Source organism: Notolepis coatsorum, assembly GCF_963971535.1.
Source record: "Notolepis coatsorum genome assembly, chromosome: 16".
Classification (NCBI taxonomy): domain Eukaryota; kingdom Metazoa; phylum Chordata; class Actinopteri; order Aulopiformes; family Paralepididae; genus Notolepis; species Notolepis coatsorum.
The window spans coordinates 46049905-46194083 of NC_140180.1; the positions used below are offsets into that span (position 1 = coordinate 46049905).

Genomic DNA, 144179 nt, shown 5'->3' on the forward strand with positions numbered 1-144179 from the left:
TAACATCAGTCCTTTGTTTTTGATATATTGAAACAATGCCCCGCCCGGCCGACACCATGGGTGGGTCGGCCTGGCGAGTGGCTGGTGGGCTGTTAAGGCTTGTACCGCCACGGTATGGAATTGGCAACGATTAGAACTGTGTTCGAATTGCTGTTTTTTTCTATTAGAAAAATGGTGTCTGGTGGAGGGGCCTTGAGGGCCAGCCGACGTCGACACATCGCGCAAGGTTGTTGACGTTATTAGCTTTGACCCAGCCGCAAGCTATAACCGCTCAGGGTTCCCCTCTCCGCAGGGGATTTTGGTCTTCTGCTGGAGCGTGGGCGGTATTGTCCTAGGCCCTACACCGCCTCACACCGCGCAGCCAGAAGAAGAGAGAGCACGGCCTCGTCAGCGGCGATGACGGGGCCCTCGACAGGCGGCCATGTTTTTCCCCCGCCAGAGGTATCCTGGGCGTCGATTCGACAGGTGTCCACAAGGCCGACAGCCTTGGCGGCCGAGGGATCGGCCATGTAGGATGGGTTCGGCTTGAACAAACAAGCCGTCACCGTCCTGCCGCGAGCAGCCCGCTCTCCGATCGCTCCCTTCCCCAACACCAGCGGAAGAAGTGGGCTCTGATTGTTTCCTTTGGCTGCGGGCCGCGTGCCTTCGTTGATGCGCGGGCGGCCCCCCTTTTCGCTTCTCATGGGGACAGGGGCTGACACCCAGTTTATGGCTGAGCCTGGGTCTGTCCGTGAGAATGTTGTGCTGTCAAGCGGCTCCCACACCTTGATCTGTGTTGGTTGAGCCTGGTGTTACGTCTGTCAACTTAAGTGTTGTCAGCAGGGGGGCTCGAAACCTTTTGAGGCACACAGTGCGGGCTTCCCCGGCCTCGCCTTCGCCAGGCCTGGTATCATGTTGGTGCCTCCCACTCCTGGAATATTGGCAAGTGGTCGCAGCTCACATGATTTGGGGTGGTAGTAATATCACTGCAGGGCTACGGTGTGTAGGAACCCATGGGGGCCTTACACCTTGCATGTCCGGCTGCAGAACAACTCCTTCAGCATGTTCTGGAGGGGTGTTCAGTGGGGGGGCTTTTTTCATCGGAAGCCCCCCGTATCAGACCGGCCCTTTCTGTCGGGGTTCCCCCTTGGGTGCGATTGCCTCGTGGGTGGTGTCAGGGTCAGGTGTTCCGACACGGAACGCGTTCCTCACACGGTTCCAGGTTTGGCTACGCACAGCGGGGGGACCGGGCCAACTATCTACGGTTCCTAGCGGACCTGCGCCACGTGACGGCGGGTGCGTTGGGAGTGTCGTCACATATGACTACGGCAGTATCATATGTCGAGGTGGATGGAGAGAATGCTGAGGCGGGGACTTGTGTTTACACAACCCCACCCGTTTTCAGGTTTGGTACAGACCCTATTGTCGGGGTCTCCAGCTGTGACAGCTCTGGTCAACGAGATCCAATCTCTGTGGACGAAGCAAGCCATCGTCGTGGCGTTCTCCTCCCGGTGTTCTCTGCCCGAGAAGTCAGGAGGGAGGGGTGTAAGACCCAGGCTGGACCTGTCCCATGGGAAGGTTCAGCATTTTTTGGATCGTCTCCTACCTGTTGAACACTGTCAGGTGGGGGTCTGGTTCTCCTCCATAGACCTGTAGGATGCGTATGCGCATCCCCGATCTTCCATCCTAGGGCTTACCTACGCTTCCTTTGCAGGGTTAGCGTATGAGTACCAGAGGCTGCCGTTCGGTTTTCTCTGGCTCCCCGCATCTTCACCAAGTGCGTGGAGGCCGCACTGGGGCCTCTGCGTCGTCCGGGGTTACGGAGTGTTCTGCCCTGATGACGTTCTGGTCCTTCGCGGTCAAGGTGGATCGTCAGGTCTCGTACCAGGCAGGTCTCTACCAGCCTGGGGTTGCTGTAGACTGGATGTAGAGTATTCCTCTTCCCAGTCAACGGTTGGAGGGCTATGGGCATCCATCTCAGAGCGTGTTGTCAACACGCTCGGGAGGTTCCGTCCTAGGACGGTTACGGCGCTGTCTCACGTCGCGTTTTCATTGACGCCTCCCTCGCTGGTGATGCGTCGGGCCAACGCAGTAGGGGGCAGCTGGCAAACCATGCTGCCCGGTCTGCGCTACGTTCAATGTGTTGGTGTTGAAAGCGGTCCTTCTGGTCCACAAATGGTGTTGATCAGGACGGACGATACAACGTCAGTGTCGTGTATCGACAGACAGGGAGGAGTACGCTCCCCCTGTCTGCACCAGGCGGCGGGCGGCTGGCTATGGGCGTCCTCCATCTGCGCGGCCTGAGGGCTCCCCACATCCCCGGCAGGGAGAATGTGGGTGCAGGTGTACTGTCGCGGGGCGGCCCTCATCCTGACGGGTGAGGATTGCGTCTGGACATGGCCAGGCGGGTCTTGGACCGATGCCGTGCCGCCAGGGATTCTTCCCCATACATCTGTTAGGTCAGTTGTTGGGACGGGTACGTTGAGGGGCGCAGGTTCTTGATCCTGATGGTGTTACCATCTGGAATGCGCATGCTCCCTCCACTGTCGCGCTTACGCGGGCAGATGACGTATGTTCCAAGTGTGGTGTAAGGCGGGGGGCCGGGACTCAGTCTCCTGCCCCCTGGATGCTGTCCTTAGTTACCTCCAGTCTCTCCTTGATAGACTGTCGGCTTCGACGGTGAGGGTATATGCAGCAGCTATATCCTCCTATCATGAGGGGTTTGAGGGGATGTCTTGTTCAGCCACCCTCTTGTGAAGCGTTTCCTGCTTGGAGCTTCGCTTACGCGGGCAGATGACGTATGTTCCAAGTGTGGTGTAAGGCGGGGGGCCGGGACTCAGTCTCCTGCCCCCTGGATGCTGTCCTTAGTTACCTCCGGTCTCTCCTTGATAGACTGTCGGCTTCGACGGTGGGGGTATATGCAGCAGCTATATCCTCCTATCATGAGGGGTTTGAGGGGATGTCTTGTTCAGCCACCCTCTTGTGAAGCGTTTCCTGCTTGGCGCTCGACGCGTTAAGCCGGTGCAACGCTCCTTGGCTCCGACTTGGGATCTTCAATTGGTCCTCGGTCGGTTGTCCTTGGCCCCGTTTGAGCCGCTCGAGCAGGCGCCGTTGGGACAGCTGTCCTTCAGGACCGCGTTCCTTCTGGCTGTCACTTCCGCTAAACGCGTAGGTGAGCTCTGTGCTCTCTCGGTACGTCCAGAGTGCCTGTCTTTTCGGACCGATTGCGGTGTCACTCTGCGACCTGATCCTGCTTTCGTGCCTAAGAATATCCGGAGTTCCTTCCGCTCCCGGGATATTGTGGTTCAGGCGTTTCGTCCTCCTCCTCACACTAGTGAGTTAGATGCGGGCCTTCACCTGTCATGTCCAGTCCGTGCTTGGGGATTTACCTCAGCCGTACTCAGGATTTCAGGGTTACCAACCAGCTTTTTGTCTGTTATGGTGGGGCTTGTGCTGGTAAGGCACTGTCGGAGCAGCGCCTGTCCCATTGGTTGTGCGAGGGTTTTACCCTCTGCTACACGTTGGCTGGGAAGGATCCCCCTGGGGGCGTCAGGGCGCACTCCACTCGTGGGGTGGCTGCCTCTGCCGCTCTCCTGGGTGGGGCCTCGGTGGAGGCCATCTGTGCTGCAGCTTCATGGTCCTCCCCGGGCTCCTTTGTAAGGTTTTCCTCATGGACATGACCGGGGGTTCTGTCTCCCAGGCGGTTCTGGGGTCTGTGGCCTTTCCTGCTTCCCGTCCTTTGGTCGGGTAGCAGGAGTGTATGGGTATGGGCCACAGTGTGTTGAGTCACACGTGGTTCCGCCTGTACGGTGTGTTCAAGGGGTTCTAGTTTCCCTCTTGTTCGCATTCAGGTGGAGTTGACTGCGCCCCCCCTTCATTAGGGAGGATGGGGTGACAGGGCTCCCCGCACCCCTTGATGTGGGCTTACGGGTCCTCAGGGGGTACATTTGTCGGGCTTCGCGTCCGCTCTTCCCCATATCTCATACGGCTCAGAGCGGAACGCGATAGCAAATACGGCATATAACGGTAGGTTATGTAGATAACCTAGTTATATTAGTATTGGCTGAGCGTTCCGCTCTGCGCGGCCCTGAGTTCCCTCTTGAGGAATCTTTTCCTGGGACGGGTTTTTGGCGAGGAAGGGTGTGTGGTGACTACCGTCACTGCTATATGGGCGGTGCCACCATGGGGGCGGAGCCCCATACAGGTGTGGTGCATGTATTTTTTTGTTCGTAGGGAGATACATTAGGTATCATAGGAGATAGAATATCTCATACGGCTCAGAGCGGAACGCTCAGCCAATACTAATATAACTAGGTTATCTACATAACCTACCGTTAGTTAGTTAGTTAGTTAATTATATTGATTTGTTATATTGTTTACACTGCTTGTTTTTACTACCTGTACCTCCCCTCCCCCTCCCCCATGCTGCTATGATGCCTGAATTTCCCCAAGGGGATCAATAAAGGAATATCTTATCTTAAAACAAAAGCCTGTTTGGAATAAATGGGGTTACACCGTACTGCTACTACAGCCTCCACCCTACGGACCAACGTGGATGCCGCGAGCATACACAAGGCCAAGGGGACCTAAAAATATTACCTGTCTACAAATACACTTACCTATATTAAAAGACAACGAAACAGGGAAAGGGGCGTTGGAAGAGTGGACACGGGGAGACAGCTCAACATGACTCCTGGAAGGGATTTCAAAGTAAATGCCGCGGCCCTGGGCGGAATAGCTCAGCCTCCACTGCACAACGTGACAGCTAGCTCCCACAGGGCAGAACATCAAAATGACACTGTATGCCGATGTACAATCTCTGTGTGATACCGGTCGAATCCTCCATTGGTTCCGGCCATGTCTGGTCGATCCAACAGAGACAATCCAACTGGGGAGGAGAAACTTCAATCAATGGCTTGCTGTTCACAGTTCAATATCCAACCATATACGTGCAAGTTTACAAGACGGCACTTAACCCTTTAATCGCTGTTGACGCTTTTCAGCGTCATTCCCTGCCATGCTTATTCTGCCGATGACGCTGCATTGATATCAATATTTCAAAAATCTGTGATCGAAATCATATTTCTCCCCTGGAGACATTATATGTACTGGTGAGCCCCTGTCAACTCTCTAACGGCTCAAGAGCGCCATCTGGTGGCCGATCGGCAGATCGCCCAGGGCATAAACAGGGAAGTGGACGCTGGTGCTCATTTCAATTTGGTCCGATCACTCGCTATAGGTCCCGGGACTCGAGCTCGACACAATGGATATCGATCCGTTGCCAATAACTCGATAAACAACATGATTTGGACGTATATACTATTATACAACCTGGAAATGGATCGGGTATTTCTATATCCCATAATAGAAAAAATTCTGTTCCACGCTCATCTCCCAACGGCGCGAGGAAGCTACGGTGAGTTTCAGCGTTATTTTGTAATGTCTTCTATACTAACTGCTCCAATGATCATATCACCCACACTAGATGAATGATATAACGTTGCCCACTGAATTATAAACGACCCCCCGCCCATCCGGTCATCATCAGATCATACGTAGTAACTTCTAGAAGTACGTCCATTTGAAATTTTTTATCTCGCGCCGATTGCTATCAAACTGCATACAATCATCAATATAATGCATTTGGGGCTATAAATCACGTTCTGGAGAAAGCTGCAGAAAACGATAAAAACATACTTATACTTTAGACCGTATTTTAGTATGAATATGTTAATGAAAAAGTATAACGTTGCTACACCCTGAACAATAGATATAGGACTTTGAATGGGCCATGGTAATGGCAATTTAGCAATACAATTTAAAAAGTTATAGCCCTGCAAAGAAGGGGAACTTCTCCATGTTAAATACGGCTGGCGAGGGATGGTAAATTATGAATTTAACCCCGGCGATCAAAGTGTTAACTGGGGGGTGATGATGCGTTGTCGGCCCCGGTTAGTGGATCTCTGAACTCACAGCGGTGTATATGGTTTGAAGATGGAAGATGGAGGTAGATGGTAGATGGAGGATACTGGATCCAACGTTATAAATGTAGAACGAGATGTATACTGTCGTGAGACCTCAGTCTCTATTAGTCATGGGCTTCCACCCTGGAGTCATCTGCCATTTTAACACTGGGCTGCCATTATAAAGCTCAGGTCTTTCTCCATTTCCTCATCTATGAGAGAACGGCATAGTTTTTTCAGAATCAATCCAAACTCCCCACAACTGTGCCCACTCATCCACCAATCAGTCTTGGGGAGAAAAACACAGGGTCATTCCATCATACAAACATGGTGCATCTATAGAAAGAAAACAGCATTCACAGTCTTTTACCACACTCTGGGAAAAATTACACCAAAGTTCCTGTGACACTAGCATCTATTTTCATCACAAAATAATAAAGCAATATAGTCCCTGTGTGATAACATAGAACGTGGATAAGATATAGAACTGTGCAGGTATAACATTATTTCTTCCCCTCTCAGACCAAAGAGAATAAGTAATGTCCCATGCTGCAGCCCGAGATACATTTTAGGTGGATAGTAACCTGAAATACAGTGCACTGCTAGAAAAAATTATCTCTATAGATAAAACAGTGATGTCTCAAAGAAAGCGCAGGAAAAATGTTCTCACCTTCAGACAAATATTGAAGGTTTCTTTTTCAGTGAAAATAACTGCTACAAAAATAACAGATCCATTAAAGAAATATCAAGTGTAATCAAGTGAAGGATTGGGAGGGTCACTTTTAAAGTGTCATTAGTTACGGATTACAAGGAAAAATGGCAATGAGTTATGTAATCCATTCAATTCACCAACTCAGTAATCTGCTCAGTAATTATCTGAATTTAGTTCCATGGCTCTTACTTGATGGTACTACTTAACCACATCTATAGCGCCTTTCATTGTCTGTCATTTTAATATTACACCATGACTAACCTTTTTTTCACATTCTGAAATGTGAAAATTCATTTACATTTAATGATCCTAACTTAATTAAAAAAAAAATTAAGTAATCTAAGTCAAAGTCACTAACAAGTGTTACAGACCCGGTTTAGGATTTGCAACAAATGAGAGTCCACACACAATGAAAAGTGAAAAAAGTATTTATTCGAGTTAAAGGTGCTATAGATCAAATGTTTATGCAGAGTAAAAGAAAAATCTCTTTAGGGTAAGGGGTGTACCTGTAGGGGTAGGGAATAGGATACAACCCCGGTTTAGGGTAAGGGGTGTAGGGGTAGGGAATAGGATACAAATCCAGTTTAGGGTAAGGGGTGTACCTGTAGGGGTATGGATAGGATACAAACCCGGTTTACGGTAAGGGGTGTAGGTGCAAGGGGAAATTGTTAAAATGTGAGTTCACCTAAGCAAATGTCACCTACTCAGCATTACTGGGTGTAAAGAACAGATAATGGCATGGTTTAAGTCAGCTATCAGCTCAATTGAACAATAATCAAACATAGTCTGCAATTAACACTGCTTGGGTGTGGCAGGATAGCCTAGAGGCAAAGAGGCCGTCCAGTAACCAAAATGTTGCTGGTTCAATCCCTAGCACCAGCAGGAGAGTGTATTCCAGCTGTGAGCTGGTTCCCTTGAGCAAGGCATTGAACCTCCAAACTGCTCCAGGGGTGCTGCACTGCAGGCGACCTTGTGCTCTGACCTCTCTGATGAAATGTGGGGGACTGTCTGTATGTGTAAGTAGGAGGGATATGAGGACTGTGTGTATGTGTAAGTAGGAGGGATATGAGGACTGTGTGTGTAAGTGGGAGGGATATGAGGACTGTGTGTGTAAGTAGGAGAGATATGAGGACTGTGTGTATGTGTAAGTAGGAGGGATATGAGGACTGTGTAGTAGGAGGGATATGAGGACTGTGTGTATGTGTAAGTAGGAGAGATATGAGGACTGTGTGTGTAAGTAGGAGGGATATGAGGACTGTGTGTAAGTAGGAGGGATATGAGGACTGTGTGTATGTGTAAGTAGGAGGGATATGAGGACTGTGTGTATGTGTAAGTAGGAGAGATATGAGGACTGTATGTGTAAGTAGGAGAGATATGAGGACTATGTGTATGTGTAAGTAGGAGGGATATGAGGACTGTGTGTAAGTAGGAGGGATATGAGGACTGTGTGTAAGTAGGAGGGATATGAGGACTGTGTGTATGTGTAAGTAGGAGGGATATGAGGACTGTGTGTGTAAGTGGGAGGGATATGAGGACTGTGTGTATGTGTAAGTAGGAGGGATATGAGGACTGTGTGTAAGTAGGAGGGATATGAGGACTGTGTGTATGTGTAAGTAGGAGGGATATGAGGACTGTGTGTATGTGTAAGTAGGAGGGATATGAGGACTGTGTGTGTAAGTGGGAGGGATATGAGGACTGTGTGTATGTGTAAGTAGGAGGGATATGTGAAAAGACACATTTCAATTACCTTGTGTACATTGACAATAAAGTAATCTTCATCTTCATGACTGACATATTGTCAATCAACTATTTTTAAATTACATTTGCAATTCCTCAACAATATCCATAAAATACATTCTAGTAATGAGCTGAACAGTCAAGTAGTAACTTCCACTAGTTGGGGATTGCAAAATGTGACAGTAAAATATTGAATATGAATTCCAGTGGCTAGTCGTGCCCCTTGATACAAGCATTGCAAATGTGTGGGAGAGAAGACTTTGAAAATTGTCCAAAAAAAGTTTTGTTTTTTTTATCCACTTTTTTCTCCCCATTTTTCTATTTTTCTCCCATCCCAATTTCGTATTTTTCCAATTCTTCCCTCCCCTGTCTTGAACGTTGCTAGACTATGGCTCCCACTGGTCGTCTGTAGTGAGGATAGAAGCCTTGCATCACGTGTCCCCTCCGGTACATGATGAGGCAGCCTGTCGCATCTTTTCACCGCAGCAGCTCGAACTCTGTGGCGAGGAGTAGCGCGTGGGAGGCTCACGCTGCCCCCGACACTTCCTGCTTCCGCCGCACCGGCATCACCCAACCGACCTGTAGGAGTCGCTGTCCACAACGTCCAATCCCCACCCACCGGCTTTCCCACCCTTGCCAATTGTGTTAGTATGAACGACCGGCCAGCCGGTAGCAACACCGAGAGCTGGGCTCGATACCAGCATCCCCTGCGTTAGTGGTGAGCGCCTTGCCCACTGCGCCACTCAGCCGCCCAAAAAATAAAAAATAAACAAAATGTTATTTGTAAAAGCTGTGATTCTACTAGTGATTTAAATTGTTCAGTGTAGACAGATGTGACAGTGCAGCAGACCAACACTGAAATGGATGTGACCGAGACAGATGCAAAGCATTCTCAAGTCTGTCAATCTCCTGCATACTGAGCTGGAGAGACGTGGATCCTCTTTTCTGCCTGTCATTGATTTTGCAATACACTTTGTTTACCGTCTATACGCGGCACACCGATAAGCAATATACAGTTCTATCTAATTATTACAGGGGGCATAGGATTGTCAAGGCTCCTTAAAGGCAGGATCACTCACGGCAGGCGTTCAGTCCTACAAGCTGAATCATGTATCGGTTACACTATCAAAATAGATTTTCTCAATATATACTGTCTGGAGCAGAGGACTCCTATGCCCTGTTGTAACTCTCTCCAGGAGTAGTCGGCCCCGAGATCATTGCTAATAATATTTTAGATGTAATCACCGGGAAACCATTATTGCATTCTCACACTGGCGGCAGAGTGAAATTATAATTAGGGACATAGTTTTTGGGGCAGAAATATGACAATGTTTAATTCAGTGTCTGAGCGGGAGTTCAGCGTGGGGAGAGAGAACAGGAAGGTCCAGTATGGAGGAGATTGACTGACAGACTTTGCCTGCGTACGTTATTATCACGCCGGTTGAAATAGAGAACAGGTTTGAAAAGAGCGAACGGGAGAGGGGGGGTTTCTTGTGTCCATATTTTATCTCTTGGCTGAAGGAGCTGTCAGTGCATGCAGCTATGTGCTGTATTTGCTGAATAATTTACAAGGGTTTATTGATACAAATGACTTGCCTCCAAAACAGTGTAAACGTGTCCAGGGTAGCTACAGAGACATAGAGAGTGAAGGGAGGTCTATTAGAGACCAAACAGAGGATATTCCTAATGTATCCCTTGTGTCCTGTGTGTGTGTGATGTCCGTCAAACAGAACGTCGTCATGGAGAGAGAATATTCACATCTCGTAAAGAAGAGCTGAGGAGACGTGATGTAAAGACGGCTCACCTTCCCTCACCGCGCGTGGACGGATCTCCTCATCCATCAAGAGGTGGAAACGATTGAAGATGCTATAAATCACAGTCGTCGTCCCCCAGGTGTGAGATGTAGTCTATCTTCGAGGCAAAACAGGTCTAAGCAAATTATTGGGGAGATTGTGTGCTCTATTGTACAGGATCATGTATTAAAAGAGGCATGTACGTGTGATAAGGCCACCTCACCCTGTAGCAGTGTAGATCAATTCCATAATGTAGCCCCCTGGCAAGGAGGCGCACCATAACACAGCTTCCTGTTGGCCCCATCCAGTTCATAACACAGCTTCCTGTTGGCCCCATCCAGTTCATAACACAGCTTCCTATTGGCCCCATCCAGTTCATAACACAGCTTCCTGTTGGCCCCATCCAGTTCATAACACGGCTTCCTATTGGCCCCATCCAGTTCATAACACAGCTTCCTGTTGGCCCCATCCAGTTCATAACACAGCTTCCTATTGGCCCCATCCAGTTCATAACACAGCTTCCTATTGGCCCCATCCAGTTAATAAAACAGCTTCCTGTTGGCCCCATCCAGTTCATAATACAGCTTCCTGTTGGCCCCATCCAGTTCATAACACAGCTTCCTGTTGGCCCTATCCAGTTCATAACACAGCTTCCTGTTGGCCCTATCCAGTTCATAACACAGCTTCCTGTTGGCCCTATCCAGTTCATAACACAGCTTCCTGTTGGCCCCATCCAGTTCATAACACAGTTGCCAACATAAGTCAGCCTTGACAGTCTCTTCAACAATGTGACAGTGTCGAAGAAGGGAACGTGATGGATTGCTATGGAAGCTCTGGGGAGGGCAACACCCAGGCAACCACCTGTGGACGCCCATCTGTCAACTATCCCAATGAACCTACTGTCTACATAGAGACCTCCACTTTGAAGTAATCCCACGAAACAAAAGAGGAGAATCTATCATGACAGCGAGCGAGAACGTCGTTTTACAGTGTGGAGAGTGCATTTGTAGCCAAGTGAGTGGATTGGTCCATCCATCAGGAAGGGAGGGTGGATGGGCGGCTAAGTGGCGCAGTGGGCAAGGCGCTCGCCACTAATGCAGGAGATGCTGGGTTCGATCCCAGCTCTCGGCATTGCTACCAGCTTGGCTGGTCGTTCATACTAACGCAATTGGCAGTGTTAGGGGTGGGAAGCTGGAGGGTGGGGATCGGACGTTGTGGACAGCGACTCCTACAGGTCGGTTGGTGCGCCTGCGCAGCAGAATCAGGAAGCGACGGGGGCGTCCCACGCATTGCAGCCGGCTTGTGGGAGGCATGGCCTAACAGCGTTCGAGACAGGGGAGGGTAGAATTGAACAATACGAAATTGGGATGGGAGAAAAATAGAAAATGGGAGAAAAAGTAGATCCAAAAAAAAAGGAAGGGAGGGTGGTTGGGTCCAATTGAAATCTGACATTTAGAGCCTGCATGCCTTTTGCTCGCTGGCACTGATACCAACTACAGCAAGTGACAGCAGGGTCCCTCCCTGGGTGAAGCCCCTGATGGTGAAAGGTCAAGTTTTGTGTTCATGCCTCCTTTTTTTTACAGGCAGACAGTTGAGGGGATTGGGATTATTGTCAAAATCTGAGGTTATGCCACCTTGGGAATTGAACCTCATTTGTTTAGGACACAGACTCATAGCGAAGGACATCAGTGCTATTTTGTCATGAGCAAATAAAATGGACGTTTTGGAGGAGTCTGTTGGTTAACACATTAACTGCCACGCTTATATCCATCGGTTTAATCTCTGCCAGCACAGTAAATCTATGGAGATGTTCACCTTCTTTGCAGGGCTATAACTTTTTAAATTGTATTGCTAAATTGACATTACTATGGCCCATTCAACATCGATTATCTATCGTTCAGGATGTAGGAACGTTTTACTTTTTCATTCACACATTCATAGGAAAATACCGTCTAGAGTATAAATATGTTTTTATCGTTTTCTGCAGTATTTCCTAGAACGTGAGATATAGACATAAATGTATATATTAGATTATCAAATGCCGTTTGATACCGATGCACGCTATATTAAAAATGTCAACTGTACATGGTCCTAAACGTTATGACTGATCATGCGCGGGTGAACGGAGGGGGGGGGGTCGTTTATAATTCCGTGATCGACGTTAAACCACGTTAAACCACGTTAAACCACCTCCAATGTAGATTACCCAGTATGGTTGTCAATATCCCAGTGTACCCAACCCCCCCCCACCCAACCTCCTCCAATGTACAGTTTCTACGTCAAATGTATATACTCCCTTTTCCTGACTCCTTCTGTATCACAAACAGTATTGTATTTGCAAATCTGGTATGTCATAAATGTATAGATGTAGCAGTACTGACTATCTGTATGTCATGTATGTCATATATGTCCTGATGAATTGAAAATGGGGGACCCTGATGTAAACAAGACGAAAGTCTTTCTCTGGTCTGCATCCCCTTAACAATTGTGTGTATTGAGCTGTACTGTATTGTACCCATTCTGCAATCTGTTAATAAAGTTTTCAATCAATCAATCAATCATGTAGTATGGGTGATATATTGATCAGAGCAGTTTGTATCGATAATGATAAACACTCACGCTGAAACTCACGGCATCCTCCACTTAGCGTTGGGCGATGATACTGGAGCAAACAGATCCCAGTTATGTGATGGGGATCGAGGCGATCTATTTCCGGTTTGTATAATACGAATACACGCCCAAATCATGTTGTTTATTGAGTTATGGCAACGATCCATATCCACGGTGTGTGTATTAAGTCCCGCGACGATATACGAGTGGCCGGACGGAATAGGGAGACGCACCGGGATCACAAGAGATCCACTTCCGGTTGCAACTCGCCGATCAGCCACCAGGTGGCAGTATTGAAGCGTTGCAGAGTTGTGCTGGCTCAGACAGCATCAGACCAGCCTCCGTGATGGAAATATGAAATATGATCAGAATAACGTCGTACGCCGTGATCTGGCAAAATTTGCATGAACTTGAAACACGCCGTAAGCCATTTCCGGCGGAGAAAGGGTTAAAGGCACAACCCAATACTTAAAGGAAAACTCCAACATTTTGGGAAATTAGCTTATTTAACATCTTCCCTGGAGTTAGACAAGAAGATACATACCTTTTTTGTCTCTGTGCATGCATTAGGCTTAGGGAACAGCCGCTCCGTTAGCGTAGCTTAGCTTCATCACTGGAAGTGGGGCAGAGTTGTAGCCTCAAGTTCCCTACAGTTCCCTAGTCACGAAATACACTCCAAATACAACTCCAAAACGTTCCTGTAAACATGTTGTGACCTGTGTATTTACCACGTGGAGAAATAAAAAATTTAGATTTTTTTTTAGATTTAGAATTTAGAAAACTTTATTCCAATGGCTGGTCTTGATAAGCTGCTAGCTAACAGGACACTAACAGGACACTAAAACAAATAACGAGAGCAATGACTTCCTATCTGGGGGGTTTCAAAATAAAAGAGCGACGTCTATAGCAGCGGAATACGTTTATTTTGTACATTATCTAACGTTAACACGAACCTAAACTAACGTTACAACTAACCTAAAGTTAGTTTAGGTTCGTGTTAACGTTAGATAATGTACAAAATAAACGTTGCATACATACTTTTTTTAATAGAAAATAAGCCTTTTTCAATTGTTTGAATTGTCTCTCAAATGATAAAAAAAATAAACGAAAAAGGCACTTTTAATGAACACAATAAAACAATTTCAATAGCCTAATTGTTCTAATGTAATGAGCTCTGACAATCTCAGAAGGGGAGTCTAATCATTTTAGTTGTGTTGGTTCCCATTATGGTTGGTTCAAGAGCATGAACTTTTTTGTATTTTATTTTTTTATTATTTTTTAAACAAACATATAAACAAACATGACAACACACGATAAGATATACAAGCATTAATTGTCAGGGCACATCCAATGAGATCACCTTTTAGTTAGTTGTCTTATATAAGATATACCCATAATACCTGTTATCTAAAAAGAAAACCCTACACACATATGCTCAGCTCGAACCCCCCCCTCCCGGACCCCACCTTGAGAAGTACCTCCACTATCCCTCGCACCTAACCAGACACTACCATTATAAGCTAGCTTTTATTCTCTCCACCACTTCTAACCACATTGACATTTTGGATTCATTGAGACCCAGAATTCTTGCTGTAGATATTTCATGGTAAATTACATCGAGATATGTAAGAAACCAAACTTTACGGCACATTTTTTCCGGTTGAAACCAGCGTGATGCGATCAGCTTTTTGGCTACTGTGATACCCGATAAAACCAATCTCTTTAGCTGTGGATTCACTGCAAACTCAAAAACATCATTCAACAGCAATACCGAGGGGTGTACAGGTATATTCCAAGATACGAGTTTTGATATTTGTTGGGTCACATCTTTCCAGAATGCCTTAACTGGTGAGCAGTCCCAATACATGTGCATAAATGTCCCTTCGTCCCCATTTGTACATTGGGTGCATTTGGAATCTTGTTTGAGCCCCATTCGGCACAGTCTTATAGGAGTCAAGTATGTCCTGTGAATATAGTTAAGATTGATTTGTTGATGATCCGGGTTCCTTGATGTAAGTCGGACATTTGCCCAGGCTCCTTGCCAATCAAAGTCATTTTCCAGGTCTGGTATATCCCTCCTCCAGACAGAGTCAAGTTGGAGGGTTTCATACGAGGACGTTAGTAATTGATGATAAAATTCTGAAACAAAACCTCTCGATGTCTCTCTTGAGTAGAAGAATTTGTGGTATCTGTGGTGTTCAATTGGTCTGTCTAATGGAACACCGTGAGACTTCAAACATAGCTCTAACTGTTTGTGAAAAAGCCATGTGGACTTGGTGAGATTAAATTTTTTGCGTATTTCTTTATCACTACAAAAACCCTGTTTGTTAAAAACATCCCCTAATGAGTGTATGCCTTGCTCTTCCCATAATAGGGAATCTTATAGGTCGTTTTCCAATTAAGATAGCATTGTTATTGAATAAGGGAGTATGATTGTGCCATTCTTGTGGGTTAGGATTTTTTTTTTGTGATTCACGCCATATCCGGATCGCATGAGTAATTATGGGGCCAAATTTTCGTTCACAGTGCTTGATTGGTAGTTTAGTGTATGCTATGTCCTTCAGTCTATGTGGGGCTACTATGTTTTCTTCTATTTTTCTCCAAGATGCTAATGCTTGGGAGTCAAACCATGTTGTCAATGGACTTAATGAGTACGCCTTAAAATATAGGAAAAAATCTGGAAATGCCATGCCACCATCTGCTTTATTTCTCTGTGCGGTGGATCTTTTTATACGTGGTGGTTTGTTATTCCAAATAAATTTGTATGTGGAGGAGTGTAATCTTTTCCAGTAACCCTCTGGAGGGGGTAACGGTAGCATTGAACAGAAGAAGTTGATTTTAGGTAGTACATCCATCTTAACTATTGATATCCGTGCTTGTACTGTGTTTTTAAGTTTTGCCCATCTATCAAGGTCGTCTTTGATTTTGTTTTGGATTTTTGTGTAGTTGTGCTTCACCGTTTGTCTTATGGTAGGGAATATTTCCACTCCCAAGCATCTGAAATGTTTTACCATCGGTATCTGTCCTGGGAGGGTTGTATCTTTTTTTGCAGGGGTGTTAAGTGGAAGGAAAGCCGACTTCGGCCAATTTATCTTAAATCCCGATAAATCACCAAAGTCCTCCATCTGCTCCAACTTGAGCAGATGAGGCAATGTGGTGTTGGGGTTTTTCATGAACAATATTACATCGTCCGCATATAAACAAATTTTTTGTTGTGTGCCCTTGATTACGATAGGTACTGTACTATGGATTGGGATTGTCTTATATATTGTGCTAAAGGCTCTAATGATAGATTGAACAGTCCGGGACTAAGAGGACAACCCTGTCTGGCAGAGCGTGATACCGGAAATATTTCAGAGATGATTGTGCCTGTTGTAATCATGGCCGATGGGTCTTTGTATAATACTTTAATCATATCGATGAATCCTTTTCCTAACCCCATCCTTTCTAGCACTGCCCACAGATACGACCATTCCAGCCTGTCAAAGGCCTTCATAGCATCCAGGGACAGCATCGCCTTAGGTATGGTGTCCTCCTTGTCGGCATCAAGTACGTGCAGTATACGTCTTATGTTCTCAGTGATCAGGCGGCCTCCTATGAAGCCAGTTTGGTCCGGGTGAACTAAAGACGTCATATGCTTTTGTAATCTGATGGCTAATACCTTAGAGTACAGTTTGATATCTGTTCCGAGGAGGCTTAAAGGTCTATAACTACCGCACTCATTGGGGTCTTTGTCTTTTTTAAGGAGGACTGTTATGAGTGCAATATTGTCATTTTTATGGAAGTTCCCCTCCTTGACTGAGTATAAGATCATATTTAGTAATAAGGGGCCAATTATGTCCCAACAAGAAAGGTACATTTCTGATGGGAAACCGTCTCTTCCTGGAGCCTTACCACTTTTCATTGCGGTTATGGCCTTCTTGAGTTCCTCTAGTGTGATCGGTATTTCTAACTGTTTAGCGTCATCCTCTGAAAGTTTAGGGAGAATAATTTGATTAAGAAATGTGTCCATTTTGTTTTGATCGAAGGTCATTTCTGATTTATATAAGTCGGAGTAGAATACTTTGAATGTATCGTTTATTTTTACAGGATCTGTTACAAGTACTTGTTGTGCTCTAATGGTAGTTATATCTGCAAATGTTGCATTAATTCTTAATCGCATGGCTAATAGGTGGCTGGGTTTGGAACCATGGGAGTACTGCTGTTGTCTTGTGCTGCGTATTTGTATTTCCGATTGTTGTCTGTATATGGCATTGATCTCTATTTTTAGTACGTTAACTTGATTTTCTAGTCGAGTTGAGTTGTTGTATTTCAGAGAATTAAATAACGTTGAGTAAAGCGTTTCCAGCTCATCCAGTTTTGTGCTTTGATTCTTGCGCATTTTGGAGGAAAAGCTATCCGTGAAGTCTTTGATCATTCCCTTTACCGACATCCATATTATTCTGGGGTCTTGCACCGAGTTTGCATTCTCCCGTTGGAATACTATAAGAGCTTCTTTGAGTTGTGTAATGAATTCCTTGTTGTTAAGCAGCAACGAGTTAAATCGCCATCTTGGGGCTCGGGAGGATAGTATACCAAATGTACCTTTAAGGAGTAAATAACAGTGATCTGATAGTGCGTTGGGTATCATTTCCACTTCATAATTATCAAATAGTCTCTGTGATGCAAAGACATAATCTATTCTGGATAGTGTATTATGTCTCGCAGATCGACAAGAGTACTTTCGGGTCGTGGGATTAAGTAACCGCCATAAGTCATTTACACCTGTAATCTTTGACCAATCCTTTAATGCCTTCGATGAATTCTTTTGTTCGCTGGAAAAGGCGAGGTAAGATTTGTCCATCCTTGGGTTCCAGATGGCATTAAAATCCGCTCCTATTATAAATGAGTAATCGGGAATGTCTAACATTGCATTGGTTAGTGTAGTGAAGAAATCTTCTTCGTACAAATTTGGGGCGTATACCGCTATCAACGCTATTTTCCTGTTCTTATGTTCAATCTTAGCTATAGTTATCCGACCTTCTACATCAGACCATACTCCCTTTAGTACAATATTCAACTTACGTTTAACGACTATTGCTACACCCCGAGTTCTCGTACCAATAGAGGAGTGACTGATATTATGGTATATGTTGTCCGCTAATTTATCTATGTCTTTCCCTAGAATGTGTGTTTCGCTTAGCAGAGCAATGTCCACATGTTCTTTTTTCATCAGTGTGAGCACGCTTTTGCGTTTGAGTTGGTTATTTATTCCCCCGGTGTTCCATATCATTATATTCAAACTAGCCATAGTCTATACATGTTGCATTGTAATTTTTGGTAATGCTTCTAGAGTGCGAGGCAATAATAGATATACATCCCACTAGTGAGGCCCCGTTGAGAGCCGAGCTTAAAAACATACATATATACAAATAAAAATCCCTTACCCTTCCCTCCCACCGAGAGTCGTACAGGATTGTGTTCCATGAACACAACCTTTGCGTATGACTCCCTCCCTTGCACCACCGGATATCCCAGAATGATCCAATTATCCTTAACATTCCTATGTATACCATAGGATCTAACACTCTAAATTCTACCATAAGTAGAATGTCGACTGTGGCTTGGCCACTTACCCGTAAAAAATGAATAAATAAAAATTTAAATGAGATAAACTAAAAATAAAGACCAAAAATAAGCTTCAATTGTCATGCCCTAATCACTTACATTTTATATGAACTTGTGTAATTTATAGTAACCCATGAATAATATGAAGGTATTGAACTGAAGAGAGAGCCTCAATAAATCAGAGAGAGCGGATGAAAAAGAAAAAAAAACAAGTAAAAGGAAGAGAACATTAACTTAGATCTTAAAAGAGCATTGCTATGCTTAAACATCTAAAGTATAAATTGGAGAAGTAGTGAAATTATTTCCCATTAATAAAAAACAGTTTTTAAATACGTATATGCAGCATTTCCCCTGACCAGGGTGGGCGATGATCGTTGTGTAGAGTGATCTTTCAGCCGGCCGGCTATGATGGCTCTGTGGTTCTGCATCTAGATAGCTGTTGATTATTCCCCCGAGGGGCTTCTGGTAGAGTGAATGACCACGTATTGCTGATATTCCAGAATGCTCCATATATCAAAGAATGCTTCGATGTTCTAGATTATTCCAATATGTCATTTTTACATTGTCTGAATGTTCCAGTATGTTCTGGAGTGTTCCAATCTTGAATCCAATATGTCCGCAATAATATAAACACGTCGGGGAAAGCATTCAAAAACTCTGAGCACGTAGGTCTCTCTGTCCCAAATCCTCGGTTATTAAAGAATATACTATATGGTGACCTTGCATAACTGAGATTTAAAAGGCCATTTATACACTATTCTGCGTGTTGTTCAGACAGGAATTTGGCTGCATCTTCAGGCGAGTTGAGGAGAACCCTTGCTCCTTGTTTGTCGACAATGCGAAGTATTGCAGGGTATATTAGTAGGGGTCTGTATTTCCCCAGGTATAGTTGAGACATCACCGTCTTGAACTTGGCACGCAGTTCCACTACATCATGACAATAATCTTCAAAGCAGTGTATTGGTACCTCCATGTATTTCAGATTGCCTTTCATCCTGCGAGTTTCACGAATAATCATTTCTTTTATTCTGACTTGGCGCAGGATAACCAATGTCACTCTGGGCTTAGCGTTATTGTCACTGGAGCGGGGTCCCAATCTGAAGCACTGATCCACCTCCGGTATTTTAGGAAGGATCCCTGTTCCCAAGATTTTCTGTAATTCTGTGGCAAACTCTTCAGGGTTTGCACATCTCACTGATTCGTCCAGACCGACAATACGAATATTCAGCTTGCGTTTTTGATATTCCATCTCGAATATTTTGGCTTTCTGTTCTTTATTGATTCGCGTAAGCTCCAACGTTATTTCGCTGAGCTCCGTCTTGATTTCATTGTAGTTCCCCTTCATCTCAGCAGTTAGGTTAACTTTGTTAGCCTCTACTTCATTGTAGATGCGAGTGAAATTGATTTTGTGGGCTTCCACTACTTTCTCCAGAGCCTCGGTGCGTTTATTCTGTGCGTCGGCGTCCGCTCTCAGCGCATCAATTTTGCCTTCAATAGATTCTTTAATAGCATCTACTTTTTGAGTTATTATCTTCTCCGACAGTTGTGATTGGAGGATAATTTCCTTCATTATTGTCTTCCCCATTTCCTCCATTTTCCGGATGATATGTTCGGTATCTGCGGAGGTATTTGATGGGGTTGAACTTGAAGCGGCCTCTGTCAAGTCTATATTTCCTGCTGTCCGCTGTACGAATCCTGGGTCCCGCGGCAGGGCCTCTTCGACTGGTTTTGGTTTCGCTGTGTCTTTCCTTGTGTTTGGCATCTCGATTATTTTGGTCAATATAGTTAGTTGATAGTCTCAGTTGATATATGCGTCAAGTTTTAAACGCATTAATGGTTTAAAAATATGTTTTTAAAACGAAACGAAAAAAATAACGGGTGAGCAGCTGTGTCACATGCGACCTACTCCATTCTAATGCTAAACCGGAAGCATGAACTTTAAAGGCCCAATCAGTGATACAAATATAAATAAATAGTTAAAAGAAATTTAAAAAATTGCAACGATCAAACTTTTCGTTTATTCGAGAATGTAACTATGTGAATAGTCTATCCCCCCATGTATTATACATGATGTATATGGTGATTAATTAATAAATACATAATAATAGGCTACGGCTAACATTTAAATTACATGCAGTTGTGTCTTTTCCGATTAACCATTCTCATGGTGGTGAAGGAGGCAATGATGAATTGAAAATGGGGGACCCTGATGTAAACAAGACGAAAGTCTTTCTCTGGTCTGCATCCCCTTAACAATTGTATGTATTGAGCTGTACTGTACTGTACCCATTCTGCAATCTGTTAATAAAGTTTTCAATCAATCAATCAATACATTGTGGGGAGCGCTTTGAGTGTCTAGAAAAGTTCTATATAATGTAATGATCATTCATTCATACCCGATAAATGCTACTCTAGTATCAAAGAAAGAAGGTCGCATAAAGATATGTTATATCATGACTCGGTGAATAAACCTTCGCGATGCGGGCGTCGTGTCATTGGATAGTTCTAGGAGCGTCTTGATCTCAGTGGTCCAAATTCAAGTCAATCATCTGGAGGGTTGATCGCATGTTGGATCAGGAAATAGACTTCATGTAGTCTAAACAGGCTTGTTTCAGCAACACATGTTGTGAAAGCTGTTGATTTAAAACGGAGCCGTCAAATTGTGCCTGTTAAGATGAGCATAGTTGTATTTACGTTCGTCTTCATCTCTATTGTTCAAGCCTTGGACAATGGGCTGGCACTCAAACCCACGATGGGCTGGTTGCACTGGGAGAGGTTTATGTGCAATATCGACTGTGACACTGATCCCAATAATTGCATCAGGTAAGATTTCAGTTGCTTTCCCACATGATTCATAGAAGCTCCATACACCTCCTACCTGATTGACTAGAATACAATGAAAACAGTGCCTGGTCGTTTCCAGTTTCGGCTGCTCCACACACATAAAAATAGCGGCACAGTAATTGTATTTGATCACCTAACACGAATGGAGTGTACTAGTCACTGCAAACCAAGCTGGCATATATATATATATATACGGGTAATATACCTCACTCACTAGTCACTCCCCATCTATTGGGCGCTGTGTGCCTCCCTCCAGTGAGCGTCTGTACATGCAGATGGCAGATGCGATGGTGAAGGAGGGCTGGAAGGAGGCTGGGTACGAGTACGTGTGCGTGGATGACTGCTGGCTCTCCCCGCAGCGCGACGCCCAGGGACGCCTGCAGCCAGACCCCAAGAGGTTCCCAGGGGGCATCAAGAAACTGGCAGACTATGTGAGTGTGTATGAGAGGCAAGTGGACATATCTATTATCCCTGTACAGTAAGGTAACATTACTGCCAGCATCATGGACATCAACAAAACATTAATAATATCTAGGGTATTAACCCCCTAAATGGGAATCTACAATCTAGAAAACCTATACGAATTAAAACATATATTATTGTTGATATGTGGCCTATAGCCTACATAATATATAAATGCAAAGGCTACATTTATTTTTGCTTAAACACCACCCCTTCAGCTAAGGAAGGTACTGTTGGCTCACCATGTCTTAGGCAGGGCTACAAACTGGCTTCCAACCAACAAATATCCCACACGGAGACCAAACATTAACCAGCAGGCCAAGAGAATCTGCTTCCTACCCATGCGAGGAAGCCTTTAGCTTGTAAAGGCAGGAACATGCCCTGCTACAGAAGCACCCATCAAGGTTTCAGTTGTGTAACGTCTCCATCTACTGGTGCTGGTCTGTTACTGCAACTACAACCTGCTGTTGGAGTCAGCAATCAGCATGATGAATAGAAGACAATTGATTGATTGATTGATTGATTGATTGATTGATTGATCGATTGATTGATTGATTGAAAACTTTATTAACAGATTGCAGAATGGGTACAATACAGTACAGCTCAATACACACAATTGTTAAGGGGATGCAGACCAGAGAAAGACTTTCGTCTTGTTTACATCAGGGTCCCCCATTTTCAATTCATCAGGACATGCCCACATCACTTGCTTTGTCTCATGTGGTATTGATAAGTTAACGTAAAACGTAGATCAACTATAGACAATCTATTTTGGACTGAATGTAAAAATTATCTTTTGAATGTTTGATTTTGAGATTGTATGTGAAAGGATTCAATTAATGAACAAATTATTTATTGATTGATCGGTTGATTGATTGAATACATTCATGAATGTTGTATTTAGGTCCATGCTAAGGGATTGAAGCTGGGTATCTATGGAGATGTTGGGACCAATACTTGTGCTGGCTACCCTGGCAGTCTGGGCTACTATGAGCTGGATGCTCAGACCTTTGCCAACTGGGGTGTGGATCTCCTTAAATTTGATGGCTGCTACATGAACTGGACATTACTGGGAGAAGGTGAGGTTTGGTGATTGAGCAACTGACCCTTTGATTGCAGCATAGCCAGCACAGACTACATGCATCACATTCAACCTATTACTTCTGTCCTTAGGTTACATTAAAAAAAATCTTTATAAATGTATGTAGGCCTACATATCACTATTGTATATTTAAAATGTATCCTCCTACATTCTGATTCTTATATCCCGAGTTCATTATATTGCTTACACTATTTATTTATTTTCTCATATTTAAAAAAAAATATTCAGATAAAAATGTATTGCCTATATTTATGTCTTCCTACTATTACGGTGCCCATACCTGTACCTCCCATCTCCCATGCTGCTATGACGCCCAAATTTCCCCAAGGGGATCAATGAAGGAATATCTTATCTGTCATTGTTGTTAAAAAAAAACATTAGTAGACAACATGGTCTTATTTGGGCCTTAGTTTAAGGGTTAAGTGTGTGTGTGTGTGTGTGTGTGTGTGTGTGTGTGTGTGTGTGTGTGTGTGTGTGTGTGTGTGTGTGTGTGTGTGTGTGTGTGTGTGTGTGTGTGTGTGTGTGTGTGTGTGTGTGTGTGTGTGTGTGTGTGTGTGTGTGTGTGTGTGTGTGTGTGTGTGTGTGTGTGTGTGTGTGTGTGTGTGTGTGTGTGTGTGTGTGTGTGATTTATTCTGGTCAAGGCTATATGAACATGTCAAGAGCACTGAACAAAACGGGCAGAAGTATCCTCTACTCCTGTGAGTGGCCACTATATGAGTGGCCCTTTCATCAGGTAAGTGAGGGAGAAACAGTGTTGTGATTTTTATTGACTGTTTACAAATAATTTATAATCATGAATAAAGAAGTATCAATATATGATTTGTAATGAAAGATGGATATCTACAATAAATAAATAAATAAATAAATAAATAAAAAGCAAGGTATAAAACCACTGGCATAACTTAATCATCGTTTGAATAATTAGGCCATTTATGATCCTATCTTTCAGCCGAACTACACAGCCATCCGTGAGACGTGCAACCACTGGCGTAACTCTGCCGACGTGTACGACAGCTGGATCAGTGTCAAGTCCATCTCGGACTGGGCCGCCTCTCACCAGGACATCATCGTCCCCTCAGCCGGGCCTGGAGGCTGGAATGACCCCGATATGGTATTTCACTCTGTATTCCTCCCTCTTCACTGAACCAGGTATTTCACTCTGTATTCCTCCCTCTTCACTGAACCAGGTATTTCACTCTGTATTCCTCCCTCTTCACTGAACCAGGTCCAGGTATTTCACTCTGTATTCCTCCCTCTTCACTGAACCAGGTCCAGGTATTTCACTCTGTATTCCTCCCTCTTCACTGAACCAGGTCCAGCTATTTCACTCTGTATTCCTCCCTCTTCACTGAACCAGGTCCAGGTATTTCACTTGAAGACGACTTGAGAGCACAGTGTTTTCACATGAATTGGGGGTATAGTTGAATTTTCAGAACCTCAGTTCTGGGTCTTTTGATGACACTGTCCTCTCTTCTATCCTTCTAGTTCAGAACATCGCAGTTCTGAGTTGTCTCGAATGGACCAATAGGTGAAGAGCATTCAGTCACAACAAGCAAGATGTTCTTCCTAATAATAAGCAAATAGTCCAAGACTCTGTGGGTGAAATAGACGTCACATTTTGATGTACAATTCATGAGCCAACTGTGTACAACATGGTTGCAATTGTAGTGAGTGTCCACTGTATTGCTGTAGTAGTCCAGTGTACCAGATGTAGCAATCTCAAAACAGGATGGGATGCATGATATTATGAGCATAATAGAACAGACATAATTCCTGATCGTGAAATGTTGTGTGTGCAACATATAAAGTTACTGTACACAGATGTTGCTAAATGCACCAGCTGTTCATCTACACTGTCTATGACATTGGCTTAAAGGGACATGCCAACATTATGGGAAATGCACTTACCGTCTTCTCCAGTCAAACAAGAATATTAGATACCAATTTCCTCTCTGTGCGTTCAGTAGGAATCTGGCTGCAAGATAGCCTAGCTTAGCACAAATGAATGGAAGCGGCTAGGGCTAGCTGCCTGGTCCATATCCACTGTCTGACTCTGGAGAAGCCGGTAAGCGCATTTCCCATAACGTTGACGTGTTCCTTTTGAAAATTCTCACTTCCAGCTGGTGATCGGAAACTTTGGCCTGAGTCACGACCAGCAGGAGTCTCAGATGGCCTTATGGGCCATCATGGCTGCCCCACTGCTCATGTCCAATGACCTAAGGGACATATGCCCCCGCTCCAAGCAGCTGCTGCAGAACAGACACATCATAGCCATCAGCCAGGACCCGCTGGGCAAGCAGGGATACCGTTCTGCTAAGGTAGGCTTGACAAGCCAGTGGATTATGTACATAACTCATAGCAGCCTGCTGGAATCAATCCCACGATGTACCTAACACACACACACAGCAGTTCTGCTTCAGTCTTCTCCATCATGCTGGATGTGTATCAGTGCAGGTTTAGATCTACTCAGTGGTGACTTTATTAGGTAAATAGGTACACCTACCTGTACAACTAGTGGCAATTGATTGTACACACTCCATGCACATGGTGCCTTGTAGTGCAGTGTAACAATGAAGCACAATCTAAGCATCTTATTGGTCCAAATTCACTTAATGATAAGTGACTCAACAGATAAGCAAGCAAAACACATGTTAAATCAACAAAGAATGGCTCTAGTGTACAATGCAAATTGTGACAGATTATTCCACCGTTTAATCCACAGGGGAAGAGTTTTGAAGTATGGGAGAGGCCTTTGTCCAACGGCAGGCTGGCTCTAGCGGTGTTGAACAAGCAGGAGGTGGTCCACGAGGCTTGTATGTTGACCTGTTACCCAGCTGGAACATCTGTAACCCTCAGTGTAACGTCACCCAGATCCTGCCTGTCTACAAGGAGCTGGGGATCCAGACTGCCCATAGCAACCTGCTAGTGGTTGTCAACCCCTCAGGCACGGCTCTGTTGTCCATCACTCCCATTGGCCGTGATTTCAAGACCCGTCACAAGCACTGGCAGCAAATTACCATCAGGGACAACAACACCATTGTGTAGTTTCAGTTGACTGGTCACACATGTTGCAGTTATGCACTTTATATTTGCAATTTCATTTGGGTCCTGCCGTCTTTTCTGAAAGGGAAGTGAATGCATTTGGCAGCTTGTTAATTTTATTGTTTTTCTTCACAGGGACATCAGGTTTTAGAGACAAAGATGCTTGAATTTTTTTATGTGAATTGGGATTTGAATCACTAGATTAATTTCTGAAATGTTAAAGCTCCCAGGTGGCTAATAGTTTATGAGGTCAGAAGTACTTTTTCATTAGATTCTCAAATCAAATGCTTTATACAAATACTTAGGAGTGACAAACACAAGAAATCAAAATAAATAAATGTTCTATCAAGGCCAAAGGAGAGGTAGAGCAGACCTTAAGTAAGGAGCTTCATAGTGTGGGAACATGGCTGACCAACAATACTTTGGATCCAAAGCAAGGCTGCGAAAGTCCCCAGGGTTGAAGATCCAGGTCCAAGGATTTGGTAGTTTATTTAGGATGTACCTTAGACAAACATCTCACATGGGAGGCTAAGGCCTTGAATGCCCTTGCTAAAATAAGCCAAAAGACCAAATTCTTGGCACATAAGTCTGAGATGTTGGATAGTAAAACACTAAGGATGTTATCGGGTGCCCTGATCCAGTCATTTTGACTATGCTGCCCCCTTCTGGTACAGACTGTAGTGCACCCCAGGGAATAAAAGAAAAAATAGTCAAGACTGCCCAAAATAAAAGAGTAGTGATGAAGCTTCCAGTTCCTACCCCAACTCACCTCGATGTAGCTATACTTAATTTTATGTGCTTTAGGGACACCCACACATGCAACCAGGGGCAGTTTAACTGACATTAAACTGCAAATTCAAGCGATCAATGGGGGGGTACCTTTCGGTACTCAGCCTGTGAGTGGAATAAACTGCCATTGTCTATAAAAAGTATCGACAGAAATAAATTTTAAACAAGCTATGAAGAAATGGCTTAGTCACTCAGGATAATGATATATGCAGGTGTGCTGTAGACTGTTATTGCATTTTCTTATTCATATTTATAATGCTTGAACATTCTATTTCCGTCTCATTTGTGCATACTAGTCATCTTGTCCCCTCATTTCCATAAGGTTTTAAATTATATGTGATGGCTGTACATGTTGTGCAACAGTTTTGTATGAGATTTTAGATTGAATTTATTGGACAATCAAAGATGCTCATGGAAAAGAGTTGCTCAGGACTGGAATAATCATATTTTTAGTAATTCAGGAATCTATAGTATTCAATCACATCAGACATCTTGGTGGGCAAATGACATGTGATAAACACGTAACAGGTCATCTTTAAATAACCATGGTCAATGAGCTGCATTAAGTCATATTGGCAGGCATGAAATGCATCACAGGAGAAAATAAACCAATGATAAACTTCAGATGACTATGACAAATCAAGTAAAGAATGTGATACAGGGAGATCGCCGCTATAGCGATAGTTATATAAATCAATGATTCAACCTTTTTAATTCAGGACCCTGAAAGACTGGTACACCATGGTAAAATATGGACAGAATTACACTCCTATGCCGACCTCACTACGCCTGTATGTCACCACCTGAAGGTGTTGACAGTGAGATGTCACCCAACTTTTCAGGCCATTTACCTTGAAAAACTAGAGGGCTGTAAAATCTATATCACGGATACAAAATAGTTTGTATAATTCACAAGACTTTTCCCCAAATAATTAATGAACACATTAGGTCGAGAACCACTGCTGTATACTTACCAAATAAAATCAGTTTAATCTAGCCATTTCAATATTAGACCAGTTACCATGATGGAAAGAATCTTTATGGCTTCACACTACAAACTACTCAATCAATGTAATAGTATTAGTCTCTGAACAGCTTCCAACCAGTTTTATTTTAGTTTTGAGATTTCTCCAGATGCTGGTCTAAAAATGATATACATCCATAAACTATATCTGATGTAATTCCACATTTAATAAGGGGTTTATATTTTTACCAACACTCAACTTTCAATAATCAATGTTTATCTTTGCACAATTGACCCATTCCAAGCCGTCCTCTTAGCTTGACCATTGAAAGCAACATTTCTGATGGGGCCAAAAACTGAAATCTTTTAATAGCAGTTATGGAGGGTCAAGAAATGACAGACCTTGGGATAAATACAGTCCCACCGTTTCAATAGGCAGATTATAGAGTCCAAATTACAAAGTCTCATCTCAAAACGAGGGAAACTTGCAAACAAGCCTCAAGCCCTTGTATAAATATCCAACCATGTACTGCAAAAATTACTAAGACAGGGACCAGATTCAAATATGATGGATTTATTGAAAAACAGTGACGCATCCAGAAGATTGATCCACAGCTTAGAACTGGATGACCTGGCCCTGGAAGAGAACAAAGGAAAAGGAGTGTTAGACTAAAGGCCAATAGGCAGCAGAGCATGGGGCCAAAGGTCAATATGACAAAAAGGTTTAAGAATAGCACTGCATCAGGTTATGGCAGCTAAAAACTAATAATCATACTATTGCCCATGAATTTACACCAGAATACAATCCGATGATTGAACATTTCAAAACAATCTGAATATTTTAAATATACGCTTCAGAGTCTATGACATGTTAAAGTATCTACATATTATATATTGCCAAATGAACTACTAAACGAAGCCTTTTGTATACACTTTTGAAATCTAATGAACATTGTTTTCCAATTGACTGTTGTGATTAATTATGTGCTACAGTCTCTAGACGACCATCCCCTTAATTATGAATGCATGGAATGTCTTTAGCATCACATATGGCCATTTTGAAAAGGAGCTAAAATGATCTTGTGATGGTGAAAACACATTTGGAAATAACATTGCAATGCCCAATAAGCTTCATTAAATGCGATTTCTCATAAATGTACTTGCTTTTGGTGTAATTGCTTTCTCACCTCAAACAAAATACACCAGGGTTCACTAGGAAGCGGTCTGAGACCACCTCAAGAGTGGAACAGGGTGCCATGTTTGATTCAAGTTACACATGTCCCTAACAGAACTGTAGCAGGAGGGGAAACGTTCCTGGGGTCAATTCAACTGGACAACACGGGTGTAAAAAGCCCAAGCCTGTGCTCAGGCAAGTCTGCAATTTTTACTGGGTTTAAGGATAGGAAACTTCAGCTCCATCCAAAAATAAAAGCATGGCACCAGAGTACCATGTGTGTGACAATCCATTACAAAACTGTTGTCCGATGCTAGAAATCAAGTTACAAAGCTTAAAGGAAAACCACCATAAAACATAATGTACGTCAATGTGTATCTTTGCTCTTGGACATTCAGTCAACATCTTACATGGAACTCAAAACTTGTGGATTATACAATCCCATCAATATACAGTCCCGTCAATAAATCTATTCTGCATATAACGCCTCCACGGCATCCAATTAACATCTCTAGCCACCATACATTACCCGAGAATGAATAGGTGGCTGTTCAAAATTCCTTGGCATTACTTAGTCATCTACCGTTTGTGGGGCATCCAGGACAGCTTTTGCCAGAAGTAACACCATGAACTTCAGTTGCATCGACCTCAACCCTAGTTTCCTACCAGAGCAGCAAGACGACCTGAAACAAAGCTTGCTTACCTTTCTCTTCTTGTCACCACCCAACTCAAAGTGCTTGCATCTTTTGATGGGCATCATTTTCTTGGATCTGCAGTTGGGCTCTATGCACTCTAGCCTCAGCACAATCTTCTTTGTGGTCTTAGCCTGGAATGTGGAAACAGTTTATCGATTAGTGCACAATTCTGACAACAGGTTAACCTTAAGCCCTAGCCATATTTTGTCGTTTTGACAGGGTTAGGGTCTTTAATCTTGGTTACATTTGAACAAGAAACGCAACATTAATTAACACGTTCTGTACAGTATTCATCCATTTATGGCGCGATATCAATCTCGTACCGGTCCGCTCTGGCTTAAGGGGTTAACAGTGTGGCAACTATTTGATTAAGGCCTTGTCCAGACGAAAACGATATTTTTCGTTTTCATTTAGTTTATTTAAAAAAAAAAAGTTTCCGTAAAAACGAAATCGTCAAGAAATAAGTGCGTGCCACAAATTTACAAAATAAGTCTTTCCTGTTTTAGACGTCGCTTTTATTTTGACAGCCCCCGACCGGAAGTGTTATCGTTGTCAGTTATCGTCCGGTTCTGTGATTTTGAGCTAACGTAACGTTAGTTTCCAAAGGAGTGGAGAGCGAGAGACCGCGGCTCAAACTACCTGTGTTGTATTAAAGTAATTGATGTTTAACTTGTCCCCGTGTCTAGTCATTTTAACTAGCAAACGTTGGCTGTATTTAACGTTACCTCAGGATACCACTGTATTGTATTTAGTTGGTTAGCTAATGTTGATAGCATTTTGAAGAATCAATGCTAGCTGGCTGGCTACAGCTCAACACCAGCCATGGGAATACCATTTACTGAATTATGGAGGCTTTTTAATCGTCAAGGTAAGAGGATTTGTCATGATCAACTGAAGGCGTATGCTATGGAACAATATGATTTGCTTGGCTACTACTTGGGTTTTCAGAAAAAGGCCAGCTATGTGACGCTAATCTCTAGCTAGTATCGTGTATTGCATCACAGTAGCCTCCCGGTGTTTAATTAATAAACACTTCTAGCCAGGACATACAAGAGTCATGTTTATTTTTTGTTGGCTGGGCTTGCGCATGCGGATTAAGGGAGATGTCAATCTGTTGTAGTACAGGCGCAGTACATTTACTTTAGCTGTAAAAGCCCGATCAAGCTCAATAGCTTCTGTAACACGAACGCAACTACTCTGATGCCATTGTTGTTGTGATGTAGGAGTTTGCACACGCGGGGTAAGGGAGAGGTGGGCTATCGCGTCAACTGTTCAGGAAAAGACTTTCATCTGTTGTAAAGATGGCAACGCAAGGAGAGAGTATTCTGAATTGCGCACTCTGGGAGGCGGTTTAAGAAAATAGCGTCTTCAGGCTGCCAGAACGCAGTTCCGTGTGGATGAAAGGTGCATACGACCGAAATCAGTTTAGTCTGGACATGGCCTCAGACTTATTTCCAGTTAGGTTACAAACTCACGAGATTTAATGTAAACAGAAATGAGAATCATCAAGTTCCTGCCACACTTGTACGGGGAATAGGACAACCAATGTATAGAAAGCATCATGTTTCGGCATGTAGCCATCAGGGTCATACAAGGAAATACGATGAAGGCTATGTGGCTAAACGCACCATGATGAGGGCCATGTGGCTAAACGCACCATGATGAAGGCCATCTGGCTAAATGCACCATGATGAAGGCCATGTGGCTAAACGCACCATGATGAAGGCCATGTGGCGAAACGCACCATGATGAAGGCTATGTGGCTAAAGACCATGATGAAGGCTATGTGGCTAAAGAGCCCATGGTAAATGTGACAAATCCAAGATAATACACCATGATGTGCCTAGTCTTGTGGCTTCCACAAATGGAACTCTTCCTAATCATTCCATGAACATTAGTTCAAGTTTCAAGTTTCTTTAATAGTTGTCATACAGAAGTACAGAATACTTTTATACAAAATGCTTCTTACTGTTACGCTCCAGAGACTGTGCAAGACAAGATAAGTATGAAATAAAATAACATATAGCATGTAAATTAGAAGTAAAAAAAAAAAAAAAAAAATTGTCACAGTGTTCAGTATAGACATATGTACAATGTTCGATGCAGAATAGACGTAACTTAGTTACCATATAATATACAATACTATGCAGTGTACTAATATACAATACTATATAGTGCAAGGCAGAAATGGGATGGGGTGCAATTTAGGTACAATTTACAGTAGGTGTACGAGTTGTAGTGCAAATCCTTTATCAATAAATATAAAGTGTGTTTGTGTGATCTAAAGTGTGGAGAGTGGGTGCTGCAGTGTGTTGTTTGTTTAAGTGAGTGTGGGTGTGTGTGCTGTGTGCATTTGATGGTTGTTGCATAGTGTTTATTGTTCGTTTAGCAGCCTGATGGCCTGGGGATAGAAGCTTCTTCTGAGTCTTTCTGTGCTCGCCTTAAGGCTCCGGTATCGCTTGCCTGACCGCAGCAGTTCAAAGAGGCAGTTGTTCGGGTGGCTCGAGTCCTTAATAATTCTCTTAGCCTTCCCCCTGCACCGCTTGTTGTAAATGTTCTGGAGGGTGGGAAGTTGAAGGTGAAGTTGTCCCAGTCATTCATTTTCAGTAGAAATGCTCACCTTTTTTCTGAAGATGGGCTTGGTCTGACCACCGTAACCGGACTGCTTTCTGTCGTATCTCCGCTTACCTGCAATTAACAAGCAGTTTAGCGTCAATTCATGGTGAAATGACCAGCCAGCAACGTAGCGAAGGCTGTAATATACCAGGACAGGGAAATACAATCAACTTGTGGTTTAACAAAAAATTCCCATGTGAAAGTGTTGACATCTGCTTGGGTAATGTTGCACTAAGAAACGATTCCCTGTGTATTACCCTAGGCCTAAAAGAAAAATTCGTTCTTTGGTTCCTGTTGGTTGTCAGTTAAGGCCAGTGGTGGTCCCACGCGGTACCACAGTCCCAGCACAGCAGTTTTCTGAGCAGAAGTATGCGCACACAAAAATGCGTTCTCGACTCGTCGCGCGCCAAGTACCGACACTTATCACCTAGACTTTGCATAATAATAGGATACCAATAACATAACAAAGAACGAGAAGTGCAAAACCAAAATACAAGCCCTGTGGGCGTTTGCTTGATCTGTGGAGCTCTCACTGAGTATGTGACAAATGGTCCCGACTGGAAGGATGAGGCATTAAGTCGTGCTTCAGAAGGAAACTGTCCTTCTGTAAACTAAGTTACATTGTTAATTTAGATTATATTTACTTTTCTAGTTTAAGTTAATTCAATTAAAGAAATTGTAACTACAATTACATTTAAAACATAGTTTGTTTTTCAACCATACGTTTACAATATAATTTTATATATTGAAGGCTACATCCTGCTAACTTTTTCAGCTTCTCTATTTATTTACAAAAACTTCCTATACAAACATGTTTCCTACTATTTATGCATAATCATCATCTGTTCTGTGCGCACGCGAGGGAACATGTATGCGCGTGCACAATGCACATGGCGTCCAGGCAGTTCTGATATTACGACTGCACCCCTGGTTATTTTTTTACTCAAAATAAATCGACAGCGTGTATATTTTCCCTAACGCACTTTCACTATCTGATTGGCCACTGACGTTTCTCTCAGCGCCAATCGCGCGATAGAACTAGGCTTTAGCTAGCAGGCTGTTAAGAGGCAGAACTAGGCGTAACGCGATTGGCGCCGAGAGAAACGTCAGTGGCCAATCAGATCGCGGAACGCGGAAGTGAAAGTGCGTTAGGGAAAATATACACGCAAATCGGCAGGGTCGGCAACCGGAACCAAAAATTTTTTTAGGCCACATGTTTTACTCACCCTGTGCATAGAGGGAATCCTTTCCCTTCTTGTACTGTGTCACTTTGTGAGGCTGGTGCTTCTTGCACTTCTTGCAGTACGTCCTGCGGGTCTTTGGGACGTTCACCTTTAGGAGAAATGAAGGATAGTTTAGGCAGATAGAAAAACACGAGCAAACACGTGGTAGTATTAGGCCAATAGTTGACGCTAAAGTAAAATAAGCAAAGTACTATTTTCATTGTACGGCGTTTAACTATACATTTTGAATGTTACCTTTGGGAATATAACGTTAGCTTAGGGCGAGGTGAATGAAAACGTCACGCTAGGAAGCATTACTTCAGCTAATGCCTAGGCAGCAGTTTAACAAAATGTAGCCCAATGTCAAATGCACGTCTCGTTGTGGGGATGGAGAAGAGTGGCCTTGCAACACGCTAGCATTAGCACTGGTACAACAATTACAAACTGATGAGGAGATTTGATAAAAATTGTTTCAGTCAGTCAATCAGTTTATCGCCGATATGTTATAATGCACTGCTTCCATCGACTGGTGGTATGATAACGTAGCATTAATCGTAGTCAGACCTGGGACAGAGGGGTTAGGGATGACAATGCTAGAGACGTTCGCCGTTAGTGGACTGGACCAACACTTGTTTATAGTCTATTAGATAGATAATCGAATCTCATGACAACTAATACTTCACTGTTAGTGTGCATCGAAAGCATGTTTAGACATATAGCACAACTAAACGCAACACTGCTTGTTAATTTTATAAGATTGCAGTTGATTGTTCAAATTGTATTCGTAGGTGTATTCCATACCATGGTGGTGACGACCCGATCCAGCGGAAAAGAGAGAGCGGCAAGGCGGAAAGAGTTTTTATTGAAAACCTGCTACGTGATGAGGTGCAGGATTTCTAAAGTCTGCCACCTACTGGCCCGTCATGTGAGGAAGACACGAAGTTAAGGGAAATAATATGGATATATTAAGCGTTTATTATTCATTATGAAACGTACAAAATAAAAAAATATATATAATAATAAGCATAGTCCACCACCAAAAATGAGAAAATGAATGCATGGAGACATGTTTTTCAGTCTCAAGTTGACTTGCTGATTCAGAAATGCGGCTAGGTTTGGTAATCACGCGGCAGGAACGCGTCTCTACATTTCGTAGCTCCATTTCTGCAGAGTGCAGACCCCTCTCTGATTGGTTGAGCTCCATTTCTGCAGACCCCGCTCTGATTGGTTGAGCGCGCGCATGCGCATGAGCCGCCACAAGCTCCTCCAGGAATCGAAACTCCGTTAAGCTCCAGAGAGAGAGGCTGAAAACCCACAGTTCTTGCCCGACGGATGGGAACCGAATCCCGGATCCGAGGTTTCTGATGACTACCCCCAAAACATGGAGGTATTGATTACGCCATAACGAATCATTAAAAAAATACTATTGACAGGACCTAAATAACTTATGTACATATACCGATATGCCCTACTCTGTTTACTTGTTTTATTGCACAATGTCGTTCTATTGGATTCTATTATATGTTATTACTATTGTATTATGCACATCCTTGCGGGCAAGACCACTCACATTTCATTGTAAACTTGTATGCAAATAAACAACTTGTGACAAATAAAACTCTTGACTTGACTTGACCACCAGCCTCTCTCTGGGTTAATTAATCTAAATGTTATATTGTAACTGTCTAGTTAGGCATTAACTGTGTTAATCTAAATGTTATATTGTAACTGTCTAGTTATTGATTGATTGATTGAATTGATTGAAAACTTTATTAACAGATTGCAGAATGGGTATAGTACAGTACAGCTCAATACATACAATTGTTAAGGGGATGTAGACCCCAGAGAAAGACTTTCGTCTTGTTTACATCAGGGTCCCCCATTTTCAATTCATCGTAACATATATGACATACAGATAGACAGTACAGTTAGGCATTAACTGTGTTAATCTAAATGTTACATTGTAACTGTCTAAAGCATTAACTGGGTTAATCTAAATGTTACATGTATTGTAACTGTCTAGTTAAGGCATTAACTGGGTTAAGTGGGGAGTGCGTCATGGTACAGTTACAGTAAGTGGGGAGTGTAAACAAGTTGAACGCGTCACGTGAAATAACGTGATTGATTGATTGATTGATTGAAAACTTTATTAACAGATTGCAGAATGGGTACAGTACAGTACAGCTCAATACATACAATTGTTAAGGGGATGCAGACCAGAGAAAAACTTTCGTCTTGTTTACATCAGGGTCCCCCATTTTCAATTCATCGTAACATATAATATGACATACATGACATACAGATAGACAGTACTGCTACATCTATACATTTATGACATACCAGATTTGCAAATACAGTACTGTTTGTGATACCAAAAGAGTCCAGAAAAAAAAAGTATATACATTTGACGTAGAAACTGTACATTGGATTGGGTAGGTGGGGGGGGGACTGTACATTGGAGGTGGTTGGATGGGTGGGGGGGGGGTTGGGTAGGAGTGGGGGGGGGAGGTTGGGTATGAGGGGTGGGTGGGGGACACTGTACAACGTACATAACTACGTACATAACTGTACGTTATGTGAATAAACCTATAACATTACAATGTACAGTACAGCTGGCTGTGTTGTGAATAACGTTATGTGAATAAACCTATAACGTTACAATGTACAGTACAGCTGGCTGTGTTGTGAATAACGTTATGTGAATAAACCTATAAACCAAACATACAAACCACCATTGACCTCATTTTGACCTCTGACAAGTCAATGATCTCCAATAAAGGGGTGATAGCATGTGGGTTAAGTGATCATTATATGATTTTTTGTACCCGCAAAAAGCTAAAACAGAAGGCCGGCTGTCACAAAACAGTCACATCTAGAGACCTCAAAACTTACTCTAGAGAGGCCTTTAACCTAGAACTGGGGAGCTTGGACTGGTCAGATGAACTCAGTGGTACACAGGTTGAAGAAACATGGCTTGGATTCAAAACCAAATTCACAGCAATACTCAACAACATGGCACCCATAAGAACCACCAGGGTTAAAAATTGCGCTGAGCCATGGATGCACACTGAAATACTGGCCACTATGAAAACCAGAGACAAAAAATGCTCTGAACTTCATAAAAGTCAGACAAAGCTTTCCAAAAGCTCAAACAGTGAACTCCAAGCCCACGTGGTTGAACTAAAAATTAAAAGAAACAGACTAAGAAATGACATAAACACCATGATCAGAACCGCAAAAAGAAATTTCATCAACGACAAAACGGAGGAAAACAAAAACAAACCCTGCGAACTTTGGAAATTACTCAATAATCAACTAGGCTGCAGTAAAAACTTAAAACCAGATTCTCAAACATAAACATAAAGACGGACAACACGCTCATCACAGACAAGCTGGTTGTAGCCAATTACTTAAACATCTTCTTCACAAACATAGCCACAACACTGGTAAACAAACTACCCTCCCACTCAGGGCATTATGGGGTAGAACACATAGTAGCATACTACAAAAACCTAGGGGTCCACAAAGACGACTTCAAACTTGAAATGGTAACAACCGATGAGGTACTCAAAAAATTGAGCGCCCTCCAACCTAAAAAGGCCACTGGCCATGACAACATCCCCTCCAAATTCCTCAGAGACGCAGCAGCCGCCATCACCCCAGTCATCACACACATAATAAACCTCTCTATAAAACAGGGGCACGTCCCCAAGGACTTCAAAATTGCGAGAGTGACCCCTCTGCACAAAAAGGGCAGCAAATTAGACCCAGGCAACTACCGCCCTGTTTCTATTCTTACCTCCATCTCGAAAGTCATGGAGAAAATAGTCTACGAACAGGTCGAAAAGTACCTGGCGGAAAAAAATCTAATCTACGAATTCCAATCTGACTTCAGAACGTCCCACTCCACTGACACATGCCTCCTCTATTTGAACGACCACATCAAACAAGAGGTGGACGCGGGCAAATACTGCGGCATGGTCATGCTGGACCTACAAAAGGCCTTCGACACTGTCAATCACTCCATTCTAATGGACAAGCTAAAAGCAATTGGTTTTGATAGCTTATCAGTGAGCTGGATGCAATGCTACCTGGAGGGGAGAGAACAGATGGTAGAGGTAAACGGTACTCTATCCCCCCCCCCTCACAGTGAGCTGTGGTGTTCCACAAGGAAGCATACTAGGACCGCTACTCTTCCTAATTTATGCAAATTACATGTCGTCAGCCTGTGACTGCAACTTGTTCCTGTTTGCGGACGACTCAGCCCTGCTGGTCTCTGACAAGAACAAGTTGCAGGTTGAAAAAACCCTCAGCTCGGAACTAGGCAAAATCTGCATATGGCTCGCTGATAACAAACTATCATTACACATGGGCAAAACAGAGTCCATTCTCTTCGGTTCAAATAACAAACTCAGCAAGACCGACGGCTTCGCAGTTACAGTGGGTGACAATATTGTCACAAGGAAAGACAAAATTACCTACCTGGGTTCCATCCTAGAGGCAAATCTTTCCTGTGACAAAATGGCATCCAATGTAATAAAAAAAGTCAACCAACGAACTAGATTCTTGTACCGGATCTCCTCTCTGGTAAACAAGAATACCCTGAAGACTCTGGCAGGAGCACTCATTCAAGGGTACTATGACTATGCGTGCACCTCAAAGGCGCTTAAAACAAAATTACAAACATCACAAAACGAACTGGTCAGACTACTGCTTGACCTTACTACTAGAACCCACCTCACCCCTGCCCACTTAGACACCACTAAGGTACCCATGTACATGTCAAAATACTTCCCAAAGGTCAGTGAATACCACAACCACAACACCAGAGGGAGCTCCACAAATAATGTTAAACCCAGATTCGGCTCAAACAATGGAATAAACACGTTTCGCAATTATGCAACAACAATATGGAACACCCTACCCACAGCTGTAAAGGAATGTGAATCGCTACCCACCTTCAAAACCTCTCTAAAAGAGCACCTACGGGAGACTGCAATCCGAAACTGGCCCCTGTAAATGTCCAAACCCAACCCCCTCCAATGTACAGTCCCCCCCCCCGACCCACCCAACCCCCCCCCCCCCCCCCCCCCCACCTCCAATGTACAGTTTCCCAACATACCCAACCCCCCCCTACCCAACCTCCTCCAATGTACAGTTTCTTCCCCCTCAAATGTATATACTCTTTTTTAGAAAATTGTTTGTATCACAAACAGTACTGTATTTGTAGATCTGGTATGTCATAAATGTCTAGATGTAGCAGTACTGTCTATCTGTATGTCATATGTTATGATGAATTGAAAATGGGGGACCCTGATGTAAACAAGACAAAAGTCTTTGTCTGGTCTGCATCCCCTTAACAATTGTGTGTATTGAGCTGTACTGTATTGTACCCATTCTGCAATCTGTTAATAACATTTTCAATCAATCAATCAGTGTAACAATGAAGGACAATCTAAGCATCTTATTGGTCCAAATTCACTTAATGATAAGTGACTCAACAGATAAGCAAGCAAAACACATGTTAAATCAACAAAGAATGGCTCTAGTGTACAATGCAAATTGTGACAGATTATTCCACCGTTTAATCCACAGGGGAAGAGTTTTGAAGTATGGGAGAGGCCTTTGTCCAACGGCAGGCTGGCTCTAGCGGTGTTGAACAAGCAGGAGATCGGTGGTCCACGAGGCTTGTATGTTGACCTGTTACCGAGCTGGAACATCTGTAACCCTCAGTGTAACGTCACCCAGATCCTGCCTGTCTACAAGGAGCTGGGGAACCAGACTGCCCATAGCAACCTGCTAGTGGTCGTCAACCGCTCAGGCACGGCTCTGTTGTCCATCACTCCCATTGGCCGTGATTTCAAGACCTGTCACAAGCACTGGCAGCAAATTACCATCAGGGACAACAACACCATTGTGTAGTTTCAGTTGACTGGTCACACATGTTGCAGTTATGCACTTTATATTTGCAATTTCGTTTGGGTCCTGCCGTCTTGTCTGAAAGGGAAGCGAATGCATTTGGCAGCTTGTTAATTTTATTGTTTTTCTTCACAGGGACATCAGGTTTTAGAGACAAAGATGCTTGCATTTTACAGCCAATGTGAATTGGGATTTGAATCACTGGATTAATTTCTGAAATGTTAAAGCTCCCGGGTAGCTAATAGTTTCTGAGGAAGGAAGTACTTTTTTGTATTAGATTCTCAGATCAAATACTTAGGAGTGAGGCAGCCATGACATAAACACAAGAAATAAAACTAAATAAATGTTCCATCAAGGCCAAAGGAGAGGTAGAGAAGACCTTAAGTAAGGAGCTTCAGAGTGTGGGAACATGGCTGACCAACAAAACTTTGGATCCAAAGCACAGCTGTGAAAGTCCCCAGGGTTGAAGATCCAGGTAGGAGAGTCAGTCATTGCTGGTGAGGATTCAGTAGTTTATTTAGGATGTACCGTAGACAAACATCTCACAGGGGAGGCTAAGGCCTTGAATGCCCTTGCTAAAATAAGCCAAAAGACCAAATTCCTGGCACAAGTCTGAGATGTTGGATAGTAAAACATAGGGGGCGACAGTGGCTCGGGAGGTAGAGCAGTCGTCTGGCAATCCGGAGGTTCCCGGTTCGATTCCCGCTCCTCCCGGGCAGCGTGTCGATGTGTCCTTGAGCAAGACACTTAACCCCTAATTGCTCCCGATGAGCAGGTTGGCACCTTGCATGGTTGCCTCCGCCGTCGGTGTGTGAATGTGTTAGTTAATGTGTGCATGGGTAAAAATGTGTAACAAATTGTAAAGCGCTTTGGATAAAAGCGCTATATAAAAAAGCAGCCATTTACCATTTAAAACACTAAGGATGTTATCAGGTGCCCTGATCCAGTCATTTTGACTATGCTGCCCCCTTCTGGTACAGACTGTAGTGCACCCAAGGGAATAAAAAAAAAAGTCAGACTGCCCAAAATAAAATGATTAGAGTAGTGATGAAGCTTCCTACCCCCACTCACCTGGATGTAGCTATACTTTATCAACTAAATTGTATGTGCTTTAGGGACACCCACACATATGCACCCAGGGGCAGTTTAACATTAAACTGCAAAATACCTTTCGGTACTCAGCAGCCTGTGAGTGGAATAAACTGCCAGTCTATATAAAGTATCGACTTTAAACAAGCTATGAAGAAATGGCTTAGACACTCAGGATAATGATATATGCAGGTGTGCTGTAGACTGTTATTGCATTTTCTTAATCAATGCTTGAACATTCTATTTCTATGTCTCATTTGTGCATACTAGTCATCTTGTCCAACATCTTGGTGGGCAAATGACATGTGATAAACACATGTTATCTTTAAATAACTATGGCAATTGAGCTGCATTAAGTCACATTGGCAGGCACGAAATGCATCACAAGAGAAAATAAACCAATGATAACTTCAGATGACTATGAAAAATCAAGTAAAGAATGTGATACAGGGAGATCACTATAAATCAATGATTCAACCTTTTTAATTCAGGGCCCTGAAAGACTGGTACACCATGGTAAAATATGGACAGAATTACACTGCTATGCAGACCTCACTACGCCTGTATGTCACCACCTGAAGGTGTTGACAGTGAAATGTCACAACTTTTCAGGCTATTTACCTTGAAAAACTAGAGGGCTGTAAAATCTATATCACTTCCCCCAAATTAATTAACCAGTGCTGTATACTTACCAAATAAAATCAGTTTAATGTAGCCATTTCAATATTAGACCAGTTACCATGATGGAAAGAAAAATACATCTTTATGGCTTCACTACAAACTACCCTATCAATGTACCAGTATTTGTCTCTAAACAGCTTCCAACCAGTTTTATTTTAGTTTTGAGATTTCTCCAGATGCTAGTCTAAAAATGTGAAATGATATACATCCATAAACTATATCTGATGTAATTCCACATTTAATAACATCACTGTTCAATTGTAACTAGTCTATATTCATTCCTTACGAGTTTATATTTTTACCAACACTACCTTTCAATAATCAATGTGTATCTTTGCACAATTGACCTATTCCAAGCAGTCCTTAGCTTGACCATTGAACGAAACATTTGTGATGGGCCAAAAACTGAAATCTTTTAATAGAAGTTATAGAGTCAAGAAATGAACAGACCTTGGGATAAATAACAGTCCCACCTTTTCAATAGGCAGATTATAGAGTCCAAATTACAAAGTCCCATCTCAATACGAGGGAAACTTGCAAACAAGCCTCAAGCCCTGGTATAAATATCCAACCAAGTACTGCAAAAATTACTAAGACAGGGACCAGATTCAAATATGATGGATTTATTGAAAAACAGTGACACATCCAGAAGATTGATCCACAGCTTAGAACTGGATGACCTGGCCCTGGAAGAGAACAAAGGAAAAGCAGTTAGACTAAAGGCCAATAGGCAGCAGAGCATGGGGCCAAAGGTCAATAGGACCTGTCTCAAAACCCTCCCCTCTTTTCTTGATCCTCCAATCACAGCTGTCGCTTACCTCTGACGAGGAAGTCCGAGGTAAGCGACAGCTGTGATTGGAGGATCAAGAAAAGGGGCAGGGTTTGAGACAGGTCTATTAAGAATAGCACTGCCTCAGGTTATGGCAGCTAAAAACTAATAAGCATATTATTACCCATGAATTTACACCACAAAATACAATCCGATGATCGAACATTTCAAAACAATCTGAACATTTTAAATAACTGTTTGTGATTAATTATGTGCTAGTCTAGAGACGACCATCCCGTGAATCATGAACGCATGGAATTCAAAAGGAGCTAAAATGATCTTGTGGTGGTGAAAAAGCATTTGGAAATAACATTGAAATGCCCAATAAGGTTAATTAAAATGTGATTTTTCATAAATGTACTTGCATTTGGTCCAATTGCTTTCTCACCTCAAACAAAATACACCAGGGTTCACTAGGAAGCGGTCTCAGACCACCTCAAGAGTGGACCAGGGTGCCATGTTTGATTCAAGTTACACATGTCCCTAACAGAACTGTAGCAGGAGAGGAAACGTTCCTGGGGTCAATTCAACTGGACAACACAGGTGTAAAAGGACCCAAGCCTGTGCTCAGGCAAGTCTGCTATTTTTACTGAGTTTCAGGATAGGAAACTTCAGCTCCATCCAAAAATAAAAGCATGGCACCAGAGACCATGCGTGTGACAATCCATTACAAAACTTGTCCGATGCTATAAATCAAGTTACCAAGCTTAAAAAGGGAAAATCCTCCATAAAACATACGCTACACACCTCCACGGCATCCAATTAACATCTCTAGCCTAGCCACCATACATTACCTGAGAAGAGGGCTGCAACTAACGATTATTTTGGTAGTCGACTTGATTATTTTTTCGATTAGTCGACTAATCTAACGATTATTTCTGTCACACCCTCCATCTCTGCTTCCTGTGGGCGCGGCTCCTTTTCCGGGCTCTTAGCAGACTTCTTAGCTCAACATAACAGACCGACAGTAAGTTTGGGGGAACTAATGGGATAAATGGGGATGTTGTTTGCTCCTGACAACAGTCTCAAAGTCTGGGGTGATGGTAGACAAAGCCGGTCATGCTCAATGTTCAATCTGTTAATCTGCTTTGTCTTCAGCTGGACCAGAGCTGAGAAGCCACGTCAGAAAAAAGTATATATAAAAAAAATTATGACGCATCGACGCAAAAATTCTGCGTCGACGAGTTTTTATGATAGACGTCGTCGATTATGTCGACACCTGAGAACGAATAGGTGGCTGTTCAAAATTCCTTGGCATTACTTAGTTATCTACAGTTTGTGGGGCATCCAGGACAGCTTTTGCCAGAAGTAACACCATGAACTTCCGTTGCATCGACCTCAACCCTAGTTTCCTACCAGAGCAGCAAGACAACCCGAAACAAAGCTTGCTTACCTTTCTCTTCTTGTCACCACCCAACTCAAAGTGCTTGCATCTTTTGATGGGCATCATTTTCTTGGATCTGCAGTTGGGCTCTATGCACTCTAGCCTCAGCACAATCTTCTTTGTAGTCTTAGCCTGGAAACATTGTTTATCGATTAGTGCATAATTCTGACAACAGGTTAACATTAAGCCCTAGCCATATTTTGCCACTTACAGGGCTAGGGTATGGCGTGATATCAATCTCGTACCAGTGCGCTCTGGCTTACGGGGTTAACTACGGGTTAGGCTACGTGGCTAAATGCACCATGATGAAGGCTACGTGGCTAAATGCACCACGATGAAGGCCAGATGGCTAAACGACCATGAAGGCTATGTGGCTAAACGCACCATGATGAAGGCCATGTGGCTAAACGCACCATGATGAAGGCCATGTGGCTAAACACACCACGATGAAGGCTATGTGGCTAAACGCACCACGATGAAGGCCACGTGGCTAAACTCACCATGATGAAGGCCATGTGGCTAAACTCACCATGATGAAGGCCATGTGGCTAAACGAACCATAAAGGCTATGTGGCTAAAGAGCCCATGATAAATGTGACATCCAAGATAACGCACCATGATGTGCCAAACAGTGGCTTCCACAAATGAAACTTTCTAATCATTCCATGAACATTGTTAACAGGTGAAGTTGTCCCAGTCATTCATTTTCAGTAGAAATGCTCACCTTTTTTCTGAAGATGGGCTTTGTCTGACCACCGTAACCGGACTGCTTTCTGTCGTATCTCCTCTTACCTGCAATTAACAAGCAGTTTAGCGTCAATTCATGGAGAAATGCCCAGCCAGCAACGTAGGCTGCAATATTCTAGGACATGGACAGGAAAATACACTTAATACAATCAACTTGTGGTTTAACAAAAAGTTCCCATGTGAAAGTGTTAAAGGAAAACTCCCAACATTTTGGGAAATTAGCTTATTTGCCATCTACCCTGGAGTTAGACAAGATGCATACCTTTTTCTTCTCCGTGCATGAATTAGGAGTAGGAAGACTTTTGGAACTAGGCTAATGGAGGAACCTACTTCCAGTGACTGACGCTAAGCTAGGCTAACTGTGTGCGTCTTCCTACTCCTACTGCATGCCAGGGTTTCCGTTAGAAAAAATTGTTGCCGGTCTCCGTGACCTGCAAGATTTCAATCTACCGGACAAATGAGATTAATTCCGGTCATAGTTTATTGAGCTTTAAAACAATTGATAGGCAGGCTATATAAAGAATGTCATCCTCAAGGCATGTAGATTTATAATATTATTACTTAAAACTAGGCTACTTTTGCGTATACAGTCATTAATATATTCCAAATAAAATAAGTCCCTCGATACTCCGTGCTGCTGCTGACTTGAAATAAAATAGACCGCGTATGTGGGCAGTCGGTCCGACACTAAACAGCAGTCTGTTATAATCACATTTTTATGAGCTAACGAATTCCGTTATATTGGACATTTGTATTAATTATATCAAGCGAAGAACTGAGAAAGCAGAGAAACAGCAACATTATCGTGGTTTGCGTGACGACTCTTTCCACCTCGCAACGACTTATTTGCAAAGAGTATGGCGCTGCAGAGCAGCTGATTCAGCCGTTATTGGCTCTTTTCTGGGAACCGCACAGCAGCGCCCCCCACCTAACATTGGCTGAAAATGGCTGAATTGGAGTACTGCTGGAATACTGCATTGTGCTGCTGCTGCTCCGGCTCTGCAGCTTCACAAAAGTTCGCACACCCAGCACTAAGTTCTCGCTGACAACGTCGTTGTCATTATTAGAAGCAACGAGGAAACAAATGTAATGATCGTTTCGTTCATCGCATAGGCTATTTAATTTGAGCCTATTTTAATACAATTCAAATAATCAAATTGTGCTTAGACTCAGGGAATAATTTTCACCGGACATTAAGACCGGAGAGATTAAATATGTCGGACTTCAACAGATTTTGCCGGTCAAATACCGGTAATTACCGGCTAACGGAAACGCTGCTGCATGCACAGAGAAGAAGGGTATGTACCTTCTTGTCTAACTCCAGGGTAGATGCCAAATAAGCTAATTTCCCAAAATTTTGGAGTTTCTTTAAATGTAACTAATAATATGACTGAATATAACTGCACTTTAACACTTTAGTTGCCAAAGGATGAGTTTAGGCGTCCTTCCCCGCCATGCTCAAGTTGCCGAAGACGCCGTAACTAGTCTTTGATATCAATATTTCAAAAATCTGTGATCGGAATCATATTTCCTTTCCGGGGCCCTGAGACACAAGTGTGATCTCCTCTCAATCCTCTAGCAGTTCAAGACCGCCATCTGGTGGCCGATCGGCAGATCGAAAAAACGGATGTTACCTTTAACCCGGCAGGACTCACTCCATATGTGGTCCGGGCACTCGCTAATGTTAGAGAGACTCAGTCTTCACACAGTGAACATCGATCGCTGCAAATAACTCGAAAAAACATGATTTGGACGTATATATTATTATACAACCTGGAAATGGACCGGGTATTTCAACATCTCATAATGGAAAACTGTCTACCCCACGCTGATCGCCCAACGGCCCGCGGAGACTGGGGTGAGTTTTAGCGTGTAATATTTACCGTGTTCGACACTAACTGCTATGAACATTTGACCCACATTAGATGAATGGTAAAACGTTGCCCACGGAATTATAAACGATCCCCCGCCCATCCGGTCAATATCAGATGATACGTAGAAACTTCTAAAAGTACGTCCAATTGAAATTTTTGATCTCGCACAGATTACTACCTAACTGTATTTCATCATCAATATAATGTATTTGGGGCTATAAATCACGTTCTGGAGAAAGCTGCAGAAAGAGATGAAAACATACTATACTTTAGATCATATTTTAGTATGAATATGTGAATGAAAAAGTTTAACGTTGCTACACCATGAACAATACATATAGGACCTTGAATGGGCCCTAATAATGGCAATCTAGCAATAGAATTTAAAAAGTTATAGCCCTGCAAAGAAGGGGAACTTCTCCATGTTAAATAGAGCTGGCAACAGATGGTATATCATGAATTTAACCTTAGGCAATCAAAGTGTTAACTGTTCCACAAGAGGGCACTATAGACTTACGCCTATAGCAGCTGACGTCAGGTAGCAGGTATGAGTCTATATTAAAGGCAGCCCAAGAGTCCTTCCGCATTGGCGTTTTGCGCTGATTGGCCGAGCGCGCGCATGCGCTGCGACGCGCTCCTTAGCCAGGAATCTAAACTCAGTTTAAGCTCCAGAGAGCGAGGCTGAAAATCCACAGTTCTTGCCCCACTGATGGAGCCGAATCCCGGATCCGAGTTTTCTGATGAATACCCCCAAAATATGGAGGACCCGAATGCAATTAAGTATTGATGATTACGCCGTAACAAATCATTAAAAAAATACCGTTAAGTGGAGTATGTTGTTTCTTTACATATATGTTGGATTAGAGAATTCGCACACAGTAACTACATGCATCATTGTTTACAGTGAACGATGGGGCTGGGCCGCGCGGTGCTCCGGTGGCCGGTGAGCGAGCGCGGCGCTTAGTTTAACGCGTCCGTGTGGATTAGCCCCACCATTCATTGTAAACAATGATGTCTGTTGTTGTAGCCACCGGGTAAATTGCGATTTTTTATTAGATTGTCATGACAAACCAATTCTCTAATCCAACATATATGTAAAGAAACATACTCCAGTTAACTGTATATTTTTTTAATGATTTGTGACGGCGTAATCAATACTTAATTGCGTTCGGGACCTCCATATTTTGGGGGTATTCATCAGAAAACTCTGATCCGGGATTCGGCTCCATCAGTGGGGCAAGAACTGTGGATTTTCAGCCTCGCTCTCTGGAGCTTAAACAGAGTTTAGATTCCTGGCTAACGGCACGGGCTCACTGCTGACGAATGAACACGGACGGACGGGCGGCTGACTCTTCACCTCCGCTCCCATGTTAACGGACGATAGTAGGCACACTGGCCGCGAGCGCGCCTCGCGAGCGGCAAGCTATCTTTTCGCTTCAATCCTATTTGAGGCGGCGCGGGAGGCGTGCGCCACGCGCATTGTCACAGAAATACAATTGATAATCTGCATTCTTACCACAGATATAGATGTTGTTCAACCAGCTGTGTCTGTATCTGCAAATGAACGCCTCGAATGTTTGTTTATACCTATAACTATTACAATGTTGCATAATAATAATCTCTTGCTGCTGCTGGGGCTACACGCTGCTCTTTCAGGAGTACAGTCACACTTATCATCATTCTAAAATGACTGACTTTGCATATAGACTAGGCATTTACAGCTGTCCCAATGTAAATGTGCCTTCCTCGGTGCGCTTCCGCACGCTCAAGTCGTAGGTCCAGTGTGCCTGACCAGGGGGGCGATCTCACGAGGGAGCCGTGCGTGAAATTCATTAGTTAGCAGTGTGCCCGTGCCGTAAGGAGCGCGTCGCAGCTCATGCGCGCGCTCGGCCAATCGGAGCGCAAAACGCCAATGCGGAAGGACTCTTGGGCTGCCTTTAATATAGACGCAGCAGGTATAAGAGATTGTTCCCTCCCCCTCAGTCTCTCTAGCTCTCACGGAGAGCAGGTGTCGTGGTGGAAATTACATTATGTGAAATAAACCTAAAGAGGACCTCGTTGTCATGACCAGTTATTTTCCTCCCCAGGTGACTCAGTCGACAGAAAGTGTTGACATCCGCTTGTTGCACTACAATAATCCATTCCCTGTGTATTACCCCATGTTTACTCACCCTGTGCATAGAGGGAATCCTTTCCCTTCTTGTACTGGGTCACTTTGTGAGGCTGGTGCTTCTTGCACTTCTTGCAGTACGTCCTGCGGGTCTTTGGGACGTTCACCTTTAGGAGAAATGAAGGATAGTTTAGGCAGAGAAAAAAACATGAGCGAACACGTGGTTGTATTAGTAAAGTACAATTTTAATTGTATGGTGTTAGTTGTCCGTTTAACTGCATTATGACAAATACAAATTTAGAATGTTAACATATTGGGAATATAACGTTAGCTTGGGGCGCGGTGAATGAACATGATCTATATGAATTGAAAATGGGGGACCCTGATGGAAACAAGACAAACGTCTTTCTCAGGTCTGCATCCCCTTAACAATTGTATGTATTGAGCCGTACTGTATTGTACCCATTCTGCAATCTGTTAAATAAAGTTCTCATTCAACGTCACGCTAGGAACTAGGAAGCATTACTTCAGCTAAGGCCTAGGCAGCAGTTTAACATATTACATGGCGTTCTCACATTCGCCGAAACGCTTGCTTGTGATTGGTCAATAGCCCCCGACAGCGGTGAATTATTTTTCGATAACCACCGGTGATTATTGTTTTTCGCAGCTGGAGTAATCAAGCCCCTCAGTGCAGCCAATCACACACCTGCCGGTGTTCTGCCGAATTCTACAACCTCCTCGAAAACTGCTGCCGTAGCGCGAATCGCCTATATCTTTTGACAGCTGGGTGACGTCACCCTATAGTTCACTCCGAACTCCAACAGGTGTACCGACATGTTATCATCTACAAATACATTCAGCTGCAAAGCCAATTACATGCAAAGCCAATTACATGCTTACATGCTTATACAGTTCAAAAGGTGCAATGAAAAACATATGTTTAAGATATTGTTTAAGATATATCAACAAGACTCAACATGACGTTCGTCAGCAAGGTGGCAGAATATTGTAGAGTGAACGATTGTGGGTCATGCGCATGCGTGCGCAAGCGCAGGAGCGCTGGCAGCAGAATTCGAGGAAGAGTAGAATTTTGCAGAACACCGGGCTGCCCGCGATAATAATAATGACTTAATTTGGGCTGACAGAGCACACGGAACTGCGATTTGTCAAATGAATTAGGTATATTGTTAGTAAGTGAAGTATCATTCTTGCTTCATTTATCTCTATCTAAGTTCATTGATCGTATAGTTTTCTATTACCCTTTTCCTCTGCATTGGTTAGGTATTTTTCTCAGATGTTCGGTTCAAGTGAGGGGAGACGGACAACGTGGTCAAGATCAACGGGCGGCGGTTGTTTATTAATACCATAGCTTAGGAATCAACAAGTACATCGTCTCTTTGGTTCAAATCTAATTGTCTCTTTCATGTGGCTGTTGTCGTCTCAGGTTGTCCATGGCAACAACGAGTCCTCTCTTAGTGGTTTGCGGGTCTGGTTGTTAAGGCAACCTGGCCTCCGGGTCCTCTGCGGTTTGGGAGCGCTTGTTTCGTCTACCCTCGGTGGAGTCTGGCTCCCCTGCTGCGAGGCGATCGTTTTCTTCTTCTGGTGTCAATCGCTCTCTGTGTCATCGGCTCAGCCGTAGCCGGCTTGGCGAGTCTCCCTCTGTCGGTGGAGGTTTTCAGCGCTCCAGCTGCGATGCGATCTCTGTCATCGTCTGTGTCTCCCTCTCGCTGTGTCAAGGCTCTGCTCTCGAGTTCTGTGTGTCTCTCCAGGTCCTTTCTGGTGTGTCTGTCTCCAGTCTCCAGGTTTCCTTCTGGTCTCCTCCTCCCGTCACCGGGTGTGTCTCTCCTTGTCCGTCGCCATCAGCCCTTTTTATCAGAGAGAGAGAGAGAGAGAGAGAGAGAGAGGGGGAGAGAGAGAGCGTCCCTGCCTGCCTATTCACGTCCATACGCTTTCCTTATTTTGGTCACATTCCAGCAGAAACCTGTCTGCTGGTGTCCTGTGACCACATGTTTCGCTGACACAACCGTTTCACCATATAACCTTGCCGGGCTGTTTAATCATTGATTAGTTTAATGCGTGTCATCTCTTCATGCTTCTTGTGACAACAGTTTTCATAGTCTATGGGGAGACAGACTGGCTCTTGATGCATAGATAATAAAACATGAGCTATTTCCATCTACAAACTCTTTACCATTCTGTAATTGCATTTTAGAATACTAAGATAATTCTTTATTGTCTAGCCAGTGACTCACTGTCTTGTCTTCAGTTGGGTCCACTTTTTACTTTATTTTCCTGATGAACATTTGACCAATACTGTATAGTTTTACCTTCTAGTTTTCTGATTTGCTAAACCTTGATGCATTTTGAACACTTGGCCTCACTTGAGTGCTGCTGACTCATCTATCTGAGAGGCTCTTTTTACAGTCCGATTCACTCTGTCCCCTGACCACTCTGCCATGTCGTAACTTGAAAGTCCTTACTTAGGGTAGGGGTCAGTTTTATTGTCTTAAGGTCAGCCATCTGTTTCTGGGGAGTCAACCTGCCTCAAGCCTAGGGTCTCAGAAATAACTCACATGGGGATATCTAAAATGGCCCTTCTCTCAATCAGCATTTTGTCTTTCTAATCATTACCTGGTACATTTCACTTGCATTTATTCATGTTTTCATTTAGAAATATACGACAATCCACCCTTAGGGGGTTTAATAACCCACTATACAACATTAATTTTCTAAATTAAACATGTTTAAAAATCATAATCATAATTTTTGCTAATATTTTCTAAAATTTTCAAAAAAATCCAAAATTTACCCAAATCGAACTACAACCCCCTTTCCATCTGTACAGTTACAAAATCATCATTTTACCTACCTTTTCCTCCTTTCACAGTTATACACATTTATCAGTTATTATTATGACATCCAGTCTAAGAAAGCTGTTCCTGTTTTTACAAGAAACACTCTTTCAATAATAGCTTTTTTGTTTAGACTATTTTATCCATGTAATTAGCTTAAATGTCTATCTTGTGTAATGGACTCTGCAAGAAAAGATTAATACATCACACCACTAAAAGATTAACTCTCTAAACATTTGAGGGAAATTCAAACAAGCAACATAAATTATTTCTTCTCCTTGAAAAGACCACTGAGGCCTCAATTATTCTTCGCTTTCATCCCTGTCAGTTATCCCTGTTTAAACCTCCTGAGGCCTTTACTGCTAACTCGTTTTTGACCGTTTTCTTCTTGTTGTATCTTGTGCTAATCACCGCCTCTTCGTTGTATGCAGGTCTCTGGTACTGCTCCGATTTTCCCCAGAAGGAAACGATTTTCCCTCTGTCCTTTTTGCATTTTGGATTATTATTTACAAAACACACAATAGATTGGAAACTTTTATTTTCGCAGATACATCTTTACTGTTCTGCATTTTGACAATACATTTTTCTCCAATTAATTATCTATGTATTTCACAGCTTCTTACGTTAGCATTCAATCAAATCATCTTTGTCTCATTTCTTTTTGTGCTGTACTGTTTTACTAGATTCAATATCTCAAGATCAACACAACTACCTCCACCCTTGACAGTGGAATATCCATTATTTCACTTTCAAATACCTTGTTTCCCGACAGCTCCTCGGTCCGGACAGTCAGCTCTAGACGAGGCCAATCACCAACAGAACCTATGTGCATGGTCAACAAACCACAGTCCCTTTAAACACACATCACACACACTCCGCCAGCTTTCAACAAGCCGGTGCAGAGTCTTCCATAAGTCAATCATCAAATTCACATGTCTGCACTCTACATGAACACTGTCTGGCCAATTTGCGACCAAAAACCTACAGAGCTTTCTATAGACAGAGAGATATGTTTCCCCAACACTTATCATAACCCAAAAAATGACACAACCCTCCAGATTCTACATCTGGAGTCTTAATGAGCGGAAAACAAACCATGAACCAGCTCCCGTCCATTCCCAGTTTCCAGCTCATTATATCAGACCTCCTACCAGTCTCGCTGTGTCACCACCACCTGCTATCCCTGACCGGCGAGAGAACTCCCCCAGCCAGCCAGTTCCTATAACTATCAGAGTACCAAACAAAAACAAACAAATTAACAAAAAAAATTGTGAGTGCCTACATGCTACACACCCACCAAACAGAACTTAGAAATCCAAAAAGAAATAAAATAAGTAATGAAATAATAATTTGCGTTTTTTTTTTTTTTTTTTTTTTTTTTAATTCCTTAATTCAACTTTCACCACCCTTTGATCAAGTATTGTAATCACTACTATAAATAGTCCTTTGTTTCTAACTCTGTCTAATATTATATGTTCCATTTTTCCTGCCTAAAACCATAAATTTTGTTAGTTTAGATTAATCCATGCAATTTTCCCAGTTACTTCATCCCATCAACAGCCCCAACTTACCCTGGTTAGTCTTCCAAACCATTTTAGTAACTTGCACACCTAATCAAACCTTATCTATGTATCCTCATCTCTATCCTTATTCTAATCAGTCTCATTTCCATTTTAATTTATCAATAACTCTATTTACTCGAGCACCCAATAGGCTTTGTTTGTGCACTTCCGCTTTGCTCTTAATTAACCTATGACCTATGCAGACACCCCCTCTGAAAATGTCCCAACTCTCCACATTCCCAGCAACCCTGTTTGGACTCTCGCTTCTTACTGGACGTTCGCTGAGTCCGCCACCCTTTGTAACATGACCGAGCGAAATGGCCAACCTCCCCACAACCCCAGCACACAGCCGACGCCGGCCATCCCAGGGGTTCCAGTTTACCACGACTCCCACAGTCTCTCGGCTGGCCTCCCACAGTCCTCGCCAGGTCCACCCCTCTCCCGTCCTCTGGTCGCATGTCCTGTTGCCTGGAGGAGAGAGGGGCATACCTGTCCTTTTCTGCTGCCTCTCCTCGGGCCTTCTCTTGTTGGGAGGGGCCTGGAAACTCACCCCTCCTGCGGTTCTGTTCACCCTGTCGCGGCCCAGTTCCCTGTCCGGGCAACGGGGCACAGGGCACTCTTTGATCCCAGCGGCCTAGGTCAGACGCCCGAAGCATGATCTCAACAGCTGTCGCTTCTAGCAGCGCAGCCTTTCTTGCCAGTTCTCGTTCCAATCTCTGAGTCTCGTGTGCGGCTTGACCGATCTCCAGCTGTGTCTTCATCAGATCTCGATGAACTGCCTCGTGTTGTTCGAAAGCTGTCACAAACGCTCCCTGTTGTCTATAGTATGCTGCCTCTTCCCCCATCTCAGCACTAGCGGTTTGACTTCCCATCGCTGGGCTCCGCCTCTCATCTCGGCTTTGGTGCTGAGGGCAGGGTGGACATGGGAAACGGGTGGGCTGTAGAAACTGTTCGTGTATTCCATACCTGCTGTCGGTCTCAGTTCCAGCCATCCGGCCAGAGTGGACTTCGTGGGACTGCTGTAACCTCAGTCTCTTTTTCTGCCCCTTGGTTAAACCGCAGTCGCCTGCAATGGACACTCCAGCTTGAATCGGTTCTGGTTGGAGTAACACCGTTGTCACTGGTTCACTCCCCTGTATCGGAACCAAAGTCAACATTTCAAGTCTTTCTGTCGTACTGGTCACATGAGAGAAGTCCATATCAATCAGATCATCACTGGTAAAGTCTATCTGGGAAATGTCTGCAGAGGCTCTCGGCCTACTCCCCCCAATGGCCCGATCACTAAGGCCCTCCTCCATATCGTTGTTGTTGTTATTCTATTGTTACTGCATTTAATGCTTCAGTTGTTCCTATCAATTTTCCACTAAGGTGAACTTCCTATGTTACTGTCATTCATTCCACTTTCAACACACTCTTGTAATCACCGTTTGAAAAAACAAGTTTCTCTGTCTTCCACTACTTCTACTTACTTGAGTTAAAACACTCACACTGTCAAATTTTTACTGTGCAGACAAGGATTGATAACTGGCTTATCATTCATACTTATACCAAGGCGCATTAAAGCCGTTTTCCCTAGATGGTTATGGAAATCGTCCAGAGCTCCTGTTCAGCCGAGCACCTGTACAGAAAGAAAGCAAAAATATCCAGACTTAATACAGTGGCATTTCCCTTATTATTTCCACTCTTCGTTATGCATTGGAAATGTCGGGCAACACTATACTAAAATATTTAGAGAGACACAGTGTGATTTGTTTGAAAAAATAACGATACAGCTTATCTTGTTTTTTGTCCGTTCCCTCAACAGGAACACTGGAGGTTTCCAATCCCCTGTGTGCTCTCTCCACCTGATTTCCTGGGAAATATAATCATTAATCCCCTTCCTATCCATTGTCTAATAATCCTTTGTAAACCTGGTCTTCCATCCGTTCCAACCTCTCTTTGCTTGATGAATCTGTTCATCCTAACCTTATGTCTTACTTTTAAATGCCCGATTAGCGTATCGACTAAATGTATTATTCGCTTTTGCTTCACCGCTTTGACCCTTTTAACCTCCTTCCAGTTAAGAGTACCCTCCTCCCGTTCGGATGCACTCCTTCCCCTACTTAGATGCACCTCTCCCCGTAAGGTTTAGGCAGTCCGTTACGACGCAACAACCAGCTCCTTTTTTAGGACTGCCTTGTCCGACGCCGGCCCCTCTCCCCCAACAGAGATGCAGGTCTCCACTTCCGGCGGTAAGGTCTCCTCACATGAACGGAAGAAGTCCCCTTATTTTACCTTCAGGTGCAGTTCAAGGCTGGGTCCCTTTCCAATCTTAGGAGAGACAATCCAGATTCCTCTGAATTACACACCCATCATCAACAATAGAAAAAAACGATATAAAGAACTCACAAATTCCCACAGATTGCCGCGCTCCAAAACCTATAATAATCACAACTGATCTCTATTGTTTACTGCACCTCGTTCCACCTGTAAAGGTGAAACTATAAAAGAGGCAACAGCGCCCTCCGCTGGAACGTCTTGTCCATCACCACCATTGCACTATAGCACTCACCACTTCCTGTAGGAGGCGCCCACGCCTCCCCCGCAAGTGCGTCATTACGTAAACCACCCCAAGACGGGAACTCGACGTTCCACCTCAACCACAAAACTACAATTCCCAGAACCCTCTACACCAGAAGTCCCTGTCCTCCGCCCCTCTAAGATCCCGCGCTAGCAAAGAGTAGCAACACGCGAGATTCCCCGAGAGTTCAATCATGCTATATTGTTAGCACAGGTAGCTTAGCATCTTAGCTTCGTTAGCTTAGTACCGCTAGCACCAGCTTAGCTTAGCATCCAACATCACTCCTCCCAAACGGCCCAGTCTCCTGTTGATCCGAGCGGCACAACACATCGCAACGTTTACACAACCCCTGCTTTCCCCCATAACATAACTTTAATCCTATTTAGCCCCCGTTCACAGAACATATATCATTACCCTTATTCTAGCACGCTCGCCCGCTTGGCCCCGCCTGACCGAAATACACAGTATATCAAACGCACCCCAAGCTCCGACGCTCCCAATGACGTCGTCAGCTCAAAAATCCCCGTTTTCTTTGATCGTTACTACATTACTTTTAGACCTCCACACCACCGTTTTGAAAAATTTCAACGCACACTACACATCTCCTAGGTTCCATCACACTTGCCATTCATTCAATTCACTCGAAAACGCAACACAGCGTCCACACGTTAGTCTCGTCGCGCTCAGCTAATGCTGGCAGGACAGGGGTGTGGTTTCTCCCCGCTGCAGCCTTGGCCACCTGGTTCATAATAATACAAAAAATACCTTGACATTCACTCAGAGCTCCTAACATTCATCCATTCAAACACATATACTTAGCAAAACAATGTCTCATTCATAAGCATACCATTCATTAGCACACATTTATCCCAAACGCATTTGCTGCCCATTTCACACAATATCCTCCTATGTTCTAACCCCCTGTGCAGTATCTACTTCCAAAGTGCTTCATATCTCTACTGAGTCCGCGTTGCTATACCCCTGAGAAAACCCACTCCATTCATGTATAGTAGCCCGTGAAGTGTTTTAATAGCGCCCCTTGTTGGCTTGTATCGGAGTGTTATATGGCCAAATCGTGTGTCCGACCGTACTCCCCGCTACCCGTTGAGCCCCTTGCATTCCTCCACGCGGCTGATGTTCTTCAGATATCGACCTTAGCCAATCTGAGCCTAAATGACGTCGGACTAGAAGTGGTAATTCGCTTATGGAACGTCTTCCAAAGTCCATTACTCCGTCGCACCGATTCTAAGTGTGGTTTCTACAGCATTCTAGCCCGAACCCTAACATCTCCCTGTTCTCTGTTTCTCTTCGCGGAACCAGGCTATCCCCGTACTTCACCACGGTACTCTTATTCTACTCTTTTTAAGATCTGACTACTCCTCTTTACCCTTTAATGAACCACTACGTCACGCACAGTCCCACTTCCCGCTATCTGTGACTAATCTCCGTTCTACTGCTCCTACACCGGTCCCCTCAAATATTTTACCTAATCCCTAACCTATCCCCTAAGCTGATATAACTAAATACAGACATCTATTCCTTCTCCTCACTTGGCCTTGTACCAACTATAGGCATCCTAACTGAACATCCCCTAACCCCTACGCTATAAGTGCAGCGCTGGTGTGTGGCTGAGACCAGAGCCAGGTTGTGAAACCTGGACCCCGGTACTCCTCCAACACCAACATAACCTGATCCATCTCATTTCTACCCAATGCAATAGCAACCCCAAAATGCGAGACTGCTTCGCCCATTACCAATCTTAAACACATTAGTACTACTTACCTATTCCCACTGGCCTCGGTCGAAATGGTGACGATCCTTCAGTTTTCAGTCGTAGAGAGCTTCGATGAGGGGGAGAGAACCTCTCCGTGTCCTTGAGAAGTGGCTGTTGTCGTCTTCAACCGGTACTGGCCGAATGCAGCACGGGTCACGGACCAATTGAAGTATCATTCTTGCTTCATTTATCTCTATCTAAGTTCATTGATCGTATAGTTTTCTATTACCCTTTTCCTCTGCATTGGTTAGGTATTTTTCTCAGATGTTCGGTTCAAGTGAGGGGAGACGGACAACGTGGTCAAGATCAACGGGCGGCGGTTGTTTATTAATACCATAGCTTAGGAATCAACAAGTACATCGTCTCTTTGGTTCAAATCTAATTGTCTCTTTCATGTGGCTGTTGTCGTCTCAGGTTGTCCATGGCAACAACGAGTCCTCTCTTAGTGGTTTGCGGGTCTGGTTGTTAAGGCAACCTGGCCTCCGGGTCCTCTGCGGTTTGGGAGCGCTTGTTTCGTCTACCCTCGGTGGAGTCTGGCTCCCCTGCTGCGAGGCGATCGTTTTCTTCTTCTGGTGTCAATCGCTCTCTGTGTCATCGGCTCAGCCGTAGCCGGCTTGGCGAGTCTCCCTCTGTCGGTGGAGGTTTTCAGCGCTCCAGCTGCGATGCGATCTCTGTCATCGTCTGTGTCTCCCTCTCGCTGTGTCAAGGCTCTGCTCTCGAGTTCTGTGTGTCTCTCCAGGTCCTTTCTGTTGTGTCTGTCTCCAGTCTCCAGGTTTCCTTCTGGTCTCCTCCTCCCGTCACCGGGTGTGTCTCTCCTTGTCCGTCGCCATCAGCCCTTTTTATCAGAGAGAGAGAGAGAGAGAGAGAGAGAGAGAGGGGGAGAGAGAGAGCGTCCCTGCCTGCCTATTCACGTCCATACGCTTTCCTTATTTTGGTCACATTCCAGCAGAAACCTGTCTGCTGGTGTCCTGTGACCACATGTTTCGCTGACACAACCGTTTCACCATATAACCTTGCCGGGCTGTTTAATCATTGATTAGTTTAATGCGTGTCATCTCTTCATGCTTCTTGTGACAACAGTTTTCATAGTCTATGGGGAGACAGACTGGCTCTTGATGCATAGATAATAAAACATGAGCTATTTCCATCTACAAACTCTTTACCATTCTGTAATTGCATTTTAGAATACTAAGATAATTCTTTATTGTCTAGCCAGTGACTCACTGTCTTGTCTTCAGTTGGGTCCACTTTTTACTTTATTTTCCTGATGAACATTTGACCAATACTGTATAGTTTTACCTTCTAGTTTTCTGATTTGCTAAACCTTGATGCATTTTGAACACTTGGCCTCACTTGAGTGCTGCTGACTCATCTATCTGAGAGGCTCTTTTTACAGTCCGATTCACTCTGTCCCCTGACCACTCTGCCATGTCGTAACTTGAAAGTCCTTACTTAGGGTAGGGGTCAGTTTTATTGTCTTAAGGTCAGCCATCTGTTTCTGGGGAGTCAACCTGCCTCAAGCCTAGTGTCTCAGAAATAACTCACATGGGGATATCTAAAATGGCCCTTCTCTCAATCAGCATTTTGTCTTTCTAATCATTACCTGGTACATTTCACTTGCATTTATTCATGTTTTCATTTAGAAATATACGACATAAGTTAGCCATGTAATAAGCGGGATAATGTATAGCTATACTCGGTCATCATCGCAAAATAAGGCGGCTCGGTATTTTAAACTCGGTGTCGGTCAATTATTTTGCGACAATGACCTCGTAGCTATACATTATCCCTTACATATTGTTGATATGTGGCCTATACACATAAATGCAAAGGCTGTATTTATTTTGCTTAAACACCACCCCTTCAGCTCAGCTAAGTAAGGTAATATTGGCTCACCATGTCTTAGGCAGGGCTACAAACTGGCTTCCAAAGAACACATCTCCCACACGGAGACCAAACACCAACCAGCAGCCATTAACCACGAGACGAGACTGTCCTCCCCATGCGGAAGCCTTTTTAAAGGCAGGAACATGATGTTATTTTTTTTCCTAGCCGTATTTCTCGGAGACGCTCTCTGATTTGGCCGACGCCTGTTTCTACACTGGTTAAGCTTAGGCACTCTTTCGAAGTTGGTTAAGGTTAGAGTTTGTCTTAGAGCATGGCGATAGAACGCCAGGTAGTTCATAGATATATATATCTATGAGGTAGTTTGCAGGCTGTTCGACGCGGAAATGGGCAAAGACACAGCTCGTCACGCGATTGGGCAAACATCATAAATGTACAGTTTCCACGCCTAATGTATATACTCTTTTCTTTCTGGACTCTTTTTGTATCACAAACAGTACTGTAATTGCAAATCTGGTATGTCATAAATGTATAGATGGAGCAGTACTGTCTATCTGTATGTCATGTATGTCATATATGTTACGATGAATTGAAAATGGGGGACCCTGATGTAAACAAGACGAAAGTCTTTCTCTGGTCTGCATCCCCTTAACAATTGTATGTATTGAGCTGTACTGTACTGTACCCATTCTGCAATCTGTTAATAAAGTTTTTCATTCATTTCATTCAGTGGCCAATCAGAGAGCGTCTCGGAGAAATGCGGCTAGGAAATAAAATAACGCAGGAAGCTGCCCTGCTTCGCCCGGAAGCACCCATCAAGGTTTCAGTTGTGTAACACCTCCATCTACTGGTGCTGGTCTGTTACTGCAACTACAACCTGATTGATTGATTGATTGATTGATTGATTGATTGATTGATTGATTGATTGATTGATTGATTGATTGATTGATTGATTGATTGAACATTTTAATTAACAGATTGCAGAACAGCTCAATACACACAATTGTTAAGGGGATGCAGACCAGAGAAAGACTTTCGTCTTGTTTACATCAGGGTCCCCCATTTTCAATTCATAATGACATTTATGACATACACAACATACAGATATACAGATATAAGAATCTAATCTAATCATGTAACTAGAGAAAGGTCCTTGTGACCGAAACGTTAACTTATCAATACCACAGAGGAGACAAAGCAAGTGATGCGGGCATGTTGTCTTCTATTCATCATGCTGGTAGACTTGCATATCTTGTAAGTCTAGTAGACATATCGACCACAAAGTGACACAGTGCTTATATATAGTTACATCATAGCATGATAGTCCGCAGTTGTTTTTGGGGAGGTGTCCATGATCATCACATGCAACAGCTCATAGTACATTAAGTAAGATTCCATCATTCAATCTTTATTTCAACTTGAGAATTCATTGAGGGCAAGCCCTCATTTTCAATGCATAATAAATACATTAAAACATATATAATAAATATACAAATCATCAAGTTACATCTGTAGTCATACACGTTTAAAATCCATTTGACACCACAAAAGAGCAAAAAATATTTCCTAGTAGTGGGTAGGATGAATAAGAAGACATAGCCCAGGCCCACAGTAAACACGCGCCCCACAAGGCCCTACAACCTTAGGTTCATATACAAATATACAAACACACATTTCTGGGAGGACAAACCCACCCAACATAAAGAACAGAAAACAAAGGAACGTCCATGTGCAATATGCATACATGTCATATCTGAGCGGGAGAGGGGTGGTGGGGTGCCCAAAGGGACTCAAATCAATCACATGGACAGGGGCAGGACATGTAATGGATCACCTCCTCCTGACAACCCCACCAACAAGAGGCAAAGTCCATTTCAGTAGAAAATAGCTTGTAGAAAAAACGTTTTATATAAAACGTAGATCAACTACAGAAAAACTATTTTGGACTGAATGTAAAAATAATCTTTTGAATGTTTGATTTTGAGATTGTACGTGAAAGGAATCAATAAATGAACAAATTATTGATCGGTTGATTGATTGAATACATTCATGAATGCTGTGTTTAGCTCCATGCTAAGGGTTTGGAGCTGGGTATCTATGGAGATGTTGGGACCAATACTTGTGCTGGCTACCCTGGCAGTCTAGGCTATGAGCTGGATGCTCAGAACTTTGCCAACTGGGGTGTGGATCTCCTTAAATTTGATGGCTGTTACATGAACTGGACATTACTGGGAGGTGAGGTTTGGTGATTGAGCAACTGACCCTTTGATTGCCAGCAGACTACATGCATCACATTCAACCTATTACTTCTGTTATCAGAGTCCTTAGATTACATTAAAAAAAATATATATTTATAAATGTATTATATGTAGGCCTACATATCACTATTTGTTAAAGTCACAGCCAGGGCTTTTCTCTCACCTGTTGTCAGCAGGTTCCCAGGCCTATACATGGTCCTCTTCCTGTTCCTGCCTCACAACCACTCTGTCTACCTGGGCACGGCCTACATACCTGAGAACCCTCACATCACAGAAACGACGTAAACTCCATGATCAAAACTGCAAAAAAGAACTTCATCAATGACAAAACTGAGGAAAACAAAAACAAACCAGGTGAACTTTGGAAATTACTCAACAATCAACTAGGCTGCAGTTTTTTTATTATTGCAAAACAAAAATTATTAAAAGTCAGTACTCAACACATAATGCATAATGAAACTAACAGTCAAGGTGGCTAAAATGACATGCAAGTACAGAAACAGAAAACAAAAAAAAGTCTATAATAATATTTTAACGTATATAGTGTATATCCAACGAAATTACCAATTATACAAATGCCTTATACAGGATATACCCCTAATACCTATTTTCTAAAACCCTACACACATATGCTCCAGCTCGAACCCCCCCCTCCCGGACCCCTCCTTGGATAGTACCTCCATTATCCCTCACTCCTAACCAGACACTACCATTATAAGCTAGCTTTTATTCTCTCCACCACTTCTAACCACATTGACATTTTGGATTCGTTGAGACCCAGAATTCTTGCTGTAGATATTTCTTGATAAATCACATCGAGATATGTAAGAGACCAAACCTTCCGGCACATTTTTTCCGGTTGAAACCAGCGTGATGCGATCAGTTTTTTAGCTACTGTGATACCCGATAAAACCAGATTCTCAAACATAAACATAAAGACGGACAACACACTCATCACAGACAAGCTAGATGTAGCCAATTACTTAAACATTTTCTTCACAAACATAGCCACAACACTGGTAAACAAACTACCCTCCCACTCAGGGCATTATGGGGTAGAACACATAGTAGCTTACTACAAAAACCTAGGGGTCCGCAAAGACGACTTCAAACTGGAAATGGTAACAACAGATGAGGTACTCAAAAAACTGAGCGCCCTCCAACCTAACAAGGCCACTGGCCATGACAACATCCCCTCCAAATTCCTCAGAGACTCAGCAGCCGCCATCACCCCAGTCATCACACACATAATAAACCTCTCCATAAAACAGGGACACGTCCCCAAGGACTTCAAAATTGCGAGAGTGACCTCTCTGCACAAAAAGGGCAGTAAATTAGACCCAGGCAACTACCGCCCTGTTTCTATTCTTACCTCCATCTCAAAAGTCATGGAAAAAATTGTCTAGCGGGAAAAAATCTAATCTACGAATTCCCATCTGGCTTCAGAACATCCCACTCCACTGACACATGCCTTCTCTATTTGAACGACCACATCAAACAAGAGGTGGACGCGGGCAAATACTGCGGCATGGTCATGCTGGACCTACAAAAAGCATTCGACACTGTTGTGGAATAATATAATGATTCCCCAACTCCCTCATGTAAAGACATTCCCCTCCCCTTTCTCCCCTATCCTGTGTCCCCCCCCCACCCATTTGACCTATCAAATGGGACCACATCCCCCCCTGTTAACTATATAATGCTCCTCCCGAGAACAACCCAGGGATCTCTACCTGGGTGATTTCAGCTGACTACCTGGGGAGAGCCCCTCAGCCATTCTCTCTAACTACTATGTATATAATTGTATCTGTCTGGATAATAAACCTTATTATCTTGACCTCGGTTGACTGAGTACATTCTTCAGGATATCCACAATATCCCACACTGTCAATCACTCCATTCTGATTGACAAGCTAAAAGCAATTGGTTTTGATAGTCTATCAGTGAGCTGGATGCAATCCTACCTGGAGGGGAGAGAACAGATGGTGGAGGTAAACGGCACCCTATCCCCCCCCCCTCACAGTGAGCTGTGGTGTTCCACAAGGAAGCATACTAGGACCGCTACTGTTCCTAATTTATGCAAATGACATGTCGTCAGCTTGTGACTGCAACTTGTTCTTGTTCGCAGACGACTCAGCCCTGCTGGTCTCTGACAAGAACAAGTTACAGGTTGAAAAAATCCTCAGCTTGGAACTAGGCAAAATCTGCATATGGCTCGCTGATAACAAACTATCATTACACATGGGCAAAACAGAGTCCATTCTCTTCGGTTCAAATAACAAACTCAGCAAGACCGACGGCTTCTCAGTTACAGTGGGTGACAATATTGTCACAAGGAAAGATGAAATTACCTACCTGGGTTCCATCCTAGAGGCAAATCTTTCCTGTGACAAAATGGCATCCAATGTAATAAAAAAAGTCAACCAACAAACTCGATTATTGTACCGGATCTCCTCTCTGGTAAACAAGAATACCCTGAAGACTCTGGCAGGAGCACTCATTCAGGGGTACTATGACTATGCTTGCACCTCATGGTACCAAAGCACCTCAAAGGCGCTAAAAACAAGATTACAAACATCTCAAAACGAACTGGTCAGACTACTGCTTGACCTTACTCCTAGAACCCACCTCACCCCTGCCCACTTTGACAACCTAGGATGGCTTAGAGTAGACGACAGAGTACAGCAACTTGCAATGGGCCTGGTCTACAAGATACACTACACGACCAAGGTACCCATCTACATGTCAAAATACTTCCCAAAGGTCAGTGAATACCACGATCACAACACCAGAGGGAGCTCCACAAATCATGTTAAACCCAGATTCGGCTCAAACAAGGGACTAAACATGTTTCGCAATTATGCCACGTCAATGTGGAACGCCCTACCCAAAGCTGTAAAGGGATGTGAATCACTACCCACTTTCAAAACCACTCTCAAAGAACACCTATGGGGGACTGCAATTAGAAACTGGCCCCTGTAAATGTCCTAACCCAACCCCCTCCAATGTACAGTAAATGACCAAGTATGGTTTTGTCAATATTCCAATGTACAGTTTTGCTTGTACAGTTGTACAGTGTTCCCCCCCCCCACCCTCCTACCCCCCCCCCCCCCCCCCACCCCTCCTACCCAACCCAACCTCCCCCAATGTACAGTTTTTACATCAAATGTATATACTCTCTTTTCTGGACTCTTTTTGTATCACAAACAGTACTGTATTTGCAAATCTGGTATGTCATAAATGTATAGATGTAGCAGTACTGTCTATCTGTATGTCATGTATGTCATATATGTACTGATTAATTGAAAATGGGGGACCCTGATGTAAACAAGACAAAAGTCTTTCTCTGGTCTGCATCCCCTTAACAATTGTGTGTATTGAGCTGTACTGTATTGTACCCATTCTGCAATCTGTTAATAAAGTTTTCAATCAATCAATCAATCAATCAATCAATCAATCAATCAATCAATCAATCAATCAATCAAGGAGCCAGGATAAGAGGCCTGCACTCTTGTCACTCCTTGTCCGAGTGTAGTTTTCACGTCCCATGATAAAGGACTCTATTCAGACCTCAGCGTTCATGGAATCATGTCTTCTTGTGCCCAGTGACTTTTTGCTCTACTAACTCTTCTCTGATGTCCAGGACCTCACCTCTCCAGACTACACCTCAACCACGGACCCTCACCAGCCTGAACCCTGATGGACCTCACACACCCGGCCTTTCACCCCTCCACTTGTCTCTGAGCTCCTCTCACCACCTTGGACCTTGCTACCCATACTCCAATTAAATATTCTAAACCGTGCGGTCGGGTGGCGTAGCTTGAGATTGCGCTCGTCACCAATGCAAGAGGCTGTGGTCTCGACTCCCGGAGTCAGCATTGCCTGCGGCTTGGGCCGATCGTCATACTAACTCGTTTGGCTGAGTTAGCGGGAGGGAAGTCGTGGGTGGGAATCTGGCGTTGTGGACAGCGACGCCTACAGGTCAGGTCTGGGCGCCTGCTCAGCGAAAGGCAGGAAGTGGTGAAGGCAGCGTGACCTCCCACGCGTTACACTTCACCAATGAGAGTCCTCGCTGCCAGGTGAAAAGAGAGCCGCTGGCTGTCTCTGCATGTGTCGGAGGAAGCATGTGGTAGACTTCAGTGTTCCCTTGTACCGACGAGTAGGGCGAACATGCGCACAACAACCAGGTAGGGGAGGGGGGGAGTTGGCATAACGACTAAATTGGGATGGGGAGAAAAGCATAGAAAATCAGGCAGAGAAAAAGAGGATTAAAAAATAATAATAATAATAATATTCTAAACCGCTCTATTCTCCTGTGCCTGTGTTCTGCTCCTGGGTTTGTATTGTATATTTAAAATGTATCCTCCTACATTCTGATTATTATATTCCGAGTTCATTATATTGCTTACACTGTTTATTTATTTTCTCATATTCTTTTATATTCCGCTAAAAAATGTATTGCCTATATTTATGTCTTCCTATATGCTGCCCATACCTGCACCTCCCCTCCCCCATGCTGCTATGATGCCAAAATTTCCCCAAGGGGATCAATGAAGGAATATCTTATCTTATCTGTCATTGTTGTTCAAAAACTTTGTGGCCCCTAGAACAGGACTCATTAGTATACATGGTCTTATTTGAACATGTCAAGAGCACTGAACAAAACGTGCATAAGTATCCTCTACTCCTGTGAGTGGCCACTATATGAGTGGCCCTTTCATCAGGTAAGTGAGGGAGAAACAGTGTTGTGATCTTTATTGAAATAATTCATAATCATGAATAAAAAACACAAGTATCGGGCGCCCCAGTGGCGAACCACATAGCGCGCTCAGCCGCGACACGGGCGACCCGGGTTCGATTCCCGAATCCGTCGTTGTTTCCCGAATGTCTTCCCCCCACTCTGTCTCCCATTTCTCCTCTGTCTCTCCCTACTGGACTGCCCAGTAGTAATAAAGCGATAAAACGCCAAAAAATAAATATTTAAAAAAAAAACACAAGTATCAATATATGATTTGTAATGAAAGATGGATAAATTCAATAAATAAATACAAAAGCAAGGTATGTAACCACTGGCATAACTTAGTCATCGTTTGAATAATTAGGCCATTAATGATCCTCTCTTTCAGCTGAACTACACAGCCATCCGTGAGACGTCCAACCACTGGCGTAACTCTGCCGACGTGTACGACAGCTGGATCAGTGTCAAGTCCATCTTGGACTGGGCCGCCTCTCACCAGGACATCATCGTCCCCTCAGCCGGGCCTGGAGGCTGGAATGACCCCGTTATGGTATTTCACTCTGTATTCCTCCCTCTTCACTGAACCAGGTCCAGCTATTTCACTCTGTATTCCTCCCTCTTCACTGAACCAGGTCCAGGTATTTCACTCTGTATTCCTCCCTCTTCACTAAACCAGGTCCAGGTATTTCACTCTGTATTCCTCCCTCTAACTGTACATTGGATTATCGACGAAACCTTACTTGGTCCCAAGAAGAGGGTCTTGTGTATTATTGGGTTTAATAGGACATTTATTGTACATTGGAGGGGGTTGCGTTAGGACATTTACAGGGGCCAGTTTCGAATTGCAGTCTCTCGTAGGTGCTGTTTGAGAGTGGTTTTGAAAGTGGGTAGTGATTCACATTCCTTTACAGCTGTGGGTAGGGCGTTCCACATTGTTGTGGCATAATTGCGAAACGTGTTTAGTCCCTTGTTTGAGCCGAATCTGGGTTTAACATGATTTGTTGAGCGCCCTCTTACTGTGGAACAGTTAAAGTGCAGTTACATGCAAACATATTAACACTTACACTTAACACCTTGTTACCGTTGTTACGCAAGAGTAACCACGGCGCGAGGAGAACCACAAGTGTTTTCAAAATAATAGACAGGGAAAACAATTCCGCGTAAAATCAAGTCAGAAATACATAGCATCATATGATTTACTCAATAACGTTATAAACAAAGGATATTGGTTCTTTACACTGTATTGCTGTATTAGTCAAGTGTACCAGATGTAGCAATCTCAAAACAGGATGGGATGCATGATATTATGAGCACAGACATAATTCCCGATCCTGAAATGTTGTATGTGTGCAACATATAAAGTTACTGTACACAGATGTTGCTAAATGCACCAGCTGTTCATCTACACTGTCTATGACATTGGCTTAAAGGGACATGCCAACATTATGGGAAATGCACTTACCGTCTTCTCCAGTCAAACAAGAATATAGATACCAATTTCCTCTCTGTGCGTTCAGTAGAAATCTGGCTGCAAGATAGCCTAGCTTAGCACTGTAAAAAACTAGGGCTAGCTGCCTGGTCCGTATCCACTGTCTGACTCTGGAGAAGCCGGTAAGCGCATTTCCCATAATGACATAAACACAAGAAATAAAACGAAATAAATGTTCTATTAAGACCAAAGGAGAGGTAGAGAAGACCTTAAGTAAGGAGCTTCAGAGTGTGGAAACATGGCTGGCCAACAATACTTTGGATCCAAAGTAAAGCTGTGAAAGTCCCCAGGGTTGAAGATCCAGGTAGGAGAGTCAGTCATTGCTGGTGAGGATTCAGTAGTTTATTTAGGATGTACCGTAGACAAACATCTCACAGGGGAGGCTAAGGCCTTGAATGCCCTTGCTAAAATAAGCCAAAAGACCAAATTCCTGGCACATAAGTCTGAGATGTTGGATAGTAAAACACTAAGGATGTTATCAGGTGCCCTGATCGTCATTTTGACTATGCTGCCCCCTTCTGGTACAGTAGTGCACCCCAGGGAATAAAAGAAAAAAGTCTAGACTGCCCAAAATAAAATGATTATAGTGATGAAGCTTCCTACCCCCACTCACCTGGATGTAGCTATACTTAATCAACTAAATTGTATGTGCTTTAGGGACACCCACACATATGCAACCAGGGGCAGTTTAACTGACATTAAACTGTGCAAATTCAAGAGATCAATGGGGGAAAATACCTTTCGGTACTCAGCAGCCTGTGAGTGGAATAAACTGCCAGTGTCAGAAAGAAATTTTAAACAAGCTATGAAGAAATGGCTTAGTCACTCAGGATAATGATATATGCAGGTGTGCTGTAGACTTTGTGTTTGTTATTGCATTTTCTTATTCATATTTATAATGCTTGAACATTCCATTTGTATGTCTCATTTGTGCATACTATAGTCATCTTGTCCGCCCCCCCTTTGAGGACCACAATGGAAATAAACCGTAAGGTTTTAATCCTCAACGGTTTTAAATTATATGTGATGGCTGTACATGTTGTGTATCAGTATTGTATGTGATTTTAGATTGTCCAATAAAATATGCTCATGGAAAAGGGAGTCTTGCTCAGGACTGGAATAATCAGATGTTTAGTAATTGAGGAATCCATAGTATTCCATCACATGAGACATCTTGGTGGGCAAATGACATGTGATAAACACGTAACGGGTCATCTTTAAATAACCATGGTCAATGAGCTGCATTAAGTCATATTGGCAGGCATGAAATGCATCACAGGAGAAAATAAACCAATGATAAACTTCAGATGACCATGACAAATCAAGTAAAGAATGTGATACAGGGAGATCACTATAGTGATAGTTATATAAATCAATGATTCAACCTTTTTAATTCAGGACCCTGAAAGACTGGTACACCATGGTCAAATATGGACAGAATTACACTCCTATGCAGACCTCACTACGCCTGTATGTCACCACCTGAAGGTGTTGACACTGAAATGTCACCCAACTTTTCAGGCTATTTACCTTGAAAAACTAGAGGGCTGTCAAATCTATATCACTGAACACTTTCCCCCAAATTAATGAACCACTGCTGTATACTTACCAAATAAAATCAGTTTAATGTAGCCATTTCAATATTAGACCAGTTACCATGATGGAAAGAAAAATAAATCTTTATGGCTTCACTACAAACTACCCTATCAATGTACCAGTATTTGTCTCTGAACAGCTTCCAACCAGTTTTATTTTAGTTTTGAGATTTCTCCAGATGCTAGTCTAAAAATATGAAATGATATACATCCATAAACTATATCTGATGTAATTCCACATTTAATAACATCACCGTTCAATTGTAACTAGTCTATATTAATTCCTTATGAGTTTATATTTTTACCAACACTCAACTTTCTAGGGCTGTCTTAAATACTTCGAAGCTTCGTTCGATGGCACAAGCTTCAAACATAAAATATATATTATTTTTTTGCCTCAAATCTTGCGCCTCCATTCCAATGAAACGAAAGTAAGCGGCGCCTCGACTCCACCTCTCTACAACAAGCACATGGAGATGATCTGTGTTGAAAACAAGGACATGTGCAGCAGACATGTCGACGAAGAAGTCAGACGTGTGGTTACACTTTAAAATATGCAAAGACAATGCCCAAAAAGCAGAGTGCCAGATATGCCAGAAGAAAATAGCATATCACAACTCTACAACAACTTTGTCAAATCACCTAAAAAACATAAGTATCGTTGTACACGACGGCGACGCCACACAACATTAATAAGGCTGTCTATGCTGCTATGACTAATGTGTTACCAAGTTGGCTAATTTAATTGTAATCATCTGCTTTTGTAGGTGCATTGTCTGATATAATTATAAATGATAAATTAAATATAATATAATATAATTGTTTGCTTGATAGACGAAGGTTGCAACATAATTATGTTGCGTCATGTCATTGGCTGTGAGAGCAGCCCCACTGCACCCAGGCAGCGCAGCCGAGTGAAACCTTGTTGGCTGCGTCACAGTCACAAAAGGGGCTACTTAATTAATTAATCCAATCCACTTTATTTATAGAGCACATTTTAAAACAACAAAGTTTACCAAAGTGCTGTACAAGTCCCACAACATAAGAAAAAAAAATATATACGAAACTTCGAATTAAAATCGAAGCTCGGCCCCGAAGCTTCGATTGCCAAAAAAAGCTTCGAAGGTCAGCCCTATTTCCATAATCAATGTGTATCTTTGCACAATTGACCTATTCCTCTTAGCTTGACCATTGAAAGCAACATTTGTGATGGGGCCAAAAACTGAAATATTTTAATAGGGCAATTCCATGCAAATGTCAACCTCACCATGAAAAAAATAAAATAACATGATCATAACCAAACCAATTTCAAATGTATCATCAAGGTCTATATTTTTGAAGTACAAAATAGATTTGATCATAATATTTATGAGAATGCATGTTTTTTCACACTACAGGAGGAAATACATTTTTGACTTTCTGAATGGCCAGAATGGCAAAAAAATCAGATATTTTTCTAACCTCACCTTTGGTCATGAAGGGCTGTTGTATCAATATGTGAATCAATTATGTACTTTGTGTCTTTCCATTGGCAGGTGAAGCATGCTGTTATAATGCCCCTTTATGGGACAGCGAATGTAACATCCATAACGTTTTCCAGGAAAAATTGTCATAAAACATGCATCTGGAATGCAATGTCAACCAAACTTCCTAAGCAAAGCTAACTTTTATAAAGAAGACATATTAGCAACAATTAGTCATTCAGGTCTTATTTTTTGTATTCTTTACAAGTGTTATGGATGTTACCGTTATGGATGTTACATTGCAAATGTGTGTTGTTAAGTCCGATTATGACCCCTTTGTTTGAAGTATAATTTACACATTTTAGTTACACTTAGAGATAAAGATGAGCCTGCAATAAGAAATGTTTTGACCTTTTGGATTTTGAGATAGGTGACAAAATACACAGCGTTATGGATGTTACGGAAATTGACAAGCTTTTCGGACTCACTGAACACATGATGAAAACTCTGTGAATATCTTTTCCAAAGAATAACATGTTTACTATCACTTTGTAGGGAAGGGTTTGAGGTACCCAAAAAGCACATTCAGGAAAACCTGGCATTTCCTCTCAAGGAATGAATCACAAAAAAGTGCTGTTATGGATGTTAAATTTTTGCGTTATGGATGTTACACGTTTGAAATAGACAAAAACACTATCAAAAATGTGTGTTGTTAAGTCCGATTATGACCCCTTTGTTTGATTTGAATCAGAAGTATTTTATGACTCCTTGTTTGATTAAAATCCAACATATTACCAGACACAACTTTTTCACACATTGTTGGTCTAGGCAGAGCAGTGTCCAAGTTAGCCTATACTGCTAATCGGCTGCTGTCGGCCATCTCCCCCTCGCGTCTGCTCAGCCTACATGTGTATTTGTTATTGTTTTGCCGAGTATCATGACAAGAAACCCACCCCAAAAAACACAGAAACCCCAAATGAAACCAAAAAGTAAATGAGTATTATTCCAGTGACGACATTTCAAGACAGGCCCCAGGAATGAAGGATGCAGTGACAGGCCCCAGGAATGAAGGATGCAGTGACCATAAGAGAAGGAGTCAAGGAGAGGGTTCAGAAACGCCACATGTCCATGTCCCTTATGGAGGCTTACCGCTGCACTTCCAACCAAAGAGGACAAGTCCTGGGTCAGTTTTGATCAGATTCGTGAACAGTGATGCCACAGATTACTTGTAAAAGTAATCCGATTACTGATTACTCCTTTAAAAAGTAATCTAAGTTACTTTACTGATTACTTGATTATCAGAGTAACTTAGTTACTTTGAAAGTAACTAGGTTACGAAGTCGTCGTCGTTCCCCCAACAGTTTTTTTTTAAACGCTTTATTGAAAGTGCATAAATTGTTTTTAACTTGTTTCTCTGCACATAACGTAAATTGTTAAACTAGTGCTTCAGCTTCTGTACCATCAAGTATGGTAAAGCAACAGTCTATGATGCTCACAGCATTAGAGCAGCCAGCCAGTGGTTTTACAAAACCAGTGTATCACATCTAACAAATGCAGGCTGAACTATTATTTCAATTATATCAACTGTAACTATTAAATTGTTTTTATAAATGTCACTCTATAAACATACAATCAGTCTCTCTTTAACATGTAAATTAACTGTAAATCTGGCAAATAAGAGCTTTTGCTCTGCCACCATCAACCCTCCTGTACCTAGTCGAAGCGTCGGCTAGTGTTGTGATTCCAGATGCTTTCAATGCAATTGGATGTGCTGTTTTTAGCGGTAGACAGTATTTTGTTTCCTCCGCCGTGAAGTAGTGACTGAGGCTACGTTTAGACAAGCGTTTTGGGGTGTAATTCTGAACAGAAACCGCAAAAGTCATCTTGCGGTTTCACTTTTAATTTTGCCAAGCGTTTTGGGGTGGAATTCTCAGACTACGGAGCCCTGCTGTCACACGATTGGCGCATATGTCACATGCCGTGCTGTGAAGACCCGCCCTACTCTGCCTCTGATTCGCAGACTGTGGATGGGGAATGTGATTGGACCAAAGCAGAGTCACTCAGACAGAGGGACCAGTCACGCCGCGGGACACATTCTTGTATTTAACCCTTTCACTGCCACACCACGTCACTCCCAAAAGAAAAACAGCTCAAAATGTATTTTTGACTGTCGAAAACGAAATAAAATACTGCATTCCGCCTGCATTATGAATTTATGATGAGATAGTAACGAAATAGTAATGCACAGCCACTTGGACAAGTAACTGCAATCAGATTACTGGCTTTTAAAGATTAACGAGTTAGATTACTATTTTCGGGGGAAATTAATCAGATTACAATAACGCGTTACTGGCATCACTGTTCGTGAACACTTCAATCCTCACATGGATAACAGAGTAGGGTGCCCACCTGTCCCGCGACAGTCCCGATATTGGGACGTTTGTCCCGCTACAACAAAACAATGTCCCGCAATTCAAAGATTAAAAAAAAAATATTATTTTTCTATCTTTCAAAGATTATTATTTTTTTTTTTAAATGTTAATTTAATGCCTCGTTCCAATACCCTCTTATATTTAAAATAAAAAAATCAGGCGACGTCACAAACAAATGCATTGCGCAGCCGAGCAATAGTATCCAGCTGCAGGACCACAGCACCGACCCTCTCAGGACCGCGACACTTTGCGGACCCACACTCTCCAGACCCTCGCTCCCATTGGCTGATTTGGGTCACGTGACCGTCCCACCCAATGGCTGAATTGGAGTGGGACGGTCACGTGACCCAAATCAGCCAATGGGAGCGAGGGTCTGGAGAGTGTGGGTCCGCAAAGTGTCGTGGTCCTGAGAGGGTCGGTGCTGTGGTCCTGCAGCTGGATGCATCTCCAGCCGAGGCTGCAGAGCGGAGCAGCTCACTCGAGTCTCGCGCTGCCTGTCACCTGTCCGAGCGAGGCCGAAGTCTGGCCCGACTATTATTGAGAACTGAATCAGAGGGTCGGTTTGTTATAATAACAGAATACACAGGGAGTATCGCCGGGACACTGTCCAGAGGGAAGGGGGCAATAGAATCCGGAGGCTAATATGCCCAAAACCGGAGGCGAGTTTAAGATGAATAACTAAATGAGCTATATATAGCCTACCGTCTGCGTCGAATATGATATAAAGGCATTTAAATAATAAATAAATTTCTTTAATTTTAATTAGCAATAAAAAAAATTAAATACTTTTTCCAATTTTTTTTGTGATTTTTGTGATGTCACAGTATGATGTCATAATAGTACATTCTAGAACATTTGTGATGTCACAGTATGATGTCATAATAGTACATTTGTGATGTCACAGTATGTCATAATAGAACATCCTAGAACATTTGTGATGTCACAGTATGATGTCATAAAACATTCTAGAACATTTGTGATGTCACAGTATGTCTTATCGAACATTCTAGAACATTTGTGTTCTATATATTATTCAACTACAACATGAATCCAGACTGGTTGTAGTTGAATATAGACTGGGGTGGAATTTCTCTGAGTGTGAAGATGTCGTATGCGGAGGCAGCTAAGGTGCATCGGCCTAAGAAGAAGAAGTCTTCAGAGGAGAAAGAGTCAGAGTAGGGATTGATCGGCGACGGTGACATGAAGGGGAGTGACAGCAAGTGGTGGGAATTGTTGAGCGTTGAGGAGTATAACTTGATCATGGCGAGAACTCAAAAGGAGCTCAGGGAGGGGAGGAACGACAGCGATAGGGGTGAGAATAGCCAGGGCAAAGGGAAGGAGTCGGGTGGTGACATAATAGAGTATAGTGAGAAAGAAGGGTGGGAAAAGGTGGGGAAGAAGAGTAGGGAAAGTGAGGGAAAGGAGAGTAAGAGGAAGAAAGAGGAGAGGAACGACAGCGATGGGGGTGAGAATAGCCAGGGCAAGGGGTCGGGTGGTGACGATATGGAGTGTAGGGCGGAGGAGAGTGAGGGAGAAGGGTGGACGAAGGTGGAGAAGAAGAGTGAGGTAAGTGAGGGGAAGGGGAGTAGGAAGAAAGTGAGGGAAGATAGCTCAAGTGGGTCAGAAGGCGAGGGTGGAGGAAATTATGTTGCAGAAGCGATTCATATAGTGGTTAGGCTTGAGGGGGAGGGGGGAGTGAGGAAATTAGGTACGTTCGAGTTGCCCAAACTCATTTACAAGCAATTAGGTGAGGTAAAATACGAGAGTTTTGGGGGATGGGAATCTGGCCGTAGGGTGTGTTAGTGAGGAGCAGGTGGAGAGGGCTAGGAAGATGAGGAGCATTGGTGGGGTGGGTATAAATAAGGTAGTGAGAGTAGGGGAGAAGAGGGAGGGGGGATGTAAGGGGGTGATAGCTGGGGTACCGGTCGAGGATAGCATAGAGCAGCTGGTGGAAGAGTTAAGGGGGGGACGTGCGTAATGGCATAGTTAAGAGTACAGAAAGGATGAAGAGGGGAGCAGATAGGATAGGGACGGAGACGGATAGGGACGGAGACGGTAGTGATTAAGTTTGAGGGTGGGGTTGTTCCTAGTGAGGCGTTTGTAGGGCATAGGGTGTTAGGGTTAGGGAATTTGTTCAGAGTCCTTAGGCTTTATAGGTGCCAGGAGTTTGGCCATATAGCCATTACGTGTAGGAAGGGACAGAGGTGTGCTAGGTGTGGCGGGGAACATGACTATGGGAAGTGTGGAGAGGGAGTGAAGCTGAAGTGTTGTAGTGGGGAGCATAGTGTAGCATTTAGGGGTGTGAGGTGATGAAGAGGGAGGTCGTGGTTCAGAGTGAGAAGGGAGGGTAAGTTATCGTATGCAGAGGCGGCTAGGAGGGTAGGACAGGGAAGTCAAGATAGGGTGCAGGGGGTTGGAGGGCATTTGGCAGAGAGGGTAGAGCAGGAAGATAGAGAGGGTATGGGAGGAGAAATTTGGTATTGTGGCCTTCGTGGCAGGGGTAGTTAATGTTACGGCAGAGATTAAGGGTAGAACAGATAGGGTAAAGATGATTGTTAGGATAGCGGTTCAACATTTTGGAATGGAAGGTCTGAAATGGGAGGAGGTGGTTAGGGAATTGGATAAGGGGGTTGTGAGGGACCAAGCAGTCCAGAATAAGATCGCAGGGGGCAAGGTGTGTCTCGCAGAGGGGGGGCCATTGGACAATGTAGGGGATGACAGATTCCAGTAGACTGCGGGAAATTCAAAAGAAGAAAGAACTCATCAAAAGAACTGCGGAGGGCAGTAATACGCCACGATGAGTCTACACTGCCGGAAATTTAAAAGGAGAATCCAGACTGGTTTGACCCTCAAAATGGTCCACCGAAGTCAAACACATGTGGGTAAAGCCCTATTTTTGATAGTGTTTTGTCTATTTCAGATGTGTAACATCCATAACAGCACTTTTTGTGATTCATTCCGAGAGGAAATGCCAGGTTTTCCTGAATGTGCTTTTTGGGTAACTCAAACCCTTCCCTACAAAGTGATAGTAAACATGTTATTCTTTAAAAAAGATATTCACAGAGTTTATCATGCGTTCAGTGAGTCCGAAAAGCTTGTCAATTTCCGTAACATCCATAACGCTGTGTATTTTGTCACATCTCAAAATCCAAAACATCTTACTGCAGGCTCATCTTTATCTCAATAAGTGTAACTAATGTGTAAATTATACTTCCAATTCAAATCGATGCCTCGTCAATGTTACATTTTTTCCAATGTTCTCTGAATGTAACATCCATTGCCCATAGGGTCAAGAAATGAGGACAGACCTTGGGATAAATAGTCCCACCTTTTCAATAGGCAGATTATAGAGTCCAAATTACAAAATCCCATCTGAAAACTAGGGAAACTTGCAAACAAGTCTCAAGCCCTGGTATAAATATCCAGCAAAGTACTGCAAAAAATTACTAAGACAGGGACCAGATTCAAATATGATGGATTTATTGAAAAACAGTGACATACAGAAGATTGATCCACAGATTAGAACTGGATGACCTGGCCCTGGAAGAGAACAAAGGAAAGGCAGTGTTAGAATGAAGGCCAATACAATAGGCAGCAGAGCATGGGGCCAATATGACAATTAAGAATAGCACTGAATCATGTCATGGCAGCTAAAAACTAATTTACACCACAGAATACAATCCGATGATCGAACATTTCAAAACAATCTGAATATTTAAAATATATAGGGATGCACCGAAGGGAAATTCTTGGCCGAAACCGATACCGAAAATAGAAAACAGTTGGCCGAAAGCCAAAAATGATAGAATAGATTTTTTTTGACCAATGTTGTGGAACATTATGATTATGGAAAAATATATGATTATGGCAAAACTCAGCACTTCTGAATGCATACAGTACATTAATTGCATCTTTTCTCTGGCTGCCGCAGCGGACATCTGTGCTCTACTGAGCGCACCTTTCTAGTCCCCAGCTGAATGTGCTCGCTTGACTTATGGCACAGTAGACGCGCGAGAGAGACAGACAGCGCCAATGTGAGAAACACAATCTCCCCCCCCTCTCGCTCTGAATAATATGCATATTAGATCACTCAGTGATTAACCGCGATGGGCAAAGTAAATAATATAGTAAATAAGGATATAAAAGCATGTTAAAGACGCATTTATTGGATGCGTTGCGCGCAGAGTTTACATAGAAACAGCGCGACTCCCGACATCATCACGCGAGGTTGTTAGGTTGCTTCTGTTTCGGTGAAAAAACTCGGCCGAAAGCCGAAGGCAATTTTTTGCCATTTTCGGCCGAAATTTCGGTGCATCCCTAAAAATATACGCTTCAGAGTCTGAACTTAAGTGAGGTTATGACATGTTAAAGTATCTACATATTGCCAAATGAACTACTAAACGAAGCCTTTGTATATACTTTTGAAACCTAATGAACATATGTGAAACAAAAACATTGTGATCTTCATTTTAGCTAGTTATAAATACTAATGTTTTCCAATTGACTGTTGGTGATTAACAGTCTGTAGTGTGGTAGTGAAAAGTTAACCTTCTGTAGTGTGGTTGTGAAAGAGTTACCCCTTTGTCGTGTGGCAGTGAAAGGGTTAATTATGTGCTACCGTCTCTAGACGACAATCCCGTGAATCATGAACGCATGGAATGTCTTTAGCATCACATTTGGCCATTTTGAAAAGGAGCTCAAATGATCTTGTGGTGGTGAAAACGCATTTAAAAATAACATTGAAATACCCAATAAAAATGTGATTTTTCATGTACTTGATTTTGGTCCAATTGCTTTCTCACCTCAAACAAAATACACCAGGGTTCACTAGGAAGCAGTCTGAGACCACCTCAAGAGTGGAACAGGGTGCCATGTTTGATTAAAGTTACACATGTCCTAACAGAACTGTAGCAGGAGGGGAAACGTTCCTGGGGTCAAGTCACCTGGACAACACTGGTGTAAAAAGCACCCAAGCCTGTGCTCAGGCAAGTCTGCAATTTTACTGGGTTTCAGGATTGGAAACTTTAGCTCTGTCCAAAAATAAAAGCATGGCACCAGAGTACCATGTGTGTGACATATCCATTAGAAAACTGTCTGTATATAACAGACGCTACACGCCTCCACGGAATCCAATTAACATCTCTAGCCACCATACATTACCAGAGAACGAATAGGTGGCTGTTCAAAATTCCTTGGCATTACTTAGTTATCTACCGTGTGTGGGGCATCCAGGAGCTTTTGCCAGAAGTAACACCATGAACTTCTGTTGCATCGACATCAACCCTAGTTTCCTACCAGAGCAGCAAGACGACCTGAAACAAAGCTTGCTTACCTTTCTCTTCTTGTCACCACCCAACTCAAAGTGCTTGCATCTTTTGATGGGCATCATTTTCTTGGATCTGCAGTTGGGCTCTATGCACTCTAGCCTCAGCACAATCTTCTTTGTAGTCTTAGCCTGGAAACATTGTTTATCGATTAGTGCACAATTCTGACAACAGGTTAACCTTAAGCCCTAGCCATATTTTGCCGTTTTGACAGGGTTAGGGTCTTTACCCTTGGTTACATTTGAAAAAGAAACGAAACATTAATTAATACGTTCTGTATTCATCCATTTATGGCACGATATCAATCTCGTACCGGTACGCTCTGGCTCAAGGGGTTAACAGTGCGACAACTACGGTATTTGATTAAGATCAGACTTATTTCCAGTTCGGTTACAAACTCATGAGATTTAATGTAAACAGAAATGAGAATCATCAAGTTCCTGCCAAACAAAATAAGACAACCAATGTATAGAAATAATCATGTTTCGGCATGTAGCCATCAGGGTCATACAAGGAAATACGATGAAGGCTATGTGGCTAAACGCACCATGATGAAGGCTATGTGGCTAAAGGCACCGTGATGAAGGCTATGTGGCTAAGTAAAGGCACCATGATGAAGGCTATGTGGCTAAGTAAACGCACCATGATGAAGGCCACATGGCTAAACGCACCATGATGAAGGCTATGTGGCTAAACGCACCATGATGAAGGCTATGTGGCTAAACTAACCATGAAGGCCATGTGGCTAAACGCACCATGATGAAGGCCATGTGGCTAAACGAACCATGAAGGTCATGTGGCTAAACGCACCATGATGAAGGCCATGTGACTAAACGCACCATGATGAAGGCCATGTGGCTAAACGCACCATGATGAAGGCCATGTGGCTAAACGCACCATGATGAAGGCTATGTGGCTAAACGCACCATGAAGAAGGCTATGTGGCTAAAGAGCCCATGATAAATGTGACAAATCCAAGATAATACACCATGATGTGCCTTGTGGCTAGTGATGTGACGTTTGAATCGAGGCGTCGATGCTTGTGTCAAGTAATCCAGGATTTTTTATGTGGAGCGTGTATCGAGGCGTGTATCAGGTGACGTACTGATGACGTCCGAAGCCTCACTCCGCAGCCACTGATCAGGAAATGGCTTCAGGGTTGGTGCGCAATTTAACACAATGGACATTTCCAGACAAATAATTGTGTATCCTAATGTATGTAACAGATGGTACCGCGAGGCACTGTCAGTCACGATGGACTTCAAGCGTTGTGAAGTGACGGCAAGTAGAGGTACTGCGAGTTGACACATACATGTCATTAAGTGCGAATTCACCCCTTGGTATAGTGGTCTGTGCTGTCGCCTGTCGCCCGTGTCACGGCAGACCCGGGTTCTAAACTCCCTCGGGGCATCGAAGTTAAACACAACGCAAAAAGGTGACGATATCATCTCCGTTACATATAAACTTGCTATAATGTCTATTTTGCTGTGCCTAATCTGATCACATCTGTATGACCCAAATGCAGGACGGCATGTCGATTTTGAGTTGCTTTTTCTGAATAAAAATGAAGCAAGCACTTTCTCCTGTCGCCGCTATCATGCCGTCAGAAAAACAACACTATAAAGAATAGAATGTTATAGTAACACAAGCACTTTCTCCTCCGTCCCTGCCATCATTCTGTTAGAAAAACAGACACAATATTATTTGTTGATTGGCATCATCACATCAAAGCTTCACACACCAACGCCATGGTATAATTATAATCACTGCCTGTTCTACATTTATTGTCCACTTGATTGCACAGTAGAGCAAATGAACCACCATGAAGCTTCAACACATGTGTGGCACTATGGGATGGAAAGCCTCAATGCTTCATGAAGCTTCATCTCGCCATCACTACTTGTGGCTTCCACAAATGAAACTCTTCCTAATCATTCCTAGCCCCTTTCATGACTGCGATGTGCAAGCCAGGGGCTTTTGAATCCGCAGTCAGGTTAATTTGGACCACCAAGCACTGCTTAAAAGCTTGGGGTGGGTCCGAAATATATCAGATTAAATTTCAAAGGTACCCAGCGTTCAATTAGGGTTTCAGACACACACAAATGTTGCTAAACATTTAAAATCATTTTTATAAACTGGTCAACACTATTATTTCCGGCATTGGGTGCATGATGAAATACAGGCGTTTTGAGCAGTGTTAACCAGTTTATAAAAATGTTAAATGTTTATTAGCAACGCCGAGCTTTCAAACCCCGCCGTGTGTGCGTCTGAAACCCTAATTGAACGCTGGGTACCTTTGAAATTTATATCCGATATATTTCGGACCCACCCCGAGCTTTTAAGCAGTGCTTGGTGGTCCAAATTAGCCTGGCTGCTATGGAGCTGCGTGGCCCTGGCTTGCACATCGCAGTCAAGAAAGGGGCTAAATCATTCCATGAACATTAACAGGTGAAGTTGTCCCAGTCATTAATTTTCAGTAGAAATGCTCACCTTTTTTCTGAAGATGGGCTTTGTCTGACCACCGTAACCGGACTGCTTTCTGTCATATCTCCTCTTACCTGCAATTAACAAGCAGTTTAGCGTCAATTCATGGGGAAATGACCAGCCAGCAACGTAACGAAGGCTGTAATATACCAGGACATAGACAGGGAAATACACTAACAATGCAATAAACTTGTAGTTTCTGCTTGGGTAAAGTTGCACCATAAGAACCATTCCCTGTGTATTACCCCATGTTTTACTCACCCTGTGCATACTTGGAATCCTTTCCCTTCTTGTACTGAGTCACTTTGTGAGGCTGGTGCTTCTTGCACTTCTTGCAATAAGTCCTGCGGGTCTTTGGGACGTTCACCTTTAGGAGAAATGAAAGATAGTTTAGGCAGAAAAAGAAAACATGAGCAAACACGTGGTCGTATTAGGCCAATAGCTAACGCTAAAGTAAAGTACGATTTGTATTGTACGGTGTTAACGTTAGTTGTCCGTTTAACTGCATTATGACTAATACAATTTTGAATGTTAACATATTGGGAATATAACGTTAGCTTGGGGTGCGGTGAATGACAACGTCACGCTAGGAAGCATTACTTCAGCGAATGCCTAGGCAGCAGTTTAACACATAATATTGTTGATATATGGCCTATACACATATAAATGCAAAGGCTGGATTTATTTTGCTTAAACACCACCCCTTCAGCTCAGCTAAGTAAGGTAATATTGGCTCACCATGTCTTAGGCAGGGCTACAAACTGGCATCCAAAGAACAAATCTCCCACACGGAGACCAAACACCAACCAGCAGACATTACCCACGAGACTGTCCTCCCCATGCGGAAGCCTTTTTAAAGGCAGGAACATGCCCTGCTTCGCCCGGAAGCACCCATCAAGGTTTCAGTTGTGTAACACCTCCACCTACTGGTGCTGGTCTGTTACTGCAACTACAACCTGCTGTTGGAGTCTACAACCATGATGATGCCCACATCACTTGCTTTGTCTCCTCCGTATTGATAAGTTAACGTTTCGGTCACAAGGACCTTTCTCTAGTAGACATATCGACCACAAAGTGACAGTGCTTAAATATAGTCAATAGTTACTTACACCATAGCATGATAGTCCGCAGTTGTTTTTGGGGAGGTGTCCATGATCACATGCAACAACTCATAGTACATTAAGTAAGATTCCATCATTCATTCATTCATTCATTCATTCATTCATTCATTCATTCATTCATTCATTCATTCATTCATTCATTCATTCAATCTTTATTTCAACTTGAGAATTTATTGAGGGCAAGCCCTCATTTTCAATGCATAATAAATACGTTAACATAATACTGTAAATATACAAATCATCAAGTTACATCTGTAGTCATACATGTTTAAAATCCATTTGACACCACAAAAGAGCAAAAAATATTTCCTAATGGGTAGGATGAATAAGAAGACATAGCTAGGTCTACAATAAACACGTACTCCACAAGGCCCTACAACCGTAGGTTCATCTATACAAATATACAAACATGGCGGCTAAGTGGCGCAGTGGGCAAGGCTCTCGCCACTAATGCAGGATATGCTGGGTTCGAGCCCAGCTCTCGGCGTTGCTTCCGGCTTGGCTGGTCGTTCATACTAATACAATTGGCAGTATTAGGGGGTGGGAAAGCCGGTGGGTGGGGATCGGACGTTGTGGACAGCGACTCCTACAGGTCGCCAAGGTCGGTTGGTGCGCCTGTACAGCAGAATCAGGAAGCTACGGGGGCAGCGTGAGCCGCGTGATTTATTTCCATAGCCTATGTGTGCGAAGACGCTATCTGATTGGCTAGCCGCGTACAGCGAAGACCCTCTCTGATTGGTTTAGCGCCGGGTCTTTTCCGCCTTGTACATATATATTCTCTGCTTCAAAGTGGCTATGCTTTGGCCCTCTTTCAAAGTGGGTTATGTAATATCCTAGGGATATCTGTGTAGCCCATAGCCTACCACAGCACAGCAATGATGCGTGCGTGATGACGTGTTACGTATTCCAGTCATCTCATATGCAGGCGCTGTTCCTTGTGTTGTCATTGCTGCCCGGGATGTGTGAATAAACGGTAACCCAATAAGCAGTCGCCCGATTCTATCATTCCCTATAGACACTAAGAGTGACAAAAAGCGGAATATTTGTGAGGTTTGGTCCGCTCCCCGCCACACGCTCCGTTCCTTAAGGTACTTTGTTGATTAATTGCATTCTCCGCCACACGCTCCGTTCCTGTAAGGTGCCGTGTTGATTGGTGTTCTCCCCGCCGCACGCTTCTGGAGCAAGTATCAATTTCATCCCGCAGCTGTCACAGCTTGTAATCAGCGCCCTATGGCTTTATATACCCTGATCCCCCTACTATCGATGTTGGATCGTTTTGAAATACTCCTGCATTTGCCTGCCTTCCCCGTCGCTGTTTGCTGTCTTTTGCTCTCCAGGATTTTCGTGGAGAATCCCTGTGGAGAACCTGGTTTCCCGTTCTGAGCTGCGCCTCGTTATCGGCCCGCTTTACGCGTTGCGCTCTGGTGAGTTTTTGGAAACAGTTCTTTTGGATCATCAGTTTTTTGTGTGTTTGTGAAACACCGAAGAGATCCCGTTTTTGTTTGTACTGTTCTCACCTATTTTTTGTGTTGGATTTACACCTTGGATTACCGTATTGTTTTTTCTCTGGACTCTGCTAACTGTGTGTGGTACACCGAAGATCAAGTCACTTGGATATATATTGGATCAGTCACCTCTCTGTTTCTGTTGTGCGCTGGGCTAACTCAGATTTCTCTCTCTCTCCGTTTCCACCGGGAGTGAAAGCTGGGAGGATCTGCAGAGCGGCTTCAGACGTCACAAGCCAATTCCCCACCACCACCTACTGGGAGAATCTGCAGAGCCGCAACAATCTTCACATGCCAGATTCCCCGTTTGTTCGGTTGCTCAACTTAATTCCATCTTGTAACTACGCCCTTGCTTTGGCTAACTCTGAACAAACTCTCTCTGTGCCGTTGCGCTTGAGGTCGGTTACAAACCCTAACAATATTACATGGTGCCAGAAGCCGGGTCTTTTTCGAACCCATGCCAAGAAAGAAAGAGAAAGAAGGACAATATGGAGGCTGCAGCAGTACCAATGCCGACGATGCATTGGGAATCCTCAAACCTACTGGACGCATGGAAAAAATTCCGCCAGCACGTCAAGCTAATGTTTAGCGGCCCGTTCAACGGCAAGACAGAGGAAATCAAATGCAGCTACCTCCTATTATGGATCGGGGAAAAGGGAAGAGACATCTTCAACACCTGGCAGTTGTCCGACGCCGACAGGAAGAAGCTTAAAAGCTACTATGACAAATATGAAGAGTATGTTATGCCAAAGGCGAATCCCATATTTGCAAGGTACAAATTTCAGGAGAAGGTCCAGGGGCCTAGCGAAAGTGTTGACCAGTTTGTTACAGAACTAAGACTGCTCGTGAATGACTGTAACTACCCCAATAGTGAGGAGATGGTTAGAGATAGAATTGTTTTCGCTACAAACTCTGTAAGGGTCCGTGAGAAGCTATTGAGCCACGGGGCAGCGCTAACGTTCGAGAAGGCTATGGATATAGCACGCTCCCACGAGCTAGCCCAGGTACAGATGAAGCTAATGATTAGCCCAGGGGCTAACGCTAGCCAGGACGTGCACGCGGTCGGCAAGAAGCCGTACGGGGCACGTACACAGCGCCCAGCCATGGACAAATACAGAAGCAACAGAGAAGACTCGACAGATAACACATGTAGGAACTGTGGAAGAGAGTGCCACACGGAGTCAGAAGACTGCCCAGCTAAAGGTCGCAAATGCAATAAATGCCAGAAATTCAACCATTTTGCAAACGTGTGCAGAAGCCGCACAGACGTGCACGGCAAGAGGAAGGACGTGCACGAGGTATCAGAGGAATGTGCATGTGCGCAACAGGATGACGAATGGTTTGTGGACTCCATCGTAACGGAGCACGCAGACACGAAGCGAGAACAGGCGTTCGCTGAGTTGGAAGTTGGTAAAGTCAACAAGCACAAAATTAAGTTTAAAATTGACACTGGTGCACAAGCGAACGTAATGCCAACAGCAACCTTCCACCAGATGTACGGAAAAGTGACACTAGGCCCACCATCCAGCCGACTCTCAGGATATGGTGGCCATGCTCTCAAGGTAGAGGGGTCATGCAAACTCACATGCAAGCATAAAGAAAATGTGCAAATGTTGGACTTTGATGTTGTGATCACTAATTCCCCCCCTGTATTGATCTGAACTTAGTAAAAATGATACACGTTGTGGATGCACAGGTAGAGGGCCCTGTTAACGTCAGGCAGGAGTTTCCAGATGTGTTTCAGGGCATCGGGCTATTCCCAGGGGAATGCAGTATCAGCATAGACCCAGCGGCTACGCCAGTCATATACCCCCCCAGGCGCATTCCATACGCTCTCCGTGGGCGTCTCAAAGAGGAACTGGACAACATGGAGAAGTCAAACGTCATAAAGAAGGTGACAGAACCCACAGAATGGGTCAGCGCCCTCGTCGTTGTGGAAAGACGCGACGGTAGGCTACGAGTGTGTTTGGACCCCCGAGACCTCAACAGGGCGATCCAGAGACCACACTACCCGCTCCCAACATTGGACGACATAACCCCAAGGCTCGCCGGAGCAAAGTACTTCAGTGTACTCGACGCAAGATCGGGCTACTGGGCGATCAAACTGACTGACAATCATCAAAGTTAACTACTTTCAACACGGTGCACGGAAGATACAGGTTCCTACGGCTCCCATTTGGGATCATCTCAGCGCAGGATGAGTTCCAGAGGCGGATCGATGACACATATGAGGGACTGTCGGGTGTGTCCGCCATCGTGGACGACGTGTTGGTCTACGGCCACACCAGAGCCGAGCATGATGCCAACCTGCGCGCCATGCTACAAAGGACAAGGGAAAGAGGGGTGAAACTCAACCCAGACAAGAGTGTCATCTGTGTGACCGAGGTAAGCTACTTCGGTCACAGACTGACACAGGAAGGCATTCGACCAGACCCAGACAAGGTCAAAGCGGTCAGGGAGATGGAGCCGCCAAAGAACAAGGCTGAGCTGGAAACGATCTTAGGAATGGTCACATACCTCTCAAAGTTTGCTCCAGGACTGTCCGACGTGAACGCGCCACTGCGCCAACTCGTGAAGGAAAGCAGTGAATTCCAGTGGGGCCCTGTGCACGACCAAGCGTTCCAACAGATGAAAGAGCTCATAACCCGTGAGCCGGGCCCCGTCCTCACATATTTCGACCACACCAAACCTGTGAGACTCCAGGTCGACGCCTCAAAAAGCGGACTAGGCGCAGTCTTACTGCAGGACGGTAAGCCAGTCGCGTACGCATCTAAAGCTCTGAACAAGACCGAAGAGAACTATGCGCAAATAGAAAAGGAGTTGTACGCTGTCCTTTTCGGATGCAAGAGGTTCCACCAGTACCTGTATGGGCGACAGGTAGTGGTAGAGTCAGACCACAAGCCACTCGAAGCGATCCTCAGAAAATCGCTCGCCGCTGCGCCGCCGCGTTTGCAACGCATGATACTGCAGCTCCAAAGGTATGACATCGTCATCATGCACCGCCCAGGGAAAGACATTCCAGTGGCGGACACCCTGTCGAGAAAGTCTATCACCTACCACGACCGCACACTGAGTGAGGGTATGGACACACAAGTACACACAGTCCTGAGCACCCTGCCTGTGAGCGACAACAAAATGACTGAGATCAAAGCAGCCACCGCCCAAGACCAACAGCTCATCACCCTAAGACAGATCTACGAGTCAGGATGGCCTGAGACACGAAAGACGTGTCCACCCAGTGTTGCCGACTACTGGAACCACAGGGACGAGATCACAGTGATGGACGACGTCCTCTTTAAGGGTGAGAAGATTATCGTGCCACACACGCTGAGACAGGACATGTTAACACGCATACACACAGGCCACAAGGGTATAGAAAAGTCTAAAGAGAGGGCGAGGGATGTGCTATTTTGGCCTGGAATGGGTAGACAAATAGAGGAAATGGTAGGCTCATGCAGCACATGTCAACAGTATCGTAGCTCCAACCCCAAAGAGCCAATGATATCTCATCAGATACCTGACCGACCATGGCAGACCGTCGCCACAGACCTCTTTACATTACATGGAGAGGACTACATAGTCACAGTAGACTATTATAGCAGGTACATTGAGGTAGACAAACTACGCAGCACCACTACATCAGCCGTCGTGCGAATGCTCAAAGCCCAGTTCGCAAGGCTAGGCATACCAGAAACCGTAGTCAGTGACAACGGCCCATGCTATAGCTCCAGTGAATTTAAGACATTCGCACAGGACTGGGACTTTAGACATGTAACTAGCAGCCCTACTTACGCCCAGAGCAATGGCCTCGCAGAGAAGGGAGTCCAGATTGCAAAGTCACTGTTAGAGAAGGCTAGAGTAGACAACAAGGACCCATACTTGAGTCTGTTAGAATATAGAAATACACCAGTTGACAACCTCAAGTCACCCGCACAACTACTCATGAGCAGACGCCTACGCTCTATCCTCCCCACCACCAGTCAGCAGTTACGACCACAGGTTGTAAACCAGAGCACAGTGCGCGCCAAGAGAGAACTATGCCAACAAAGACAGAAACATTACTATGATCGGACAGCAAGACCGTTGCCGACTCTGCAGGACGGAGAGGCCGTCCGTTTCCAACAGAGTAATGGACAATGGAAGCCCGCCACTGTCATTCAACCAGCAGGCGCTGAAAGGTCTTACCACGTTCGTACTGATGAAGGCCAGGAATACAGGCGCAACAGACGTCACCTGTTACAGACAAAAGAGACTGACCGAGGTACCCACCGAACAATGGCACAGGAGGCCAACACCCAGCCCCAGCAGCCTGAGATGGCATCACCGGAATGTCCACCACCTGAAGGTCCAGATGAACATTCTAGGTGCATCACTACCAGATCTGGTCGCATCGTTAAGCCAAGAGTAAAGCTTGACATTTAAGATCCTAAGACCCTACTCAGTGGACCCTGAATCATTACGGCCACGTGAAATTGAAATGCATGTAAAAAAAAAAAAAAAAAAAGGAGAGAAGAGGAAATATTGTAATTATTGTAATTATCATAATAATTGACATGTCTTGAGACCGTTTTCTACTTATATTGTTTAAGTATACCGTTTCTGCGTATATTGTTTAAATATAAATAATGGTCCACAGGTGTGTGAATATAGAACAAACGGTACCGTATATTGTAAAGTAATGTTTTCAGGATTCTAGGTTGCCACCGTGAGTTTCATCTTAGGAAGGGAGATGTAATATCCTAGGGATATCTGTGTAGCCCATAGCCTACCACAGCACAGCAATGATGCGTGCGTGATGACGTGTTACGTATTCCAGTCATCTCATATGCAGGCGCTGTTCCTTGTGTTGTCATTGCTGCCCGGGACGTGTGAATAAACGGTAACCCAATAAGCAGTTGCCCGATTCTATCATTCCCTATAGACACTAAGAGTGACATTAAGCGGAATATTACAGGTTATGCTTAGATAGGGTTAGGGTTAGGGTTAAGGTTAGGGTTAAGGACAAGGTTAGGGTTAGGCCCTAACCCTAACCCTAACCTTGTCCTTAACCCTAACCTTAACCCTAACCCTAACCCTATCTAAGCATAACCCACTTTGAAAGAGGGCCAACGCATAGCCACTTTGAAGCAGAGAATATATATGTACAATTGGTTTAACCCTTCGGCGCTAAACCAATCAGAGAGCGTCTTCGCAAACATAGGCTACGGAAAAAGATCACACGCGTGAATACAGGTGAAAAGATGCGACAGCTGCCTCCTTGTGTACCGGAGGGGACACGAGATGCAAGGCTTGGTACACATTGCAGCCGACCAGTGGGAGGCATGGTCTAACAACGTTCGAGACAGGGGAGGGTAGAATTGGATAATACGAAATTGCGATGGGAGAAAAATAGAAAATGGGGAGAAAAAGTAGATAAAAAAAACAAATATACAAACACAGGGTTTGTACACCTTTTCCAAGGCAAAATGCAAGCACTTTTCAAGCATTTTCAAGGTGCATTTTCAAGATTTTCCAGCATCTTATGCGGCTGTGGTAAATTAAATATTTACTCAAAATGATTTCACTTCTTCCATCACATTAAATCAGATGTTATTGTGCTATAAACAACCAAAATTATGTAGACTTGGCATCATATATAACCTGGCTGAGCCGATGTATGTCATAAATGTCATGATGAATTGAACATGGGGGACCCTGATGTAAACAAGACGAATGTATTTATCTGGTCTGCATCACCTTAACAATTGTGTGTATTGAGCCGTACTGTATTGTACCCATTCTGCAATCTGTTAAAGTTTTCAATCAATCAATCAAACGTGATGAGCCAGGCCAATTTTAGCATGTTAATTTATGGAATATGCAATCTAACAGCTAACGTGAACTTTACAGTAAATTACATGGATAATAATGTTAAGGTAGTTAGTTCATTCCTGTAGGTAAACAATCACTCAAATAATCACCAGATAAAACTTAAATTTCAATCAAATATTTACTGAAAATTTGCTAAATAAGAGAACAGACTTTGGTAGGCAGTCAATCAGCACCTTGAGCCTTATGTATGTATGTATACAAAATTTATATTTCATTTTCATTTATAGGCTACTGCCTATGAATTTGAGAGCCTAATGATGGCCTACCTAGTATACCTACAGGAATGAACTAACTACCTTAACATTATTATCCATGTAATTTACTGTAAAGTTCACGTTAGCTCTGCCGCGGCATTATGCAGCCGTAATCCCCCGTTTTAACATAGACGGTTAGCTCAACTCATTCACCGCCTTGCTGTGGAGCCTGCAGTGCGTTGGTGACAAGTTCGAATCACTTCAATTTCTTTTTTTTGTGTTTAATTAATTTATCATCTCTCGCTATAAACGTGCATTCTTTCGCCGGTTAAGTTTAGGCATTCTTTCGGAGTTGGTTAAGGTTAGGGTTAAGTTTAGGCATTCTTTCGGAGTTGGTTAAGGTTAGGGTTAAGTTTAGGCATTCTTTCGGAGTTGGTTAAGGTTAGGGTTAAGTTAAGGTTAGGGTTAAGTTTAGGCATTCTTTCGGAGTTGGTTAAGGTTAGGGTTAAGTTTAGGCATTCTTTCGGAGTTGGTTAAGGTTAGAGTTTGTCGCAGAGCATGGCAATATATGCCTGTCTGTCTTTCTTGACGCGGAGGCAGCAGCCTATTTCCGCTCTACCGTGCGCCGCGGTCACATGGGCGTCGTGGCCAATCAGAGAAACGCGAAGCACTCTTCGGCTGCGATTAATATAGACGCGGGACACCTCTCACCAGGAGATCAGTCCCCTCAGCCGGGCCTGGAGGCGGGAATGACCCCGATAATGGTATTTCACTGTATTCCCCTCTTCACTGAACCAGGTCCAGGTATTTCACTCTGTATTCCTCCCTCTTCAAGCAAGATGTTCTTCCAAATAAGCGAATAGTCCAAGACTGTAAAATAGAAATCACATTTTGATGTAAAATGTATGAGAAAAATTTGTAATATGGTTGCAATAGTGTGTCCACTGTATTAGTCCAGTGTACCAATGTAGCAATCTCCAAACGGGATGGGATGCATATGAGCATAATAGAACACATAATTCCTGATCCTGAATTGTGTGTGCAACATCTAATTACTGTACACTGATGTTCAGTGATGCCAGTAACTAGTTACTAAGTAGCTAGTTACTGTAATCTGATTACTTTTTTCAGTAAATAGTAATCTAACTTGTTACTTTTTACAAGCCAGTAATCTGATTACAGTTACTTTTCCAAGTGGCTGTGAGTTACTATTTAGTTACTATCTCATAATGCTGATGATAAGAGAGCCAGGGGTACAGTCAGCTAGACCGGAGTATGGCCTGATGGCTGATGACGTCTCATGATGACCTGTCTGAGCAGCCAATCATGATTTATGACATATGCACTTTCAATAAAGCATTATTTAAAAAAAAAAAACTGTTGTCATTCTTGTGGCAGCAGCAGGGGGGACGGCGTCGACTTAGTAACCTAGTTACTTTCAAAGTAACTAAGTTACTTTGATAATCAAGTAATCAGTAAAGTAACTAGATAACTTTTTAAAGGAGTAATCAGTAATCAGTAATCAGATTATTTTTACAAGTAATCTGTGGCATCACTGCTGATGTTCCTAAATACACCAGCTGTTCATCTACACCTCCGACATTGGCTTAAAGGGACATGCCAACATTATGGGAAGTGCACATACCGTCTTCTCGAGTCAAACAAGAATATAGATACCAATTTCCTGTGCGTTCAGTAGAAAACTGGCTGCAAGACAGCCAGCTTAGCCTGCAAAACAGCCAGTTTAGCCTGCAAGACAGCCAGCTTAGCACAAATTAATGGAAGCGGCTAGGGCTAGCTGCTATTTACCTTGAAAAACTAGAGGGCTGTAAAATCTATATCAGATACAAAATTTGTTTGTATAATTCACAACTTTCCCCAAAATTATTAATGAACCCATAGGTTGAGAACCACCGCTGTATGCCTACAAAAAATTTAACCAGTTTAATCTAGCCATTTCAATATTAGACCAGTTACCCGTGATGGAAAGGAAAAAAATAATATTTATGGCTTCACTACAAACTACCCTATCAATGTTTTAGTGTACCAGTATCGTCTCTGAACAGCTTCCAACCAGTTTTATTTGTTTTGAGATTTCTCCAGATGCTAGTTCAAAAATGTAAAATGGCATATATCCATAAACTATATCTTTAATTCCACATTTAATATCACTTAAATTGTAACTAGGCTATATTCATTCCTTGAGTTTATATTTTTACCAACACTCCCTTTCAATAATCAATGTGTATCTTTGCACAATTTACCTATTCCAAGCTGTCCTCTTAGCTTGACCAATGAAAGCAACATTTGTGATGGGGCCAAAAACTGAAATCTTTTAATAGGAGGGTCAAGAAATGAGGACAGACCTTGGGATAAATACAGTCCCACCTTTTCCATTAGGCAGATTATAGTCCATCAAAACAATTACAAAGTCCATCTCAAAACGAGGGAAACTTTCAAACGAGCCTCAAGCCCTGGTATAAATATCCAGCCAAATATAGCTCCAAAAATGACTAAACGGGGAGCAGATTGAAATATGATGGATTTATTGAAAAACGGTGACAGCCAGAAGATTGATCCACAGCTTAGAACTGGATGACCTGGCCCTGGAAGAGAACAAAGGAAAATCAGTGTTAGAATGAAGGCAAATAGGCAGCAGAGCATGGGGTCAAAGGTCAATATGACAAGGTTTAAGAATAGCACTGCCTCAGGTTATGGCAGCGAAAAACTAATAATCATAATATTGCCCATGAATTTGCACCACAGAATACAATCCCGATTGAACATTTTATATATACGCTTCAGTCGGATCTTAAGTGATGTTATGACATGTGAAAGTATCCATTATTGCCAGATGAACCACTAATCGAAACCATGTGATACACTTTTGAAACCTAATGAACGTGTGAAACAAAAACTAGGGATGCACAATAATTATCGGGCCGATATCAGCAATTATGACGTCATCCCGATAACGTTATTAATAGCTCCGATAATATAATATATTTTCTGGTAAAAAAAAATGCAGTGTGGGTGAATTGGGATGAAGGGCATTTGTTTTTGCTGTAGGCTCCTCCCATTTTGCCAGTACTGTGGTACGACTGATAGCGTGTGGTTTAGGAAGAGGGCGTTTTACACAAATCCAGCGCTCCCTTTCTTGGCTGTGACGTAGCCACGTAAGTTTCTGAAGCAGCGCGGATGTAAACAAAGATGGCGTCGGTAGTGTGGGAATAGTTTCAGAGGAAAAAAGTTTGCTTGCTATTTGTAACAAATGCAATGCAATAGTTCCACGAGGAGGGAAAAGGGCAACAACTTATAATACATCCAACCTAACAAGTCACCTGCAACATCACCACCGCTACGATGGTGTGTTAAAAACCTACGACGACGCGCAAGCTGCTGCAAATCTAGCCCCTTTCATGACTGTGATGCAACCCTAGGTTGAATACGCAGTCACTTATTGCTCCGTAGTAGCCAGGTTAATTTGCACCACCAAGCACTGCTTAAAAGCTAGCGGCTTGAGCCCTTGGGCCATTTCTGTCAAACTTCTTTAATTTAGCAAACGCCTCGTCAATAGGTACAAGTGCTGCGGATTCCTTTGTAGCTGGCTTTGGATTCACAGCAGCTTTAGCTGCTCGCGCCGTCGTAGGCTTTTAACACACCATCGTAGCGGTGGTGATGTTGCAGGTGACTTGTTAGGTTGGATGTATTATAAGTTATTGACGGATTGTGAATTTTCATTTGGAAAAATAAATATGGTCACTTTATCAGTCAAAACTGTTGTCTTGGCTTTGTTTAGTTCATAGTAGTAACGCTCATGTCATGATAAATCTGGTTAGGTCAAAACTACAGGAATATACATTTAAATTTTTTTTTATAATACAATAAATATCGGTTATCGGAGCATAAAGATATCGGTATCTGGGTCAAAATCAATATCGTGCACCCCCAACAAAAACAGTGATCTTCATTTTGGCTCGTTATAAATACTAATGTTTTCAAATTCACTGTTGGGTGATTAATTATGTACCGTCTAGACATACCATACCCTGAATTATGCATGCAAGGAATGTCTTTAGCATCACATTATTTGGCTATTTTGAAATGTAGCTAAAATGATCTTGTGATGGTGGAATGTGTGATTTTCCCATAAATTCTCTTGCTTTGGTCCAATTGCTTTCTCATCTCAAACAAACTACACCAGGGTTCACTAGGAAGCAGTCCGAGACCACCTCAAGAGTGGACCAGGGTGCCTTTGATTCAAGTTACACATGTCCCTAACAGAACTGTAGCAGGAGGGGAAACGCATGGGGTCAATTCAACTGGACAACACGGGTGTAAAAAGGACCCAAGCCTGTGCTCAGGCAAGTCTGCAATTTTTACTGGGTTTCAGGATAGGAAACTTCAGCTCCGTCCAAAAATAAAAGCAGAGTACCATGTGTGACATAATCCATTACAAAACTGTTTTTCATCTGATGCTAGAAATCAAGTTACCAAGCTTAAAGGGAAAATCCACCCTAAAACATAATGTACGTTGTGCTATTATTCAATGATCTTAGACATTCAGTCAACATCTTACATGGAACTCAAACTTGTGGATTAGTCCCGTCAATAAGTCTATTCTGCATATAACAGACGCTACACGCCTCCACGGCATTCAATTATCATCTCCAGCCACCATACATTACCCAAGAACGAATAGGTGGCTGTTCAAAATTCCTTGGCATTACTTAGTTATCTACAGTTTGTGGGGCATCCAGGACAGCTTTTGCCAGAAGTAACACAATGAACTTCCGTTGCATCGACCTCAACCCTAGTTTCCTACCAGAGCAGCAAGAAGACCTGAAACAAAGCTTGTTTACCTTTCTCTTCTTGTCACCACCCAACTCAAAGTGCTTGCATCTTTTGATGGCCAACATCCTCTTGGATCTGCAGTTGGGCTCGACGCACTCTAGCCTCAGCACAATCTTCTTTGTAGTCTTAGCCTGGAAACATTGTAATTCTGACAACAGGTTAACCTCTTAAGCCCTAGCCATATTTAGCCAGTTTGCCAGGGTTAGGGTATTTACTCTTGGTTACATTTGAAAAAGAAACGCAACATTAATTAATACATTCTGTATTCATCCATTTATGGAGTGATATCAATCTCATACCGGACCTCTGGCTTAAGGGGTGTATGACAATTATTTTATTAAAATAACTTATTTCCAGTGAGAGAAAACGGGTGTTCTGGGGGTGGTTTTTCAATGTATGTGATGTATAGATTGGGGGGAGATGACCACATCTAACGGTGCCGGGTCAGAGAGATCGAAATGTGCATGGTTTGCCTTAGAAGAGGGTGATAGAACGGTGGTTCAGAGCGAGCAGGAGTCACTGAATAGCAGCACACTGAGCGGGGGATGTTGACATTCCGATCTGGAACAAGCTGATAGCAGCACAGAGCGAGGGAGAGGGGTTCATCCTTAATGAAACAGTAATGAAACGTTTTGAAATGTGTGAAAGGTTATTAGCAGCTGTCATGGCAGCGGCACATGACAACCAGAAGGGGGTGGGCCGTCGTTGCTAGGACGAAGATCCTATAAAGGTGACAGTGGTTCTGGGTAAGGGCAGACTAAAATCTGACTGAGACTAAGAGGGAAAAAACCAGAAGAGACTCTCTCCTCTCATCACGGAGGGGGGGGGGGGGGGGAATGACACATCATCATTAGCTTCGGCTAACGCGAGGAGGGTTTAGGCTAAAGACTAGGCCTGACCACCATTGGACTGAATAGCAGGAGGACGATAGACTAAACACACCAAAAGATCATTAGAATAGACTTTAAGGACAATACAATCTGTTAACATCTGAGCTGAGGCTTCCGTTTATATCAATAAACAACGCTTCTCCTTGTAAGGTATTACGCTGTGTCAAAGTGTCGAATTCTTACGAAGGTGGAGAATTATTCTGGTTTGCGGATCGCACTAACGGGGAGAGATAAGGATTGTATCAGCCAGTATATGAGATGTCAGAACCATTAAAAGTACACAACGCAGAGGAGTGGATGGAGAGAGGATAACACAAGAAGACATGATACTGGCCAGATTGATCAGAATCTAACACCAGTTAGGTTACAAACTCATATTTAATATAAACAGAAATGATAATCATCAAGTTCCTGCCACTTTCATGCGGAATAGGACAACCAATTTATAGAAAGCATCATGTTTCAGCATGTGGCCATCAGGGTCATACAAGGAAATACGATGAAGGCTATGTGACTAAACACATCATGATGAAGACTATGTGGCTAAAAGCACCATGAAAGCAGCTGTGGCTAAAAGCACCATGAAGGCCATGTGGCTAAACGCACCATGATGAAGGCTATGTGGCGAAACGCACCATGATGAAGGCTATATGGTAAATCCAAGGAAATACACAATGAGCTATGTGGCAAATCCAAGATACACCAAACAGTGGCTTCCACAAATGAAAGTCTTCCTAATTATTCCATGAACATTGTTAACAGGTGAAGTTGTCCCGAGTCATTCATTTTTAGTAGAAAAGCTCACCTTTTTTCTGAAGATGGGCTTTGTCTGACCACCGTAGCCGGACTGCTTTCTGTCGTATCTCCTCTTACCTGCAATTGATTGAAAATTGTATTAATAGATTGCAGAATGGGTACAATACAGTACAGCTCAATACACACAATTGTTAAGGGGATGCAGACCAGAGAAAGACTTTAGTCTTGTTTAGATCAGGGTCCCCCATTTTCAATTCATCATAACAGATACAGTACAAGCAGTTTAGCACCAATTCATGGGGAAATGCCCAGCCAGCAACATAATATAACAGCTGTAATCAGGGCCGCCTGGGAGAAATGCGAGGCCCTGTGCGAGATTTAAACGCGAGCGAGCCCCCCCCCCCCCCCCAAAAAGGTAAAAAAATTAAAAAAAAAAAAAAATATATATAATATATAATAGCGCTGCCCGAGGCTGGGCATGATACAGTCAACATATAGCAAGAGAGAGAGCGAGAGAGAGAGCTCCCGTTCTACAGTCAATATACAGTGTACAGAGAGAGAGAGACACATTGGAAATAAATTGAAATGCTATTTGGCCCTAAACAGAGAGTACACAGTGGCAGAATACCTGAGCACTGTGACTGAAGATCCTTGACTAGGTACAGACTCAGCGAGCACAGCCTAGCCATCGAGAAAGGCAGCCATAGGCAGACTGTGTGTGTTAGAAAGAGAGAGAGAGAGCATGTGTGTTTGTCGTGTGTGTGTGTGTTAGAGAGAGAGCATGTATGAGAGAGATAAGCAAAGATGAGCCCCTAAAAGGATATTCAACTTTTAATGGAAGAACAAAACAGAAGGAAAAGATAACTTCACAAAGGCAACATGAATATACATAGATCCAAAAGGACAAAGATCAACACTTAAATCCAAAGAGAAGAGGGTCTATACCAGAGAAAACAGCTAAACAGCATTCAGCTAAATAGGCTAGCCAGGTACTGACACCAGGCCACACACAGCTTTGGCCAACGGCCCAACGCTACCCAAGCTACACAAACGACCAAGACAATTCACACACAGCACATGTCGTATCTCCAAATGTTGTGAAGTAACATATGTTTTGCCTGGAAAAAAACATCGTTATTAACAAAACATTCGGGAGGGGAAGGAAGGAAGAGTGGGGTAATGTCATGACATCTTACCTGCACGAGGAACGCAGGGCGAAAGGTTGCAAAACAGGTCTCCACGTTGACGAAAGGCCTCTCGCTGGCGGGACAAAAAGAAGCTATGGCCGGAGCCTTGTCATGGTGCAGGCCCGACTACATCTTCTGTCAAAGATGATGTCGTAGTCAGAGTGCCAGAACCCCCTGCTATTCTCACGGCTAATGTCAATGGTCGTAGCACAAGCTAACAGCTAACTCTAGGCTAACTGATAGCATCAAACTAACGTTCCCAGCCGAGCGCAGCCGGCAGCTAACGTCGTAGCTAAACAGCTAACTGGCTAACAGTTAGCTCAACCCGGCTATCGCTAACCATTAGCTAACGCAGAAGCAAGCTATGCGGCTACCACTGAAAAACTGTACAACATGAGAAAAGCAATACAGGTGCTGACACCAGGCCACACACCGTTAGCTACTAGTACTACAACAGCTAGTCGGCCAGTTTGGCTCCAGAGAGAGAGAGAGAGAGAGAGAGAGAGAGATATCCACAGCGGGAATAGAATAGAGTGCATTAAAAACTCACCAAACGTCCAAGAGGATGGAGACAACCGCGTGGAGTTGACGAAGTTCATCTGCCGAACGACCATCCTCTTCATCTTGGCATAACAATGCTGCACGCGCTGTCTCTAGGTTAGCTAACGCTAGTTAGCCTTTAGCTAAGCTAGCTACTAGCCGACATCATCATGGCTATATCCCGACTGAACCACACTTAATATTATAACGTAGCTAAAGCTAGCTGTCCCTTTAGCCGGGATGGCTAGCCTGACTGAACTGTCTAACATGCAACAACTTTCATCTTCAGTCCATCTGCCGAACGATGTCCTCTTCATCTTGGCTGGCATAACCTAGGCTCCAATGCTGCACGCGCAAAATAGTCAGACGCTAGTGATGGGTCGGTCATGAGCGACTCGTTCATAAGAGCCGATTCATTGCCGTGAGCGTGAGTCGAATCGCTCACGTCTGGCAATTCCAGGTGTGGTTGTCTACAGAGGAATACAATACAGTATACATTAATAACACAGTAGTGATGTACATAAACAAGAATATCCATTTGTAGTATAGTGCAAATAGTAACTAGAGCATTCACTTAACCAGGGTTAATATACATAACATACATAACCTATGCAGGGAATTACTCCTTCAGTGCATGTAAACAGTATAGGTAGGTGGACTGTAAACCAGGTGTAAGATACGTTCAGTTCACTAGGGGTAATGAGTGAGTTATAGTTATAGCTTAGGCTAGCTAGCGTGCGTCTAAGCTAGCCGCGCAGCGCAGCAGCATATCATAGGAGGGGGAACGTAGGTTGGCTAACGTGTAGCTAAGCTAACGGCGCGGTGTTTCAATAACGGGGGGAATGACGTCAACAGGAATGGATCAGCGGGAACACACTAAGTACAGAGTAAACTGAATGAACGAACTAAACGCAGGTACAGTACTCACGTTCATTGACGCACACGTTATCCCAAGGGGACAGGGTAAACTACTACAGCACGTCGTTAGACGATAACACTGAGACCGGCTCGCTCACGTTAAAGGGGAGGAACTCTTAGACGACCGGTACAGAACAAAGTAGTCGTCAGACGATAACACTGAGACCAGCTCGCTCACGTTAAAGGGGAGGAACTCTTAGAGGACCGGTACAGAACAAAGTAGTCGTCAGACAATAACACTGAGACCAGCTCGCTCACATTAAAGGGGAGGAACTCTTAAAGGGTCAGTACAGAACAAAGTAGTCGTTATTAGCAGGGCTTTCCTACACAGCCGCACCCAAAAATCTACTTAGACCTTTTGAACTAAAACGGGAAAGTCTCTGGGGTCCTCGGTATCCGGGAGGCTCGGGAGCTGCACCAACCGGGACACAGGGCGCAGGTATGTTCGGTCCTTCACTTGGACAGCGGCGGTGCGGATGCGCCCGTCAGCTCCAGGGTATGTCTGGGTGACCTTCCCGACAGGCCAGAGTGCCCGAGGGAGCTGTGGGTCAACGATTAGGGCCACCTGGCCTAGTGACAGTTCCTTGCCGTCCTTCCTCCACTTCTGCCTCTCCTGTAGACCCGGTAAGTAGTGGCGAATGAATGCAGACCAGAAGTGGTCGGCCAGCACTTGACTATGCCTCCAGCAACGTTTCCCAAGGAGGTCACTGGAGTCGTAAACTGCTTGAGGTAGAGACGAGTCACGGCGTCCCATGATGAGGAGGTTCGGGGTAACGGGATCAGGGTCTGCAACGTCCGAGGAGAGGTAGCCCAATGGCTTTGCATTCATGATGCCCTCCACTTCGATGAGGACTGTGTGGAGGACGGTCTCAGACACTATCTAATCTTTCAGGATGACTCTGAGGGCAGTCTTCACCGACTTCACCTCCCTCTCCCAAGTTCCACCAAAGTGCGGTGCGCTCGGCGGGTTGAAGCGGAACGTAATCTTCTGCTTAGCTAACTGTTCCTTCAGTCTGGGTTCCATCTCGGCAAAGGCTTCCTGCAGCTCTCTGTTTCCTCCGACAAAGTTTGTGCCATTATCGCTGAGGAGCTCGAAAGGTGTGCCGCGGCGTGAGATGAAACGCCTCAGGGACATCAAGAAGGCGTCAGAGTCCAGGCTTTCTAGGAGGTCAAGGTGTATGCAGCGTGTAGTCATACACTTGTAGACAATCCCCCACCTCTTCTCATTCCGGCGCCCTATCTTGATGTGAAATGGCCCGAAACAGTCTACTCCTGTAGAATAGAATGGGGGCTTGTAGAGACACAGGCGACAGGGCGGAAGGTCGGCCATTTTAGGCATGTCGGGCTTTGCTCGCCACAGATGACATTCTCGGCAGGTGTGTTGATGCTTGCGGATTGCTTCTCTTCCTCGTAGGACCCAGAATCGGGATCGAAGATCAGCGAATACCCTCTCAGGCCCGGGGTGGAGAAGAGTTTGATCATAGTCTTGGATGATCAGCCTTGTCAGGGGGTGATGTGGGTCCAAGACGATTGGGTGAATGGCATCCATCCCCAAGTTCTCGGCTCTGCGCAGCCTACCGCCTACTCTGAGGAGACCTGTAGCCTTGTCGTACTCCGGAGATAGGGAGCTCAAACGACTGTCTGAGGGAAGAGGTCGGTCAGACTGGAGGGCCTTGATCTCCTCTGGGAATGAGTCCAGCTGGGCTCGTGTAAGGAGGACCTTCTCGGCATTGAGGACGTCAGCTGCTTCGTAGGGCTGATCTGTAGTCTGGGCGTCAGCCGCACCGTGAAGGGACCTGGCTGTTGCTTGGACGAGATCCTTCCATGAAGTGAAGTCTTCAACGGCAGGGAGCAGAGGACTGGGAGAGGTGGTTACATGACAGATTATGGCAGACTTCTTCATCTCGTGGCCGTCAGACTCGGGATGAGCAGAGGGCATAGTAGGCCACTGGTCTTCAGGTAGGTAGAGGAACTCTGGACCTTTGTGCCATCGATGTGGTCGTACCAGTTCCTCCAAGGTTAGGCCCCGAGTGATGTCATCTGCTGGGTTTGAGGCAGAGTTCACGTATCTCCAGTTATCGGGCTCGGTCAGGTTCTGGATTTCCGCAACTCGTGTGCCCACGAAGACCTTATATCTACAGGACTCTGACTTGATCCAATGGAGAACTGTGGTGGAATCCGACCACAAGACGACCCGTTGGATGGGGACGGTGAGCTCGGCTTGAAGTACATCATTAAGCTGGGCACCTGTGAGGGCAGCGCTCAGCTCGAGTCGGGGCATCGACAGCTGCTTCCTGGGGGCCACCCGAGACCTAGCGAGCACAAAGGAAATGTGGACTTGCTGTTGGTCATCCATGGTCCGCATGTAGGCGACAGAGCCGCATGCACGCTCGGACGCGTCACAGAAGATGTGGAGGTCCCTGGTCGAAGTAGAGGTGTTCGCATGTGGTGGAGCGTAGGCTCGGTGGAACTCCAGGTGTATGAGGTGAGGGATCTCTTGCTCCCAGGTGCGCCATCTTTCGAGCAGGCTTTGGGGTCGGATTGGGTCGTCCCAGCCGACCTCCTCCTTCCAAAGGTCTTGTATGATGACCTTGGCTCTTGTGGTGAAAGGTACAATGTAGCCAAGGGGGTCGTACTGGCAGGCAAGTACTCTGTAGAGGTTCCTCATGGTAGGTGCTGAGGTCTCCACAGGGCGATGCTTATAGCCCAGGGAGTCATTGAGGCAGTTCCAGCGTAGGCCCAGTGTAGGCTCCTGAAGATCACTACTACTCTTGGAGAGCCACAGTTCGCTGCTTTCGGAGCGGGCTTCGGGCGGAAGGTGCTCGATGACCATAGGCACGTTGCTTGCCCACTGGCGGACCTCAAACCCTCCCGTCTGTAGGTGATGGCGGAGTTCATCGACGAGACGCTTGGCCTCTTCGGCGGAGTGTGTGCTATGCAGACAGTTGTCGACATAGAAGGACTGCTCGACTGTCTTTATCAAGTTGTAATTGCCCTCTGTGTCGTTTTGGATGTGTTGCTGGAGGGCGTAAATGGCACAGCAGGGGCTACAGGTTGTCCCGAATGGAAGTACCTGCCACTCATAGATATCCGGCTCCTTCTCCCTCTCCATGTTCCTCCAGATGAAGCGCAGCACTGGCTTGTCGGTAGGCAGCAGGCGGATCTGGTGAAACATACCTTTGATGTCGCCACTGACGAAACCTGAGGAGGACACCGAGCAGGGTTGGCCCGAGTGTAGGTCCAGGAAGCAGAAGGTCATTTAGGGACAGGCCTTGGTACTGGAATGAACAGTTAAAAACGATCCTGTCCTTACTGTTGTGGGTCACCATATGGTGCGGGATGTAGTAGGATTCTGCAGACTGGTCGGCTTCTGCCGGGGTTATCCTTGCCACGTAACCAGCCTTCTCCAGTTTCCGTATCTCATTACAGTAGACCTCGGCTCGTTTGGGGTCTTTGGTAAGTCTTCTCTCTATGCTGCGGAGGCATGGCAGCACAGCTTCCTTAGGGACATGTAGTGGGGTAGCATTTGCTTGCCGAAGCAGGGGAGTAGCGTAGCGCTGGACTCCGTCGACCTTGACCCTGGTAGTGAGTGCTTGGAGCGCGACCATGGCTTGCTGATCTTGCTTGGAGCGGGTGACTGCCTTCGTGCTGATGTAAGGGAGAGTGTCGACTTGCCAGAGGCGCTCGACATTCCTGAAGAGCTCTGTGGCTGGAGAGGCAGTGGCAGTGTGGAGGCACTGTGAAGAAGATGTAGTCTGGGCAAGGTTTGTAGGGCCCTGGAGTGACCAACCTAGTCGGGTGCAAATACCGACGGGGCCGCCTGGTGGGCCTGCGCATACAGGCTGTACTGGGGTCAGAAGGTGTGGCATATCTGAACCAATCAGAAGTAGTGGCTGGGCATGGTCGACTGGTGGTAGGGGCAGGCCGTGGAGGTGCTTGTAGCGTTTCTGTAGTGCGGCCACGGGATAAGAGTGTTCGGCCAGGCTGAGGCCTTCGGCGGTGAAGGCCTGGTGGATCCGATACTTCTGGGAAGGCGTGCACCATGGAGAAACGTCGAAGGAGACGGAGCTGCCCTGGAGCTGTTCGACATTCTGCTGGACGGTTTGTAGATGGAGAGTCTCTGGCGTTCTGGGAAGGTTCAGCCGCCGCACGGCTTGAGGCAGAACGATACTTCGTTCAGAGCCGTCGGCATAGGTCTCCAGGGCTTGGTCCCCGTTCCTCAAGATGACCTTGATGACCTTTAACATAACCTGTTGTGGACGGTTGGGCCGGTCGAGGTATACCTTAGTGGGTGGTGTAGTGACCATACAGACTGTGGTTTCACCCTGCTGTATGGAGTCGTGCAGAATGGTAAGGTGCTGTTCTTTGCATGTATTGCATGGGCGCGTCAGAGTACATGCTTCGGCAGAGTGTTTGCGGCCACACTTCCAGCACCGTTTCTCCTCTCTGATCCACTTCACGGCCTGGCTGGTAGATAGCGTCTTGAAGTCGTCACAAGCATTCAAGAAGTGCTCCTTGTTGTCACAATAGGGGCAATACGGTTTGGACTTGAAAGGGGTTTTGTAGCGAGTAGGCTCTGGGGTACTAGCGACTTCCCCAGCATTGAGGAGGATGGTTGTGGTCTTCTCCTTATAGTGAGTGACACGTTGGTCTTGCTTGGTTGGCTTGGGTGCGTCGCACTGATAAAGCGCTGCGGCTCGACTTGAGAGGCGCTTAGCCTGTGACTTCATCTGGAGCCAGGCTGCCAGGTCGGGCAGGGTGTATGTCAGGTCTGACCCTGTCCGGAGAATGCCGCGGCTGAGGCAGTATTCGATGAATCCGTCCCTGACTGAAGGGGGCATCTTGCTCAGGAGCCGGTCGACGTGGGATCCGCATCTCAACTCGTACCCGTTTTGACCTTCAAGTGTCCCGAGCATGCCCACCAGAGACTGGATGGACAGGGCGAAGGAGTCGAAGGCTTCAGTGTCACCAAACTTGATGGGAGGTGAGTTGAGAATGGCGCCTAACTCTGATTGGACGAGCTGTCTGGGTTGGCCGTACTTGTCTTGCAGGGCTTGCAGTGCAGCGGTATACGGTCGAGGGTCATACATGTAGGCTCTGGCAAGGTGGAGAGCACTGGGGAGTTTCAAGTGGCCGAGGAGCACCTGGTTCTTATACTGTTCAGACAGGTGCCCGGTACTACCCATCAAGTTATCCAAGGCTATCTTGAGTAGGGCAAAGTCACTTTCGCGGTCACGTTCAAAGACTGGCAGCATCGGCTGTGGGATGCCGTAGGGAGAGGTAATCAGCATCTCTGATCCTGGGTGCTGTAAATGCCCCGATATAACCTGTGGCGGGGTAAGAGCCATGTGAGGTGCAGCAGGACTCGCGTTCTGGTATGGTGGGGCTGCAGTAGAGATGGTCGCACCGTAGGTAGGACTCTGGGTACTGTGTGTAGCTACAGAAGGTTCGTGTGAGGTCGTAGGTTGCTCAATTGGACCAGGCATGTTAGGAGCTGGGTACCATGACACAGGGGGAGCGGCAGAGCGAGACGTCGCCTGTGCTGGATGGTGCATCACTGGGGTGATGGCGGCTGGGTTAGCCGGCGGGGAATGCATGTTCTGTGGTATGGTAGGGAGTGCTAGAGGCACAGGTGCCACTACGTGGTGCTGTAGTCCAGGTGGTGGATAGGTCGGCTCAGATACTGCTGCGGGCACAAGAGGGGGTGCAGGGTGTAGGTGAGAGATGGGTTGATGCGGTGAGCCTGCGGGAGCATTGGCAGGTGGGGCATGCATCGCTGGTAGGGAGTAGAGGCCCCTGGGGGACGATGCACCGCTACGTGGTCCCGTCTCGGACTCTTGAAGAAGTGAGGTGACAATTTTGGCTAATTGAAGTTCCTGCTCCTTCTTCTTAAGCCGCCTCTGCCTGTCGAGGCGTGTAGCGATAGCTTCTCTTGCATCTTGTGCTTCCTGCTGTATGCGCTGTAAGCGTTGGCACTCCAGGTCGGCGTTGCCGTCTTCTTCTACCTGGCGCTGTAGCTCCTCGAGCTCCAGGGAGTGGATGTGCTCCTGGAGGATAGCTTCCTGGACTGGTGAGAGAGCATGTTGTGTGTGTACGCTCCCGGATGAACGATGGGGACCAACGCCTGACCTTATGGTGGGTCTAGGAATTGACCGGTATGAGGACCTACTACCTTCGGACGGATCCCTTGCCTCATTCGCCGGGCATGAGCGATGGGAGCAGGCACCTGACCTTATGGTGGATCTATGAGTTGGCTGATGTGAGGGCCTACTACCTTCAGACGGGACCCTTGCCTCGCTCGCCGGGTATGAACGATGGGAGCCAACACCTGACCGCTCGCTCCTCGTAGATGGGTTCCTCGTCTCGCTATCCCGGCGCTGTGATGCGTGGGGTAGGGCCTTTGGGGGTTCATCTTGTGATTGAGTACGGAGTTGAGTACTGGGTTGAGTACTGGGTTGAGTACTGGATTGAGTACTGGCTTGAGTACTGGGTTGAGTATTGAGTTGAGTACTGGGTTGAGTACTAGGTTGAGTACTGGGTTGAGTACTGGATTGAGTACTGGATTGAGTACTGGGTTGAGTACTGGGTTGAGTACTGGGTTGAGTACTAGGCGGGGTGTTAGGTTGAGCGCTAGGTTGGGTACTGAGTTGAGTACTGGGTTGGGTACTGAGTTGAGTACTGGGTTGAGGTTCGTATCCCACTTCGAAGTCACGTAGGTGGCTTGGTAGGTGGCGCTCTCTCTGCGGGTGAGCGGTGGTCTCTGTGTTGTCCTGGTCTGCCATAGCGTCTTGAAGGAGCTCCATCCGGCTCGAAGGACCATGAAACGGAGGGCTAGGGCCTCCACAGGGTGCGTTTGATGGAACTGGCGGACACTATGGGGTTGTAACACCCGTTAAAGAATTACACAGAGGCGTGCTGCAGTTACTGGTTGTTATTTGATAGATTTCCAGGTGTGGTTGTCTACAGAGGAATACAATACAGTATACATTAATAACACAGTAGTGATGTACATAAACAAGAATATCCATTTGTAGTATAGTGCAAATAGTAACTAGAGCATTCACTTAACCAGGGTTAATATACATAACATACATAACCTATGCAGGGAATTACTCCTTCAGTGCATGTAAACAGTATAGGTAGGTGGACTGTAAACCAGGTGTAAGATACGTTCAGTTCACTAGGGGTAATGAGTGAGTTATAGTTATAGCTTAGGCTAGCTAGCGTGCGTCTAAGCTAGCCGCGCAGCGCAGCAGCATATCATAGGAGGGGGAACGTAGGTTGGCTAACGTGTAGCTAAGCTAACGGCGCTGTGTTTCAATAACGGGGGGAATGACGTCAACAGGAATGGATCAGCGGGAACACACTAAGTACAGAGTAAACTGAATGAACGAACTAAACGCAGGTACAGTACTCACGTTCATTGACGCACACGTTATCCCAAGGGGACAGGGTAAACTACTACAGCACGTCGTTAGACGATAACACTGAGACCGGCTCGCTCACGTTAAAGGGGAGGAACTCTTAGAGGACCGGTACAGAACAAAGTAGTCGTCAGACGATAACACTGAGACCAGCTCGCTCACGTTAAAGGGGAGGAACTCTTAGAGGACCGGTACAGAACAAAGTAGTCGTCAGACAATAACACTGAGACCAGCTCGCTCACATTAAAGGGGAGGAACTCTTAAAGGGTCAGTACAGAACAAAGTAGTCGTTATTAGCAGGGCTTTCCTACAGGGAGTCTTGTGTGCGTGTCAATTCCTGAGCCTTAACACTAACCCTTTTGGTGCGGGTAACATTAACACATTTAACCCTTTCCTACCCACCTTCCCCTTTCAGTTATTAAGGTCTCTAGTGTCACTGAGGGAGGGTACTGCTTGCGGGAGGAACGAATCTATTTATTCATATATCAGTCACTAGGTGTGGGAGGGTTAACAGAGGTATTGGGGGAAGTGAGAGCGAGTTAGGGAGTACTGTTGACCGCCCCGGAGAGGCGAGGAAGACCAGAGTACCAAACCAGGTTGGTAAATCCCGGGCCCCATTCACTCCCACTGCTGGGCCCCAGTTTGACGATCCAGGCCCAAAGACGAGGGTGCAGTCAGACGGAGCTCTACTGCGTCCTGCTACCTTGTGACTGTCAGCAACCGTTCCCACCAAGCAGGGATAATCCACCCTGCTACATTGTGCATAGAGGGAATCCTTTCCCTTCTTGTACTGAGTCACTTTGTGAGGCTGGTGCTTCTTGCACTTCTTGCAATACGTCCTGCGGGTCTTTGGGACGTTCACCTTTAGGATAAATGGAAGATATAGTTTAGGCAGATAGAAAAACACGAGCAAACACGTGGTAGTATTAGTAAAGTAATAAGCAAAGTATGATTTTCATTGTACGGCGTTTAACTATACATTTTGAATGTTACCTTTGGGAATATAACGTTAGCTTAGGGCGAGGTGAATGAAAACGTCACGCTAGGAAGTATTACTTCAGCTAATGCCTAGGCAGCAGTTTAACAAAATGTAGCCCAATGTCAAATGCACGTCTCGTTGTGGGGATGGAGAAGAGTGGCCTTGCAACACGCTAGCATTAGCACTGGTACAACAATTACAAACTGATGAGGAGATTGGATAAAAATGGTTTCAGTCAGTCAATCAGTTTATCGCTGATATGTTATAATGTACTGCTTCCATCGACTGGTGGTATGATAACGTAGCATTAATCGTAGGCAGACCTGGGCCAGAGAGGTTAGGGATGACAATGCTAGAGACGTTCGCCGTTAGTGGACTGGACCAACACAATGGTTGTTTATAGTCTATTAGATAATCGAATCTCATGACAACTAATAATTCACTGTTAGTGTGCATCGAAAGCATGTTTAGACATGATATAGCATAACTAAACGCAACACTGCTTCTTAATTTTATAAGATTGCAGTCGAGTTGATGGTTAAAATTGTATTTTTATTGTGTGTGTGCAACGGCGGGGGAGAGTCAGACTGAGAGAGAAGCAGCTGAGTGCTGCGCTGTTTTAAGTGAGCATGGTCTATTGAATTGATTGATTGGTTGATTGCTAATTTTATTACTGTACGCCTGGTTTCCAACTGGTTAAGTTTAGGCCCTCTAAAGTAGGTTTAAAAAAATAAATAAAAAAATAGGGCGAAGAAATTATTTTTCCCCCTATAGGGCAAAGAAAACTTTTTAATTTGTTTTACCTACTTTCTATAGAAGCATCTAAGAATGAAGTTCTATAGAAAGTAGGTCTGCATACCCTTAACAATTGTGTGTATTGAGCCGTACTGTATTGTACCCATTCTGCATCTGGTAATAAAATGTTCAATCAATCATTCCAATAACACACAGTTGGATGTGTTAGTTTGTTGGATCCGTTGGATGCACTTCCGAGCTGCTTCCACATGAGGCAACTTCTCTCAATCATTCCAATAACACACAGTTGGATGTGTTAGTTGGTTGGATGCACTTCCGAGCTGCTTCCACATGAGGCAACTTCTCTCAATCATTCCAATAACACACAGTTGGATGTGTTAGTTGGTTGGATGCACTTCCGAGCTGCTTCCACATGGAGGCAAATTGTCTTTTTTGTTGTTGTGGGAACTACTTTTTCTGGCGGATGGTTTTTTCAATAAATCTTCGATGAATGTGTGTTTATTGTATAGCAATAAGGTTGGATGAATGTGGCAGTTGTATAAAAGCATTACACCACTTGCAGTCGTGATTTGTGAACAATAAACCATGCCAACGACCACCCCTAGGCATGGTTTATTGTTCACAAACCACTCCTGCGCGTGATGTAATGCTTGCTTGTCAGGCCTGCAACACATATTTGTGAATAGTACATTTTAGATACAAAAAAATTACATAGTCTTATGTCTTTGTAAAAAGTAGATTGAGGTTTCCATTCTTTTACATTGAGTCTAGGTTAGTAGGTTAGTACCCTAGTTGGTTAGTAGGTTAGTACCCTAGTTGGTTAGTAGGTTAGTACCCTAGTGGGTTAACTAAACAGACATTCCCCCAAGAAACTGTGAATGTAGTGTAACATCATTCAGCAGTGCCTGTACTGTGCTGTGTTAATGTTTAGCCTATTTTACTTAACACCAAAACTGTCCAGAGAGATGATATGAAAATGAGCAGGAAGCAAAAGGGGAAGCAAGTGGAGTCAATTCCTCTCTATGGGTGGGGTTTGGTTTCAAGCAGAACACAGCCTATACTAACGCACATTATATGGAAGAAGAGCTACTAAAAAGGCTCTGTGCCATTAGCTCTCAGCCCTCTGCATCTCAGCGTGCTATTGTTGATCTCACACCCACGGTGTCAGGTAAGTAATGATGCTTCTTTAGCCCTATGGTGTAGTTCACTGCTATTTCCGTCTGAAACCCCACTGTAATGCATAGGAGAGGCAATACTGGTATAAGTATATCGATTTGTATGAGGAAGATGATATATATATATTAAGTTCTATGTGTGTTTGTGTCTGTGTGTTGTGAAGGAAATGCTTAATTCATTCAATTCCAGTTATCCTACTAGAAACAGTTTAGCAGCTATATGACATTTGGAGCTCTGAGCACTGTTTTTACCATTTACTAATATGAATTAATGTTAATTTCTATATTGGTGTATGTAGTTCAGTGTTTGAAAAGCCACTACCATAAGTAGTATCTTCGTGCAAATACTGGGATAGCAGGGAATCCTCCTCCCTTTTGCAAAATGAATAAGCGTTATAAGCCAATTAGATTTAACATTAGCCTATCTACCATTTGGGCCATGCTGTGATAGTGGGTATTGTATGTTTTATGTGTGGTGAGGGATACACTGCTTTATGTGCTACAGGAGCAAGTTGCATTCATTTGAAATTATGTAAAAGTAAAAAAAAAATATATATATAATAATAAACTTGTTTTAATGTTATTATATTCTGTTAACTGAATACTAAAGTGTTTTGTATCCATGTTCATATCCTGCTAGATAGAAAGCATTATTTTGCTGGTAGATAAACCTTATAGACTTGTAACCCTACTGAACATCTTCACAACATCTGTCACACATTGTATCTCTCTCTCAAACACACACACACACACACACACACACACACACACACACACACACACACACACACACACACACACACACACACACACACACACACACACACACACACACACACACACACACACACACACACACACACACACACACACACACACACACACACACACACACACACACACACACACACACACACACACACACACACACACACACACACACACACACACACACACACACACACACACACACACACACACACACACACACACACACACACACACACACACACACACACACACACACACACACACACACACACACACACACACACACACACACACACACACACACACACACACACACACACACACACACACACACACACACACACACACACACACACACACACACACACACACACACACACACACACACACACACACACACACACACACACACACACACACACACACACACACACACACACACACACACACACACACACACACACACACACACACACACACACACACACACACACACACACACACACACACACACACACACACACACACACACACACACACACACACACACACACACACACACACACACACACACACACACACACACACACACACACACACACACACACACACACACACACACACACACACACACACACACACACACACACACACACACACACACACACACACACACACACACACACACACACACACACACACACACACACACACACACACACACACACACACACACACACACACACACACACACACACACACACACACACACACACACACACACACACACACACACACACACACACACACACACACACACACACACACACACACACACACACACACACACACACACACACACACACACACACACACACACACACACACACACACACACACACACACACACACACACACACACACACACACACACACACACACACACACACACACTCTTATCATTCAGGAAACGTCCCGAGAGAATATAAAGAGGTTCCTGTATAGGCTACTGTCATTGGGGAGCTTGCTGTGTCACAACATACACAAACACAAACATGCATGATTATAGACTATATATATGATACATTTTCACTTTTATTATGTAAACATTTATTAGACTTTTGGATTTTCTTTCTTGAGGACTGATGTGAGAAACTGTTTGGTACAGTGGTAAAGTTACGGGGTTAAAAGAGTTTTAATATACAGTATATTTTAACATGTTGTCCTTCCTTACACAGACTAAAAGGCAGATCCATTGGTAATAGCAGTTTACTTGTAGTTTGTCCTTCTTGGAATTTTGTGACGGAATGATAGCTGCAAGTAGGGCTGGGTATTATTTTATTTTTAATTTTTTTTGGTCCACTTTTTCTCCCATTTTCTATTTTTCTCCCATCCCAATTTCATATCATCAAATTCAACCCTCCCCTGTCACGGACGCTGTTTCTTGCCTCCCACAAGCCGGCTGCAATGTGGACTAAGTCATACATAGCACAAGTCCCCTCCGGTACTTGAGGTAACAGCAGTCGCATCTTTTCACCTGCGCAGCTCGATCTCTCAGTGGCGAGGAGTAACGCGTGGGGGGCTCACGCTGCCCCCGACACTTCCTGATTCTACTGCGCAGGCGCACCAACCGACCTGTAGGAGTCGCTGTCCACAACGCCCGATCCCCACCCATCAGTTTCCCACCCCCTAATATGGCCAATGTGTATTAGTATGAACGACCAGCTAAACTGAAAGCAATGTGGAGCGCTGGGCTCGAACAGGCGAGCCCAGCGTCTCCGCATTTGTGGCGAGCGCCTTGCCCACTACGCCACGTAGCCGCCTTGATTTTCTTTTTTTATACCATGGATTTTATACCAATACCAAACTATACTTTTTTGAATACCTTACTTAGCTGAGGTGCGCGTTTTTGCGCTGAGGTGCGCTGAGGTTTTGTTACATTTCGAACAATCACCAGCCTTGTATCTTGGAACAAACATGCTTATTGGCTCACTGATGTTGATGTTCTACTTAGGTATTGAAATTTGGTGTCGAATGACTCATCATTCTTTCCATACTCGATAGTATTGATGCAATTCGATCGATACCATAAAAGTATTGGATTTCGATAACCAGTCGTAGCAGCAAGTGGCCATTTGAAGTTTCAAGCCAGAGCCCAAACATTGGTCCTCATTCTCAAACATGTTCGTAAGTACCTTTGTAAATATCTTCGCAGCTGGGTTCCGATGAATGAAATATGTCACTCATTCTTAAACTGCAATGCAAGTTCTCGTACACCTGAATTTGCATACAGATCTCAAAATGAGATTAGATTAATGTATTGTCACTCATTATACAGCACAAGTACAATACACCATCCAACCAGAGTGGATAAATAAATGCTCCAGAAATAAATAAATGTGTGGAGAAACGGCTTAGTGAGGCAGCCTCAGTGCACACACACACACACACACACACACACACACACACACACACACACACACACACACACACACACACACACACACACACACACACACACACACACACTGTATACATGCAAAATGAATCGTTCCAGCAAAGTAGGCTTCTATTATTCTAATGATGTTTTATTATGTATATAGTAGTAGTATACTGCTTGTCAAGAGCCAATCGTGCAGTCGTTCAGTATTGACATCACTAAATGAGACGTCATGCTAATGTCATGTTCTACAGTAGGACTTACTACTATAATACCTAATAAAACAAGTTGTGTGTGCTCGTGCGCTGAGGCTGCCTCACTAAGCCGTTTCTCCACGCATTTATTTAGTTCTAGCAATAGGAATCAAACTAACAATAAATAATATCATAGAGAAGAATACAGTATATTCCACTATACAGTAGCTATATCTGCGGCGATCGGTTTAGTTCTTATTTATTTAGTTTGCAGTGTGTGTGTAATGCTCACAATGCCTCATTGAGTCAGGACTATAAATGCAAAACGTAATTGTTAATGTTCGTATTTATTATCATTATAATTATTTAATTCCATGGATGTCTGTAGTATCGACAATCCCCAATGACTTGTCCCAGATAAAGCTGTTGAAAGCACCTACAACGAAATCCTACAATGAATTTACAATACGAAGCCATTCGAGAATGGCGAATAAGTACGTAAATCGAGTTATGAAGGAATTCCTTGGTAACTTTTAGATATGTCCGTTTGAGAATGAGGACCATTGTTTGTTTTGACACTCAGTGATGATAAGGACCTCCTTCTGGTGACAATTCACACATGCATCCATCTATTAGGCCATGTCCACACTAAAACGATTTTGGTCGTTTTAGGCAAAGTAGTGGCGGCTGGTGAATTCTTCTCCAGAAGGGGCGCTATTCCAAACATACGCATTAGTGAATATTATCACCATTGCCATCAATCAATATATGATCACAGTCAGTCAAATGCAACCACGTTTCCAATAGCCCTACACAAACACATCTCTCTCTCTCTCTCTCTCTCTCTCTCTCTCTCTCTCTCTCTCTCTCTCTCTGATCCATCCAATAATAATCACATATGTATATCTTGTCATTTTAAACAAGTTACCATTCATTGTCCGGGTGATTATGGCCCCCCCGCGGCGAAATTAATTAGTTAGTTCAACAACAACACAGCATTGCTCTAACAGGGAGAGCGAGAGAGAGCGAGAGAGAGAGAGAGAGAGCGAGAGAGAGAGAGCGAGAGCGAGAGCGAGAGCGAGAGCGAGAGCGAGAGAGAGATATCGCAACCGCGACTCACTTGTTTAGTTCAAACGCGGTCCAGCAGGGCTTGATAAAGTGTACAGTATATGTCCATTGTCCAGACTGTTGTCGATGTCCACTGTCCAGACTGCATCCAGCTAGCCATTATAGCTGCTTGTTGTTGTTGTTGTTGTTGTTGTTGTTGTTGTTGTTGTTGTTGTTGACCGAGTATAGCCTTAATCCTTCGAGAAGCTTTGTGGTCCAGGGCTTGAACTTTCCATAAAAGTGTCCATATAAATCTATTTAGTTAGATCCAACACTGTCTGAATGTACAGTATCTAACCAGCTAACATACTAGCAGATAGCAGACAACCAGACAACTACTAGCAGAGCGTATTTCCTCGAGGCGATGTCACGTGCCACTCTCAGCCAATAGAGTGACTATTTCGGGCACTAGACCAAGCACCCTCGGATATCGTATTTGATTGTGTTATGTTGTACGTACGTATTTATTTACACGTATATGCCCTGTGAGTTGCGCACGGACCGTGGAGCTGAGATCAAGCGCCCATGAAAAGGGGTTGGAGGGGGCTAGGCCGCTAGGGGCCGGGGGGCGTGAATACTTTCCTTTCTTCTTCTTCTTTTAACCAGGGGGGGGCGGCGGTCTAGCGCCCACTATGGACCAGCCGCCACTCGGATCGTTCTGCCACACGGAACTGTGTTCTGGCAGCCTGAAGACGGTACTTTCTGATACCAGGTCCCAGAGTGCGCAATTCTGAAGACGCCTGAAGACGCCCCCCGTTGCGCCACAATCTTTACAAGCGATATGCGTCTTCTCCTGAACCGATGGCACACACATGACACACATGCATGCTCACACACGCGCTGTGCTCTCTCTGTCTGAAGCGGAGCAGGGCTCTACTGTGCTTACATTTATTACACTGATGCAATACACAATACTAACTAGAGATTAGCGTCACATAGCTGGCCTTTTTCTGAAAACCCATATTGTTTCATAGCATACGCCTTCAGTTGATTATGACAAATCCTCTCTTACCTTGACGATTAAAAAGCCTCCATAATTTAGTAAATAAAGCTGTAGCCACTAGCCAGCCAGCTAGCATTGATGCTATTCAAAATGCAACATTACTGTAGACAACTAAACTCCATGCCATTATCCTGTATAGAAATCAATTACAGTAAAACTAGTATTCCTGGGGGGAATTCTACAGTTGTAGAAACAACTTACATTTGTTGTGTGAAATATACTTTGTTGCAAATTGGTCGAAATGCTTAGGAAAAGGTTTGAAGATTTTCCAACATAAAAAAGAAACATTTGTTAAAACCTACAAGTTTGTAACCCTTATAATAATAATAATATTAATTCAAATTCATCATAACTCTTTTTAACTTGGATCATCTGGCACACATAGAGGTACCTTGAAATATATGTGTTTTGATATGTAAATCTTCTACGTCAAGTCAAGTCAAGAGTTTTATTTGTCACGGCATACAAGTATACAATGAAATGCGGGGGGTACTGACAATGTGAGCTTGAAGTGCTGCATGGCCACTGAGCTCCTTCTCCCTTCGTATTGCAGTGCAACACTGATGCAACTTCCCTATGAATTCACTGTGTCAGCGCCGGTGACTCACATGCCTTTGAATAAAAAAACAGCAGCTCTTCTGTTTGCAAGGATAAAGGTGACTATATGGAAATCCTGCTACTATAGACAGTGTGCTATAAAATATGTGTTGTATGTTCTACTAAACCAGTTGGTTCAGTTGGTAGATGAGTTTCTCTACAGCTATTTCTATTAACATGAGTGAACCTGAGTGTATATTCTAAGGACTATAGTGCATAATCAAAAACACAAACGCAGTGGACAGTGAAAAAAAACAAGAGGTGTTAATATTGTCACTGTCTGAAGGACGGCTAGTGATGAAATTTCACACCCCTGGTTAGGGGCCGAGTGGAGTCTCTAGTAGTGTCTCCACGGTTCAAACCAAAGGAGGAAGTGCTCTCAGGCTGAAAATAGGCTTCGCTCACACAATGTCACTACTGACAATGACATTTTGATGTACATGCATGCTCCATGACAAGGGTGAGTTTGTATCTCTGCTATTAGTGTACTGTGCGTTTCTATTGTGTTGTTGACTTATGGTCTACCTTCTAGAATAGGTGAAATGTGGACCGTAGAGTGTGGCTGTGTTTGATGGGAGTAACCTCGTTGTTCCAACAGGCAAACGCCTGTAGAGAGAAACATGTCTCGTCTTTCTAATTCAGTGGCTTCCTGCAGGTTTTGATGCTGAGCAATAGCCAATGAGTTTAGCCCCCTTGGAGCGTTCGACTGGTCACCCTGATCCTTAAATAATTAACAGACATTATATCCCTCGGCCAAGCCCTCTCTCCACTTCCGTGTGGCTGGTATCAATAGAGGCCTTGTGTTGTGCAAGAGGTTCATGTGGTTGTCATCTTTTGCAAGCAAGGTGTAATAAGTTGATCACTGTGAATACAGAGTTACGGCCTGATTCATTTGCCTCCATATATTGTATGCTGTGACAAATAAAACTCTTGACTTGACTTGACTATGATTGAGATAAGATGCAGTAGAGAACTTTGTTAATATGTTGCGCGTGTGTGTGTGTGTGTGTGTGTGTGTGTGTGTGTGTGTGTGTGTGTGTGTGTGTGTGTGTTCATAATGAGATTAAAATGTCCCCATCAGATAAGGCAAGGGATATGTGCAATAATGTGTGACAGTACACACGCAAACTAAACACTGAATAAACCAGCTGTGTTTTGAATGATGGAGTTCTTGGGCAGTGGGCTTGTGCACTTCCAGCTGCCGTCTCCTCCAGTGTCACCTACTCTAGCCGCGCATCTGTAAGAACATCGTAGCATGCCGGATGCCAGACTCCGTAAATTCGTGTTTTTGTGGGCTTAGCCTATAGCTGTCAAATGTTAATAATTATGTGTTGTTACGACCCTGGCTCAAAGGCACGCAACCTATGTGCAAACCAACACCAAAACCCGTGCTTAAACTCAAAAATGCTACTCTACAGGGAATTACTGGTATAACTAAAGTACAAGGATTGGAAGAATGTGACAACTCTCCCCCTCACCACAGACAGAGCTGCATGTGTGTCTGAAGGCCTGGTTTTAACCATCCCAGCAGGTAACCAATCAGCACCAATTAGCTAATTGGCAGCCCTCACCTGCATGCCCCGTGACACAGGAGTGATCAGGCCTGCATGCACAGTGACACAGGAGTGATCAGGCTCCTGGTACATAACATGTGTCGTGTAAAATACCTTTTTAGTTCTTTGAATGTGTCTCCACAGAGCACAGACGGGGTTAACTCAGGAAAGTACAGTATGAATAGTCTTGACAGTAAACTGTCAGACAGAGAGGAACAAAAGTGGCTTCACTTAGTGAATAAACCAGAGGATGATAAAAAAGCCTCTCATCAATTAAAAAAACGTTTTTGAAACAGAACTATTATGTCCGAATTTAGGTGCAGGTATTGTATTGTATGCATTAGTAATAGAAGAGAGAGAGCACACCACTGCCGAATTCTACCCGCATTTGGCGAGTGTTAATGTCAAGCCCTGGTTATAACTATATGAAAACCACTTATATCCTTCAATCCATATACAATTATTTCAAGGAATTTTGAGAATATCTCCTACTGTATGCGGCTGGGAAACCATGAATCTAACATATTATAGTATCTATAAAAATAACAGATAAGTTGCGCATGGTAATAAGATCTGAAGGCAGGAATGATATGATTCTTGTTCCATATGGGGCCCTACATGTTGAAGTGGATGGCTGTACTGGGGGTTAGCAGGTCGCTGGGCTGATGAAGCAGAGTGAAGTGAAGGCAGAACATATAGCCGAAGGAAGGAAACCCTAGACACAAAGGCTGTTATTGACATGAACAGGAGGGCTTTATGCAAAACACAGCTTAGTCACACATTGATACCTGCTCATAATCTACATGTCTCCCTATCTGCTTCCAAATCAACACCCCCACCTGTTGTAGCCTCACTGCCCCAAGTATATGAAGAGTGGGTAGGTATAAGGACCACTCTTAAATGGAAATGCTACTAGACCTGGAACCATATTTCACTTGCTTGCGATATGTCATTGTTGTTGTATCTGTCCTCATAAAAATATACCATATATAAATATATACAGTATGCATATGTATAACCTATCTCAGCATAGGAGTGGTGATTTGAGATCAGTTTAACCTGTGAACTTATTTGGTCCACTGATCCTAGATCAGCTGTAGTACTCCTACTACAAATGTTCTGTTAGGTATTGTGCTGTGAACTGTTACCTTTGCATATACAGTAAGAGCATAGGTAACCAGCATTTTTAAGAAGAAAAGAAAAGGAAGAAAAAGAAAAAACCTGGCTTATGGTTAATATAGAAGCAAATTAATGTTAGTTAGCCTGTTAGTAACATTATGTCAGTCTTAGTAATTTTGTTGTTGTAGCTGTAGTGAGTTATTATTGTTGAAGATTGTCTAGTTCTATGTTTTAGCTGTAGTGGGTTATTATTGTTGAAGGTTGTCTACTTCTATGTTTTTAGCTGTATTGAGTTATTATTGTCGAAGATTGTCTAGTTCTATGTTTGAGCTGTATTGAGTTATTATTGTTGAAAGCTGTCTAGTTCTGTGATTATAGTCACACTAGCAGGCGGTCTACCACCAGTATTCACATCGCCCAGAGCTGTGACTGTCTCCCCAATTCCAAAAATTATTAGTTGGTCAGTTCAAAGTCCCTTTACAGTAATGTCACACTTGTGACTGAATTTCGGAAAATCTGTTGACCCCCCCCCCCCCCCCCCCCTCCAGGTTCTAAGAGTATTTGAGTTCAGTTGAGTTTATTTTAGTTAATAAGGCAATCAGATGATTACATCACAGCTTTAAAATTATCAGGGATAACAATGAATGATCATTATATTTATATAGCGCTCAAAGCGCTAATAATGTAGGGTGGAAATTGTCTCCTTCACCACCAGGAGAAGAGTTCAGTCTTCAGTCTCAGACTTATTTCCATTGTGGTCCTTGATGTGTTGACTGAGAAGATTGTGTCTATGTCTATGGTTACAATGAACAAACCACTATAATGTCACAGAAAAACGAACAGGGAGGTCGATACTTTGTTGCTGATCTTTACTGTTCCTTAAAATTGCAATTCCACCTTCATGTCACCTTGACATGTCTAATTAACAGATGATCTATAAACATGTCCTGTTATGTTATGTTTTTGTTGGTTTATATTAGAGTACATTTTATACATAGATGACGTAGAATCAGGTAGATTATTTAAATTTACTGACACTATCCTATATGTTCGAAATGGAAACATTTAGTTATTGGAACTGAATTTACTTTAATTCATGACATGAATTTATTCATGATGCACTTTGCCCCATTTAGGACCGTCTCTGGCTGAATCATGTCAGAAAACATACTGGAAGAAGTCTTCATAAAACGATCCCAGCAGAAGAGAAAGACCTCCCCCTTGAACTTCAAGGAGAGACTGTTTGTCCTAACACAGGACAAAATATCCTACTATGATTTTGATAAAGGGGTAGGTATTTCTGCCAATGTAAATCATAATGGCTTGTGAGAGGTGTGTCACATGCAAAAGTCCCTTACTCTCCATGCTTGAAATAAAGGAGAATGCCACCCATTTTAAGAATTCACATACTACACATTAGGCGGCGTGTCCATATAGTCCAGTCATTATAGGCCAGAATTAGGCTAAACCTAGGACAAATTGCAACATTAGCAAACTCAACTGATTTTGTATCCTCAATATGTCTTTAGTGAGAGAAAAAAAGTCCCAAGGAATCCCATCATGGGAAATGTGTTTTTTTTCAATGTACTTGATTGCTGGCAGGATCACTGACGACACTGTCTTTCAGAGATTGTGACGCGTTCAAATTTTGAGGTAGCTCAAAAGTAAAGATACCATTTGATTCTAGACAACCTCGGGTTTCCAATGAGACCAACCATGTCATGTTACCTCATTGGAAAGGGGGCTACATACCTAATTATTCAAAGTTAAGACGATTTTTTGGGGAGGGAAATATGGCCATCACCATTTTTCAAATGGTCCCTTGGCCTTCTACCTCCATGGACCTATCCCCACGGACATAAACCCTTGAGCCCCATCCTCGTGGACTGAGCTCCACAGAGCCTATCTACTAATATTCCAAGAAGAAAAAAATGTCTTTATCAAATGTTTTGATTAGTTCTGGCGTGTATGCTAATTGGTGCATATCAAATAAGATAATGTGTGATTTGCATGAGTAAACAGAATAATTCAATGAAGTTGTGATTGACTTTTTTTCTTGTCTTTGTGTGTGTAATCAGCTTGTGAGTTTTTATAGTGATATCTAAAAGTAAAATTTTCACCACTATGTTATAACAGGCATTTTTCGATATGAATATATATAGGTCGTTTTCAAAACTTTCCCATGATGGGATTCCTTGGGACTTTTTTTCCCTCACTAAGGACATAATGAGGATACAAAATCAGTTGAGTTTGCTACTGTTGCAATTTGTCCTAGGTTTTTTCATATAATGACTGGACTAATAGGGTGTAATCCATAATCAGTGCTGGCTTCTTTTTCCTCGTCGTCCGTTGTTGTTTCAGTGGAAACACGGCATTATTCTGTGTTCCCAAAAGCTCTGAGAGCTGAGTATCTTTTCAGTGGTCAGAGTGCCGTGCACTAGAAGTTGAAAATATTGATAAATAGTGCCTCACTTTATTTTTAATAGTAGCCTAGCAACAACTGTGGGGCGACAGTGGCTCGGTAGGTAGAGCAGTCGGCTGGTTATATGGCGGTTCCCGGTTCGATTTCCGCTCCTCCCGGGCAGTGTGTCCAAGTGTCCTTGAGCAAGACACTTAACCCCTAACTGCTCCAGATGAGCAGGTTGGCACCTTGCATGGTCGCCACTGCATAGCATCGGTGTGTGAATGTGTGAGTGAATGGGAAAAATGTGAGTAACAAATTGTAAAGAGCTTTGGATAAAAGCCTTTGGATAAAATTGACCATTTAACATTTAACAGCAGCCATGACCAGCGCTTCGGCGCACTTCCCTCAATCGCGGCCTGCTGAAAAAGAGGCCTTGCTGTGGACACGCTGCCTCGTCCATCATGCGCCCCAGGGCAGTTCTGTTCCATGTTTGCCCCACTCTCTCCTAAAGCTAGTTGTGTCACCTGGAGGTGAAATAGAGCTGCTTTATAGACAGTGAACAGGGCACTGACTTTGAGGATGTCTGCTGAGTTCTCGCACCCAAATGAGGTTTATATTCCAGTATTGTCAATAGGACTGAACCAGAGTTTAAACCTCATTTTGGGTGTAAGAACTTAATAGAGTAGCCTCAAATTTTACGATCAGGTCAAATCACAATGAATTTATTTGCCTTTTCTCCCATCCCCCAATTTAGTCGTTATGCCAATTCCCTTCCTGGTCGTTGCACCGCCCTACTGTCAGTCAGGAGAGGGTGTAGACTACCACATGCCTCCTCCGATACATGTGGAGTCGACAGCTGCTTCTTTTCACCTGACAGCTAGGAGTTACACTGGGAGGTTCACACTATCTTCCCCCAGATCCCCTCCCTGCTGAACAGGCGCCTGACCATCCAGTAGGAGTCGCTATTGCAACGACCAGGACTCATACCCCACCGGCTTCCCACCCACGAACACTGACAATTGTGTTCGTGGGGACGACTGACCAAGCCAGAGGTACCGCTGCTGGGAATTGAACCCGGGTCTCTGTGGTGGTAAGGGAGTGCTTACACCTCTACACTACCCAGACACCCTGTAGTCCCTGTAGTGTAGTGTGATGTCGGTCTTTTATGAGAAAATTATGAATGCTCACAAATATTCACCGAACTGTCCAGGGGACAGGACTAATATGTATGTATGTTTTATTTTTTTAATGGGCGGCATTCCCCTTTAATGTTGGTCAGTAATATTCATAAGATCGTAAGATTCTGTTGATTTGATCTTCTCACCCTTTTTGTGGTTGTGTCTCTCTCTCTGTCTGCCAGAAAAGGAAAGGCCTGAGGGGTTCAGTGGACGTGGATAAGATCAAGTGTGTGGAGCGGGTCCAGTCTGAGCCCAATGCTCCTCCAGAGCGCATGTATGCCTTCCAGGTAGAGATCAATGTAGTGTGAAAGCCCCTCCCCCAGCAGGCCAAGCTCTCCATACACTCATAACATTTGGTTGCTTAGAGAAAGAAACATCCCTTTCTTTTCAATTTTAACTCTTAAAAACATCAACTTAAAATGAGGCTGAAACCCTTACAACCAATGTCACAATGATATTTATTTGTTTCATTACGGAGGAGGTGAAGTATCATATAATTTATTTGTTATAGGGTAACAAAAACGTTTTTGCTGAGACGCCATGGTTAAACTAGGCGTTTTTGTTGTTGAATGAATACGTTTGCTGTCCCAGTTAAATAGAAATGCCGTTTTGGCAGGAAAACGCGTTGCCCTAGCGGGAACGCTGAAAAGGTGTTTTCGTTTTGGATACTCGCCAAAACTCGCAGACAACGTGTCGCGTAATCTGCGCAGAGCCGTTGTTGCTCAACGCCCATGCGCAGTAGATACCGACATCTGCGTGCCCTCACCAACGTCCGGTGACGACAGAGCTGTCCCAAATAGCTGCAGCTACCATGTGTTGTCAAGTTATTGTTATAAGGACCCCAGTCCAAGCTACAACAGTCTGCATTCCCTTAACAATTGTTTGTATTGAGCCGTATTGTATTGTACCCATTCTGCAATATGTTAAATAAAGTTTACATCCATTCATTCTGCTAGCATTAACGATTGCATGAGCAGCTGGCTAACATGAGCTAACGTTAGCTATCAGACCCTGTTAGCTCAGAGCTCCTCTTTCAATCTTAACAAGCATTAAACAAAATGGCCCAGTCATCTATTCACCTTTGTTTAATACACAAGGTGTTGTCTAATGTTATCTAGCTACTGATAGCTCCTGATATCATCAGTTAGTGCTGGCTGGCTAACTAACGTGAGCTAACGTTAGCTGCTAGCCACAATGCTATACTGTTATACTGGCATATTCCATTCACCTTAGCATGTAATTTAACAGAATCGGCGCAGATGAGACTAAACTCCGCTCTTGGTGGTCAATTGTGTTGATGTTAGTTTTGTTTCATCAACAAATGAGAGGCAGAACACACAGTGAATGTATCCGTTTTGTTTATTGCACTTTTATTGCACTTTCTTTGCTGAAAAATAAGTGTTACATTGGCTAAATAGCTCACGGAGGCATTTAAAGATGGCGGCTTGTTGATTTTTTTTGCAGGAAGTGTATTGGCACATTCAAGTTCTCATTGGTTGAAAATTGCCTTCATGTTCGCCACCTACTGCCACCTACTGCTTTGGCATTGTACTACATCACTGTGCTCAGGAGGCAAAACGAAAGTGCTCAGGTTGCAAAACGAATGTCTAACTCGGCTGCCACTACGTTGCGACCTGGAAAATCTAAACTCATCTTGAAAACGAAACGAAAACACCCTATGTGTAACCGACGCCTCAAAGTCCTGTTATAAAAGCCACAACCATCTGTTAAGAGACACTTGTTGTGGGAAACAGGAACTAACTTAGATTACAGATAAACACCATCGGTTTATTATGTTGTCAGTTAAAAACAGGCCTGAGGTCAGGTCCAGCTGGTCTTTCTGAGTAAGGTATACGAACTGAAAGAATGTCTTTCAAGTCATACATTTTTTATTTTTTTACATTATTAGTACCACAAGAGGGAAACATGGGGCCGTCACGCACTCGCATGCATGCATGTCCTGAACTGACCAGTCACCGCTGATGGCGAAAATCATTGACCACCATTGTAGCCAAGGAATGTCTGCTCCGAAAGCGATCCCAGATGGGTGCTGAGAGTGGGGGAAGGTGACACAAGAAGACGAAGAAGTCCATTGTTTTGACAATTTTTGGTTAATAAATGTGAGAGGGCACGCCCACGACAAATTATTTGGCGAATTAGGAGACAGGGTGGGAGTGGCGTGTAATGGTTTAAATTCTGGAACACATAGTGTGTTAGTGTGTGTGAGATCACTGATGTGATCTTGTAATAAATTGAACGAACTGAGAAACAGATCCGATCTCCTCCTTCTTCTCTACAAAGTGCGTGCGTGTGCATATCCCAAAAACGAATAGCCAGAATGCAATAGAATTAGCTGGGCACATTTGTGACACTAAGAGGGTTTGGTGATCCCATGACCTTATCTGTAGTGCCACCATATGGATTTACAACCTGGGTCCATGAGACTCTTGTTTCTGTCATATCTACTCAGTAAAGTAATGGCAAAGTGGGCCATTTTTAGGGCTTGGCGGAGGTCTGCACTCTAATTTCACATGCAACTACTTTGGGTTTCTATGTTGCATAGTATTGTGGCTAATCATAATTTGATGTTACAGCCTGCCATGGGGCTATCCCATGACCTATAAGTAGGGATGCACATTGGCCATACACATACTACTCTTCTATGTATAACATCTTGCTGGCATATAGTTGTGGATTGTGTGTATGGTTAATGGGTTCTCTGAGTTGGAATGGCCTTAATTGGTTTGGCCTGATCCCCACATGTGGTCATGCTGCCAAACATTATTTTAGTTTAGGCCTTTGGCATAGTTTATTTTGTATGTAGGTACTGGGAAAACCCAGGCATAGAAGACAAACACCTTCTGTTAAATCCTAACATGTTATGTGGATTTAAAGTGTTTGTAAATACTGTTTGTCTGTGCTCCCACTTGGTTCCTTGTAGAATCTCTGGCTGCCCAACCAGAACTGGGAGAGGCCAAAGCCTTTTCTGGAGGGGAGATTTGGAGATTTGGAAGGAACCAAGTGTGGTAGAGTACAGGGGGGTTTCATGATGAGAAGGGAATAGACGAGTTCCCTAAACACTGTTTACTGTTTTGTGATGATAGGTCGGTATGGAAAGATGTATCCATGTTGTGCAGAATAATATAAGGTGTAAAATAATGTTTGTATTATCTAATCTATCTAATCTAATAGGAGCTTCCTGGATAAGGGAGAGAAGTAGAAGCAGGCTTGGAAGAGAGACCCAGCCGTGTTGGAGCTAGTTCCCATAGCCAAGGGCCTAGTTGTTGCGTGATATTTTGTTTATAGAAAAGTTTAATAGTTTTGTATTTAATTATGTTAAATATGTTTTTTTTTTACTGTGGAGCAAAAGAACAGAGAAAATAAAAAGCAACCACCTGTCTCCGACTAAGTTTGTTCCACCGCTTAGCCACATCCTCACACGGCCATAGAGAAAATATTTGTGGAACCACAGGGGAGGATGGTACTGCAGAACTCTATAGTAGGCTACGTAGCCAGGTGAAGATTCTATTCATAGAGAAACCTGTGACATCAGTGTTGATACTGTATCATCATTTCAAATAAATTCCGCTTATAAGGAAATAGGAAATACGTTTCCTTCCTCCATCTGCCACTTTGTTTTCCTTCTCTTTTACCACTTTATTTGAGTATAAAGGGGAATATTCTACTGAGTAAAAACCTGTGAAAGTTTATCTTGAGAAGTGAAACCAACTCCAGACCCAGATTAACTTGGGGCTTTCAATGACAGTGCAGGTGCGGCTACTGCAGACAGGATGACTCACAGGCAGTGATGCAGTGGTGGTACCACTCTGCACCACGCCGTCCTAGCAGTTCGCTGAGTGTAACGGAGGTACCGCAGTATATCCACAGTCACGAGGTACAAGTCGTGAAGTGGCTGTGGACGTTAAGCGGTACTGCAAGTAAACTCACTCCCCAGAGGCATCCAGACCCGGAAGCAAGAAGTGAATTCACTTCTTGCTTAGTGGTCTGTGATGCCGCCCGCGACGCCGGCGTCCGGGGTTCAACTCCCACTCAGGGCGATCCCTTAACAGGGGTCGAATCGACTTTAAAACACAACGCAGACAAGATCAGACCGGCTACATGTGGTGCCGTTAGACCCGGATGCCCTGGGTGGAGTGAGTTTAGAGGGGTGAGTGTAACGGAGGTACCGCAGTATATCCACAGTCACGAGGTACAAGTCGTGAAGTGGCTGTGGACGTTAAGCGGTACTGCAAGTAAACTCACTCCCCAGAGGCATCCAGACCCGGAAGCAAGAAGTGAATTCACTTCTTGCTTAGTGGTCTGTGATGCCGCCCGCGACGCCGGCGTCCGGGGTTCAACTCCCACTCAGGGCGATCCCTTAACAGGGGTCGAATCGACTTTAAAACACAACGCAGACAAGATCAGACCGGCTACATGAGCAGAAGTGCGCGCACGGACGTGCACGCGCGCGCACACAAAAATGTGTTCACAACTTTCACTCTACTGTCGCGCCGTGCGCCAAGTACCCGGCATTTATCACCTAGTCTTTGCATAGCATAACAAAGAAAGAGAAGTGCAAGACCAAAATACAAGCCCTGTGGGGGGTTTGCTTGAGCTGGTCTGTGCACACGCGAGGGAACATGTATGCGTGTGCACGTGCGCGCTTCAAGGCGCCCACTTAACGGAGCAGACGATGCACGGGCTCCAGGACTATTGAACTTGGGGGAGCAAGCTTGTCTCTTTGCTCCCTCACTTTTTGATCATATCATATGATATAAATATCCCCCCCAATATATAAATCTTATCGAACCATAACTACGTAATTTCAATCAAATTAATAATACGCAATGACACTTAATAGCAAGTTTTTAAGTTTCCAAAGATTGTGTGACCCCCCCACTTTAATGGTTTGATCCAGTGCCCACGGGCCACGGTTCGTCGGCATGACGTATACGACATGTTGGGGGAGGCGGCTTTTTCGAAAGCGTTTGAAAAATTCAGGCTGGATATTGGATAACATTGTGACTCGTGAGGATTATTCTTCGGCGTTTACATCAAAATGGAGCAAATCATCACGTAAGTCGAACACTGTGACTGTATACTAAATGCGCAAACAGATTGAAACTGAATATTTCTCGTATGGTGAGCCTCGGCGCTGCTGCACCGAGTGAATCCAGAGATACAGGATGGTGCGCAGGCGCTGTGATCACCCAACGGCGGAAATAATGCCGCTTTGAGCAGTTTATAAAAAAATATAAAAAATATTTATTAGCAACGCCGAGCTTTCAAACCATCCCGTATCTCTGTGCGAACCCCTCGTGCAACTGTGAGCACCTTTGTAATGTCTCTGTGATACTTGTATAACGAACGGTTCGGCCAGAACCAGTCCTTCATGGTAAATCTAGGTTGGTTTCCCATTGAGGAGCAAGTGACTGTGGATTCACTCGGTGCAGCACAGTCACGAAAGGGGACCCTGATGTAAACAAGACAAACGTCTTTCTCTGGTCTGCATCCCCTTAACAATTGTGTGTATTGAGCCGTACTGTATTGTACCCATTCTGCAATCTGTTAAATAAAGTTTTCATTCATTCAGCCGCCGCGCTCACTGGGGCTATTGATAGCGTCAATTAGTTGTTGTTGTTGTTGTTGGTGCTGCGGATGTGAACGGGGCTGGAGGGGCTTTGGGAGGATGGGAAAGTTATTATTATTATTATTATTATAATAGTAATTGGCTATCATACGTGCCTAGCTAGCGTTAGCTAAAAGAGCCCTCGCAGTGAAGTTATTATTATTATAGCTATCATACTGCAATATAAACTGAGTTTTATAGTGAAAAGAGCAGCTTTATTTTGGTCAAGATTGAAGGCTCTATATTGCAGGAAATTGCACATACAGGTGTTCATTAAATGTAAAAAAATCTGCCGTGGAGGGGGTCGTGCCGGACCCCCTCCAAACCACCCATTGCAAAAAAAAAAAAAAGAATAAAAAAAAAATTGCACCCCCACTTTCAACTATAACTAGGCGGCCGCTTGTGCACGTGGCGTCCAGGCAGTTCTGATATTATGACTGCACCACTGCTCACAGGCCTGTGATGAAAGAGGTTGACTGAACTGCCCCCATGCTCCCAACTCTCCACCACCACCACCACCATAACTCAGCTTACAGTTTCATGAGAGCTTCTATCATTATTTGCATTGAACACCATGGGCTTGTGTAATTCAATTGGTTTCCTCACACTAAGGGATAGGTGCTGGGCACTATTCTGAACTAGTAGTGCTACTATTTTCAGTGGCCTGTCATGAAACAACAACTGTTTCTCACAAACACATCTGTGTTGCTTTTCTCATTTTTACATTCTAGATTATCTATGACGAAGGACCACTGTACGTCTTCGCCAAGAATGACGACGTTCGAACCGAGTGGATAAAGAAGCTGAGAGGACGTCAGTATATAACCTCCTGTGTATGGGGTAGAGGCTTGTGTTCCAGTCAATCACAGAGGACGTTCGTATATAACCTCCTGTGTATGGGGTAGAGGCTTGTGTTCCAGTCAATCACAGAAGACGTTAGTATATAACCTCCTGTGTATGGGGTAGAGGCTTGTGTTCCAATCAATCACAGAGGATGTTAGTATATAACCTCCTGTGTATGGGGTAGAGGCTTGTGTTCCAATCAATCACAGAAGACGTTAGTATATAACCTCCTGTGTATGGGGTAGAGGCTTGTGTTCCAATCAATCACAGAGGATGTTAGTATATAACCTCCTGTGTATGGGGTAGAGGGTTGTGTTCAGGCCAATCAAAGAGGATGTTAGTATATAACCTCCTGTGTATGGTTAACATTTTGTACCTGTAATGGGGGACTGTATTAAGTATGGCTGCCCCCATTAACACATTGGACGCCAGACCCGAGTATAGTCGGGTTAACTCGCCGTCGCTTGAGCTCCAATCACGAGTATAGTCGGGTTTTAATCGTTATTTATTTTATTAGCGATATCCATTAATTTTCATCCATCCAACCTGATGTTATCGTTGGAAATGGGTCTGAGCTCGCAAAAGAGCAAATACCGCCACCTATCGTCTCCCGGATGGTATTGCACATCATTGGATTGGATTGGCTGGGGATGTGCATCAAAAAAAAAATCCGGTCCAGGTTTTCCTTCTCGGGCATGCAGTATATTATACCACATTGACTGGGGACACTCTGAGCAGCGTGGATTATGGATTATGGTTTTGGATATATAACGTTGGATCAATAAACGCGATCAATATTTGGAATGGCGATCAGGAATTGGATTAATCTTTTTGCAGGACATCAGATGTGAGGTAAGGACTCTATGTTACCAATCTTGGGTTAATCAGATGTTTCTTTCACAGTGATCACTGTTCCGTTGGCGTCGACCAATGCACGGATAAGCGATTTTTCAGCCCGCTTCTGTATCGTGCATGAGGACACATATACTATCGATAATCTAGCGTTTATTTGAAAATGATTAATAAATCAGCCAAAAAATTACAGCGTGTTTTGTGTATTCCACTAAAGGGCTATTATCGCGTCTTTCTCTGGAATGACTAGAAATCACAAACTATACTGGTATTTAAAACGGTATAAAACGGAAATGTACTGATGAAAAAACAATCCGTTTCGTACATGTTGACTGCAAGCAACTCATTGATAAGCGACGGGTGTATTAGACCCATAGCCATAATTTAAGATATATTTTAAGCACTCGCAAATCTCCCCGTCCTCCCATTGATTAAAGCGGCGACCATCTAGACCTATATTCGCCATATAGCTCTGGCGCTGAATGTGTTAATGAGTAAAACATTTTTCCAACTATCCCACAACACAAAGCATCTATCCCACAACGTAAAGCATCTATCCCACAACACAAAGCATCTATCCCACAACACAAAGCATCTATCCCACAACACAAAGCATCTATCCCACAACACAAAGCATCTATCCCACAACACAAAGCATCTATCCCACAACACAAAGCATCTATCCCACAACACAAAGCATCTATCCCACAACACAAAGCATCTATCCCACAACACAAAGCATCTATCTCACAACACAAAGCATCTATCCCACAACACAAAGCATCTATCCCACAACACAAAGCATCTATCCCACAACACAAAGCATCTATCCCACAAAGCACAAACTTTTGCAACCAAACATTAGAGCTGCTATGTGTCAACAACCAAATGTTACAGCTAACACTAGTTAGGTTTAAACAGTAGCTCTACTTTTTCATAGCCAATGTTAGCTAAGAGAAAAAGAGGATTTTTCAAATGTATTGTGGACTAGATGTGGGCAGAGCAATATTCCCCCTGCAATATTACCCCTGAGATTTCATCAAAAGCGGACCAGTGTTTTCTGAGATAGGGCTCGAGACGGATGAGCGAACAAAAGGACAATGTAGCGTTAATCAGTGTAATTTTGTAAATGGTGGAACTGAGAAGGAAGATGCATCATTCTCCAACGCTTGACATATTTGCACGTAACAGAGACCGATCCATATCCACCCCTACGATTTAATCTTGGGTGACAACATTATAGATAAGATATCACAAATATTTCACAATGAACATACCGTAATTCCTCTAATAGTAACTGGTATTCAATTAAAAACCGGGTCTCTATTAATGACCGGGTGCACTGTTGAGCTAAGCAATTATAAGCCGGCCTCCTAATACAAGCCGGGTTTCATGTATATTAGTTATTGTTGTATGCTGGCCTGGCTGTGCAGTAAATACCATATAATGGTATGGTGTTAATGTTTACCAAGAGAGTAAGCCTACCTCAGAATTGTATAAAACGAAGTTATTATTATTATTATTATTATTATTATTATTATTATACCAGTATTGTGATTGCACTATTTTACTTTATTTAACTTTTTTTGACCACCTGTAATTGCACTGTTTACTACCGTATTTCATACAGTACTTGCTTGGTTTCAATAAATGAACCCAGTCCATTTTACTGGGTTCAAACTGACACAAAATGTTGATTTATTCATTATGATCTGTTTGAAAATTAGAAATATAGGCCTCTCTCTTATACATGCCTCCTCCTAATACAAGCCTGGTATCCGCTACAGTTGAAACAAATACAAGCCGGGGTTACTATTAGAGGAATTACGGTACGTACCTCCCTGCACAGTGGAACAGCTGGGAGTCTATGCAAATGCCATCGTTTATTCAATGTAAATATCTTTCCATGTGTGTGTGTGTGTGTGTGTGTGTGTGTGTGTGTGTGTGTGTGTGTGTGTGCGCGCGCGTGTGTGTGTGCGCGTGTGTGTGTGTGCAGTGGTGCGCTTCAACAAGGATCTCATGCAGAAGTACCACCCTTGCTTCTGGGTTGATGGCATGTGGCAGTGTTGCCAACAGGAAGTGAAGCAGGCTATGGGCTGCAAGGTGCTGGAGAATAAAAATGGAGGTCAGTGAGACAGACGTTCGCTTTGCAGACAGTTTGAAATGTCACTCAACACTTAACAAGCTATTATCACCCAAATTCTGATTCTAAATAATGATCTAAATAATATGGAATCATCTCACTGACTCACTCCAAGTCTTTTAATACTATGGAATCATCTCTCTCCAAGTCTTTTAATAATATGGAATCATCTCACTCAAAGTATATTAATAATATAGAATCATGGTAAATGGCTGCATTTTTATATAGCTCTTTTATCCAAAGCGCTTTACAATTAGTTCCTCACATTTTACCCATTCACTCACACATTCACACACAGATGGCAGAGGCAACCATGCAAGGTGCCAACCTGCACATCAGGAGCAATTAGGGGTTAAGTGTTTTGGTCAAGGACACTTCGACAAGCTGCCCGGGAGGAGAAGGAATCAAACTGGGAACCTCCGGATTACCAGACGACTGCTCTACCTCCTGAACCACTGTCGCCCCAAATCTCACTCCAAGTCTTTTAATAATATGGAATCATCTCACTCCAAGTCTTTTAATAATATGGAATCATCTCACTCCAAGTCTTTTAATAATATGGAATCATCTCACTCCAAGTCTTTTAATAATATGGAATCATCTCACTCCAAGTCTTTTAATAATATGGAATCATCTCACTCAAAGTATTTTAAATAATATGGAATCATCTCTCTACAAGTCTTTAATATGGAATCATCTAACTCAAAGTCTTTTAATAATATGGAATCATCTAACTCAAAGTCTTTTAATAATATGGAATCATCTCACTCCAAGTCTTTTAATAATATGGAATCATCTTACTCAAAGTCTTTTAATAATATGGAATCATCTCACTCCAAGTCTTTTAATAATATGGAATCATCGGCGGCTACGTGGCGTAGTGGGCAAGGCGCTCGCCATGAATGCGGAGACGCTGGGCTCGCCTGTTCGAGCCCAGCGCTCCACATTGCTTTCAGTTTAGCTGGTCGTTCATACTAATACACATTGGCCATATTAGGGGGTGGGAAACTGATGGGTGGGGATCGGGCGTTGTGGACAGCGACTCCTACAGGTCGGTTGGTGCGCCTGCGCAGTAGAATCAGGAAGTGTCGGGGACAGCGTGAGCCTCCCACGCGTTACTCCTCGCCACTGAGAGATCGAGCTGCGCAGGTGAAAAGATGCGACTGCTGTTACCTCAAGTACCGGAGGGGACTTGTGCTATGTATGACTTAGTCCACATTGTAGCCGGCTTGTGGGAGGCAAGAAACAGCGTTCGTGACAGGGGAGGGTTGAATTGGATGATACGAAATTGGGATGGGAGAAAATATAGAAAAATGGGAGAAAAAGTGGATAAAAAAAGAATAATATGGAATCATCTCACTCCAAGTCTTTTAATAATATGGAATCATCTCACTCAATTTCTATATGGAATCATCTCACTCAAAGTCTATTAATAATATGGAATCATCTCTCTCCAAGCCTTTTCAGAGAAATCGGCGTCTTGGCGCAAGCAATCTCGGAAGCCTCTCCCTCCGACACCGGAAGAGGTACCCACACCTGTCTCTTAAGGAACACCATCCTATAGGTGGCAAACGGGTCAAATGTTTGCCCATACGCCAACTGCTCCGATGTTGTTTCAGGAGAAGCCTGCCAGACCGCTACTGCCACAGCCCCCCGAGCAGGCCGGGCCATCTGTGGGGATGACGGTCATAGCCGAGTATGACTTCTCCCCTGTGACCGCTCAGGACCTGGAGCTGAGGAAGGACGAGGAGTACACCATCCTGGAGATGCCTGACACCAACTGGTGGAAGGCACAGGACAAATCAGGGTGAGAGTTGTGTGTGTGTGTGCGTGTGTGTGTGTGTGTGTGTGTGTGTGTGTGTGTGTGTGTGTGTGTGTGTGTGTGTGTGTGTGTGTGTGTGTGTGTGTGTGTGTGTGTGTGTGTGTGTGTGTGTGTGTGTGTGTGTGTGTGTGTGTGTGTGTGTGTGTGTGTGTGTGTGTGGCAACCTTAAAGAACCCCTCGTCCAGTAGCAACAGGCAGCAATGGCAGAGAGCTCGGGGGGAGGTACAAAGGGCTACTCGGATTATGCAGAATGAGTGGTGGACAAAAAAGTCACACGAAATCCAGTCCTTTGCCGATAAAAATGACATTTGTATAATGCTGTCAAGAAGATCTACGGCCCAACAGACCGCTGCATAACTAATCCTGAAGGACCAGCCAAGCATCCTGCTGAGATGGGATGAACACTTTGTTACCCTGCTTAATCAGGACTCTGATGCAGACCCCACTGTTCTCGACGACCTGCCTACACTTCCTCCGATACCAAATCTAGACCAGCCGCCAACATTCCTGGAGGTCCCATCAGCTACCCGCTCCCTCAAGTCCCCTGGTAACGACAACATCCCTGCTGAGCTGCTGAAACATGGTGGCTACCTCTGTACAAGAACCAAGGTCTGGGCCGATGACGACGTCCCACAACAATGGAGAGGAGCCACTATTGTCACCATCTATAAGAACAAGGGTGACAAGGCTGTCTGTGGCAACAGTAGGGGTATCTCGCTCCTTGCTGTTGCCGGTAAGGTCCTGGTGAAGGTGATGCTTCAGAGGCTGATTAACAACATCACTGAATCAGTACTGCCTGAATCGCAATGCTGTTTTAGGAAGAGCAGGAGCACGGTAGACATGATTTTTACAGCTGGACAGCTGCAGGAAAAGTGCAGATAACAGCATCAGGATCTGTTCATGACCTTTATTGGTCTCTCCAAAGCTTTCGACACTGTCCAGAGAGAACTGTTGTGGGAAGTCCTTCTCAGGTTTTGCTGCCCTAGCAAGTTCGTTAACATCCTCCACCAATTTCACGATGGAATGACTGCTCTGTGACTATAGGAGGACAAGAGTCTTCCCCCTTCCCTGTACATACAGGAGTTAGGCAGGGGTGTGTACTAGGGCTGTCCCCGACTAAGGATTTGGATGGTCGACTAGGATTGGCCAAAATTTGCCGTTAGTCGACTATTGGTCGACCTAAAAAAAAAAAAAAAAAAGAGTAAAAGTAAATTTTTTTTTTGTCATTCCATTTGGGCTGTGGGGGTGCTTAACACTTTGATCGCCATGGTTAAATTCATAATTTACCATCCCTAGCCAGCTCTATTTGTCTATGGAGAAGTTCCCCTTCTTTGCAGGGCTATAACTTTTTTAATTCTATTGCTAAATTGACATTATTATGGCCCATTCAATGTCCTATATCCATTGTTCAGGGTGTAGCAACGATATACTTTTTCATTCACATATTCATACTAAAATATGGTCTAAAGTATAAGTATGTTTTTATCGTTTTCTGCAGCTTTCTCCAGAACTTGATTTATAGCCCCAAATGCATTATATTGATGATCAAATACAGTTTGGTAGCGATCGGTGCCAGATGAAAAATTTCAACTGGAGGTACTTCTAGAAGTTACTACGTATCATCTGATATTGACCGGATGGGCGAGGGGGCGTTTATAATTCCGTGGGCAACGTTATACCATTCATCTAGTGTGGGTCATATGATCATCAGATCAGTTAGTATAGAAGACGTTAGAAAATAACATTGAAACTCACCGTATCTTCCTCGCGCCGTTGGACTATCAGCTTGGAGTAGACAGTTTTGGATTATGGGATGTTGATCCTGATGAACCATTTCCAGGTTGTATAATACTATATACGTCCAAATAACGTTGTTTATTGAGTTAGGGCAAGCGATTGATTATCCAGTGTGTTGAGATAGAGTCCTGCTAATGATCGCGAGTGCCTGGACGAAATATGGATGAGCACTTCCTGTTTGACGAGTCACTTCCTGTTGGCGATCTGCCGATCGGCCACCAGATGGTGCTCTTGAACCGCTAGAGAGTTGAGTGGAGCTCAGCTGTACATCTCAGGTCCCCGGAGGAGAAATATGATTTCGATCACAGATTTTGGAAATATTGATATCAAAGACGAGTTACGGCGTCTTCGGCAGAATGAGCATGGCTAGGAAAGACGTCCAAAGGCGTTTTCGGCGACCATAGTGTTAATGTCTGAAGGAGTCGACTGAAGGATTCTTGTCCTCTGCAAAAGCATGCAATTGGTCTGATGGATACATCTTGATATTTGTCTAGTATAGTGTGTTCATTAGATGGGTGAAATCCTCTTTCAGTGCCTCTGTGCCTGTTTTCGTAGGCAGTTAGCCTCTGGTATGCGTGCCATTAGCGTTAGCCACGCTTCTATGCCTCTTTTCTTTTGAAAAAAATAATACAAAAAAAATTATAATAATATTTTTGTATTATATTCGACTAAGAGGTTGGCCAGTCGCCGTCTATATTAATCCCAGCCGAAGAGTGCAAGAGCGCTTCCGCATTTTGCCCTGATTGGCCCCGGTAACGCCCTCCAAATGCGCATTTTCTTTTTCCCCGCTCAGACGCCGAAATGGAATACATGTATATTATCGCGACGCGGACCAGATTCACTCGCAACACCATAGCGTTATTTCCCTGTACTTTGTAACGTTAACACAACGCAGCTGATTGATTGAAAAATTTATTAACAGATTGCAGAATGGGTACAGTACAGTACAGCTCAAAACATACAATTACCAAAGTAAACAAACCCTGGTCACACAATACAGCAATTACAATTAAAACTCATAGTTACATGTTGTCTAGTCAATGTAGTCCTTGTATCAAGAAGTCAATCAACCAGTCTCCTTAATTTCTTATTGTTTCTGGTGGTGAAGACTATACCCTGTGGTTTACATTTGGATCACTGATTGGGCCTTTGCTGCATAATTAAAATAATTGAAGACACACATTACTTTGAAGGTGACTTTTTATTAATTCAGTACACTCACCAGAGGTCTGAACAGGGGAGACTGTTATAGCAAAATCAATTGTATAAATCTCAGATTAGCCTATTTTATAACCCCTCAACCTCAAACATTCCATTTGAACAACCTTTGAAATTCACATATTTGACATTCAGAGAGAGAGAGAGAGGTCATTAATCGACATGCATGCGATGCATGTATGCGATTCGTCTCTGCGATTAACCCATCCCGTCGTCCTTCCCCCCCAAGGGCAGCCGGGAGCAGACAGGCGACAACGTGAGCCGCGCCAGGGGACCAATCCAAGTGCTCCTGTCCGTCTTCGTCAAGGACACCACAGCGTTAGCGATCTTGTTGTTGTGCATGTTTTTCCATTGGGTTTATCTTATCGGGGGGGAAACCCTTGCGAGCACGGGGAGAACATGCAAACTCCACACAGAAAGGCCCGGGAGATCACCCACCTGGGTACCTGGCATCATGGAAACCTGGTCCCCAAGCGGGAATCGAACCCTGGACCTTCTTGCTGTGAGGCGATAGTGTTTAACCACTCCACCACCGTGCCGCTCACATTCACATAGATGTACAGTATTTTCGCAATAAAACATACCCCATAATACGCCCATGAACAATAGAAACATGTACCGGATGGTCTCAGCCTTTCAGTTTAATGTTGCCATTACAACACCACAGCTGTTCCCTGTTTGGTAATGGTAAACACCTCAAATGCCCCACAAAGTCTGCTTTGTTCACCATCTACCTACATCCGTTTCATCCACCATCATGTCTGACTGCAACACGGCTGTGGCATAATATCCATTCATGTCGATGGACGTACTGGTGAATAGCAGTAGCAGTGATCGCCTGCTGCGTCCATCGCGTATATATATATACCGTATTAGCGCTTTAATATGGTGTGTTCTGTGATTAATGTGATTGACCAGCGTTAATGTGATTGACCAGCGTTGCGACCAGCATTGCTAATATGAACCAAAGGCTTTAATATGGCGCGTTTTGGCATCTGTGATTAACCGTGTTGAATGGGGGTCTGAACCAAGCGAGGACCTCATGCGCATGCGGGGCGAGCACCTGGGCGAAGGAAAAGGAAATGCTCATTGCTTACCGGCGAATGGGGGAAAATGCGGAAGCGCTCTTGCACTCTTCGGCTGGGATTAATATAGACGCGGCCAGTCGACTACGGCCCCTTTCGACCGATTAGTCGACTAATCGATTAATAGGGGTCAGCCCTAGTGTGTACTAGCACCAGTACTTTTTAACATTTTTCTGCTATGTGTCACCCATCTTCTCCACAAGGAGATTGAGGACAGCAGCGGTGTGGCAGTGGACTTTCGTTTAGATGGCAACCTCTTTAATATAAGGAGGCTCCAGGCAACCAGCAAACTGCAAAGGGAGAGAGTCCTTGAACTACAGTATGCAGACGACTGTGCTCTTGTAGCTCATAGCCCACAAGATCTCCAGTCTGTTCTTAATGCTGCGGTGAGAGTGTACAGCAGGATGGGACTGACCGTTAACATCATTAAAACAGAGGTAGTTTGCCAAAGGAGTACGAACATTACATCTATACCACCTATCTTCACTGTTACTGGTGAACAACTGTTGTTCCATCATTCAAATACCTGGGGAGTATTCTCTCTGAAGACAACAGCATTGACAGTGAGGTCCAGAACAGGATCAAGCAGGCATCAGCTGCCTTTGGGAGACTCCGGCGTCGGGGCTTTCAGAACAAAAACCTTAATTTCCGCACCACAAAGATCTATGTTTATCAAGCCGTCTGCATCACTACCCTCCTCTACAGTTGCTAATCCTGGGTAATTTACAGCCACCACATCAGGGCCCTAGAGCAGTTCCACATACGCTGCCTTCAGCGCATCCTGGGAAATACCTGGCATGATCGCGTGCCTCATACTGAAGTACTCTCAAAGACCAACTGTAGGAGTATTGAGGCAACCATCACCCAGCACCAGCTACGATGGCTGGGCCATGTAGTAAGGATGCCCTCAAACCGGCTGCCTCGCAGAGTGCTATATGGCCAACTACATCATGGTCGACTCGCTGCTGGAGGGCAGAAGAAGCGCTATAAAGACCAGCTGAAGACCACATTAAGGAAGTGCAGAATCAGACCTGAGGCCCTGGAGGATGCTGCTGCTGACCGTAACACCTGTGTCGGCAATGCCTGGATGGGACGCTATATCTTTAAAGGCAGCCCAAGAGTGCTTCCGCGTTTCTCTGATTGGCCATGACGCCCACGTGACACGCCCCGCGGCAGAGGCAGAGCGGAGCGGCAGGCGCATAGGTTGCCGCGGCATGGCAGGCGCATAGGTTGCCGCGGCATTATGCATTCGTAATCCCCCCTGTTTTGCCATCGACGGTTAGCTCAACTCGTTCCTCAGCTTGCTGTGGAGCCTGCGGTCATTTGGTGACAAGTTCGAATCACTTCAATGTTTTTTTTTTTTTTTTTTTTTAAGGTTTAATTAATTTATCGCCTCTCTATATAAACGTAACTAGCGTCTGTCTTTCTTTCGCCGGTTAAGTTTAGGCATTCTTTCGGAGTTGGTTAAGGTTAGGGTTAAGTTTAGGCATTCTTTCGGAGTTGGTTAAGGTTAGAGTTTGTCTTAGAGCATGGCAATAGAATGCCTGTCTTTCTTTCGCCGGTTAAGTTTAGGCATTCTTTCGGAGTTGGTTAAGGTTAGGGTTAAGTTTAGGCATTCTTTCGGAGTTGGTTAAGGTTAGGGTTAAGTTTAGGCATTCTTTCAGAGTTGGTTATGGTTAGAGTTTGTCGCAGAGCATGGCAATAGAATGCCTGTCTTTCTATCGCCGGAGCAGCAGCCTATTTCCGCTCTGCCGTGCGCCGCGGTCACATGGCCGTCGTGGCCAATCAGAGAAACGCTGAACGCAAGTAAGTTACCTTAAGTGTTCACGCGGATGGGACCCATATGATGGAGGAGGAAAGGACAGCCAGGAGACAGGAGAGGAGACTCAGGAGGAATACACCTGTTACCACTACCACAATTTACTACATTTACATGTCCTACCTGCAATAGGACTTGTGGATCCAGGATAGGACTATACAGACATCAAAGGACTTCGATGGACAACCACAAGCAAGTGTGTGTGTGTGTGTGGGTGTGTGCACTATTTGACAGAATTTGTCTGGTTTTGCTTTGCAGGACAGAGGGATATATTCCTAGTAACTATGTTGTGGAGGCTAGAAATGGACTGGAGAGATTTGAGTGAGTATGAGATGTGCTGTGCCTGTCTACATGATTGTGTCCATTATGAAAACAATGATAGTGTCCATTATGAAAACAGTGATAGTGTCCATTATGAAAACAGTGATAGTGTTCATTAAGAAAACAGTGATATTTCGGGCGGTTGGGTGGCGCAGTGGACATTGCGCTCGTCACCAACGCAAGAGACACCGGGTTCAAATCCGGCTGTCGGCGTTGCCTCCGGCTTGGGCCGGCCGTCATACTAACTCAATTGGCAGAGTCAGCGGGTGGAAGTCGATGGGTGGTAATCTGGACGTTGTGGACAGCGACTCCTACAGGTCGGTTGGGGGACGCCTGCACAGCAGAGACAGGAAATAGCGGGGGTAGTGTGAGCCTCCCACACGTTACACCTCGCCAATGAGAGTCCGCGCTGGCAGGTGAAAAGATGTGACAGGCTGCCTCCTCGTGTACCGGAGGAGGGGACACGTGATGCAAGGCTTCTATCCTCCCTACGACCGACCTGTGGGGGGCATATGCAAGCAACATTCAAGACAGGGGAGGGGAGAATTGGAAACAGCGAAATTGGGATGGAAGAAAATAGAAAAATAAGGAGAAAAAGTGGATAAAAAAAAGAAAACAGTGATATTTCATTATGAAAACAGTGATAGTTCATTATGAAAACAGTGATAGTTCATTATGAAAACAGCGATAGTTCATTATGAAAATAGTGATAGTGTTCATTAAGAAAACAGTGATAGTGTCCATTATGAAAACAATGATAGTGTTCATTGTGAAAACAGTGTTAGTGTTCATTATAAATTATGCTGTAAGGAGTCCATAGATGGAGAATAATCTTTGTGGAACGTTATGAACCCCAAAGTAACTCAGCATGTGTGTGACATCATGAGGAGGTCAGGCTACTAATTTATATACATTTGGATTATTGCTTGGGCTGGAACTGATTGAGATGTACTGAATCAGAATCAGAAACACATTAAAATACATACTTTCACCAAATACAGTAAATGTACATTAATATTGTCTTAGTGACATTGGTGCAAAGACGTACTGTAACAACAATGTATGAAGTTCCACAATACAACATACATACTGTACCAACAACTTATCAAGTTCCACAATACAACAGACATACTGTACAAACAACGTATGAAGTTCCACTCTACGACAAACACACATGGTGCAATGACAACAGGACCTCACATGCAGTGCATAGGACAGCAAGACAAACAATGGACTTTACGTATCACTCTCTGTGTATACTTAGTACTACATACATCAGAGTTAGCGGCATACAGGGTTTCTTGAGATGTATTAAATGACCCTGAATTCTGAAGCATGGAATCTGAAAAAGAATCTGAGGTCCATCACTACACTCTTACAAAATTATGATTAATCTACACTTTTTCCACAGCTGGTATTGTAAGAACATGAATCGCAGCCAGGCAGAAAACCTGCTGAAGACTGAGGTGAATTGAATGAGTGACACACACACTGTTACATTTGAACTATTGCACTGAAGAACCATATAACTCCATTTTGACATTTCTTGGACAGCCCACACATTTGCAGTTGTAAAGTCAATCCAAATCACTTGGAGTGTGAATGTGATATATCACAACAAAGTACTCTACTGTCTTTAACTGTAAATGAACACAACACTCTAACTCACCATCTTTAGATAATAAAGCAGTCAATATCTACTGTCTTTAACTGTAAATGAACGCAACACTCTAACTCACCATCTTTAGATAATAAAGCAGTCAACCTCTACTGTCTTTAACTGTAAATTAACACAACACTCTAACTCACCATCTTTAGATAATAAAGTACTGAACCTCTACTATCTTTAACTGTGAATGAACACAACACTAACTCACCAACCGTTGTGAGTTACATAGCAACTGTGGCAGACGGTATTGTCCTCACAAAGAAGGCGCGGGTTTTCCCAAACCAGAAACCTTGGGTGGACACTGGACAGCACTATAAGAACAGCCCTGAACTCACGCACCACGGCTTATAACCTGGGCAGAGAGTCAGGAAATATGGAAGAGTACAAGGCTTCAGTCTACACTCTGCGCAAGGCTGTTAAACTTGCTAAGAGGACATATGCTGAGAAACTGGAGACACAAATGGCACAAAACGACACAAGAGGCTTGTGGAGGGGACTGAAGACAATAACTGACTACAAAGTCAGCGCCCCCGAAATGGGGAGCGACGACGCCTCTCTCGCGGACAAACTCAACTCCTTCTACGCTCGGTTCGGTGTAGACAGTGTCGCCGCTAGCCCTCTGGCTAGTGACGTCACTGGCGCACCGGCTGTTGTGGAGGGGGGGGGGCAACCGCGGGGGGGCGGGGGCGCTCTCTCGTTGTCGGAACACAGTGTGAGAAGAGCATTTATGCAGGTGAACACCAGGAAGGCTGCGGGCCCAGATGGTATAACAGGACGCATACTTAAGTCCTGTGCAAACCAGCTTGCCCCGGTGTTCACCGCCATATATAATCAATCCCTGGCGGAGTCAGTAGTCCCTGCCTGCTTCAAGATGTCTACCATCATCCCTGTACCGAAGAAACCCTCCCCAACATGCCCAAATGACTACAGACCGGTGGCACTCACCTCTGTGGTCATGAAATGTTTCGAGAGGCTGGTCAAGGACCACATTTGTGCCTCTCTCCCCAGTGATATGGACCCTATGCAATTTGCATACAGGACAAACAGGTCCACTGACGACGCGGTCTCCCAGGTACTGCACAGCACTCTCTCCCACCTTGACCGTCAGAAGGGGGGCTATGTGAGACTGTTGTTCATTGACTACAGCTCAGCGTTCAACACCATAGTCCCCACCAGACTGGTGGACAAGCTGATCGAGCTAGGTCTGAGCTCCGCCCTGAGCGCCTGGGTACTGGACTTTCTGAGTGAAAGACCCCAGGCGGTCAGGGTGGGGGGTCAGACCTCCAACACCATCACCCTGAGCATCGGGTCCCCCCAGGGCTGTGTTCTAAGCCCCCTGCTGTACTCACTCTACACACACGATTGTGTGGCCAAGTTCAGCTCCAACTCCATAGTGAAGTTCGCCGACGACACGGTGGTGGTGGGGCTGATCTCGGACAACGACGAGAAGGCCTACCGAGAGGAGGTTGAGGTACTGGAACGTTGGTGCCAGGACAACAGCCTGCTCCTGAACATTGGTAAAACCAAGGAGCTGATCGTGGATTATAGGAGAGGACAGCAGGAGACACACACACCACTGATGATTAACGGGGCTACCGTGGACAGGGTGAGCAGCTTCAAGTACCTGGGGGTCCACATCTCAGAGGATCTGACATGGTCAACACACATAGACACAGTAGTGAAGAAAGCGAAGCAGCGCCTCTACCACCTGAGACAGTTAAGGAAGTTCAGAGTATCGGGGAAGATACTCCAGTCCTTCTACTCAGGAGCTGTAGAGAGCATCTTGACCGGAAACATCACTGCCTGGTATGGGAACAGCACGGCACAGGACAAGAAGGCCCTACAGAGAGTGGTGCGCTCAGCCGAGCGTACCACGGGTATGGCGCTACCTCCCCTGCAGGCTCTATACAACAAGAGGTGCAAATCCAGAGCCTGCAGGATAATGAAAGACCCCCACCACCCCAATAACAGCCTGTTCCAGCTGCTGAGGTCAGGCAGACGCCTGCGAACCCCAGCTACTAGGACGGAGAGGCTTAGGCTAAGCTTCTTCCCCCAGGCCATCAGAGCCTTGAACAATGAACATTGAGAGACACAGAAACTGAACTATCCACACACAAGCACACACATGCACATACACGACACGCACGCTGAGCACGCTCACACACTAGCAGCCACTTTAACACTCATGCCGCACATACGCACACTTATGGCCAGAGGAAAGGCCACTTTAAATTAGTATAACATCAGGAACAGTGTATTGCACTACTAAAGCTACCTAGCATGTCCTATATGCTCTGTAAATACTATGTACAGATACCGAGATGGCACACCATGTACCTGTTTATTGCACTGTTGTTTTTTACTGGATTCTATTAATATGTTGTACCACTGTATTTTTATTGGATTCTATTATTGTTATGGTTTGTAACCGACCCCAATCGCACAACACAAGACAGGTATGAGAGTAAGCCAAGAACTGGGCATTTATTGAAAACAACAGAAAACGGCACTGTCCCTTTAAGGGAGAACACAAATCACAGGAAAACAAGAATAGGGAAAAAGGCACAGTGCCTTTAAGAGGCGAGCTGGCTAAGGGGAAGGCTAAGGGAAGGCTAACGGACTGGGCCAGGGCAAGGGACAAGGCAGGAACAGGGAGGACTAGGAGGACTGGACAGGGAGGACTAGGAGGACTAGAAGGACTGGACAGGGAGGACTAGGAGGACTAGAGAGGGGAAACAGGGACAGAGGCCCGCGGAGGCGGGCTGGGGACAGGGAGGACTAGGAGGACTAGAAGGACAGGGAGGACTAGGAGGACTAGAAGGACTGGACAGGGAGGACTAGGAGGACTAGAAGGACTAGAAGGACTGGACAGGGAGGACTAGGAGGACTAGAGAGGGGAAACAGGGACAGAGGCCCGCGGAGGCGGGCTGGGGACAGGGAGGACTAGGAGGACTAGAAGGACTGGACAGGGAGGACTAGGAGGACTAGAATGGGGAAACAGGGACAGAGGCCCGCGGAGGCGGGCTGGGGACAGGGAGGACTAGGAGGACAGGACAGGGATGACTAGGAGGACTAGGAGGAACTGGACAGGGACAGAGAGAAACAGAGTCAAGGCCTTGGACAGGGCGAGGGCTGGAGCTGCTTACAGGGAGGAGTAGGAGGGCGCAGGCTCAGAGAGCGCATCTGGCGCGGAGGTCTGAGTGGTGCGCGTCTGCTTGGAGTACGCGCCGGTACGGAGGGCGCATCTGGCGCGGAGGTCTGAGTGGTGCGCGTCTGCTTGGAGTACGCGCCGGTACGGAGAGCGCATCTGGCGCGGAGTCTGGATGCGCGTCTGGAGTGCGTCTGGGGTGAAGAGCGTGTCTGGCTCGGAGGTCTGGATGCGCGTCTGGAGTGCGTCTGGATGCGCGTCTGGATGCGCGTCTGGAGTGAAGAGCGCGTCAGGCTCGGAGGTCTGGATGCGCGTCTGGAGTGCGTCTGGATGCGCGTCTGGGGTGAAGAGCGCGTCTGGCTCGGAGGTCTGGATGCGCGTCTGGAGTGCGTCTGGATGCGCGTCTGGAGTGAAGAGCGCGTCTGGCTCGGAGGTCTGGAGTGGAACACTGGAATACCTCCCGTAGAGGATTAGAGAGCGCAGTTCAGTGTCTCCCTCCAGGCAAACGGCGACAGGAGGCGAAGGCTTGAGTGCATCTCATGCCGGAGATGAAAACAGCATAAAGACAGAAACAGAAACTCCCGTAGGAGCCTACAGACAGAGAACCTCCCGTTGGTGATAGAGATATGATACGGAACGACCCGACCCGGACTGAGGGGAAGAGCGAGGTACTTAAAGCCCACAGGGGCACTAATTAGAATACACATCAGGTGCGTGATGGTAATTGATACTCGAACTAGAAGTGTGTGTTCGGCACCAGACCAATCAAACACATAATGACAGGTAGTCCAAGGGTGTGGCTGCTGAAGAGCAAACGAGAGTAAACGAACGCGAGGGTGGGGGCTAGTGAGGTGAGGAGACAGGGAATTAAAGGTCAAGGGAAAGGCGAACCTCACAATTATATGTTGTACCACTGTATTGCACATCGTCGCGGGCAAGACCAGCCGCATTTCACTGTATACCTGTATGCCGTGAC

The 144179-nt window shown here is 44.3% G+C and overlaps 8 protein-coding genes across 8 annotated transcripts in view; 4 read left to right on the forward strand and 4 right to left on the reverse strand.

Moving 5' to 3' along the window:
* The first annotated feature begins 21092 nt into the window (after positions 1–21092).
* gla (galactosidase, alpha) lies at positions 21093–26452 on the forward strand. Its single transcript, XM_084332525.1, is given in 8 exon segments — positions 21093–21224; positions 21502–21676; positions 22612–22786; positions 23451–23542; positions 23759–23920; positions 24930–25127; positions 25532–25601; positions 25604–26452. Coding segments are annotated over 8 exon segments (1194 nt in total). The 5' UTR covers positions 21093–21153; the 3' UTR covers positions 25855–26452.
* A 1705-nt stretch (positions 26453–28157) lies between these two features.
* Positions 28158–34165, reverse strand: LOC311243335 (large ribosomal subunit protein eL42-like). Its single transcript, XM_084332527.1, has 5 exons — positions 34114–34165; positions 33316–33421; positions 32094–32161; positions 29482–29604; positions 28158–28241 (listed from the first exon to the last, which is right to left on the reverse strand). The coding sequence occupies exons 1-5, from the start codon at positions 34114–34116 to the stop codon at positions 28221–28223; spliced, it is 321 nt and encodes a 106-aa protein (XP_084188653.1). The 5' UTR covers positions 34117–34165; the 3' UTR covers positions 28158–28220.
* A 404-nt stretch (positions 34166–34569) lies between these two features.
* LOC311243334 (alpha-galactosidase A-like) lies at positions 34570–39297 on the forward strand. The gene is made up of 2 exons (XM_084332526.1): positions 34570–34699; positions 38908–39297. Exons 1-2 carry the CDS (start codon positions 34694–34696, stop codon positions 39232–39234), a joined length of 333 nt encoding a protein of 110 aa, XP_084188652.1. The 5' UTR covers positions 34570–34693; the 3' UTR covers positions 39235–39297.
* Positions 39298–41608: 2311 nt separating this feature from the next.
* On the reverse strand, positions 41609–58692 carry LOC311242599 (large ribosomal subunit protein eL42-like). The gene is made up of 5 exons (XM_084331582.1): positions 58590–58692; positions 48007–48112; positions 43939–44006; positions 43224–43346; positions 41609–41687 (listed from the first exon to the last, which is right to left on the reverse strand). Exons 1-5 carry the CDS (start codon positions 58590–58592, stop codon positions 41667–41669), a joined length of 321 nt encoding a protein of 106 aa, XP_084187708.1. The 5' UTR covers positions 58593–58692; the 3' UTR covers positions 41609–41666.
* Positions 58693–59769: 1077 nt separating this feature from the next.
* Positions 59770–73692, forward strand: LOC311242955 (alpha-galactosidase A-like; the record flags this gene model as incomplete). The annotated part of the gene is made up of 5 exons (XM_084332020.1): positions 59770–59775; positions 60605–60778; positions 65419–65520; positions 65923–66084; positions 73618–73692. 5 exons carry the CDS (start codon positions 59770–59772, stop codon positions 73690–73692), a joined length of 519 nt encoding a protein of 172 aa, XP_084188146.1.
* A 2279-nt stretch (positions 73693–75971) lies between these two features.
* Positions 75972–81187, reverse strand: LOC311243102 (large ribosomal subunit protein eL42-like). Its single transcript, XM_084332186.1, has 5 exons — positions 81060–81187; positions 80583–80688; positions 80328–80395; positions 77846–77968; positions 75972–76053 (listed from the first exon to the last, which is right to left on the reverse strand). Exons 1-5 carry the CDS (start codon positions 81060–81062, stop codon positions 76033–76035), a joined length of 321 nt encoding a protein of 106 aa, XP_084188312.1. The 5' UTR covers positions 81063–81187; the 3' UTR covers positions 75972–76032.
* A 10390-nt stretch (positions 81188–91577) lies between these two features.
* On the reverse strand, positions 91578–108932 carry LOC311242956 (large ribosomal subunit protein eL42; the record flags this gene model as incomplete). Its single annotated transcript, XM_084332021.1, has 5 exons — positions 91578–91618; positions 93875–93997; positions 95562–95629; positions 106338–106443; positions 108921–108932. 5 exons carry the CDS (start codon positions 108930–108932, stop codon positions 91598–91600), a joined length of 330 nt encoding a protein of 109 aa, XP_084188147.1. The 3' UTR covers positions 91578–91597.
* The window catches only part of btk (Bruton agammaglobulinemia tyrosine kinase), a 43116-nt gene continuing 7396 nt past the window's right edge, over positions 108460–144179 (forward strand). The window contains exons 1-9 of the mRNA XM_084331820.1: positions 108460–108484; positions 118412–118565; positions 121040–121144; positions 127218–127299; positions 130178–130306; positions 131783–131850; positions 131944–132131; positions 138324–138386; positions 139798–139852. Of these exons, the coding sequence (XP_084187946.1) occupies positions 118431–118565; positions 121040–121144; positions 127218–127299; positions 130178–130306; positions 131783–131850; positions 131944–132131; positions 138324–138386; positions 139798–139852 (825 nt within the window). The 5' untranslated portion in view covers positions 108460–108484; positions 118412–118430. The remainder of the gene's footprint in view (positions 108485–118411; positions 118566–121039; positions 121145–127217; positions 127300–130177; positions 130307–131782; positions 131851–131943; positions 132132–138323; positions 138387–139797; positions 139853–144179) is intronic.

Excerpts from the sequence above, each read along its gene's own strand:
- LOC311243335 (XM_084332527.1), bottom strand. Across the intron at positions 32,162-33,315 it reads GGATTCCCTCTATGCACAGG|GTAAGCGGAGATACGACAGA; the intron begins GTGAGTAAAACA and ends TGTTAATTGCAG. Across the intron at positions 29,605-32,093 it reads AGCCCATCTTCAGAAAAAAG|GCTAAGACCACAAAGAAGAT; the intron begins GTGAGCATTTCT and ends TCCACATTCCAG.
- LOC311242599 (XM_084331582.1), bottom strand. Across the intron at positions 44,007-48,006 it reads GGATTCCCTCTATGCACAGG|GTAAGAGGAGATACGACAGA; the intron begins GTGAGTAAACAT and ends TGTTAATTGCAG. Across the intron at positions 41,688-43,223 it reads GTGGTGACAAGAAGAGAAAG|GGCCAGGTCATCCAGTTCTA; the intron begins GTAAGCAAGCTT and ends GTTCTCTTCCAG.
- LOC311243102 (XM_084332186.1), bottom strand. Across the intron at positions 80,396-80,582 it reads GGATTCCAAGTATGCACAGG|GTAAGAGGAGATATGACAGA; the intron begins GTGAGTAAAACA and ends TGTTAATTGCAG. Across the intron at positions 77,969-80,327 it reads AGCCCATCTTCAGAAAAAAG|GCTAAGACTACAAAGAAGAT; the intron begins GTGAGCATTTCT and ends CAATGTTTCCAG.